The following is a 104,205-nucleotide window of genomic DNA, read 5'->3' on the forward strand; positions in this document are numbered from 1 at the left end:
TCCAACACCCTTTGGAGCATGGATGGCATTTGGATTTGTTCTGTGTAAAACTTAAACACACATTTCAGATGCAGCTTATAGCCAACATTACATGTGTATTTGCTTGGTCAACAATGACCAGTTTTTTTAAAGATTTCATCTTTCACAAGCAGGACTAAGACTTAAAAGGACTGATACTGTTTTCCTGCTTGCTGAGGTTGAAAAGTTACAAACAGGCTGTTGCCTTGTGACTTGGGCATCTGGTGCTGAGGATTAACATCTGAGAATCTGTTTCTCTGACAATCTTAAGTGATTTTGAATTTTTCCCTCCCTCTCTTTTCTCACAGGTCAGTGTCCCAGTGCTGTAGAGAATGCCACCCTGGATTTTGCCTGTTGACCAAATTTATTGCCTTGGCTTGATATTGCAAACCAGAGCTGTATGTCTGCAGCATCCTTCACGTGGCATTCCAGGTGAGTGTTCCTTGGGCCTTGAGAGTAGTTGTGAGTCATCTAAGGAGAGTTCAGATAAAAAAAAAAAAACTCCTGAGTGCAATTGCTGGCTTCAAAGTTTGTTGTTTTCTAATAGAATTCATGTTCCTCAAATTTACCTCTACACAGTGTCTAGCAAAACTGTGTGTGCCACTGAAATTTTCAAGCTAAGGTTAATGAGAGCCTCATAAAAACTTATGCACCAGCTCCTGAGCAGGAAATTTCACCTTCAGAGTCCAGGATAGAAATCATTGCTGTGATGTCTCTATTGAAGAGACAGTATCATTAGTGCATTTTTCTAAGTGCTAGTTCTCTCTAGTGTGCATTACCATTAAAACTTCCAGTACTAAAATCTGTATTACTTTCCTTTTGAAATGAGGTTTCCCTCAGCGCCATGCCTGCTTGCTTGAACTGTGAATAATTGGCTCTGCATGGAGCATATTGTAACCCTCCTCATGGAGGGAGCCACATGAAAATAAGCAGTACCTTCAAGTCTGTTTTGCATACTGTAGCTGGGTGTAATTCCTGAAGCTGGCATTCACTGTTCTGCTGACCCTGATTGCCCCAGGGGGCTCTGGGCAGGTTTTGTGACAGTTTAAACAAATGTAGTGTCAAAGGATAACAGAGGTTGCAGTTGTTATTTCTGTTACACAAGACAGAAGAACAGGAAACTTCTATATAATATATACACTGTTATTAAAATGTGTCCTTCTTTGAAGGACAATCACTCAAGGGCCTGTCCTTATGAAGTTATTAACTCATCATTTTCAGATTATTCTCTGCGGATCCCTGTTGGTCTATTAGCTACTGCTAAGAGATCTGAGAAAAGTAATTAAGAAAGGCAAGAATATTATTATTATTATTATGCTGACATTGGGGGATCCAATGGGATATCCTAAGGGTCTGCAAATCAGCAGAGCAGGAAAAACACCCTGAAACCCACTGAATGAGAATTTCTAGGGAATACATAGGCACACCCTGTGTTTTTTCAGGTCATTCTAATAGGAAATGTTTCATATGCCTCAGCAGATTTCAGATTTTGCAATCCCATCATAGCTTGGAGGCATCTTAAGGGTAGATGTTGTAAAAGGTCACACTAATTTGTATATTCCTGGCAGAAAATAACACTAAATGACTGAAATATTGGCCTGATAACTTATATGAGCTTTTGTGAATAATGAAAACTGCTTTTTTTTTTAGTAATGCTCTTTATAACTGTTCTGCAAAGCACAAGCTTTTCAAACAGGTCCTTGGTGTGTCTGTGGTAAGGATGCATAAAGGGAAGAAACAGTGTCATATGCTCATTTGACATAAATCTACTCTGCTTTAGTGGGGCTTTTTAGTGAAATGTACAGATATTCTCTAGCAGGATTTAACCAGGAGGACTTAAACAGCAACAGGAAATTTTTGATTTCTGTTTGTGTCTTGAGAATGTCTGGAAAGAACGGGTCTTGTAGAAACTTTGGTTACTTCGTGTACTGAAGCAGGGAATGGCAAAGGATCAAGGCTTTGCTGAGCTTGGTTGTGATCTGTGGTGTTGTCTGGCCCCAAAGCAGGTTAGGTGTGAAGGTCTGGAGCTGTGGCTGTGGCATTCCCAGGGGTTGCTGGGAGCAGCCTGGTTATTTCTGCAGACAGTCCATGAGGATCTGCAGCTGGTGTGTCCTGTGGGCATTCCTGGCTGCAGGTGGAAGCAGCATGGCTGTGGCTGCTCCCAATTCAGCGCTGCTCCTGTTAACAAGTGGCAGAAATGGTCTGGACTTCTCCAAATCAGCATCAGTCTCAGCTCCTCTGTGGCCTTGGGAAAAATGTAGATGAAAGTACAGTACACAGAGGAAACATCTGTTTCCAGATTTATAAAAGTCTCCCTCCCCCTGAATTCAAACTCCTTTTGTTCTAGGGAGGCTGAGGAGTTTGTGTAGCCCCAGAGTGTGCTTTACTTGTGCAGCTGAACCCTCCTCTGCTTTGTCCTCTCTGTGTTTGCTGTTCTGCACAGGGCAAATTTGCCAAGAAGCTCAGCTGGGGCTGGGAGTAGCTCCTCTGACTTGGAAAATGCCTCTGAATAAATTATCTACTGTGAAAGAACAATACATATTCTGCCCAAGAGTCAGAAAATGAAACAATAAAGGGTGCTCTTAGAATAGTTCTTAAGAGCCTGGTACCCTGAAGGAAAATGAGACCTCTGGAGGGTGATACAGAGAATCCATTTTAGGAACCTGCCTCTCCTTTCAGTAACTGTACATGGAGGTATCAAACTGAGAATGTCTGAAGTTAAATGGTGTGAATACCTATCAGTGAGCACCTTTCAGGGTGTGGAGAAGCACAGGGACAATTTTTTGATATTTTTTAGGTTATTATCAACTCTTCTTGTTCTCTTCTGAGAGCAAGAGCATTCCCTCGAGCTCAACACTTCTTGCACTGCATGGGCAATGTGAAAGGGCTCTAACATTTCATTTGTTTCCCTCTGTTGTTCTTACATTTGTGTGGCTGGACTCAAGTTTGTTTCCATGCTGAATGTGTGTGCTTCTATTCAAAAAAACCAAGAAATGTTCTGAGGAATGCAAGTACTTGTGGTGAAATTCATATTATTTTATACAGCAAACAAGATTGGATGTTCATAGGAGCATCTTCAGGCCCTGCAGCCAACAGATATGTAGGATTATCAACATGTCCCTGCAAATAACATTTTTTGTAACAAAGCAATACTCACTGATACTGAAAACTCTAAATGAAGATGCTGAAAACAAGATCTTTATTTTGGGCTGTTTAGAAGCCTGCCTCATAGAAAGCCGACTACTGCCAAATGTCATGGGAATTAAACATGTCACTGAAGTGTGTACTGCAAGTTCCTTCATGATGAAGTCTCAGATAAATTGGAAGCATCTCAAACTTACATTTTGGGAAAGCCAAGCAAATTTCAGATGGAAATGAATGAAAATGAATTCAGGGTGTAGAATTAAACCCAGCCTCTAGGGGCACAGCAACTGTGCCTTTTAGGAAATGGCCTCCTGCTCTTTGCATTTTAGCTGTCTGTAATTACTTTTGTGGTTTGATGGTTGTGGAGGAGCTCGACAAGCTGGGAATTGGCAGGTTCAGTGTTGCCTTTATTTACAGTGCTTTTGCCAAGTTATTAAGTCAGCTATAGGAGGTTTTGTCCTGACAAAACTAATCCCTTGGTATGGCCAGACACTGCATTTTCCTTTTAACTTTGCACTACTATTTAAAACTGTTTTGGCTAAGATTTGGATTGGCATGAATTGTCAGCAAACCACCAAAATCAGTATGGATAAGCCAGGTTTTCTCTCCTCCATCTGTCATATTTCATCTTTTCTCACAATGAGCTGTGCAAAGCTGATTATTTCTAGGGCATTCTGCAGCCCTGGCTGACTGGAGTTGCTCCAGTGGGGTTATTTGGGTACTGCCAAAGGGACAGGGAGCAGGAAGTCAGTCCTGCAGGGGGCTTGGAGAAAGCCAGGTGATGTCACAGTACGACACGAAATAACTCAGCATTCACTCAAGATGCAGAAGAAGGGAAAGAAGTTTTATTTCTGACCTCACAATATATAGAATTCTAAAAGTGACAGTGGATTGGAGGGTGAAATTGCCACCTCTCCAACCACAGTGGTCAAACCAACAGTCCATAATTTCTCTCCTCCCACCAAGAAGGATGCAAAACAATCATTATTTACATGAACAGTGTGTGAGAAACTCCAGTAGAAATATGTAAACATCATAAGGCATAGAAAACTTTTAAAAGAACTTTAAAACTTTTAAAAGATCAGGGTGACAAGGTAGCAGCCAGGAGCTTTCAGAGCTGGTTGGATTTGCTTGCCCCATGAATGCTGCAATATCCCACCCTGAGCACTCTGTGTGATCTGCCTGGCTCTACCAGCACTGCCTGGGAAGGAGGAAGAGGAAGGGCAGGTGCAGAATGCCTTAGTGGTGCTGCTGACCTCCAGGATTGCTGAATAACCACCTTGGGGCAGAGATGGGCTTTGGAGAGTGCCCAGGGATACTTTGACACTGAGTGTATTGCAAATGCTAATTGCTGCTATCATTCTTTCTGAAGAAATGGGGGCATGTTTTTATCATTATTCTGTAGGTCCTCATACAATTAGGCCCTGACCTCATCAGAATAATATTTGAATTGGAAACTAGCAAATATCTAACATCCTTACACTGGAATTTTCTCAATTCTATTAACCCTGGATCTATTAAAAACTGGCATTAATGGTGATTCTCTGGCACCAGCAGAATCTAAAAGTGCTTTACACTTTCTGCAAAGTGACTTATAAACTCTGGGATAAAACCTGTAGTAGATGCTGCAGGTGGGCCTCTTGTCCTTTCTGCCATTGATCACAGAATCAGCTGAGCTTCAGATCGAGTCCAAGCTGACTTAGGGAGAGGAGGAACTTGCTGAAGAACTTTCCTGTCCTCAGGACTAAGCAGCCTTCATGAGTTTCACACACACCCAGTCCTGAAGCCTATCCAGGTCCCTCTGGACGGCATCTCTCCCCTCCAGTGTGTCCATCACACCACACCACACAGCTTTGGTCATCAGCAAGCCTGCTGAGGGTGCTCTGATCCCACTGTCAGTGTCACCAGCGAAGATATCAGTGCTGGACCCAGCGCCAATCCCTGAGGAATTGCTCTCCTCTTGGAACTTGAGTCATTGACCACAGCTCTTTGAGTGTGGCCGTGCAGCACCTCATCCACACATCAAATCCAATGTGTGAATTGACACATAGAGGCAACCAGGCCAAGCACCAAGGCCCGGCTGCAGTACAAACAACAAATTTATTTAATTGCCTCGCCAATGCCACCAGGAGGATGAGGGGACACAGGCACGTGGGGACACAGGATCTCTCAGGCTTAGCTCATCCTAGCAATTACTAGTTTTTCCCACACTGCTGTTCTTAGCATTCCCAGCTGCAAGGTCACTTTGAGTGAAAGTACTCCCTGCTCGCCAAATCTTCTGGGTTTAATCCTTTTTGCTAAGCAATGTCTCTCTGGTGTAGACACAAGAACATCAAACGAGACAGTGTCAAATGCTTTGCACAAGCCCAAGTAGATGTCATTAATTGCTTTTCCCTTATCCACTAACACTACAGCTGTGACAGTCTGCCGTGAAATTTGTCAGGTACCACTTGCCCTTGGTGAAGCCATGGTGGCTGTCACCAGTTATGTCCCTATGTGCCTTAGCATGATCTTGTTGGCCCCAAGGTGAGACTGACCAACCTGTAGTTCTCCAGGTTTTCCTTTTTTTCCTTTTTAGAAATAGGGGTTATATTTCCTCTTTTCCAGTCAGAGAGAACTTCACTGAACTGCCATGACTTAAATATGATGACTGTAACTTAGCCACATCCTCTGGCAGTTCCCACAGGACCTGCAGATGCATCTCACCAGATTCCAAAAAAAAATTCCATGATGCAGCTCCCATTAGCTTGGCTTGTATCTCAGTGGTAAACTAGTGTTTAAGAACAAATTCATTTTTGATTGATATTTAAATAACCCACAATTTCATCCCTGACTCTAGAATCTTACACTCTAGGGTAGATTACTTCTATGAATATTTGATCCTCATTTTCTCAGTGAAATAAAGCTTTGTTCATGCAGCTATGAAGCATTATTAGGTGGTAATGGCACACAGAGTGGTCTTCATTAGAGAGCACTGTTAATTACAAATGCCAGGCAATTTGCAGGCCATCTATTCTGACTGTAATCATGATGTGGCTTGCAATACCTGTATCTGAGAGTATTTTCCTCTAACTAGGGCTCAATTCTTTTGACTCAGCAAGAAGCCTCTCTTGATTGTGGAAATAGCTCTTTTGCTCTCTCCATGGGCAAAGAACAAGACAGAAGAGAGGGAAAACTTGGGAAACAGCCAGTGGCAAGCAGGCAGTGAGCCCTAAGTTACTGTGTGGGCCTACACAATAGAGGGAGCATGTCTTGAACACAATACGATTTAAAAATAGGCTTAAAACAGGCCTGTTTGCTGGTGTGCTTTTTGCTCAGTGCAGCATGTGTTAATTAGAGCTTTAGCACAGCTTCTCAGTAAACAGCATTTTCCCTCAAAGAGAGACAAACAAGCAGAGGGGAGATTTTGATGCTGGGAATAAGGTACTATGAATAAGAATCAGCAGCAACGGGTTTAGTTTAAGCTAGACTGGAATTTATTGCAGCTTTATGTTTTTATAAAGGAAACCTGTGTGTCAGCTTCTAGTGGTGACAGGGATGCTGAGAATTGGCAAGTGAGGATAATGTGATAATATAGAGACACCAGGGAGCATGTGTACACAAAAATGCATCTCAGTCAGGCAGAAGGCCATGCTGTGATTTCAGTAAAAAGCTGTGACAGAAAATCAATAGCTTTGAGAAAGGCCCACGGTAAGGCAACAGCATTATCTGTGTGTTCTGCATTCTGCTTCCTCCTTCCTTCCCTTCACAGAGGCAGAGCTGCATGAACTCGTGTTTGAGTTTTGTTAACTCTGTGCCTGAGCGGCTCAAGCAGCGAGGCAATTCAGGAATACAAAGTGTCTGCAAAGCAGGCAGCGGGGATGGAGAACGGGGAGGGATGAGTCAGGCAGGGCACTGGTTTATTGACAGGCTTTGAGTGCCTGGCAGGCAGGCTGGGTGACTGCAGACTCCCACTCCGTGCTTCCATCTCAGCTCTCTTCTGCTCTTCAGAAAAGCTTCCTGCTGTACCTCAGAGCAGCTTCACTCTGCTCTGTGCTTTGATGTGGGCATCAACAGCCAGTCCCTTCTCACGGTTTCCACACAGGGCAGGACATCCTGGCAGGATGATCTGGTCAAGTAGTTCCAGGTTATGGAGTTTATATTAGGCACCAGCTTTTAAAGAGGTTTTCTGGGATGTTTTGGTGGTTTTTTTTTTTTTGTTTTTTTTTTTTTTTTATTTGTTTTGTTCTACTCCAACTCTGTTTTTTTGTCTAAAATGGCAGAGTACAAATTGTTAATGAAAAGTAGAGCAAAGGGTAGACTGCTCAGTATTAGCTGCCATGTGATTTGTAATTGAGTTATTTCAGTTTGTTATGCTGCCTCTGTATTTTGTCCATAGGCATGCAGTACACTCAGAGGGGATGCTGATATTTTGGCAAAAAGGTGCACCAATAACATTCAAAGGGAGTAGACTTTTATTTAAACGCATGTAAAACTGAGTATGATGTAAAGGAAATCTGCAGGAGAGGATGAGTGAAAAGGATAATCTATCATCTGATTGGTAAATAGGGCATTGCTGGGATTGCTTCTTCTTTTTTTTTTATTGAAGATGATACAATGTCTCACTTGTAGATGATGTTCTAAACCCAGGAAATCTCTAAGGTTTCATTATTCTTAAACATTTCCATGTGCTTGGGTATATAAGCATTTTGGAATTGGGAGACCTTTCCCACACTGGCATAGAAAGGTAATGTTAGCAATCCCATATCATTAACTGACAATCTACTTGGTTTCTCTTGCTAACTGATAATACTGAGAAATAGATGATTCTCTAGCACAGAATTAGACTGAAGTGGCAGCAAGGAGAAACTGTGTTCTTTTTGCTGACACTTCTGGTTGCTTCTCACCTCACCCAAGAACTCAATTCTTTCTCTATGCAAAACTCTGAGAACCAGCCATAGACTTGCTCATTAAAAAGAGGTGGTTCTAATTTGATTTTTATCTGTGAAACATTCTTTTTGTCAGAGCTTAATATTTCAATACCCTCAGTGCATAAAAGATTATTCAAAGAGTTACACAGTGAAGAACTCGGAGGAAGGAGAGGGCATTCTCTGGCACCTAGGAAAACCTTCCATAAATAAATACAACATAATGATTGCTTTGTTCTAGGCTATGTACCCTGAAGTTCAGGCAGGTGTTTGTTAGCTGGAAAACATGAGCCAAAGTTTGTTAGGGTTTTGTCCTTTGTGCAGCTCAGCTGCACAAAACACATGAAGTACAAGAAAGCAAGAACATACTATGTATTTAATCATTAAGCTTTCAAGGCTCCTGGGGTTAGCTGGTGTCTTAATTGCCTTCCAGTCATAATTATACCATAGTGTGGGTCACAAGTACTTGGAGAAGTGTTTGAGAAACAGAAACACCTTCACAGTACCAGTAGGGTAGGGCTGGGCCTGGGTGACTGTAAATTACTGATCGGTGCCACATTCAGGTTTGCTTGGGCACAAACTGAGCAACCTTTCCAGTCTCCTAAATGCTCTGAAGTGCTCCAGCATCCCAGATGGGAGACTGGAGCCTGCTGGATCGACTGATCATTTCCTTCCTCAGCCTCCAAACATCACAACTCGCTGCTCTTGAGCAGCCAGGGCATGAGGAAAATTGGAACTTGGGAATATTGTAGCAGGAGAGAACCACTGTGTGGAAAGTCTTCCTCAGAGATGCCACCACCACAGGCTGAATCACAGCCCAGGTCAATCCCAGCTGGAGCAGCCGTGAGACCTTCCTTTGGGAAATGGAGAGCTGAGGATGAAATGCACAGAGGAGCAGCACACAAATCTCTGACTTAACTGGCATGAAAGCCTCAGGGCATTGGAGCATGGCATGCCAGCAGGATTTAGAGGTGGGGAGGCGCTGTGATGGGACATGGCTCCCTAAGGATGCCCACAGTCCCCTTGAAAGTCCCTTGGGTTTGTTTCCCTGGTCTGTGCTTGTTTATTCATGTTAATGGCTGAAAGCAGGGACAACTTCTACTGCATGAAATCAATCATATTTTCTGTGAGCTGTCCTAAAACTTGATTACTTTATTTCTTTTCTTATTTCTCTTATTTTTGGACTCCTAAAAACCCTGCAATTCTTATCATTGTCCCTTGTATCTTTCTGCTTCAGAGTTTTAAAATATCTTGAGATTAATGTGTACTGTATATGTATATACTTGTGTTGTGTTACATTGTTATTCACTTAAATAATACACTTTTGTGCATTTTAAGGCAAATGATTTCTAAACAAGAAATGTCAAGCTGAAATCTGAGGTTGGGTCTTTAATAACAGATTAAGAATCAGTGGCAGTTCTGAAACACTTGTTTTCAAAATAGAAAATGTAACAAAGTGGATTGTGCCCTTGGGGGAAAATTATTTTTGGCAATTTGGTTTCTGCCAGCTCACCAGAAAGCTCTCAGTCAGTGAGCACTTTCCAGAACAGCACTAAATAGCATTGGTAGGAGTTGCAAAATCTTGCACTAATTGGCTTGCCAAGGCCCCAGTTCAGTCAGCAGATTAAACTTGCTTTCGTTAGGTGAGCAGAGCACTTCATTAATACTTAAAAAAGGTGGGTTAGTCTGTTCAGAGACTGCAGGCTGGAAGGGAAAGGCTGTCACTTTTGTAGCTGCAGAACTCCTGAAATCATCTGTGGGGTCTGAGGAAATGTACCTGCTGGCTGGATACCAGCACTGAGCTGCCAGCATCCTTGCTCTGCAGTGGTCACACAGACAGAAGGATCTGCTGAAATTCCCCATCATTTGTGGGTTTCAGCTGTATTGTGAAGGTGGATGCAAACCACAGCACTACCATCCTTGCTGGTTGCTGACATTTAAAAATAGAGGTCAAGAGGTGCATGGGCATTTGCAACAGCTTCTTTTGATGTGCCACCCCCTTTGACTCCACATCCAGAGCAGGTCCAGCACATCCAGGTGGATCTGCCCCAGCACCAGTGGTGTGCAGTCAGGGAGAGGCAGGCATGCCAATCACTCTGCTTTTATTACAGATGTGAGGGTTTCTCAGGAGGTGGAATTTTCAGGTCACTTATGCCAAATTCACCACTTGCATAAGTTAACTGCTGAGCTGCAGTTTTCTGGAACTGTGCTGTCTTTGCTAATTTGATACTCTGCTTCTTGGAGAAAACATAGATTTCCTGTCAAAATTGGCATTATCTATTCAGCAGAACTCACCTTTCTTCCCGATGAGTCACAAATTCTTCTGAGCAAAACAATATCTTCAATGATGTTGCCATCTTATGCTATACATGGCGTGTTTGGGGTGAAATATGTTTTAGGGAAACAAAAAAATAGTCTGCCCCAGGCTTTACCAGTTCCAGGAAGATCCCAGCCAGGAATGTACAGCCAACAGAAAATGGGGCTGTGCTGTTGGCCAGATTGCCTACAGAATTTTGTTTGTGCATGAAGGCACTGCTGGGTCTCAGACACCCTGATGTGCTGCTCAAGTGAAGGACCTGCAGCCACAGCCAATGATCAAATAAGAGTCCCATAACTGAATCCATCCTGGAATATTTGGCTTGACACTGAATTTGCATCATGACAGTGAAAAATGTTGGTTAGAAATCTACACTGCAATGGCAAATCTTTTACCTGCATTCTATTTGCTAAGGGTCATGCAGGGTCTGATTGCAGGAATTGTCAGCTACTTCCTCACATGCAAGAATGGACTTACTGAAGCATATTAATTCATTGCTCTAAGGCAAATCTCTCTCCCTCAGGGTTCAGTGGTGTAGGTCTTTATCCATGCTTTCCAAAAGTTGTTAGATCTAATTACATTATAATCTGCTTAAAATTATCTTTACTTGAAGTCAAGCAGTCAAAAAATAATAAACAGAGTAGTTTTTTATTAGAGAAATCCTGTTGTGTTAAAAAAAACAACTGTCAGGAGCTGGCTGCTTTCAAAGAATTCTTCAGACCAATCATTTGGAATGTTAACTGACCTAACTATAGCTTTCTCATTTCTATGATTTCTTCCTTTTTTGTTTTGAAATACTTAATGTTGATTCATTATGTTGTACCATAAAATGAAATTTAGGATGACAGATTTTCATATGCAGTATGTTTTAAATTATGAAAGGCAGGAATAAGCAGAGGTAAATATATCAAGAAATTTATGATGCTTTTTTTAATTCTTGGGGTTTATATTCTCAGGAATTTTTGAGACCTGGAAGTCGAAGACAATGGCATTCTCTCTGTATCTCTGTAAGCTTCCTTGTCCCAGCTTTTTTGTACTGTAATTTCACTTGTCCTGTCTTTAGTTGTGTTGTTATCTACACACTATTCTGATCCCTGTTTCCTCTGGTTCTCTCTAAATGGCAAAGATCATCTTATTTATTAATATATTTAAAAATTCATAACAGAGCCTGAGGCCTTTAGATTAAAATACTGTGTTTCTAATAGGAGCTTCCTGAATACATTTTAGTTCCTGTCCATGCTGCCATAAACCAATGCACAAGTGCCTAGGATTGCTCACTGGGAATATTAAGAACTTGGTGTGGGTTGTATCTCTTGTACGTGTGATGGGTAGTGACTTTTTGACTTCCCTGCACTGTAACTGCACTGAGTTACATCCCTTGGAAAAGGAGGTGAGCAGACTGCAGAGAAAATATTTGCCCGTTTTCCCCCTTCAGCTTCTGCACGCTTGGCTCACTGGGGTCTCAGAAGGGAGGAGATTGTTCTTCCACAATGAACAGCTTTTGGTGGCTGGGGGGAGAAGCCTGGGAAGTACAGGGCAGGTCAGGAGCACTCAACCAGCAGCCTGAGAGAGACTGAGGTCGTGATGAGAGGAAAGAAGAGCAAAGCCCGTTTGGGAAGAAATGGAAAAAGGATGACCTCTCCATGGGAACCCACAAGTAATTGCTAATCATCACCCAACTAAAGGCTGAGCTGGACCAAGCCTGACTGCAAGGACATAAATGACAGGGCAGAGATTGTTGCTGCATCTCATTTTTCCTTAATATGAGTCATTCTGGGTTCTCCCTCTTAAAATGCCTTTTGGTATTCCTCATTCCTCCGAGATTTTATAAACTCTTGGAATCTCAGGGAGTGTGTGTGGATAGTTTCCCTTAATCTTTGCCTGTTTGTGCCACAGCTGTGTTTTAGTGGCTGCTTGCACAGTGTCTGGTGGGAAAGAAGGGCCCAAGCATTGGTGAATCCATCCAGCCATGGTGTGTGCTGAGGGTCCTGCATGGTGTGAGGTATCTCAGCCACCCTCTCCCAGCCCCACAGGCTTGTCAGACCTGTTCCATTTGGCTAACCCAGCCAGTTCTTCTGATTGAAATAAGAAAGGCTCTTTCAAACAGCTCTGCCAGCAAAAATGAGGTTCCCCCAATTCAGCAACAGCTCTCAGAGAGATGGTGGCAAGAAGCCTGGGGGCTGAGAGTAGTGGATGAACCTCCTTTTTTGTTGTAGCTGATGTTACATCTGCAAACAAAACAATGGTACCAACCAAAAGCATGTCTGGATCACAGAGGTGTCACATATTCCCACTGTTCCTGTGCAGGAGATGCCAGCACCAGTGTGTGTTCAAACCAGCTGTGGGAGAAACAGGTTCAGAGCAAGAGACAGCCTGCCATGATTCTGCAAGTTTGGTTTGAAGCAAAAGGCTTTTGCCCTGTGGATGACTCCTTTGTTTATTGCCAGGCCCTGCACTTGCACATGCAATCAACTCCCTAAAACTTAAATCAAATATTAAAATGAGTGGTTCATAAGTCATTCAAGTGTTAACTTAGCAGAATCTTTTAGCTTGCCCATTTTAACAAACTGTCATCCTGATGCTCCTGGCTTTGACACCTCAGTGACAAGTAATTCCAAAAGATAGATGTGTGAGCCCAGGGACCTTGGAGCACTTAAGTTGCCACTGTAATGTTATAAATATAGAAATTCCCTGTACTAAGTAGCTCTAATGTGATTCACCCCAACACACACAACTCTGCTCCACTGACATCAGAGGATCTGCATGAGGGTGGCTTCAGGGCAGGTTTTAGAGACAGCAAAGGCTGGAGTTGCCCAGGGCACTGGGCTGCCGTCCCTGCCTCAGCTGGGGCAGGGGGAAGAGCTGGGAGAGCAGGACAGGGATGAGCCAGCCATCCCTGCCCACCCCTGCTCAGGAAAGGCTCCCCACGTGGGCTGGGGCATTCCTCAGTACTGATTCCTCCTGCCCTCGCACACAGCTGGAAATGGCACAGTCAGCTTCGCCCCTTTGTGCAGTGGGAGTGGATTCATGGAACCTGAGGGCAGGGAGGAGGGAAAAGGAGTCCATAGGAGAAGCTGGGCTGTTGGATGCCAAAAGGATTATTTTGTCCTGCTTCCCACAGATCTTTTGAAATCTTTATCTTTTTGGGGAGTTTACAGAGTGAAGTCTGTTCAGAGGAGCAAGGAGACAATAACAAGGCATATTTCATCAAATGCGTATGCAATGTGGTGGGAAAACTGAAGAAAATTAGAGGGCTTTTGTATTTATTACAGAAAGAACTCTCTACACCACAGAATGAAGGAGTGATGGTAGCATGTGTTGGGACTCCTGGACTGGAGCACACTAACCAGGGCAGGTGGTGGCTGTGATTGAAGAGGTGTTGGCACAAGTTGTGACACATGTGGTAGCTGCAGCACAAAATCTTCCAGGCACCAGCCACTAGCAGAAGCTGGAGTAGAAGCAATGTTTGTGCGTTTTTTTAGGTGTACAAGCATAAGGCAGTGTACCAGAAAGGCGCCTCCAGTTTCTATCCATTTTTGTAGAGAAAAATTACTGCCAGACCTTACAAACTTTGCCTGGATGTAACGCAAGATGAAACAAAGTCTGCTCTCTACGTGCAGGATGCCAAAGAAAACTGAACATAAGGGACATATTTTAATTAACTGCTACAGTAATTTATTGAGGAAAGTGATTTGTTGATCACTACTCACAGTCTTTAAATAAGAATTTGCTTTCTAAGAGGAATGCTTTTAGTTCAGCCACATTTTATTCCTTTCGGTATAGGAAAAGCTGGGGACCGTTCCACATACGCTCAAGCAGATCTGATGAGGTGCTTGCCACAGTTCTTCCTGCCCTTAAAATTAAAAATTGTTAGCATCTCCTGCTCATATATTTCCAAAATCTCTTTCTAATGCAACTGGGGTGGTGGAAATGTGGATGTCTAGAAAAAGGAAGCTCATAACTGGGTGATGATATCATTTAGACTTACCTAGAGTAATCACTGCTGTTCATGTCATTAAAATAGTTGGGATGATTTTGCCAGTATTTTTGTCTTGTTCTCCATTCTGTAGAATGATGCCAGTTGTAGGTTAAGTGCTTGTATAGATGATGTATTAATATTAATAGGTTATTGAACAGGGATGGATGTTGATCAGACCATTTGTTTCATATGCACTGCTTCAATTATGTTATCACTGTAAGCTTTCCTGTTAATTAGCTTAGGAGTAATTTCCCAACAGATTGTAGGAGCCAGCATGTAATGACTGTTTCTGACATTAAAAAACCTTATTGATGGAAATTATCTACATTGGATATCATCTGGAATAAAATATAGGTATTACAGATATACCTTTTGATCAGCTTGCAATAAATAATGAAAAAAATATTATATCCTGTCACTTTTATTTGGTAAGTTTGCCTAAAATTTACAAAAGTTTGTCTCCATATGCTTGAACAAAATTGACTTGTTTTTTGTTGAGCCAAGGCAAAAAAAGGAGAAATGTTTCTTCAATTTATTCTTAGGAGAAATTATTTTAAAATTATTCTGTGAAAAAGATCTGGATTTGGATGGATTTGAGACAAGAGAAGCCTGCTGTTTATTAGTTACTCTCTGCAAGCTGGCAGTTCTATTACATATGGATTTTGCTAATAGGTGGGTATAATTTTTTTGGGTCACATGGATTGCTTTTTCATGAATTCATGAATTCTGGGGTTTTTGCATTGAATGAGCCTGCAGAGGTTTTCAAATCTGTGACTGGAAGCTTTTCCCAAACAGTTTTCTTCTCAGCTGGAGAAAATTGTGTGTTGCTATTTCAAAGTCTTACTGGCAAGGCACTTTGGTCAGTACAGCATGATTCTCCTCTGCTTTGAAAGACAATTTCTCACCAGATGGGAGCATACTTGTCATTTGAATCTTTTGAGCTCCCTTTGAAATTCTGAGGCAGCTAATTTGCAAAAACCAGGGATGTGCAGCTCCTGTGCATTCAGTGAGCTATTAGAGATTCTCATTTTCGGCTGTCTCCCTCCTGTCTGCGTCACCAGGTTCTCTCTGGATGTGACTGGGGGCTGCTGCTATCTTAATCATGTGAGGAAACTGCTTTTAGCTGGTTTATGTATCAAAAATGTCTCAATGGATTTTCTTATAATTGTTACCTTTTAGAAAATAAAAGAATTAGAAATTACGATTTGTGAAACTCTGCTTTTCCTCTGAAAGATTTTGAATAATCCAATGTAGTAGAAATCACTGTGTAGTTACAGTCTCACAAACAAAAGCCATATTTATAATCTAATAGTTCATGGGGTAGACTTGCTTGAGTTTGCATTATCTGTGTAAAAGACTGGGGTGTGCAAAAACAAACATGAACTTATGGAATTGTATATATTTTTCTCTGGACATCCTAACAAGCCACACATAAATACAATAGTTATCTTCCTAGATACTGACCTGTAAACTTATGATACCTGAGAAGGCATTAGTGATCTTGGTCATCTTAAAGGACTTTTTTGCATCTGTTGCACACTGAGCCTTAGAGTGTGTATAACTAAGTAGGCTCTAGATTATGAGAGGGAGGAGCTCGAATAATGGAAAATTATGCTCGCTCATCCTAAAAGTCAGTGAGACTGGATCCTCCTTTCATTTCCCCCTCACAGCAAACAGAACTTTGTCTTTATCTTGAGGTTCTCTTTCCCTGTGTTGGCCCGGACAATGAAGGAACTTTTCCTAAAACTCCAGACATTCACGTAGCTGATCTTTCAGCAAACCCAAACTGTTGAAATGCAGAGGGAAAGGTGTGAAAGTAAACCATCCCTCTGCAGAAACCCATCCAGATGGATTCCGGGCAAGAGCTGAGGTGTTTGATCGACTCTGAGATCCTGTAGCCCCCTGATATAAATCTCTAAGTCCATCTATATCAAAAGAGATGATCAGAGCACAGTCCTGACAATCCCCTCTTTGAAGGTTTCCCTCCCTTTCTTTTCAGCAAGTTTGAGCTTTTGTCTTCATCTTTCTTTCAATCAGATCTGGAGAAATGGTTTTTCCCCCCCATGGTAGGGTGGCTTTGGTGAAGCAGCACTGTTCTGTGTTAATGGAAACTGGAAAGGTGCTATTTTTCCTTAATTTCATCTGAGTGATTTATCTGTCTGGACACTTGTTGGATCTTTCCAACAATGGCAGCTGATTTATGCAATAAAAACTGAGTTTTATGTCCTTTTACAAAGATCCAGGGATTTGTAAACTCCCCATTGTGCCAGGCCTGTGGTGAAGTGGGGACTTGTTGCTGTGCTGTGTAAACACTGGCTCTCATTGCACACTTCATAACCTTCACACCTAGCTCATAGGAGCCACATTCTCCCCACATTAGAAAGGTGGTAGAGTTTTCAGGAGCTGTAGATTAATTACACAACAACCCTTAATACAATAAATCTAACATGAGTCAAGGAATAAATAATGTCTCAGTGCTCGTGTGCTACTTCAAGTGTAACTGTAGCAGTTATTAATAATAATCATCATAGCACAGCTGTCAGTGGGTACAGAAATGTCTGCAACCTGGAACTTCTCATCCTTGTGACAAGGTGTTGAATTTAATTAGAGAAGCTTTGGGTTTGTTTGTATTTATCTGTTGTGAGAGAAGGTAAAGGAATGAAAAGCAGTGGGAATCCATATGGGATGGTGAACAGGAGCTCTTCTCCTCTGAGCATTGCAGTGGCTTTATTTTGAACGTGTGAAACAGGTGGGGACTGACAACCTTGTGCTCTGTGTTGGTCCAAATCCAGTCTGGGCTTCAAGCTGGTTATTGTAAGCAGCAGCAAGACCAAAGTTCCCCCAAATCTCCTTTTAGCAATCCCAGGCTTTGGTGTAAAACAGGAGGGGGAGGAGGGCTGGTGTTTGTTCACACACAGGCTTTTACTGCTTTTCCACCACTGAGCACACCTGAGGCTTGCACAGAGCAATCTGCATGCAGCCCCACAGCCAGCACTGGCAGAGCTCTTCAGGCCAGTCTGCTGATACCCACCCAGCAGCACCACCTTTGCTGAGCATGTTCAAACAACCTTTTCACATGTGGGGCCTTCAGCTGGGAGAAAAACAATAAAATCGCTTTCAAAAATGTTTGTTCGGTTTCAGTTGGGAAGAAGGTGGAGAAGATGAGAGGGGTTGAAATATTATGGGTTGTCAGAAACTCAGCAGGAACCTCAGAAGGAAGAGAGGACGATGTGGATTGAAGAAACTGGAGCCCTGAGGGCAATCCTCTAAAAATATATTAGAACAGCACTGTCAGTAATAGTATTCTCAAGACATGCAAGTCCTGCACTCTTAATTGAAAAGTGCCAGGGGTAAGGTGCTCACCTTGAAACTCATTATCTATTAAAATAATTTCTTTCATTTTCTACTGCTAAGGACTTGTTTTAAACTGAAGTAAGAGTTGGAGTCTGGAATGCCATTTTCTTGTTGTTCTGAGGGGCAGTTCTTTCAAAGGGAGTAGTAGTATACAGCTAATAGAGCCTGGTTTGTTTAGGGTATATATTTATGGATTACCAATTATTTAGTGCCTCTAAGTTTAATAATATTCCTCTTCTCCTCCCAAAATATGAGAGATTTAATCATGACTCTAGTTTGCGTGTGTGTGTATATATGTAGATATCATTTGTATGTGTGTATGTATATATCATTGCATGTCTCTTTGGGCACTACTGTGGTTTGGGGGCTGCTTTAGGGACCTTGTGCTGAAGTGGCTGAGGTTTAACTAAACAAAGAAGAAGCAGAAAAAGAGAGAACTATAACTTCTCAGAACAGACTGAGAACAGAAGCATAAAAAAAATCAGTAATATATAAAATCAAATGCAGAGTCTTATACAAACCCAAGGCTTATTGAATATGATTATTAGTTACCACATTTTCCTCTGATTATTATGAAATGAGAGAAGATTTTATATTAGGATTAAGAGTCAGGTATTCTATTCTTAAAGTTCAGAGCATGTAATTGAAAAACTAGAAGAAGGACAACCCAGGAGAATTGACTCCCAGGACAGAGATAAGGTCTTCCCTGTCAGTTGAAGGCTGAAGCCCAGGGGATGTGGTGATTATTGAGTAATTCATATCAATCTGTTGCAGAGCAGAAGAGAAAAAGAAATTGAAGACTGGGAGGAGCAGTAGGGTGTTACAGCTTTAAGGCCTACTTTGCTTATCTTTGGGCTCACTGAGTCCAGAGTTCAGTTCAGCAGTTTGTAAAATCAATCTCTCTCTTCCCAGTTCAACTTCAGATCCTTTGGCATCTCTTCATCAGCCCTGTGATTTGGGAATAAGGCCGCCGTGTGTGTCTGAAGACAGCAGCTCGTAGCAGAGTGTTGCTCTGGTTTCTTCTGGGCTCTGTTTGCCCAGTTATCTCAGTCCCACAAAGCAGGAGCTGGGTGACCCTTCTGCAGCTCTGTGCACTGCTGGGAGTGGAAGCACTCATCTGACTGCTGCTCTTGAGACTGGCAAAGTAATTGGCCGGCTCAAACTGGTAAATACTTCTTGCTTCCCAAGCTGTACAGCAGCAACAGGAATTAGTCTGGTCCTGTTTTGGTTTCCCTTCCACCTTGCTAGAAGGCAGGAAGGTAACTGCCCCCCTGTGACATTCACATTCTCTGGACAGAGAGACATAATTCTGTCTCTCAGGAGAAGCACAGAGAGAAGAGAAAACAATCTTTATCTCCGCTCCTTTGTTTTCCCCATGTGGGATGTGGTGTGGAGATTGTTCACCTGCAGTGATTGCTGGGTTGGATTCTGGTGAAGGTTGTTTGGGGACAGTGACCAATGGGATCCAGCTGTGGCTCAGACTTTCAGCAGAGAGTCACGAGTTTGAGTTAGGTAAGTATGTAGAATAGTATAGTATCTCTTTAAATAGTATGTTAATGTAATATAGTATAGTTTTAATAAAGCTCTCCGTCAGCCTTCTGATCTGGAGTCAGACATCATAATTTCTTCCCGCATCTGGGGTCACTTGATTTTACGATACCCCCGCCAAAAGCCATGGGTGCTGAGGCAGGATGCTCCCTCCTTGGTGTGGGGACCAAAACCTGACAGCATCCAGCCATGAGCTCAGCAAGGATGAGGCTGGGGGAAGCCACTGAGTATCTTTGATGCTTTGGTAACACCCCTTATGCAGGCAGACAAACAGCAATAATTGACACTTGAAGCTTATTTTTCCCTCTTGCTTTTCCCATGTTTTCTTCAGTATTTAAGTTGCAAATCCAAAGTTTGTTTTGTTGTTGCTTCTTTCTCTTTTTTTTTTCTTTTTCTTGGTGGTATTGAGTAGTGTTGCAGTGTCTGACTGTGTGAAACAAATGAACAAAAAAGAATCCAGACTCATTCTGGAAGGAAGGGAGATGGCAGCTGCTTGATTTCACCAGTGGGAGCTCCTCTCCAGACTTCATTAATCCTTAATCTTGTCTACCTGGGACAGAAGGAATCACCCAGCTCTTTTAGGAGCACAAAAGTCATGTAATCCATCCTCTGAATATCAGGTGTTGGGATGAGGAAAAGAGTTCATTGCTGGTCCAGAATGTACTGAATTCCACAACAGGTTCTTTCACCTAAGCAGTCTCCGTGTCATGTCCTCAACTGTGTCAGAACTCTCAGGAACAAAGCCTGTCCCTGGCACTGAACTACAGCTCTAGGAACAAGACATTTCTGGAATTGTAAGGTTTATTTCTCCCCAAGTCACTACACTTCTCCATTGTCTTTTTGACCTGTTCATGACAAGAGGAAGTTATTCTTTAAGGCCACTTTCATGAGCAACGTCAAGCTATGCTCACTAGGAGCTACCATTCAGGTCTGTGTTCTGTGACTGCTTTATACTTAAAATCAGTCCTTAGTGTGTCATTTGAAATCTCTTTTTATGCAAAAATTTCCAATATACTTGAAAGCCTTGGAATGACCTGATTTTGTGGGATGTAGCATTGCTTAAGGTAAGCACTAAAGAAAGTTTCAGGCACTTTCTTTGTATCTCTCTAGCTTCTATTCACACCAAAATACTCTATGTAGTTTATGTAGTTTTTTCTGAAAAACAATCTAATTTACTTAAATATTTAAATGAACTTCTGCATGTTTATTTCCAAGGGCTAAAAGGTAAATAAATCTAAGCACTTTCTAGAGCAGTGCTTGTTTGGCAAAGAGTGGCTGCATAGAGAAGGGATGGGCCAGTGGTCAGATGTATAACAGGATTAAACCCTGGATAATGGATATTTGGAGTCTTGATGCTGCTCTTCAGGAGAAGGAAATGCAATTCCATCCTGTTGACAAAAACACTTCAAGAACCTTTGGCTTGATATGGTTAGCTATTCCTGTAGAGGTATAAAAAAAGTCACCCAAATTAAATATGCCCTAGTTTATCAGTTTTTCCTTTTATTTTCTGGTTGATTGGTTGGTTTTTTTGAAGTTATTTTTTCACTCGACATTGAAAATCTCAATCAAGGCATCATCAGTTTACATTTCAAATTAGAACCATGATTTTCTTCCCTTGTTAAAGAGAAATGTTAAAAGGTTTGACCAGAGGTACTTATAGAAAACCTCATGTGTTTTTAGTGGAATAATAGGAATGTGACTCTTTCATAATTTTCAAATTATGCCATTCACCTTGGGGCAAGCAGTGTGAGAAAGAAAGCAGCAAGGAACTGGCATAGGGAAAACTTATCAATACTTGTCTTCTGTGATGAAGAGCAAAGATTCCTTTAGCCCTACACATTTCTAATTGCTCATCCCAGCTTCTGGGAGATGGTGGTCTGGGGGGCATCCCATTTGCAGCCTCGTGATAAGCAGCTGTTTCCTTGGCGAATTCATTTCTGAAAGTGAGATAATCCGATCTGAATGGAGCTGCAGACACACACTCATTCAGCCAAGCCAGGAGAGAAGGGGGGAAAAGAAAGATTTTCCTCTGTGTCTTCCTTTGTGCTCTGCTATGATTCAAGGACAGATAAAAATCTTGGCTTTGTTTCTCTCCTTCTTGTTTGTGGTCCTTGATAACTTTGTAAGTCTGTTATTTTGCTGGAAATCAGACTCACTTCACTCTCCTTGGTGTAATTCTTGCATCTGTAAAGCTGAGACAGTGCCAACACACAGGATTTTCATTCTGATTCAGCAAGGAATATAGGCAAGTGTTTAATTTAAAGCATATTTTAAGCCCACCTGTATTCAGCAGAGCTCTCAAGCTATTTGTATTGAGGACTCGCAGTGCCCAAGAGTGGGAAAACTCCTCATAGTATTGGGAATGTGTGTGCATGTGAGTGCTGTACTCATCCAGGAGCCCATCTCTGACTTATCAGATGCCACAGTTGCTCAGCAATTTCACAATACATTTTTTGATGTGTTTCACCTTCATTTTAAAGGGAAAAAAAGCTTTTGTATTTCACTATATCTTTCCTCCTACCCTTTCCCTATTTTTACCTTTTCTAAAGTTGTCGCAACATGTGAGAATTTGGTGACCCTTTCTCTGGGTGCAGGTTTCTCGTACAAGCTGCCTGAGCAGTTTGGTGTGCGAGCCAGACTGCTCTTTTACCAGCTTCCTCCAGGCTCTGATCCATCAGCAGTCCCTGGGTTGTCTGGTTTCTCCTCTCTGCACTCCCCATGCAGCTGTGCCTGGACATAAACCAAGGTCTGAGTGAGCCTGAGCCTTGCTCAACGTGAACTTGGGAATATCCAGTGAGGAACAGACATGGACATGGTACTAAACAATGGGCCAGGGGCAGTGGGGTTCTATGGAAGGTAGACAGAAGAAATTACTTTTTTTTTTTTTTTTTTTTTTTTTTTTTTTTTTTTAATGACAAATGGCCCAGGATACTGTTGGCATACAAGAGAGAGCAGGAGGATGGGATGGCAGCTGGCCGTGCTCAGCTGCTTTACCCCAGGAACAGAAGGGGCACAGGATTGAGGAGCATTCACAAAATATTGAGTCCCCCTCTGGGGAATGCACATCCTGGTAAAGAAAAGTGTTCAAAGACGTTTATGGCTAAGACCTGGTTTACTGTAATTTAGGCTGTATGCCAGGAAAAGGTTCTTCCCCCAGAAGGTGTTGAGGCACTGGAACAGGGTCCCCAGGGAACTGATCACAGCACCAAGGCTGACAGATCTCAAGGAGGGTTTGGACAATGCCCTCAGGCACAGGGTGTGATCCTTGGGGTGTCCTGTGCAGGGCTGGGAATTGGACTCAAATGAACCTTGTGGTCCCTTTCCAACTCAGGATATTCCCTGATTCTATGATTCTTGCTGAAAGGGACAGTAACCAAACATGACCCATCTGAGACAGGTCTGAGACCACGTCACCTTCACAGATTTGCTTCTCCAGAGACCCATTTTTGGTGGGGAATCGTCTTGGTCATCGTGAGGGCACTGTGCTTATCTTTACCTGACTGTGCTGGGAGCCTTTTCAGAGCCTTTGTGCCTACCATTCCTGAAAGCCTTATCTCTCTGATTTTAATGTTAAAAGCTCTCTTCTGTCATAGACACATTTTTTGACTAAAGAAAGTAATATTTCACCCTCCCTGTAGCATGTACAATATATTTAACATTAGATAACACCATCCCTAAGGTAGGATTCACCCAAGCCTATGACTGCAAAATTATATCCCAGCCTTCCTGGATCATGTCTCTGCTGTGAAAAAGAAGCTACTTCAGTAATATGAACCCATGCCAGGAGCAGTGAGTGTCTCTGCAGTAGAAAAATACATTTGTACTGCCTGCTTAGATGAGGAACTGTCTGCCCAAGAAAGGGTAACATTTCCAGATTTAGAAATATGCTGTTTTTGTATCGGTGAAGTATTTACTAGCTGTAATTGATGTATCCTCTGGCTGGGGACTGAGTGGGTCAGACTTCATGAGAGTAGGATGGGTCTCTCCCAGCTGTAGCTTCCATCACTTAAAAGTTTCATATGGATGCTTTTGTAGCTGTGTAGCAGTGGCAGTCCAAAGGTTAAATGGCTGCCTTTCAGCTTCTGCACAGCAGTCATAGGGGATTAGGTTTTCTCAGTGGGTTTCTAGGTACTCGTGCATCACAGAGCTCCCTTGCTATGATTTCTTCCTTTTTCTGTAATCTTTCCAAGGAAGCAAATGACCTCTTCTCAGCAAGATTGTGCAGACAATGATATTTTCCCTGTGGCAAGCCACAAAACTTTTCTGTTCTGTTCTTAGAAGGTTATTGTTGGGGGGTTAAAAATATCCAGGTGCCATCTCATGAGAGAGAAAGGTGGCAACTAACTGATCTATGACAGAGTCTTTGTTGCTCTCCACATTCTCCTGGCCCACGTGTGCCTTTAATGCATTTGGCTGAACCCTTCTTCCCAGCACTATTTCTTTGTTTACTGCCTGAATTCCCTTCTGGAAATACCAGAGTTTCTTTGTGTATAATAAAAAGGATTGGACAGTTTATATGTGCACGAGAAGGAGCATGGTAAAGGGCAGTGAATAAAATATGTGCCTTCAGCCAGCAGCTGGTGTGACTGTGCTGGGTGGTCCAGCTGCACTTCATTTGTTACACTCCTGTGTTAGTATCATCAGATTTAACACTTATTAGTTCATAGTTATGCTTCTTGCAGGACACTTCTCAGCTCCTCTCAGGGGCAGTATGGAAGTGGAATACAGCAGGCCCAGCCAGTTTACAAGAGATTTTTCTTATGTTCAGCCCATCCTTTTCTCTCAGAGCATTGTCAATCTGGTAATGGTGCTAAGATACTAAAGGAGATTCTGCAGAAGAATAGTGCTTCCTTGCTAGATATGTGTGCAAGTCAGAACAGAGGGCAGAACTGGACTGGAATTAAGTTTATGGAGTTAGGCTTCAGTCTGGGAAAAGTCTTTGAGGCTCTAGGCTGAATGGTTCTTAAGGGGATGGAAGAACTAAGGTTTAAAATTCAGAAGCTGAGGGGAAGAGGATTGCCGCCTGGGAGCTTACCTTGGAGGTGGCTGGGAATGCAGGGGGTTCAGTGGCTGGGATGTGTAGATGACAGCTTGTATTTGACAGTTTAGGCTTGCCTTAATTTGTCTGGCATGGCCTGGCATTGCCCCAGATTCTGAAAGCTGGAAATTCTTTGAGAAAGTGTATATTTCTTGGGAAAAAGCATATTTGCCATGACAAGCATATATCACAGAAATTTGCTGATTCTGAGGAGCTTCTGACCAAATACATACGGGGATTGCTGGAAATGGACCTGGTTTGCTGCCGTTAAAACTGGAGCATGGCTCTGGAGCAGGGAATTCTGGAGTCCTGGAGCACCAGCTGGTCTGCAGGTGGCTCCTGCTATAACCTGGTGAGCAGGCTGTTTGTCACAGGGCTGTGGCTTGGCATCCAGGGTCTGAGAGGTGACATTTGGGTGCTCTTCCTGTTGATTTGGGTGCTGGAAGCAGAGTGTGAACCAGAGGGGACCTGTGATACCAAACTGCAGGAGGGGTGATGAGAAAGCAGATTCCTGCCCAAAAACCAGATGGGTGTGACCCACCCAGAAGTCCCCAAGGATGGATGGTGACTTAGGGACATAAATGGGTGTTTGATGTTTCCTGGAGGAATTGCAAGGCACCTTGGCATAAAAGAAACCAAAGATGAGGTCTGGGAGTACTTTCTCCTTTAAAAGGAGAGGAAATAGTGGGCATGATGGTAAATCATGCCATATCTTTCCTGATTTGAGGCAGCACTAAATCATTTAACTGGAATTATTGTCAAACATCAAAAATAGTATATGACAAGTAATGGATTGAATTAACAGTATATGCTGAAAAATTCATAGAGGAAAGAACAAAATAACATCTTTCTGGGAAATAAAGATTATTTTAAGGGACAATAATTTGCATGAATGGATCTTTTTTTTGTATTTTTTGTAACAGCAACTTTAAAAAGAGGTCATAGACCTCGGTCTTTAGAATTTAGTAGCTCTCAGGCTGAAAGCTCCCATAATCAAGAGAATAAGAAAAAGCAGATCAGCTTTCTCAAGCTTTAATACAGAAAACTGCTGCCAGGCAAGTAAATTGATCTCAGAAAGGAAGGAACAACAGAATTTGAAAGTGTAATAAAAAATGTGATCATAAAACACAGCATAAAAACATATGTTTAATGCATTTTTATTCTTTATTTTCCATTTAGAGCTGTGATTATGCAGTAGCTAACATCAGGCATTACACAAATCAGTGACAGGCTGAAATACTGTTCCAATTACCCAGCTCACAGCAGCTCACCCCAGCCCAGTTATAAATAACCAGCAGATCCTCCATGGTTTCCTGGATTAAGATTAAAGATGGGCAGATAATTTAAGCCCTCAACATGGATTCCTCCACTGCAGAATGTATTTTGGAGCCAGTTGCTTGTGTCCCCCAAAAGAGAGTACACTGCTGAGAGGCTCCCATGGAATGAAGCATTAGGCTAATAGTGTTTTATGACAAGGTAATGATAGACTAAAGCAAAGCAATTCATCTCTCTCTCTGTGTTGCATTGTGTCAGATAGGTAGGAAATGTGTTTTCCCTTCTTCTAACCTTTCCAGGCTCCTGGGAAAACGAGGCAGTCTGTGTCTGTGCCATGCTGTCTCCACAGAAGGGAGCTGTATTCCACCAGCCAGGCTGGAGGGAAGCTGGTTCCTCAAGATTCTAGTGTGTTTAATCAGTTTCAGTTGAGATGACAACTAATCCAAACACAAACATAACTCCTCCAAGCCCTCTCTATTTCTGGAGAATCGGTGTGGTACCTGTGGGACATCCAAATGACAAGAGAAGCTAAATTATGCATAGAACAGCATCCCCCAAAAGTTTTCATGTTGTTTGAATACCTCTGGGCTTAAAATAAACTGTAATGTGAGCTGTGGAACAGGAGGGAAAGACATTCTGGGAGCTGAGTGAGGTGTGAAGGCAGGCTGCTGGGCTGTGTGCTGTGAGTGCTTTGCTGGGAGCCACAGAGAATGGAACTGCCTTGGAGCTGCTTGCACAGAGCTGGGTAATTCAGTGCAGGACAGTGCAGTGTCTGCTCTGAGCTGACCAAGTCCTCCTCAGGTTCTTGTCCTTGGCTCTAAAGTTAGCCTGGGATTTATATTCATGAACAATTTGCTATGAACAGATCCTTGAAACAGATCTTTCTTACTAGACAGGTGAAAGAAGAGCAAAGCTATTTTCTTCCTACTCTTCAGATTTTACTGAATATATCAGTGTTAAGAGCTCATATCCAGGATGTGAGAGACGTGATTTTGCTGCTCTTAACTTGACAGGACCTTTGCCTGCATGTTGGATGGGCTGGTGGAGTGCCCCAGCCATCAGTCTGCTGAGCTTTTTGATTTTCAGTGAACAGCAAAATATTGATTGAAGCCGAGTAAGTAAGAGTGAGAAAAGAGTGAGAAGTAATGTGGTAGTTAACTCCTTAGTTTAGCTGCAAATTCTTGGACTTCAGCCTTATTTATCTCACAGTACACATCCTCAGATTTAGCTTCTTTCTCTCCCAGATGGAGCTTGCAGTCAGCATGCAATGCAGTAATTAATTTTCTTTTTTTTTTTTTTCCTTCTTTTTGTTTTCTCTGATTCAGGGAGTATTTTACAACTTTAACAGGGAGGTTAGATAAAACATTTTGGTTTAAATTTTAGAGAATTTAACTGGGAACTTGTTTATAGTCCCTGCAAAAGGAGAATGTTGAATGTAAATCTGCCATGTTTTAGATAAATTTGCCAGTCACTGTGCTAAGAGGTAAGGGAAGAAGACTGGAAGACAGCCACGATGGGGTGTAAAAAGCAGTGCATTAGTGAATTTGTGAGCTTTGGTGTACACATGCCCTTCTCAGGGTGTTGTGGATCCTCAGAGAGGCAGCATCTGTCACACCTGCAGAACTCAGATAACTGGGACAATCCAGTTCCTAGGTTAGATGGGCTCTGACCCTTGGTAGGTGTCCATCTTGTTCATTCCCATCCTGCTCTGTACTGCTTGGGTATAATTTGTTGCTAACAGTTCTAAGTGCTTTATAAACCCTAAAGGAGTTTGAAATGTCCACACCATTTATTAATGCACTGGTTAATGAATCTGATGTATTAAGGAAGGTAATTTGCTCAAACATCTCAGCACACATAGGCTGTGTCTGTGAATAACTTTATTCCCAAGGAGTAGGTTTAGGTTGGATGGCAGGAAGGAATTCTTCACTGTTTGTGAGGCTCTGGAACACATTGCCCAGAGAAGCTGTGGATGCCCCATCCCTGGGAGTGTTCAAGGCCAGGCTGGATGGAGCTCTGAGTAACCTGGGATAGTGGAAGGTGTCCCTGCCCATGGCAGGAGCTTGGAACTAGATAATATTTAAAATCCCTTCTAAGCCAACCCATTCTTTCTCCTTTTGCAGTGAAGTTGTGGTTATTGATAAACTGTGAAGCTGTGACCAGATGAGTGTGTGTGTATCCACAGCAGGGAAGTACAGTGAGTAAAGGAAGAAAAGAAAAACATCATCATGGGAATGGTTTTGACTCTGATTATTTTCAGTGACTAAAGGAACCCCCTCAGATAAAGCCCTGCCTCATGGGGGTGTGAAATGGTCAATTAGACATAATCTGCTAGAGGATGTCTGTGACATTTCACTCCTTTCTTGTCAGCATGCTTGTCAGAATGATGGATGAGATACTTGCAGGAAGGGAAAGTCTGTTCTCTTGTGGTGGTTTTTGTCATGTTTTTGCATGACAAAACCCTTCCTCTGTTTTTGGTTGTGGCGTTGAGACGTCATATTAGAGATACCAGCTCTTGGTGGGAAAACAAAAGTACAGCATGTGGTAAGTAGTTCAGGAGTGAGAGGGGGCATTGGTAACCATGACAAGGAATACATGTGGGAAGAAAAGAACCAGCACCTTCAGACTGACTTCAGAGGTTTAGGGACCTCAAACTGCTGGAGTTCCTGAAAAAGGACAGCTCCACAATCGCACAGGTGTGTTGGTGTGTGTTTAGACACACGGATTTACTTGATTATCGGCTGTGGAGGTGTCATACACACTGATCATTAAACCAAGGCTCCAATACAATGCTTTGTGATGAAATAATGTGCTGTAAAGAGTAACTGTAGCTCCTGTACTTAAGACATAAGTGTAACAGCCCTTCAAATGAGGTCAGTCCTTTACTGGGCTGCAGCTGGTTTTGTAGTAAAAATAATGCTGTGAAACAGCTATTTACTTTTGTTCCAATGTGGCTTTAAAATGAAAGGGAATTTGTTTCAGAAATAACGACAAGAGGGTTTTTTTCCATAAATGCAGCCCTTAGCCTTTTGTTGTGGTAGGATGCAGCAGAGTCCAATCTAAAAACATGCTGATCACCTGAAAGTCCCAGTGATTACTGAAAAGTCTGAGCCAACAGGCAAACTCAGTACTTTTGTACTCTTGGCAAGCTGAGAATTAACTCTGGTTCTGTGGAGAGAAAAGACCACAGCTGCATCCTTCAAGGAGTGAAACTTTTCCCCAGCTGAAGTAAAGGCTTGCTGCTCCCAGGCAAAGCAGAAAAGAGAGAGGCACCCGAGCTGGGAAGGGGTCACAGTGGCCACAGTATAAGGCAGGGAGAGAAGGAGCAGTCAAGTTTTGCTGAAAGCTCTCTAAACAGCTTGAAATTTTGGCTGTTTAAAGGAAAGGCTTGGTATCACCTCTGAGTGATAGGTAGTTGGGAGTAATTCCTGTGGTGGGAAAGCTTAGGAGCCAGAGGGCTCTTTGAAGGGAGTGGATTGACCTTGACAGGGTTGACCTTGACATTCCCTTGACAGGGAATGACCTTGAACAAAGACAAGTGAAATTCCCTCTCTTCCAGCTCCCACCTTGCATTAATCTCCCCTGACAGTGCAATTAACTGAGGGAATTCTCTCTAGTCCCTGAAAACAGTAGCAAAGACAGCTACCACGGTGGAAAGTGCAGAGACTTAAGCCAAAGGGAGACCGAGAGAGCTTTGCAAAGCATGTTTTTTATTCTCTAAATTTTGTAGAGTTGAGGTGTTGAAAGTTAAGAAATATCGGTTTATTTTCTGCCAGGGTTTTAAAATCACATAAAGCAGATCCATTTGATGAAATTTTCCATTACAAAAATGAAGATATGACATGTACAAAGAATCTAGCTTCTTTTTAGAGCAGCAGCAAGCTAAAGAGGCTGGATACAAATTGCTTTTTGCTTATCTGTATCATGGACTTCCTAACAGCTCCATCCTAAGCGCTGTCACCCACTCCTAATGGCCACAAATGCTGTTGCAGATGGCTCCGGACCAGTTGTAGAAACCATTTGAAAACAAGTCATCTTTCTGACAGAGGTCTCTTCTCTTCTTTTCCTTGAATCAGCTCAGACTGTTGCACCTTTTAATTTCAGGGAACAGAGTAAGGTGGGGTCTGTATCCACGTGAGGGAATGTTTTGAAAGTCAAAAAGCAGATAGAGAAGCCATAGTCTGTGCCTGTCTCTGCTTGGATGAGCAGAACCTGCTCTGTCACCAGCATTTCTGACCTGAATGTAAATTCAAGATTCAGTTCCTGTGAAAAGTCTCTACTTGAGCTTATTATTCACTGTTCATTTGCCTGACTCCTGCCAACAGTCACATTCTCTGGTGTGTTTAGCTGGAGAGAACACACATTGGGTGTAAATACTACTGATGTGAATTCACTAAGGGGTTCAAGTGACTGTTTCTGTTAGTTTTGTGGCATTCCCTCAGTTCTGTTTGCTGGCATGCAGTCAGTTCTCAGCCATTGTTCCCCGGTGATACACACCAAGGCTAAAAACATTGTAATTTGATGCAAAGGAAGAATAGGACAAAGTTCCTATCACAAGTCAAAGCACTTATTGCTCAGCTGGTGACTGATAGGTTTTTAAGTCTTGGCTCTCCCAGCTCCTTGCTTTATCTGAGCTGGAAGACCCTTGTTTATTCTGCACACATGCTGTGAAACCTTTAGCTCCTTTCACCCTCTTTTAACCCATTGTCTGCTCAGAAGTCTGATGCTGTCCTTCAGTTCGTGTTTTTCCTCCCTCAGAGTAAACCAGTAAGGGAAGTGGGGTTCTTCCAATGCCTGCCCACTGCCTAGTGCCAATATCAGACAGACTGCTTGCTTCCAGTTGTACCTGGCAGGTTTAAGCAGTGGCCACGAGCTTGTAAAATGGGGACATAAGTGCCTTTTTAAGTAACTAGTACCATTACCTTCTTACTTTTATTTCTTACAGATTTAGTTTTGGACTTGGAAGCCTGTTCTCTTCTCTTGTTTTCTATACAAGAAATCAAATGTTCTCATCCCTCTGCCCTGACACTGTGAGTAGAGAAGCCTGTGTTTTTGTTTAATGGTTGAGTTGTTTGGCAGGTTCCCTAGTGCTGTAATGAACTAGAGTCATTGCAAGGTTGTTTCTCTTTGGTATTTCTGGACCTTGAGAAAATGAAGCCACCTGGTTTAGATGCTTTTTTAGCCTGTGTCTCAGTTGGCACTTTTCTCTCTTTTCTCTCCAATCCAGGGGACAGACAGTTCTCCCATTGCCTGAACTATCTGTCTTTCCCTTCTGACAGCAGCAGCGTTCTGGGTCAGTTCTCTTACATTTCCACAGCACTGATTTTCTGCTGGTCACTGGGAGTTCTTTAACCAGAACAGGACTGGAGACTTTTTTTTCTTATTTTTGATCTAGTCACATCCATTGAAGTTGTCCCAGATCAAAAGATTGTCTAACTCAGAGGAGTTTGATGCTGATCATCTCAGGGAATTGATGTGGGGATGGGATTGGATCAGGCAATAGCACTGCAGTGGGAATTCTGATGAGAATGTGGTGCCACTGGAAAATGCCAGCCCAGTCAGTAAAATATGGAATGGCAAATGTTTGACTTTATGAACACACTTCCCCACTCAGAACAAGAGCTTTTCATTCTGGAGCTACTCCTCTGCACAGTGATTAATGTGTTGTCATTATCTGCAACTTTTTTAAATGAATTGGAGGAAATTCAGGCTGACACCAAGCTGTCAAAAGCCAGCTGTAAGTAGGTCTGGGACCTGTGCTGGTTGTATTGCTGCTTTCCCTGTGCACGTGTCATCATTCACAGCATACAGCAAAGACACAGATCCCTAAACTGTTCTTTTCCAGTTTACATGCTGAGGTGGGATCAAGTGGTTCTACCCTTCCAGAAGGACAGACATGCCATGGATAAGTCAAGAAAATCAGATCAGAGTCTGACTACATTTTTGATAGTTATTCTGAAATAAACTCATTCATGCTTTTGCCATTTAATCTATAACTAGAAAGAGAATTTGAAGAAAAAGTGCCTGTAATCATGCTTTTAATTGTGGATGATGCATTCTGTGTTACGGCATGGAGTTAGAAAGTGTGGCTCTTCTCTGGGAATTCCTCTGTTAAACAGGCTCAGGATGAGCAGGAAGGAACATACTGAATTCTCCTCCAAGGGCTGCAGCAGCTGTGGCCATCTGCAGAGGAATCACTGGACCACAGCTTCAATGAGCTGCAGGAGCTTCACTTCCACAGAATCCATTCCCAGGAGGTTTCTCTGGGTCTCAGGTGCTGTGGTGTCACTCCAAAGCAACGGGAATTGTGAAGAGGCTCAGCAGGAAGCAGCTGCCTGGACAAAGTGTGCATGGGGCAGAGGACCTGTGGTGGTCCCCACGTCAGAACCTGCCCAGCACCCAGGAGTGTGTGCAGTCCTGGCTGTAGCTCATGTGAGCAGACAGGGGAAACCCAAGAGCTCCTTGTCTGCCATCACAGGTACCTGATTCTTGAAACCTCTTACAGCTCTGTGGTTGATTCCCCTGTTGATGTAACCAGTTTGAGTTGGGTGCCCATCTGTGTTTAGGTCTCTGCATGCCTGGCCCTGCTGCCCCACTGAATCCCTTTGTGAGCACTGCTTCATAGCAGCACAATTTGTGCTTTTACCCAGCTGACTTTGGGTACCTTTCAGATTTTTCACAGCATTAAGATCCATTCTTTTGTTTTGGAAAAGACCTGTGGATGTATTCTGTCCCACCAGGAAGCTCAGACTTCAGGGTTTTCTCATTTGCAAACAGTATCAACATGTCACCATTGCATACACAGGTTGTTTCCAGCCTTCCCTGTAATTTTTTTTAAGATGACAGTGCAAGGGCAAAGCAGGAATCTGGAGGAGACTCCACAGTTTGCTGGGGCCAGAGATGCAGCCCTTGTGTTGAGAGCAAGCACACCTCTGAGTCAGGAGTGTTGTGTCTGCTGCACCAGGCGCCACACGCCAAAATCAGCACAGGGGAGTGGTGTTTGATAACATCCAAAGAGTGGCAATGAAAAGGTGCCTTCTGCCCTGTGCTCAGTAAACTGAACAAAGCCTGAGCAACTCTGCTTTTGGGAGAAAAAAGTGAATCAATAACTCGATGAAGGCTGTCAAGTAATGCTGTTGTCTGCAGTGTCTTTAATGGCTTTGGTCAATAAACTGCAATTATTTTACAAATATGTGTTGTGTTCTCTTCTAAATCTATCTCTCAGCTTCCTATAATGAATTTTTAAAAATGAGAAATATCCTAAGTGCTCACATTGTATAAAATCTGTACTTAAAATCAATGGATGTACAACAAAAGGCCTGGGCTTGCTTATTCAACATACATACAAAGTGCCATGTCTTCCATAGTACATTTTCTCTTTTTTTTAAAAGGAAAGTTCATAATGTATCATAACTTATAAATTTTCAGAGACACTTCAGAAATATATATTCTTTCTGTCTCTCTTTTCTTTAGATGTTGGAATTTGTTTATGTCTCACAATATATTTTGCTTCACAAAGTTTAAAAGAAGAATGTAATCTCCAAACACTTCTACTATATGAATTTCTCTGTCTAAATAATTTTTATTTTTGCTGTGCTCCATACTTTATAACTCTCTTCATTTTAGAGTCATAACAATATAAATATTCTTTTTACTTTACCTAGCATTTAGTTGCTTAAGGGGAATTTGGTTTTCCTTTTAAATAGTAAAAAGAAGCAATGGGGAGGTAGAAGACACAGTTTATTAAAAATAGAAACTAAGCTCAGCATAGGAGGTGGGGTTTTGCTGTCTAGTCTTCAAAGCGTATCAAGGCGATAGCTTTCAAATATTTAAAGTTATGCTACTTACTCAAATGTGCAGGTGTCTGTAAAAAAAACCAAACAGCTAGAATGATCTTATCCTTAGGTAGCAGTGCTCACCCTCACTCCTACCAGAGGACCAGCAAGAGCAAAGAAAGGCAAAAGATTATTGGCAACAATAATTGAAAATTATTATTTGATAAGAACATTTTCAAACATGCAGAAGGGTGCTAAGGGTTGTTTCAAACTTCCTAGGTATCCAGCTCCTCTGTAGATTGGAATATTTCTCCTGTTTTATTTACCATTATTTAAGTAAATAGTGAACACAAGCCCCTGAAAGAAAATATTCTGATAAGTCATTGAAATATTGTTGCTTTAATTCTGCACATTTTTTTTTTTATTTCCTAAAGCATATTTCAGTGGGAGTAAGAACTTCTTGAGTATTCTTGGCATTTAATCTTTGAAGAACCAGGATAATCTGGTCTCATTTGCCCAAATGGGCTAATCAAGTTAAAGTGGAAGGGGGAAGAAAATAGAGAGCCATTGCAATAGGCAGCAGCATTGAAATTCTATTGGAAAAGGAGGGTTGCTGGCCCCCTGGGGCACCCAGCCTCTCCCAGCCAGCTCCTTCAAGTAGGAATTGGCATCTCTGTGTGCTGGCAGCCCTGCCTGGGGCTCTGGCTTTTGGCGTTAACTCACTGAGGAGAGGGTGCTGACAGCCATGCAGGGACTCAGGGGTTCACCTGAGAGAAGGAGGATGTTGTCACTTCAGAACAAAATGTCCCTCCCCAGCAGCCTCTGCTTCAGCAAACGTCTCCCAGCTCATGCTTGTCTCCATCAGCTGGTGTGTCTGAGCTGCAGCACACTTACCTTTCTGCTTTAATAGCCTGGTAATGCCACTCTAAATTAGCAGTGTTCATTCCAAGAAACCTCTGTGTCTCACACGCTGCTCAGACTGTTGCAGGAACAGGAAATGTAAAGATCTGCAGAGGTAAATAAGAATAAATTTGAGATTAGCTACTGTGTATTTTGTAGCTATTGTATGTTTTTACATAATATGGAAAAGTAACTTGATACCACTTGATACATCAGGTTTTATTCTGTTTGCAAAAGCAGTTTCGAAAATGCTGTATGGAATATTTTTAGCTGACCTTTTTCTTCTTTGCTGGGGAAAAGAAAAAAAGGATCTACCTACTTTACAACTCGGAGTGTATGAAATTTGAGAAATGATGATAGAGTTCAGAGTGCATGCCTGCCTCTCGTGCTCACTCCGGCTTTTCCTTATTCAGTTTCTCTCCCAACATCTGCCAGTAGTGCTGTCAGTTCTGCAGTTCTTTGACATTGCTACAGATACCCTTTCCCAAAGCTCAGAGTTCAGTGGCAGGAGAGGTGGGAGCACCTTGAGGCACCTTTTCCCTTGGCAGTGGCATGGTAGTGTATTTCTGCGACTGCACTTCTGGAATTAGGAAACACAAGGCGTACAGAAAGGCATTTGCGGGTCTTTTCTTGGAAAATATTAGTGTGTGCAACCTGAAAATGCAGCATCAAATTGCATCTTGAGATAGGTAAAGGTGGGAGATTGACTGTCCAGAGGCACAGGGACAAAAAGGACCCCACATCAAATCATCCCCATTTCCAGCATGCATTATGTGTTCATGAATCTGTAGGATACAGGCACTGCTATTTAAAAACAACAGCCTAGAGGGCTTTTTCCTTATACCCTGTTAATCATGGGTTCAAGCTTTGTACTAGCCACCTGAGAGGCAGAATTAAAGAAGCTCTTTTAAATTGGAAAGCAATTTTCATCAAGCACTTGTTTAATAGCCTCTTCATGGGTTTCCTCTGAGATAATTTAAAATATGGTTCCCTAGGTCCTAGAAGTGTAACTAGGACTGTACTCCAAGAAAAGGAAGGGCTGGATATCGCTGTTCTCTTTGTGGTCAGTGGGAATTTTGTTAAAGCTGAGCTTTCCTGGCACAAATCAAGACTATTGGATTTTTGCTGCAGCTTTTAAAAAAGTTAGTAAGATTTTGTAGTTGCTTCAGGGTGTTCAAAGGGTTCAGTGACTGCAGTACTGGACTTGCAAGCTTTGGAGGGCAGCAAATTGATTCACAGAAGAGAGTGGGAGACCACTGGGCCCAGTGACTGCACATCTTAGAGCCCAGGCTGTACTTCAGTATTTAGGTATTTTCATGATTCATTCATTCTTGTACACCTAGTCTCTCTAAAATACAGTGGGATAATATTCTTCCCTTTCCAAAAGCTGGACAGAGAGGGAATGATGCTTTTACAGGTGCCAGCACTGACAGTGTATGGAGAAGGCTTGAAAGTGGTAAGAAGAGGCATATCAGAATGGGCTGAACCCTTTTCAGAAGCCTTTTGAAAACAACAATCCTATTTGACTACATTCAAAACTGCAGGAAACGTTCTCAAGGTTTTCTGGCAAGATCTGCAGATGCCCTCGGTATTCACTGGGTACCAATAAAAGACGGAAGGGGGACTTATGGCTCCCTGATTGGAGCCTGACTTTGTTCTGGCCTTGGCAGAGACGAGAACAGCTTGAGTGCCATCCATCAGGTACAGACCACCAGAGGCAGCTGGGACCTGCTGTGGCCACGCCCGAACGTGCTCAATGGCTCGATGTACAAACTCCTTCATAAAGCGAGAAATCTTTTCACATGCAAGGGAATAATGCTGCCTCTTCTTTACCAGTAAGTGTTTTATGTGTGTCTATACACACAGGAGTGTTTGCCTTCCACGTATTTGAGATGCCCTTTCTGCGTGTGACACCAGGCAGTCTCTCTGGCCCTTCTTTATTCCCCTCAGTAACTCCCCTGGCATCACGGTGCCTGTTCCTCCACAGGTGATCCTGGGGCACAAAAAAAGGAGCCAATGCAAACGCCATGGCTTTTTCATCAAAACAGAAACGTGGAGGTGAAAAGGGAGAGCAGAGTTAGCATCAGGCTGCTTGGAGAACGTTTCCAGCAATGTGAAGGTGCCTGTATCCCACAGAACAGTCACAGTAAGGTGACTTAAAAACTTTCTAATGAGTCTGGCAGCCCGCAAGGCAGAGGCAGTGTGTTGAATTCACATTTGTGTCAGTTTCATCATGCTTTACAAGCCCTGGGAGGCTTTTTAAAGGGAAGATAATGTTTTGGCTCTGTGCACTATTTGCAGCTGAGGAATAATCAGAACAGAGAAGCATGACTTGCCCTAGCGTCTGCGCCTTGCAAAGACTGCAAACCCTAATCTTCTTAGTAACTGTGTTTATATGGTATTTTTGTGTTGTGCAAAGGGCACAGTTTTCAAGAGCTGTCCTTTTGAACAGAACAGGAAGGCAATAACTCCCCTCTGGCTTGTGAGCAGAGGCCTGCAAGGAGGGGAGAGGGATGGGCCAGCAGGAGTAGCACTTCAGTGCAAGCATTGTGACGCTGCTTTCACAAATTTCTCCTGGGAATTCTTTGGTGTCATTGCAAGGGTTTTGTCATAGAAAAATAGACCATATGCTACCTCGTTGTCTGCCTGCATGAATAAAAAAATGACAGCCTTAACAGCAGGAAAAAGGCGGAGACATTATATTCTAGAAAACATGGCTGGTTTTATTCGGAGGACAGGAGGAGAGTGAAATTAAGCAAAAGCTTTCTGCCTCACCAGTTTTCTTCTTTTAAATAAAAATGTATAGACTGCTGACAATTGTTATGCAAAACCAGAATCAATAGCTCATACTAGGGCTGAAATTTCTGAAGACTGCCAGCTTGATTCATTTTTAAGTGATGTATCTGAACTGCTTTTGCTGATTCAAGGTCAAAATTTGCAGACTGTATGCAGTGTATGGTGAGAACCTTTGGGCTGTTCCTAAAGTTCAGTGTCTTGTCCAAGCACACTGATAAGACGCTATTCACTACTAGTGTTACATTTTTTTTTTAATTTTCATCTGCTCATTTAGGTGACAAGCGTAGCATCAAAGTGGCTGCTGAGGCAAACTTTGTAGTATAATGATGTTTAAGTCCATAAATCTGCGTTCAAGAAGACTGTGGGCTTAAATACTTTTTTTTCAAGGATTCCTCGTGACTAGTGAATGGTCAGTTGAAAGAAAAGAGGTGTTTTCCCAGAAAGATGACCCTGGGAAGGTCTTTTCTTTGGACTTGTGCATTCATAGTTTAAAATCCAAACATTAACATTGTGCTTTTGTATCACTTTCGGGATGGCATCTCTTTTCTAGCTGAATAGACCCTTGTAGACGTTGCTGCAATGGGCAGCCTGAAGTGTGAGAAATAAACATGCAGAATAGCTGTGCATCATATTTATCCTGCCCTGCTGTCAGGTTTGAGCCTTACAATGAGGACATCTGGTTCCAGGGTGTGAACATATGTGCTGGCCATTTAGCTCCATAAACAGTGTTGGAAAATATTAATTTGGTGTTACATATCATAATACCAAGGCCACTTCTGACTGCAGACACCTTTGATGTATCTTCAAATTTAATTAATTAAGACAAAAAAGCAGAAATTGCTCAACTTGTCAGACTGAGAATTAGTTTGAGTGGTGTTAGATGTTATCAAGCCAGATCCAAAAATGCCAATAGCTCCTGTTCCCCAAAAACATGGACAGAGTGCTGCATCTGGAGATCAAAGCATTGGGGTTATTTTGGATTAACATGAGAAGCAAATTTCAAATTCACACTTTGGATATGGAAATTTTTCTCTAAGCTCTTAATGTCTGCCCACTTTACAAGGGCATGGGATTGTCTGCCCACAGGAGCAGAAACTTTGGTTAGTGCACAGAAATGAGAGTCATCTGAAGGATTTAACCAAATAAACCTGCACAGCCTGATGACTGCAGAGGAGAGAGACTGCTCGCCCCACAGTATATTGGACTTCCACGCTCTTGCCAGCTTTATTTGGATTGTGTTGGGCACAATGGCAGCACTTAGGAGGGAAAATCCCATTACAGAACTGTGTTTGAATTTCTACCACAGCGACACACCAAAATTCCGTACAAAATGAGCAAGAAGGGGAACTCCTATGTTAGCCTGCCTTACTGGAGGGCACTGGCCATCATTCCTGCACAGTCCTCAACCTGCTTTTTCCAGTCCTGGTGAGTTTCTATGGCTTTTCTCTGGATCTGTCCATGCCTTCTTGCCTCTTCTGAGTCCACAAGTGTTTTGCTGCTTTCCAGCAGCTATTATTCTATGTGGGATTTTAATCAGAGGTTCCTGTCCTCTCTGTGTTTTATTAGGTGTGGGGGACTTATATTCCAGGGAAATTTTCAGCTTTTAATTTGTCAGTAACTGAACAGGCCCTCTGCCAAAGCCTTTGATGGTTCTAATTCACGCACATGTTCCCAAGTTTCCCTGGAATTTAATGGCCTTTCAGAAGAGGAAATGCAGACTTTGCTTTAGGCACAATGCATGCTTGAAAGTTTTGAAAATAACTTTTCTCTGCCTTTGTGTCTTCACTGTTATAGTCCTCTCTGTGGAAAGCTCTGCCTTTCGTAACCAACCCTTAGCTGTAAATTGATACACTTCTCTTTTAGAAAATTTGCTCTGTAGGGATCAGAATATATTAGTTTTGAAAGTTGTTGGAAATGTTTTCTGTTATCATGGGAGCTTGTCAAATTCACAGTCCATGTGGAATGCAGATGCAGCAGAAACATCGACTCTTGTGTTGATGGCAGTGCATTCCAATGATCCTGGTGCTGGAGCACAGGAGGGTATTTTGGGTCCTTGGGAAGCACAGTGGCATGATGCCACATGTTATGAGATCGAGTCTCTTCCCTGATTTCAGATATAAGTGCGGGGTAAGTGGTACATGAAATCTCAGGAGTCCAGGAGTGAGTGGTGAAAGGAGACTGATGGAATTACAATAGCATATGGAGACAGAATTACAAGACTGAATTTCAATTTCAGCTATGGCTTTTCAACCACTCAGGAGTCAATCAGCCCTTTTTCATAAGCTAGGGCTCTGTATGCATTGATTTGTTATTGTTGCACAGCCTTTTGTGCTGGGCTCAAAACCTTTTAACCCCTGCTGTGGGGTTTGGAACAGACCATCTCCCATCCCAAAAGCTGGGGATGTTCCTGCAGCAGAGCTTTGTCAGGGGTGGCAGCTCTCCACTGGTCTTGTCATCGCTCGAAGGCAGGACTGCGACACCGTCCCTGGCAAGTACATCCCCACACAGCACAAGCTGTGTTCCTAAGAACAAGTTCAGCTCCTAAAAAGCACTTTTGGAATACTGTGGGATAATGTTCAGTGTTTGGAACACCAGGATTCATAAAGCGTTCACTGGATGTTTTTCTCCCAGTCGTTCTGACTTTTTTCCTTTTTTTTTTTTCCTTTCCCCACAAATGGAATGCAATTTACAATCTGTAAGGGAGACTTTTGGGGCTGCATTTTACCTGCCTGTCAATCACAGATCAGATCTCACTGAAATACTTACATTTAGGTGCCAAAAGCCAGAGATTTCAGAAATCATTCCTTCATTCTGACAACTGAGTACCCCAGATTTGCATTGAGTGAGGAGGCAATCCAATATTTTTATTGTAAAATTTGAAATTTTTTATTAATTGAAAATGATAGTAGCAAATAAGTTTCATGTGAAATGTCTGTTATGACAGGCCTGCAAAGGAAAGATGTCAGGAATATGTGTAACTAGAGGATAACTTTCCTAAACTCAGATTTGTCAACAGCAAACCAGAAGGCAGAAACAATGTGAAAATGTCATTTCCCAGTGGAACCAGTTCCTAATTGGCACTTGTAGTCTGCAATGCCTGTTTCTCATTTAACAGCTTTCACAGCAGAGGTACTTAAACTTTACCCCACGTTTTCTTGTTTAGTCTCAATTTCTTACTTTGACACACAGCAGAATCCTGAGGGGAAATGAAACAACAACCCTGTGCTTGTAAGCTGATGAAACCTTTCTGGGAGTCTGGGAGAATCAATCCAGAAGGAACCTTGATATGATAGACTGAAGCTGGTTCTATGCTAGGTTTACAAAGCAGTATCTTAAAACATGTTGATTTTTTTTTTCCTCTGGAAAAGTCTCCAAGTAGAGCATGCAGTTCATTTTCAGACTGTAATTTTAAAATCTGGTGAAGCGGATCCTTGCATGTTTTCAAAAGACATTACAGTTTCTCTCCCCCTCCATTAAAAAAATACAGATGTTGGGTGAGCTAATGACGGTAAAAGACACTTTATTTTTTGTATTTTAAACCCTCAGTAATAAAAGGGAGGATAGTGGTGGTTTTTGAAAGGAAGGAAGGAGAAGATTTTACTTGGCTTTGAAGAGGGTGGTTAAAGGAAGTGGTTTTGTGGAGGGGAAAGGCTCCTCAAAGCAGGTATATTCCTCTAGTTTTTATTTGTGGGAAAGGTGAGATTTTAGGTTTGTCCTCAGGAAATCCCTGCTGGCTCTGAGAGATGCCTCTCTGCTTGGCTGGCTCTGTTGGCTCCCAGTTGGTTATCTGGCTTCTGTGGTCCCATGCTGGGATTATGGCAGCCAGGGGAAGAGCCTGGAGGCACTGTTTGGGGACAATTACACTGAACACCTGTCCTGACAGGAGAGAACCTCACCTCAGACCTGGGATGACACTGCTCAGGTCAGAGCAGGCTCCCTCTTCAAGGGGACTCGGATAGTGATGATTTTCCCATGGCTCCTTAGGGTTTTCCTGGCTGCTGTCCCTTCAGCTCTCCTCGTAGGGAGCACACACATCCCAGGTAGCTCACTGGGGCTCCCCTGGACTACTTGCTTGGCCAAAGGTTGTGCTCAATACTGTGACACCCAAAGGTGTTTACAAGCCTGGACCTTGATTTCTAGGCCTTAATTCAGACAACAGTTGCATGCATGATTTAACATGAATCAGCTCCTCAGGAACCTGTTCTTGATGATGAATTTAATTATTTTCCTTTCTTCTGCTCTTCACCTGGCAAGTGTAGAGTTACAAATTATTTCTATTTTATGACCATTTTTTTCTCTTTTCCTGCGTCTTTCCTTCATCACACTGCTTTCTCCCTTTGATTGAAGGTGCTATAGAGGGTTTTCTGGGTTTTATACTGCTGTGCAGCACTCTGCTGCCTCATATGTTTGTTTGTTTGTCATTAAACTATTCATGTGTTTCATGTGGGCTATTTCTCTGTGCCTTTCGACTCCTGTTTATTAAATAAACAAGACAGCAAAGTCAGTGCTAGCTTTTTCCTGCTCACAGATTCAAAGAGTGAGGATTCAACTGGCCACCTAAAATGCAAAGTTCCTTGCAGGTCTTTTCATGTAAATATGCAGGTCTCAAATCCACATGCCATAGAAGAACTTAAAGAGCAGTTTCTTCCTAACAAGATAGAGTATAGGTAGTGCCGTTAGTTGGTTTGGAGGAATACTAGATCAAACTAGGAAAACATCTCCGAACTCCTCTTCCTCTCTGAAGTAATTTTGTATGTGACAGCTTTGTTTTTTTCTGTTTACAAAAATATCTTTCATCTTTTTATTCCTTTCACTGAAAGACATTTCACTTGTTTGAAGGTCCTTGATCACCACATTCAAACTGGATGGCATTGACAGCTTCTGCGCACTGGATCCTTGTCATGTCCTCGTGTGCTGGCTTTGAGTCTCACCTAATTTAAGGTGAAAAGGAGTTTTGGGCTGTCTCCTGTACCACATTTGTGTCTAAACTTCCAGAGTTTGTGTTGTGTGCATTCCTGGAATCTGGAAGGCAGCAGTGGGTAGGATACCTGTAGGATTGGGGGTCTTTTGGCAGAAACTCAGCTACCAAGGGAGAAGTCTCACTTTTTTTGGTTGGCTTTTAGCCCACATTTCAAATTCTCCCAGCTGTCAGTGCCTGCCCTCACACATCTGGTTGAAAGATAATCTGTTTCTTTGAAGTTTAGCGGTTTAATCCAGGTTTTAGATTACATTAGCTGACCTAAATTTTCATGTTGATTTGGATGTTCCCTTTCAAGGACTGGCCTGAAATGCTGAAGTGATGTGTGCAGCAGGGGCTGGCCTGTGTTTCAGTGAGGTCCCAGCCCTAGAAAGGCTGAGGTGTGTGTTCAACCACCCCTGCCTTTGGCAGGACTCCCAGGATTCGGGCAGAAGGGCAGAGTGTGTAGAATCAGCACCTAAAATTTCAGTCAGGGTTTGTCAGAGTGTTTAGCTCAGCTGCCTCATATTACACAAATTTTCAAAAAAAAAAAAAAAAAAAACAAAAACAAAACAAAACAAAAAAAAACCAAAAAAACCACAAACACCCAGTGCTTCCTTCTGCTTTGGTAAGAGGAAAAGAAGTTCTGCACTGCCTCCTTTCATGGAGGAACATCCCCAGTCCTTTTAGAGTCTTTAAGAAGGCTCCCCGTGCTGCAGGGAGTCCCAGCAACAGGCAGGCCTTCTAGTAAATGTATTTTCTGTTAGTTTGAAAGGAGCATGCCAGTAATTCACTTCCCTTTTATCAGCTCTTTTGGTTTGTTTTGTTTCCCTTGTAAAGTTTGGCACATTTTCATTCCCACATCTTACACTTATTTCTCTTAACAGCTCCTTTGTTTCACCTTTCAAATAGGGACTCTGGGTTTTGCATGAAATCTGGTCTGTAGGTGGCCACAATTGGAGCTGTTAAGAATTTATCTTAAAAACAGGAAGCTCCCTCCTGCTGTGAAGACCATTTGTTAAAATAATATAACAATTGACATGAATCTTGCCTAAAAAAGGCAGTCACAGTTTCTAAGCAGAAGGGAAACTGGCCTCTCTTATCCTGAAACAAGGGGATTTTCCAAGGTTATCTTCTCTGTAGTGTGAAATGTCTTGACTTTCACTGAAATACAGTCAATTTCAGGTGGAATTCCTTTGTTCTTTATTTTGACAACCATGGAGGGAAAAGGCTCGAGGCTAAATCTGAGATCTCTATCTTGTGCATTTTAGAACTAAAAGCTCAGTGGAAACTTATCCATGTGTGAGTAACACGTGAGCAATTAAAAAATGAAATTATTGGCTTACTTTGGCCTGAGACTAAAAAAGGAGTAGCCTTACCAAGACACGTGATGTCTAAAATTGTCACGCAGCTCTCACAAATATTTCTCTGCCAGTGGTTCCCTATCCTTGCAAAAAATACACAGGATGGCTGTGGCAGAAGTAATTGGAAACGTAAAGAAGTAATACTGAAATTTGAAATACTCCTTCTCTCGGTCTCCAATACAGATATAACTCCAAACAAGTTTGATTTGCTGATGTAAATAGAGTGGCTCATTTAATTGTTGAAACAACTGACTAACCAAGCAACCCCCTGCCCCAGCTATGCTGTGAAGGGAGGTTTTACACTCTATGCTCTTTCAGTTTTCCAGAATTAAATAACTGCTGGAAAAATAGAACCAAGAGAGTTCACATTGTGTATATAAATCAGTGATTTGCATCTGATTTGCCAGGTTCTAATTTGCTAATTAGCAAATGCTATTTAAATGTGTCTAAACCACAATTTCAAATTAGCATGCGTGGTAAAATAAACAAGTTAATTGAGAGCAGGCAAATAAACGTTCACATGAAACCATTTCTATTACTAAAAAATCTGCTCTCTCAGTCACAGAACCCCTTACCACTTGCCTGAGTACAGAGTCATTTCTTGAAAGGGAGTGACAGTGGTGCTGGAAGTCACAGCTCCTGCCTGCACTGGAGATTTCTGGTCCAAGGTATTGGTATGAAATGCATCAGTACAGTTGTGTAATACACTCTTAGTGTCTGGGCTACAACAAACTAGCCTTTGCCTCTGAAGAATGCTTAGGAACACTTTTAGTCATTTTCATACCTTGAATTCTCAGAGAATATTAGTACCATGCTTAACGTTTTACTTACTCATATTATTTAATGAAGTGCTCAAGTTAATAAGCAAAATGTCATGAATTTTCTGCTTTCTGTCACTGGGGAATAGCATAGAGTGTCAAAGAATGTGTCAACCTTTATTATCATGGCCAAATGTGATTATGGAGCTACTGAGATGCACCTTAGAATTCTAATTTATTTTTCATTCTAAGTTTTCAACAATAACTGTAGACATGTCATTCTGGCTTGTACATTGCATTTACAAATTATCTGTTACAAGAATACTACAAATATAAGGCCGTAATTTAAAGAGTCATTTTGGTCAGATGTCAAAGACCCAGCCCAAAACTGTCTTACAAAAATAATGAACAAATTAGTACAGTTCAGTTTGGTATGAAATCTCAATTAATATTCAATCAAATCTTGTTAGGCAAGATGCAGCAGAAATGTGCATATATTCAGGCTGAAGCCCTGTAATCACCAAGTCCAGGGGAAATTACAGCCCCTTATTTAATAGTAAGTTCTTTTCCTCATGAACTGATAATGCCAGGAAAAATAGGCAGAGGAGGTGCTGGGCTGAAAAGACAGTGGGGGAGTACATTGGGTCTTAGCCAAAGCCAGGGAAAGATGTGTTTGCCTAATTAAGACCAAAAAAACCAAAACAACAAAAACAAACTGAGTAAAGAAACCATCTTCCCTACTTGCTCGGTGAGTTCACAGCTTTTGTTGCTCACCTTTGTGAAGGAACCAAGAATGAAAACATCCAGCAGCACCAAGAAGAAATGGGTACTTAAGGTTTTCTTTCCTTGGAGCTTTGACCAAGAGGATGATGGCAAGAACATCGGCAGCCTCAGACTGCTGCTCACTTCTTTTCTCTGCAGTGCTGAGAAGGGGATTGATATTGTGGTCTGAACACTTCCCAGGTTAACCATGGCATGCTGTGTTTCTGGGAAGGGAGCACCAAGCCACTGCTAAGCAGTGGTATATGTTTGATTGATAGATTGAGCACTCGGAATGTTCGTGTGCATCTCGTGACACCATCCATAGAACATTTTGGGGATGGGGAGAAGCTTTCTTGGAGTTTGGAGTGTCTTGATCTCACTTATATTTCCCCCTCAGACATCTTGCACAGTTCTGCTGCAAAAAGGGAGGTTTGCCATTTTGCCTGTTTTTCTTGCAAGGAACAGCTTAAGAACTTTGGCTAAAAATTCTTCCTGTTTTAAATTTTAGGGCCATTTGTATTTGCCACATTTTTTGGAGTTTGTTGTTCCCTGTAGAAGCAGAAAACCTGAAAGCAAGAATCTCAAGCAATCTCTGTTGAGCACTGGACCCATTTCCTCTTTCCAAGCCCAAAGTTCTATAACTGCAAAATTGAGAATTTTGCAAAGTTGATGCATGGGGAAACTATTTGTGTCCTTTTTTTTTTTGTTTGGTTGTGTGTGTGTTTTTTTTTTTTTTTTTTAATCTAATGTTTTAATCTTAAAGAAAGTAGGAAAACTGTTATTTTCATAGAAAAATAGTGGATTTTTCCCTCTCCATGGAAACATTTTAGTTTTGGAAAGCATTTTACTCTTGGAGAAAGTATGAAACAAGACTTAAAATATTTGGTTGATGCTGGAAGTCAATTGTGAATATGGAACCCCTGTATTTGATGACAGTTGATTGGAATATGTGGCTCCCCACTAGCCTGGTTTTCAGATTCTGTCTCTCTCACAGGCTTGGTACTTCTGTGCCAAATTTTGATTATTTTTTTTTCCTGGTATGGACTTTGCATGACTTCTTCCAATTCTTTCCACCTCCACAGAGAACTGAAAATCCAAGGACTGATGCAGGTTAAGAAATGTGAGGTTTTCACACCAAATGCCAATGTTTTATTGATTTTTGCTTTGCCTCAAGCAAAAAGTAATTGTATTAAGAACTTTTACAACGCCTGGGTGTTATTTCCATCCACTATTGTGTGTCCTGGAGACAAATCAGAGTAGCTCAATTCCCCTCCTGCAAAAGTGAACTACCATGAAGAGAAACACATATAGTGAATTTCAGTGAAGGAATGAGAGGGTCTTTCCCCCTGGGACTGTACCAGAGCAATCAATGAAAAATATGTTCATAGGGCCTACAAATACTGCTGAGTTAATATTAAAAGCCCCAAAGTCCTGGTATTGTGGGACACCAAGAGAAGAAAATGACAGTGCTTCATACAGTGTGGCACCAGAAGAGATCTCCAGAATGAATTTGTTCCTTTTTTTTTACCAACTTGTCTTTGTAGCTTTGGTTTGATTTTTGTAGCTTGCCCTCCAGCTTTGTACCTATTTTCTTTTTTCCTACTTTTACCTCTTTAGTTACTGCTGAGTATGGCCCTGGCTAACAGAGCAGATGTTCTTTTGCCTCTTGCAGAACCTCTCCAAGATCCTGTGGTCCCTGAATGGCTTCTTGTGATGCCCAAGGGAAGCCTGCTTAGAACTGACATGGAATGAAATGTAGTGTTGAGACAGCAGTTTAGGGAATTACCCAGGAGGAGAGTCATGAGGTCTGTTGCAAATGGTGTCAGGGCTTAGAAAAAAATACCTGCTGCCTGCAAAATCCCAGAAAATAGGTCTTAGAACTCTCCAGCTGTCATTGGGATTTCCATCAATGCACAGAGGCCCCTGCATAATTTTATACACACAACATATACACAGTTTACATGAATAATTTTCTGTTGTGCCAATGTCAGCATGTGTTAGCATGGCAAACTCACCTTCAACACTTCATCAGGGTTGGAGGCCATCAGTCCTTGATTCACAGAACTATTTCTCATTCAGGCCTCTGTTGAACAAAGTTTTCAACACAATTTTTCTCTCCTGGGCTTTGTGGTCCTTAGAAGGATCACAGCTTAGGAAGTTAAACTTCCAGATGTTTTCCAGTTACATTCTTTACCTGTCAACAAGATTAATCTCCCTGCAAATGAATTTAGACGTCCTTAGAAGGTGGGAAGGCCTTTGGCACAACCTTGAACTGTCTGACAGTGCAAGGCTGACTTATGTGGAGGATGGTCTGATCTGTTCAGTGCTCAGTCTCAAAACCTGTCAGACCTGTGAGTGTTCTGAAGTGTAACTAAACCTAGCAGTGACTTCCAGATCTCTTAGCAACAAAGCAGTTTAGATTTGAAGGGAAGAAAGACTTGAGAACAGCAGTCTGGACTGCTGTGACTTACCTGGACGTCTGTCACACAGCCATATTTCTGCTTTGAGCAGTGAATTTATTCCACAGGTATTCTGGGTATGAATACAGCAGCTTGGGAATGCTTCATCTCTCCTGTCTCCCTTGTAGCCATGCCCACTTTCACTTCCATTAGTCCTGTTCTTTTAACTGAAAATTCACTCTCTGTGTTCTTGAGATGCCTCCAAGATGTACTCAAAGGAGCCATGGTACTCATTAAAGGGCACCATTCATTTTCATTCATTGCTGCTGAAGTGACAGTGGATGGATCACCTGCACAGTGGTACTTTTGGGTAGAATACATAATTTTTTTTCCTTCATCTAGGTGCTAGAAAGAGAAATAGCAACTTACTGAATATTTGCAGCCCTATAGGAATGCCATTGACTGTCTGGGAGGAGTTTCTTACCAGGCATCATTCAGAAAATGTGTTCTAACGGCCCTTTCACTATGAAGAGTATTTCTTGTGTGTGTATGTTTCCAGCACCAAATCAATCACCAGCTGGCATGAGCTGTCATAAAGATAAAGAATTGAGCACTAAAATATCATAAAAAAACAGATATTATAAAGGCAAACTAACACCCCTGATTCCTATATATATATATATATATATATATATATATATATATATATATAATTACATTGCAGGGCCAATATAATTCTTTACATCTCTTATTCCCCCTTATTTGCCTCCTTCACCAGAACAAGTACATCAGGGATTTTATAAATTCAAAAGAAGTAGAAAGAAATGTTCTCAGAGCTTTCTGTCCATAAAGAGAGAGACATAAATTGCTCCTCATTGATCCAGGCTTGATTTTGTCCTGCTCATGGGAAGGAGCCCAGGTATCAGTGTCACCCTGCACACTAAGCGTGTCAAATGTGGGAAAGTAACACACAAACTTAAGGAGTCCAAAATAATTTGATTGACTCAGAAACATATTTCCTTGTCTTTGTATATTGAGTACAAACTATATTTTTGTGATACTCATGTTTCAGAGTTGGATAACTTTTTAAAACTTTAACTTTTGTGCAAGAAAAAAATTGTGTTTTCCACCCAGATTTAACTTTTTTGTGTGCGAAACCTACTACCCAAGGAGGGGGGGATCTTAGCTCGCACTGTTCAGAGACACTGAGGGAATCTGAGCATACCCTTATAGAGAAATGTCACTCAGGGATTGTCTAAACACCAGGTGTAGTTGGTCATCTGTGCATGGAGGGAGCAGCACATGATACAGCAGGAAATACAGAGATGCTGCTTATGAGAACTGAATTTCAGAAGGGGAAAGTGAAATTGTGAACTCTGCGTTGAGATAAAGAGGGTCCCGGAATCTTTTCCCAAAATTGGAATTTGTTTTTTGTTGTGCCAAGTTCAAATTGTAATAATTGGTTTAGTTTAATTGTAAACTGTGGTACAATGTGCAATAAAACCCTGAGAAGAGCTCAGCAGGGCAGAGCATGGTGCTGATAACACCAAGGGCATAAGTTTGATCCCTGTACAGGCCATTCACTTTAGAGTTGGACTTGATGATCCTTGTGGGTCCCATCCAACTCAGAAATTTTGTGAAATCTTGCAGCAGAGAAATAAGTAATAATGATTGAGCCACATAGAATAAGTTAGATGTCAGAGGGAGCTGCTCTGCTATCAGCAGGTTTCTGTAACATTATCACATCCTTATTCATCAGGTTGTGCTTCTCACAGGTGTAAGCACTACAGATACAATGATAACCTTCAGCTGTGCTCCAGGCTTGGAAAATGGTGATGCTGTTGCATTGATGCTTTTGTTCTGCATGTTTACTGGACAAAATGTACTGTATTTCATATTATTTTTTGCAGGATTGTGCAGTTGGTTTTTTTTCACATATCAGGGAAATTATAAAAGGAAGTGGTGCTCACTCAGATGTAAGCTGCATAATGAAACCTAGGGGTTCTTTAATGGTATACCTATTTTCAGGATGTTTCTTGCTGTTCCAGTGATCTTATTTGAATAACCTCACAAGGTATTGGTGGAAAGGTTTTTTCATTCTCCCATCTCCATCTACCTTTTCTGACAGACTATGAACTGGGGTATTGAAGTGTTGGGAACTTTTTAGGTTCTTTAGAGGACAGAAGAGAGTCCACATTCCCTCTGTAAATAGAGGTCCTGGAAAGTAAGAACAAAAGCGAGTTTACAACCCAAATGAACTCCTTGTCTTTCTTTTTAGCAAGGAACAGCTGCCTGATCCAGCAGTCTTTGCTCTCCAGGACAGTTCTGTTAGCACTTGCATGGCTGAACCTGCCTTACCAGACAGGCAGCAAAACAATTCTCTTTCAGAAAAAATGGGCATCCTCTGCAGCTGGAGGTGAAGTGCTCTGGCCATTCTGGGTGAGTGCAAAAGGTGCTCTGGCTGATGGCCACAAGAACCTGTGCAGTTTCTTCTCCTCCTTCCAACAGTTGTTTCAGTTTTAACTGTTTTTATATTTGAGCTATAAACTCCAAGTCACATTTTTCCTTTTTTGTAGCCTAGGACTCCTGTAAGGTGTTTTACCCTGCCTGTCTTAGAGCCCCTGACATTACCAAGAATATTCTGGAAGTGGTACAGACAGAATAGTCCTGAGCACCAGACAACCAGATCCATGGGAAGAGTGTCAAGACACAAAGGGATGTGTTCTTCACTGGAGGTAATTTCTTTTTCATTTTCTCATTTCTTTACCTGCCAATTCCAATTGTGTTGCAGAATGCTTGGAAAGACTTTTTACAAAATATGGCCCCAGCCCTGAAGTCAGAAATAAGTGTGTGAACTTTCTGTCCATGTGAGGATCCTTCTTATTCAGTGTCTCCCTGCAATGGTACTGGGGTCCTTTCTCATGTGTCAGACTGGCATAGGTGAAATAGGGAACTTGTGAAGATGGCACATTTAATCTTCTGCTGCCTAGATTCTTTTGGGAAAGTTTCCAAACAAAATTCATAACAAGGGGTTGAAAAAAGTAGGTTGTTCCATTCTGAAAATAACTAGGGATTGCCAGCTTATTGAGGCTACAGAACAGGCACAAATGAAATTCCATGTTCTGTGCCTCTTTTTCCTTGTGTGAGGATCACGTGACACAGGAAAAATATGTTCTCCTGCCCTGTTGGGGAATTCTTTAGAGAAGGGGAAGTTTGCTGCAAAAAGAACATTCCTCTCAAGAATAGTTTGGTTGCTTTGACAGTAGAATATTGGTGGTGGAAACACAGCATAAGGCTGATCTAGGCTGCAACTTGATCCAATTTGCCTGAAAAACTACCAGTGGAAAGAGCAGTTCCCTAGCTGAATTTAAAGAAACTGTGGAGAATGACTTCTGGAGGGAAATATAACATATTTAGAATGAAGAATAAACCCATATAAAATAAAGAATGCTCTCTTTTCTCCCTCTCCCTACTGTTCCTACAAGGGACATATCTGTTCTTTGTTCAGCTTTTCTTCCCTCCATCACATTGTCTCTTCCCCCTTCACAGCTGTGTTCTCCAAAGGGTTTGTTGCTGCAGGATTACAAGGAGTTCCTATAAATCTCACACCTGCCATTCACCTGGGCTCTGCAGGTCTCACAAATTGCTGTGATTTAGATACCTTGTCACAAGGTGCCCTGTGTGGCTGGGCCAGCATTCTGCTAGATCCTCCTCCCTTCCCCTGCTGAGCCCTGTAATTTCTGTGCTGGGACGGTGCTCAGCACTGCTCTGCTCAGGAGAGGGACCACAGGGAAAACTGCCTTTTTCTACACATGGGAAATTACTAGCACATCACCCCACCCATCCAAATGCACTCTGTTTTCTGAAATGAAATTCAGAGGTGTTAAACAGACTGCACTAGAGAACCAGCAGGTCTACATCAGCCCAAACTTGTTGATCAGGCTGCAAAGGCTTCTGACTAGTACATAAAATAGGGCTGTTCCCTGGAATCGAGCCTTGGTTTGCCTTCCAATCAGACCAGAAATTCGAACCCTCTCTGTCTGACACATCAAAAACCTACCTGTGAAATCTTTAGTTTATGGGAAAGTTTCACCAAGCATCTTCTCTCACAATATAGAGTATTTCTTACTACCTACACACTTTTACTGGATGCTTGAAAATTATGGAACTTCTGTTTGGGCCTGAGAAAAGAGTAGACTTGGAAATAATGTCAATAAATATTTTCTTGCAGCACCATGAGATAAGGTCATGCCAGGGATAGACAATACAAAGATAATAGGCAGGCTGTTCTTTATCTCATTCAGAAGATATAAGAGCAGTTAAACTTTTTAGGGATTTTCTTATAAACCCCAGAAAATGCCACTAATCTCATAATGACTCACATAAAGATAATGTAGAAAGAAGTCTCCTGAAAAAAGAAAAAAAGGTAAACTCAGAGCAACAGACTGGAACTTCTATTTGGATTGAAATTGGAATAATTCAACACTGAAGGCCAAACTTTCTGCTGGCAAAATTCAATCTAAAATGCAGTGCAAATTCCATCAGGCTCATTTGGAAGCTGTAAATTAATTCAGATTTTCATACTGGGGGTGTGGAGGCAAAAAACTTTCCAGAACAGGAACAGTGTTGCTGTAGCTATGTAAAACTCACTTGGTGTGTGTAACACTCCTTTGGATAAAGACTTAAAACATTGAAAACAAGGCCACAGGCAGCAGGATCAAATTCAGTACAAGGAGAGACAGTGTGGAAATTCCTTTTGAAAGGTAGTACTGTCATCATTAGGGTCACACATGAGAAGATTATTTAGAGATTTTAGGTCCTGCTGAGACCAGGTCTTTGTAGCTGACCAAAGAGCAGAAACTCTGAATTAGAGATGGGGAAATGATGATCTGCTCTGTGCTGTTTAATGGGCTTGGAAAAGGTTTTACTTTCTGAGTAACTCAAACAAATGCCTTGAGACTTTTCAGATTCAAGCAAACATCAGTCAGTCAATCAGACACTTAAATTTGCCAAGCAACAGAGCAAATTCACCTCTAAAATACCTTCAATACTTGAGTGAATATGTAGTCAGCTACTTTTGCTGTTTGAATGTTATCTTTCTTCCATTTATTCTATTTCATTGGTCCTTGAAATTCCCTTTATCTTATTATGAAAGCTGACAGTACTAAGTAGCTTCATTAATCCTTTCCCCCTGGCTTTCTCAGTAGTTTAATCAGATATTTGCTAGAAAACAAGCACAGATTGAAAGCTTCCTAATCCATATGATACAGCTATCCCTGTCAGAAACACAAAACCTGACAAAATCTATGATTCTCTATGGAATCAACCCTGTTGAAATTCCAGGTCCTACTTTTGAGAACTTTTATACAAAATCCTGCTTCTCTGCTCGTGCAGCGGAGGATTTCAGGTGCTCATTTGAGGCCAAATGAGTGGCAGCCCTCCCTTCTTTGCCCTGGCTCCTGCCAACCTCTCAGGGTGGCCATCAAGTGCCCTGGTTGCTCCATACCACAGGGGATGTAAACTGGCAGGAGAAAAATTTTTTCTCATGAATCACCTGATTTCTGCAAATGGAACCCAAGGGTAAAATTTGGAAGGCTACAGAGGGCAGAACAGGAAGAGACATTTACAAAGAGATGTGAAAAGAGCCATAACAACCCTAAATTTGGACATTTACACAAATATTCTCCTGCATGCAGACACAGGTAGAGTCATATTTCCAGGAATTCACGTACAGTGAACTACAACAATGACATATGATGCTAACTTTGAATAAATATGTTGTTCCAATCTCATCTTTCATAAAAGCACAACCCTTTTGAACATCTCAGATTATCTGCATTCTTGGGTCTGAAGCTTAGTAAGTGAAATTTATGAAATTTTGACTTGTGTTTGCTATATAAGTGACAGACTTCAGTGGTGCAAGGTACAAAGATGCAGAAATGCTTTTAATAATGAATAGACAAGTTATTTCTGGGATAACTTGTTTTCCATGTGGCTTTGAGAATCTTCAAATTGCCTTTCATATAATTGCCAAGGAAGGCTGCAGGCTCTCCAGGGTGTCACCATTTTACTGGCTGGTTGGTTGTTCTCAGTTCTCTGCAAAAGTTGTGTGACAGAGCCAAACATAAGAGCAGAGGGAGAAAAAAGGTGGCAGAAACTGATAGTGAAAGCAGCAATTAAAAAAAAAATTGTTAAGAGTTTTCATGCTCATCTCTACTGAGGCTACACAAAATTGATGACAAAAACTGAAAGAAAATGCAGCAAAACCACAAAAATAACCACCTTCCAAAATCATATTTGCTTGGTGTTGCATGTTTGATCACATTTTTCATCATCCTCATTTGTCACTACTAGGAAGAAATGAGCTTGTGTGACAACAGAGCAATGGGGTATGGACTCAAATATATATTGGGTATGGGGATGAGTCAGGTATTTTGCACTGCTGTTATGGCAAGAAGATCATATAAAGCTTAGAGGGTCTCAGCACAGAGATGAGGGCAGTAGCAAAAGCTAGAAAAAATCTGCAGTTATTTAAAAGTTTTTCCTGCAGTTGCCATTTGGAACTGAAGGGCCATTGGGTTTGGTTTTTCATTTAGCAACTGTGGTTTGAGCAGGAGCTTTTTTTGTCCAGTTTTCCTGGACAGCAAAATATTATAATTTCTAATGATGCAGGGTTATGTGGGCACAAACACTAGACCAACACATCAGGTTCCTTGCCAAACTCTGAGCCTGCTCACAGCTCTTCAAAGACAGCTCCATTGCACAGTGGAGGCAAAGCATTTCTATGTGTTAGACTGACAGTCTTGGACCTGTGATCATGAGAGCTTTACCAAAAGTAGTTTACAGTTTGATTAATTCACAGAAAGGGGAAGCAGAGTGCAGTTTTATTGTATGTTTTCTATATGGCAGTTAGATTTAAACTCTGTATAAAAAAATGTCCTTGTGATTTCTCTTGCTCTGTTTGTTTGTTTGCTCCAGAATATGCGCAGGACCAGTTGGAGTGCTAATGGTCTGGTATTGATCTGGAAGTCCTCATTCCAAAAAAAAAAAAAAAAAAAAAAAAATGTTCAGACAATCCATTCAGACACAGCCTTTCTGGTCTGCTAACCATGCAGCCCCTCCGAGGGCAGGAAGGAGCAGAACAGAAGCAGAGCATGAAAATGTCATCTGCCATTTCTCCAGTGTCCTGCAGCCCTGGCTTCAGGCTCCACCTAGGAATCAAACATCCCCTGCCCAGATGTTCAGCCTCACTTGGCTGCTGGGGATATTGCCTTTAAGCAATTACTTGCAAAGTTTGAAGAACCAAGGTTTAATGTGTTCCCAGAAGCTTGCACACTGTCCTGCAGGGTATTTGTGCAATATTGCTATGCCAAGGGAACATCTTAATAAATTCCTCTGTCTCTTTTTTTCTTTTTAGATAATTTCTTCATGTTGTATTTCTTGATACCTGTCTGGAAAGAATCCTTTTGGAAGAGAAGTGACGTCTATGCATGTTTGCAGGTTTCTGCCAGCAAGGGAACCTTTTGAAAGTGAGTGAACAGGAGCTGCACAAGCATGAGAATACATAGCATCATTTTTCTGCTCTCCATCAAAGTTAATAACTTGTATCTAAACTTGGCCAGGTTTGCTCATCACTGCTACTGACCCCTGAGCAAATTTGCTTTGACAGGTGCTTTCAGGTGTCCTGAAAGTTTAAAAATTACCATAACTGTCCTTTGTTTCATGCATGTGTCCTGTTTTATCTGCTTATATCTGTGAGTACTTATGTTTTGCCACAGCTTGGTAGTATAACTGATAAAAAGAGCTGCTTTAAATTACAGCAGCAGGAAAAAAAACTGAGACTATGCTTAAATCCATGTTTGCCTGTCCAACCTCAGCAGTGCAGCCCCTGGTTCCTTTCCTTGAACTATTTTTTGGCATTCATTCCCTCCCCATCCCGGTCCCATTAATGTTTCAGTCCTCCTTTCTGTGTTTATTCTGTTCTTTGCTTCTCCTCCCTCTTCCATACCTGTGCCCAGATGATTGAATACTAAATTCTGTTATGCACTAAACTAATGTTAAATGATTTTACAGGCTTATCTCTCTCTCTAGTGCAATCATTACCATTTTTTCTGCTTCCTTTGTTCTCACCTTTCCACTTTCTTCTATACCACCTCCCTTGTTCTCTTCTCAAATATCTCTTGAAATAAAAAGACTTTTGACTTCTTGGTGTAGCAAACCAACACCTCTCCCTTTTCTGACCTGAGACCTGCACCCCAAAAGATTCTCTAGCTTGTCCTGCTGAGTCTGGAAAGTCTGTTCCCAGATGAAAAGGTGAAGAGAGAGAATGGTGCCTTTTCTTTGCTTGTCTGTGATGGATTTACAGAGAAATTTTGGTTTGCACATGCCTTACCAGGGAGGGAACAGCTCCAGCCATAGAGGGATGACCTCCTTAATCCCTGAGTCTGGATTAAGGCAATTGCAATCACACCTCATCCAGAACTGTCCCACCTTTCTTAGCTTTCATTTTCCTTCCAGGTGCATAAAGTGATCAATATCCTTTCACTGCATACGGTGTTCCTCTGAAGTCTAAATGCTAATGGTGCCATTTGGCAAGGTGAGCTACATCAGCTATATACAATGTAAGTGGAAATTGGAAATTGTTTAAGCTTTCAAATTTGTTTCATGCCATTAGATTTTCTCATTATTCATTTGTCATTCTAATTGGATTCTAACATGTACTTTACATTTCAAAACTCGAAATTATGAAGACTGCATAACAAAGAATGCTTAAGAACAGGCAGCTCTCTAAGCTGTGTTTAATTTACACCAGATGAGTAAATGAGGAAGGTGAAGAGTCACAAAAATACTGAGCAACAGTGATGCTGCCTTAGAAATCCAGCAATTAATTGCAATGATAAGGAGACTGATTAAGTTGATTCATTTAAATCCTCCAGCAGCATTGTAATTGCTCAGTTGAGCAGGATGCTAAGGATGATTTTTACCCTTGTCCTTCCAACTTTTTTCTAGATCTTTCACCTACTCTTGGCTGACCTGACTTTGCACAAGATTACCTAAGGAGTAAACGGAAAACTTTTTCTGCTACAAATGGAGCAGAACTATAACTAATTGATCCCCCTTCTGGAAACAGCAGAAGAGCTGGAAGTCCATGTGAGAAGGCTCTTCTCATCCCTTCTTGAGAGCACACAGGTGTATTCTTGGCTGTGGGAGTCTGGCTGACCACATCAACTTACAGCAAAGTTCTGTAGAGAGTCCTGAAGTCTCCATGGGCCTGAGCCTGGTGCCAGCCATGGGCAGTAGCTTTGTGTACCCTGGCAGACTTCAGATTTATAGATTTTATGTCTCCTTCTTAATGCAATCATTGCAATTGAATAACCATGAAAACTCAAAGTGTATTTTATTCTAGTCCTCTGAGACCTAAAAACACAAATCATATGCATCACAGTGGCATTTCATGCTGTATTTTGAAAAGAGATAATTGAATCATAAGCTGTTTTTTTTCAGCCAGCTAGGAAATGGGCAGGTTTGCACTGGTGTGGATGAAGTTTGTTTCTGTAGCCCAGGACGTTATGCCAGTGACCTCAACACCATCAGTTCATTCTTTCCCATTCTTTTATTCTGAATTACAGAAGGCAAATCTTGGAGAACAATGTTCCGCTGCACTTCTCTGGCAGTTAAAAGTACAGCACTGAAAAAATCCAGGGGACATAGCTCTTGTTTGGGATAGAGAACATACGTGTGTAGCTCAAAACTAACTGGGATTTGCTGGTGTATGTCTGAGATGTAGATAACTTCTGCAGTATTTAATTTCTTTCTTTGCTCTGTGACTTAGCTACCTTTTTTAGAAAGGTTGAGAATATTGTTTTTCTACATCAGAAAAGAGCTGGAGGAGCTCAGCTTAGACAGTTGTAAAGAAAGTTATTGCTGGGATATGAAAAATAGGCCCATTTTTTCATCTTTTTGTTTTCTCTTCTCTGCCCAGCAAGCCCATCTCTGTGTGAAAACCCTTTTATTGAAGAATCCAGCAAATGTGGGTACACTAAAGTCAGGGGTACATCAACATGCAAGCGTATAAAAAAAAAATCTCTTTATTATCCATGACTTATTTTTACAACAAGGAATATTTAACACTTCAAGCATGAATACATAAAAATTCACACAGGTGCTGCATGATTTTAGACCAGATGGGCCTTTTAGACAAGAGTCAAGAACATATTTGATACAGCAAAACAAATTTGCATTTTTTAAGTTTTTTTTTTTTTTTCCCAGTTATTTCTCATGAATACATCAGCAGAGAGTTGTGCCTCTCTTTTCAAACCAAGTGTAATCCAGGCAGCAGATGTGCTGCTGTGCCCAGGTTGCTCTGCCCAACCAGTGCTCACCGAGCCGTGCGGGTGGGTTGGTATTTCCAAGGTACCAGCTCCAGAGGCATCCAGGCCTTTCCCTGTCAGCTCTAACGTGACAGAGGAGCAGCCATGTATGGTGGTGATTTGAATAACTCCACTATTCATTGCCAGGAGCTGGAATGGGACTCTTGAGCAGCTCTCAGTGAGCAGCAGCTCCTTCCCTGGGCTCATCTCAAGTCACTGACTCCAGAGGGAAGTGTTCCTGCAGCGGGTGATCAGAAGGAGCCGAGTCATTTAAAAACAACACTTCTGGTAGTATTAGTCACAGTTTGTATTGTAATGGTTTCCAGATGAAGGTTCATCATTGTGCACTGTATTATATAGACAGTCTGAGAAATCACAGTCCTCTTCCACTCTGGAAGATGGGTTTCTGAGAGGATCACTCATTCCCAGGAACTCAAGACTTCTCAGGAATCCTGAAATGTTTCCCTACATTTATAATGTTACCTCCCCTGCCCCTTAATCCCAGCTGCAAAAATCTTTACTAGAGGAAGGAGCAATTTAGTTTTGTTTTTTTCCAGGCCATCATGTCTGCTTTTCTTGGTACTGTGGCTCCCTGATCAGCCAGCCCATTTGTTACACAGCTGTGTGATGAGGGATTTTTTTCCAAGGAAAATGTAAACACAAACCAGGCTAGAACATTTTTTTTAGTCTTAATTTGCCTTACAAATAGTCAGCTCCTCATCAGAAAATGTGAAGAGCTTCATCTAAAAAGAATTTAATTGAACAGATTTTTAGGAACATGTAATATATATCATGAGGAAGACAAATTTCATGAAATGTTTTGTTTTGTCAGAAACTCATTTTTCCCTGACAAATGGATTTCAGGGGAAATTTTCCAGAAGGCCCTGCTCATTGGTTTGTGTGACTGGAGAAAAAAATAAGAAGCCTAAACCAGGAGAAAAAAAGACACAAAAAATTTTGTCAGACAAGTTAATGTCTGATGGCAGCTGGCAAGGAACATAATTGGAATTCCTAGATCTCTTATTTTCCAAGGAAAGCTTACACAGGCACTTACTGTTCTATAACAGTCAAGTCTGGTTTAGGCATTGCTGGACTCCAGCACATTTCTGCAGCCTCTTTTAGCATCTCATTCATTGTTTTAACAGGAGAAGCAACACCTGTGATCTTAACTTTGGTTTCTAAGAAGCATAAACCAGTCAGGAGTTAAGCTGGGTAATTCTTGACTTATTGAGGCAATTCATTTAACCTGATAAAAAAAAAAAAAAAACAACCAAACAAAACCAAGTTTCTGCAAATCCTTTTGACCAATCTTTGTCTCCTAAGTGAAGAAAGGCATACCTTGACATTTTGGAGTGTTTTTAAAAGCATCTGTATTTTGAGCCCTTTCATCCTGCATATCTGCTTACCATTTAGCTTGTTTTGGAAGAGGACACCTGCTACTTGTTTCCAGCATGGGAGACTCCTGCAGCACTGCTGTGCCATTGGGAACTAGACTCCAGTCTATTTGATGAAATGAATCTAAAAAGAACGAGAGGCCCTCTTGATTTAGCAGGCATGTGATCACAGATTTGGAGAATGCTCTTGATATCTGTTTGATCACATAGGGGTTCTTCACACACTCTTAAAAAGTAAAAGCAGCAGCAGAGCTACTCAAAGGAGAACCCTATTAAGTATGAGAATGGCGCAGACTTAATGAGATCTTATTTTCCTTATATAATGAAAGCATCCCACCTCCTTTTATTTCCCCAGGAGCATTTGGGGAGGTTGTAACAGAGGTGGTTGTTGCCTGTTGCCATGAAACACAGCTGTTTGCAAGGCAGATAACTCTCTGATGAAGGGATTTGATTGTCTTGTATATGGACGGGATGAAGCACACTCCTGCATGTCTCAGAAAGAGCCCTGTCTGTGTGTGTGTGTAGGAGGCTGCCTCTGTCAGGTTAAATTCATATTAGGTAGCACTTCCAGAAATGACTGGAAAGTAGAGCTGTTGTTGATGCAAAAGGTCACAGACATTAATAGCCTGCAGAACAATTCCAGGGTGCAGAATTAGTCACAGCTGCCAAAACACAAAGCAAAGAATAAAAAGAACAAGGGAAAGAAAAGGTTTGAAACAATGGCATCTCTCTGGTATTACTGCTGTTATACTTTGGTTTTTTTAAAAACACTCATCTTGGAGGGGAACTGGGGTGTTAATTCTGAGCTGTTTTCTGCTTTCATCTTTTAAACAGCAACAGGAAATATGTCCTTTTTTGCGCTGCTTTTATTGCATTTAGAAGCTTTTGTGGAAATATGAACGGCAGTGAGTCTTGATGAAATGCATGTTCTTCTGACTGAGAATGGCCTTTAAAGGCAGTCCAGTCTTTTTTTTTTCCAGACCAAGACAGAAGAGGTTGAGGGTCAGAAAAGGGAAAGGATGGAAGGGAAGAGGAGGAAAGCAGTGTAAACAGAAGGGAGGTTGTTGAAGATTCAGACAAGAATACAGGCTGTTCCTTAGGATTGAAAATATTTTTTTGCTCAAAGAAAAACAAATTTCTCTATATTTAAGGCTGGTTGTGTACTTGTGGCAGAGGCACAGAAGGGAAAGGCATAGCTCTTGAAAGCTTTTACAGAAAAAAAGGAATGAAAAGCGCCAAAAATATCAAATGGTAAACTTGTGTGTGCTGTTCTCCCTACCTCCCTCTCACCAAGACTCACTGCCCCTCTTATTTTCCTCACAACCCCTTGCAGACAGTCAGGGGTTCCAAGCAGGAGACAGAAAATAACAAAATATCTGTGTTTATAGTCAGATATATAGCTGGTATGATTTGATAACCCAAGCTGGTAGCCAATGAACCTCTTCTATGTACACTGGCATTTATTATGCCAGCAAAGTCACAGATCAATCATTTTCACCCCTGCTGCAGACAGATCAGGTGTCGGCTTACAGCAAGTGAGAAATTGGGCAGATTAGGAGCTAGCTTTATTGTTCTGATTACAAATCACAAAGTCTTTCACTTGCTGAGTAAAATAGGAGCAGACATTTTCTCTTTTTCCTTTCTGACTGAAAAAATGGAATTACTTTTGTATTTATAGCCACCCTTTCCCTTCCCACCTGCATTGCCCTCCCCTTTAATGCAGATCAATAGTTCTGTCCTTTCCAGCAGGTATTTTCAGAACTCCACTTGTCTGCACTCACCCTGTGAAAGGAGAAAGCCCTGGTCCATATCTGCATCCTCTTAATCTGACAAGTGCACTCCCTGACTGGTTTTATCTGTGTTTCCTCCATCGTTCCTCCTACAAAGAAATCTTTGTAGGGATGGCTCAGGAGGCAGCCAATGATCTGTAACACTTTTCCCTCCTACGTTTGCTTCCAGCAGTGATTATTGTCTTGTGCTGTTTGGGGAAAGTGAGTTCTCTTCATGCTCCTGGCAGAAAAGTGTCTAAAGGATGGGATTCATGGCATTCATGGATGGTAGTTAATGGGCACAGCTGTAGTGTGATGTGTAGAACTGGAGCTGACATTGGCTGTCTAATGCTCTGAGAAATGTATGGACCAAGTTCCCCTTCCTGGAGGTATTTGGGGTTGCATAAAACTCAGTATGTAATGGAAAATGATTGTATGACTTTTATAATTTTTTTTCTATCCTTACACCATACCTGCCATGTTTGAGCTGTCTGTGAACTGGCAGAGTACAGGCTGTTGTTAATTATCCCAGCACTTAAGGAAGCATGAGCTGGCCTCTAATGAGTGTAACAAGGTCTTTCCATGTTTGTGCAGAGACTGAATCATCTGATGTATAGACACTTAATCAAGAACTTTTCCTGGGGACTTGCAATCAGATGCTGACACAAAAAAAAAAAAAAAGCAACAAAAAAACCCTAACAAAACCAAGAATTCCTCCAAGCTAAAATAGTTAAAATAGATGTTACTATTGATAAGAAAATGCAATAGTTTGTAATAGTTTAGCCAATATTCCTGCTCTAAATATTGCTCAAGGGGTGTACATTAGTTTGTCCAAAGTATTGGCGTGACACACAGGATCAAATAACTGTCACTCTGAATCAAAAGGGGAAGGAGATGATAATCCAGCCCAGGAAATCCTTTCTCTTCTAAGGGAGAGAAAGTAAGAGTCTGTATTTCTGTTATGTGCCTGCTACTGTCCCATCCTGCCCTTTTCTTTCTTCTGGTCACTGGTAACCAAACCAGCCAGGGAATCTGAGACAGACTTGATGGGGAATATGATCCCATGTACAGGTTGTCAGTGTGCTTGCCTGACTCTGGTATCAGTTCACACCTTGCAAGGTGATGAAGAAGGCTGGAGAATTTGTATTTAGCTCCTATTCAAGTGGCTGCTGTTTGCTGGAGCACTGACTGCAGCTGTAGGTGTGGGTGTGTGTCAGGGACGTGCAGGGAGCGTGTGTGTGGCAATCTCAGATGGAGATGGTGATCATCTAAGGAGCTAAGGAATGTTCAGGGGTGGGAGTAAATCATGACAAAGAGAGTTCAAAAAATCTGTTATCTGCATCACACTTCCACTAAACTCGATGTGGAGTATGTGGATAAAGATATCAAGGATCAAGCAATAGCCATCACTAGAGCAGTGCAGATTTCACCACTGCTGGCAGTTAAATCTATTTATGCAAAAAGGTATAGAAATATTTCTATAGTCACAATAATATTATAATCTATATTATAATACAGAGTATTAGACTATAATAATATATATTAATAGTAATTCAGCTGCCTCTGTAAGAGTTCCAGTAACATTTTGGCTTATTTTATTTATTTGTTTGTTGGGTTTTTTTTTTTTTTTTTTTTGTTTTGTTTTGTTTTGTTTGGTTGGTTTTGGTTTTTTGTAGTAATTGAGGGCTGATTCTAGGGGACAGATCCTGTAGCAAACAGGCTGAGGTATCCCTGCTCAAATGTCAGTCATCCAAGTGCTGCACTTGGTGTTATGTGAAGAGAATATGAGCCCAGGCTCCGAGTGCACCAGAGGTTCCTTGGGATGCCAGGAATCTCATGCATGGTTCTACTTTAGCTATTGCCCAAAATGTTTTTAACTTTTTACTTAATATTTATCTGTCATTATGTCAGAAATCATCTCATAGCTGTCCTGGTGTCACCACTTCAAGCTACAGACTCAGCAGTACCAAAATTCTGATGTGCTGTTTGCCTGATCTCAGAGAGAGTGGATAAAGAAGCCCTGAGGATGTGTAGGCAACACTCACCAGGAGCAGTGGGGATTGCAGAGGCTTTTTCTGCAGCAGGATTTCCTCCTCAGCATTTAAACAGGGGCAAGGAAACTGGTGAGATTCAAATGTACAGTTCAGCTGGGCTGCAAGCTTTCCTGGCAATGCTTGTACATGATTTGCTTAGTCCATGAAGAAAAGTCACATTTGTTAAACAAAAAATCCTTAAGAAAATTCTGGTCCCTATTTTTTTCATGCTAGTGTCCCATGAAGTTCACAGAAAGGACTTGCATGTGACAGGAAAGGCTTTTGCATGTGTTATTGCCTCCTGTCTTTCCTTGTTTCACAGAAACCACGAGTGTTAACAACATTTGGAGAAGGCAGAGTCTGACTGATTACATCCACTGTTTTCTTTCCCACTTTAGGTTGTCAGGCAAGTATTTTGTGACAGTGCTTCTGAAAGACATAAGGAGGGACCAGTCCTAGGTAATGTTTTTTATGTTTAAGTTTCATTGTAGTTTCAGCTTACTTGAGGTTGAAATTCACACTAAAGACAATCTGAGAAGAGACAGAGGCATCTGTTGCTTACTGTCAGCATTTCATTCTCATTCAAGTCATTGCAGGAACTCAGCTGACATCTTCCTGAGGTGTTGACACTGCTTGATAGTTCTCCATCACTGTGAGATTAATAGAGGGGAAATACTATAGTTTGAGCCAGGGTTTCTGTTTTTGGAAACACCAAGTGCATCAGACTGAGCTACTGGAAGATGTGGTGCAAGTATTTTGGGAGCACCAGCTCTCCATGAGACTGGCTTTGAGAAACAGCATGGTTTGGAAATAGAGCTGTAACACGTTGATGTATAACACAGCATCTGAGGCACGGGAGGGTTTGCACTGCATGACAGGGACTTTGCTTCCCATGACAAACAGACTCCTTTTGCAGCCACCGTGCCCTGGCTCATTTTCAGGAGAGCACCGTGCAAGGCTGACCCTGCCAGGGCTCTCCTGTTTGTGCTCCTTCCCTCACACTGAAGCCTGCATGGCCTCACTCCTGCCTTATCCTGGCCAATGGCCAGGAGTTCCAAACACCCCTCCCTGCCAGGCAGAGCAGGGGCTTGGCAGATGGGAAATACCTTTTTGAGGCTGTCTTTGTGTGCAGGCGCTCTCCGAGATGGGTGACCTCAGGGAGACTCCAGAGACAGTAAAAGGCAGAAAAACTTTCAGCTGGTGCCATTTAATAATGAAAATACATTTCAGCTCTTCATTTGCAGCCACATGGAGGGTCTGCCTTTTTCACTAGAAAAAGAAATCTTCCAGAGAGGAAGAATAACCGCTCTTTTTGAAAGAGCTTTGCTACATGAGCTGTAACAAACTGACAGCACTATAAAGCTATTTATAGATCGGTAGTTTCAGACCAGGATGCTCAATAGAGGCTGATGGAGTAGATTTATTATGTGAATTTAAGTTAACTTATGTAAAGTCATTGTTTCTCTGGGAAATCTGATTCTTTTTTCCCTTTCTTAAGCTGTTTTTCCAAGTGATACTGTGACACCTGAATTGCTTCTCCAGTGCAATGGGAATGAGGAAGTGAGCGTCCTTGATGCTCCTGTTGGCACTAAATGGGAAGTCATACACTGATAAACTGAGGGTAAAGAAAATGTCTTTGGAGAGTTCTGATCTTCAGTGGTGTTTATACATCCACTTTGTCCCTACTGCTTTCACACAGTGACTACTGACACACTCCAGTTACCTTCCCTGAGGTCAAGAAACATTTCTCTGGTTGATTTTGGGAATAGAAACACTGAGAATTTTCACTGTTTTCCTCCTCTTTTCTTTTTTCTATGTCATGGATGACACTAAGCTAATCTTCCTACTTCAGTGCTTTAGTTTGATCACTCCACAGTGTCCATCTCATTCAGCTGCCAAAATATGCCTCGTTGAAAACCTGCATCCCTCCTGTTCTTGAAATGAGGCACACTGGGACTGCTTTGCTGCTGTCCTGGGAACAACATGGGAAAGTTGTGCTGCTGGCAGCAGTACACACCTGCTGGCATGGCCTGTGACTGTGTAGGCATCCCTGCTCCTCACCAGGATGCTGCATGCCAGCGAGGGGATGAGCTGCTTCTGCTGGAGCTGCCTGCCAGTGTGCAGTGCATGCCTCCTGCATTCCACACAGGGGTGTAAAGGCTCAGGGATTTGCAGCTTGGGTGTTTTGCACTGAAGGTTTTGCTCACAGGTACAGATATAATGTCAGTACTCTCAGGAAGAAACTTCTATGGCTGGGGAAGTGGTAAAAGATATTCTCTTAAATGTCTAAACACTGGGCAATTTACTAATAGGGAGATATATTTGATATGTTGGCCCAGCTTTTTCACACCCAAGGCTTGCTGTAAGTATTACAGTTCTTCCAGTGTAGCAGTGCAGAGTAAGACATTATTTCTTCTAAATGTGTAGATATAATAAATAAAGGTCTTTTGGCAAAGGAATGCCATGCTATTCAGCAAAGAGCTACAGCAAACCACTTACTCCACCACTGGAACATTGCAATTGTGTTTCTCAGCAGAGATATGTTTCTTGGTAAACTAAATCTTTTGCCTGGCACAGATGCAACACTGATTAAGAAACTAGAAAGCTTTATAGCTGTGTCTGTTTACACGAGTCAGAGGGTCTTTGTTCAGTGTGGCTAATTATGTTGATTCTTATAAATTTAGAGACAACATGAAAAGTATGTTGGGAGGAGCTGTAACAACAATGGATATTAAGGGAAAAATTCCTCTTTGAATGGGTTGTCAAGTATTGGAGCAGACTGCTCAGGGGAGCAGTTGAGTCACATCCCTGGAGGTGTTTAAAGATGTGTAGATGTGGCACTTAGGGACATGATTTAGGGGTGGACTTGGCAGTGCCAATTTAGTGGTTGGACTTGATGGCTTTAAGGGTATTTTGTAAGCTAAACAGTTGTAAGATTCCGTGACAAGAGTAACAGCAATTGGGAAATTGTGCTGCACATCTTTCTTTTGGTTGCCAAGTAATTGGTTTTGCATAAAATGTTCACAGTGCTTGCCTGAAGTCTGTGTACACACACAGCAAAAGTCCTTTGAAAGCTCGCTGGAAGGGCAATTTGGATATTTTGTTGTTACTAAAACCCTTCTGAGTGAGTTTATGCTGGTATGTACAGGTCATTCAAAAGGATACCTTCTAACAGAAAAAACCTTTGCACAAGGGAAAAATCAGTGTAAAACATGCTAAAACCTGAACTGCAGGGGGAAAAATGACAGAAATATTTGTTTTGTCCATTCAAAGCAAAGATTTATATCTGGCTTTGTATAAGTTCAGGCATCCCAAATTTTCCTTTTTAAAAATACTACCAGTTGCTACAAAGGAGGTTTAGCTCCTTGCAACAAGATAAATGTATGAATAAGGAGTTATGTGAGGCTCCCTGAGTCCAGAGAGATGACAGGGCAGCCTCCTGGGTGAGAGTGAGCAGTGCTCTTTGATAAATGAAGCTGTGGGTAGCCAGCAATAAAAACTGGCAGATTTACATTCTTTCCAGCACTCAAGCAGTCACCAGGGAATATGACCAGCTTAAAGCACTTCAAAATTCATGACCCAGAATTCCAAAATCATTGAGGAGTTGGTGCAAATAATGATTAGGAAGAAAGTTGTGAACCTTTGCTTTCTGATACTTTAAACTTAATATAACTGCAGTTTGTTTGTTTGTTTGTTTGTTTGTTTTGCACTGACCATCTGCAGCTTGTTGTGAGGCTCACATCTCTCACATGAACACCCCATTCCACCAAGATTCCAAAACAAGATTGGAAAATGTAAGTGCCCATGGTGAAACTCATGACAAAGTATCGCTGTTTCTCTCCAATACTTTTGGGGAAGAAATTATCTGCTGTTTTGGATACCTAAACTCTGGGGTCAACCCCCAGTTTTTGCAGCGTGGCTTACTCTAATCAGTAAGACATTCATGTTTTCCACCTTTGCCTCAAGTTTGCTCTACAGTCTTCAGCTCCCCAGCCAGGGGTTGGAGGTGTCACTGTTGCATTTGACCAAGACAAGTGCAGATATTTCTGTACTGATCTTGCCACTGGCTTTTCAGCCAAAATCTACCAGAAGTCCGTAACCATCCGGGCTGGGAAGAGTGAGAGGGATCTGGTTTGTGCCCAGTCTGTGCCACACGAGCCGAGCTCATGCGTGTCCCCGCTCGGGGTGAGCTCGGGGTGAGCTCGGGGTGAGCTCAGCCTCACCCACGTTCCCAGCAGCTCTCACTTGAGGGCCGTGCATCCTCAGCTCAGCAGCTCCTGCCTGCCTCACGCTGATCCGCTCGCAAAGGGAGCGGGACTGCTCTCTGTCTCACAACAGCACTCGTTTCCAAACAGGAGGCAGGGTGATCAATAACCTCTTCCTCCAGCAGCTTTACTTAGTTTATTCCTGTGTCAGATATCAGTTTCCTCAGCAATTTTGCCACCTGCAGGGTTGATGTCATCCATTCAGTCTGGCACGGCCATTGGCCCGTCCCTAACTCTAGTGTGTCACACCGGTCTCCATGTGGCCCTGAGCCACAGCAGAGCTTGGCATGGTAGGTAAGATTAAATAATTCAGAGCTGCACGTAATTGGCCATCCCTGAACTAAGCAGTCATTTGTGATTTATCCCAAAGCATTCAGCAGCTGCAGCTGTTTCCATCCACCTCTACAGCTCTGTTAAGTTAGGGAGCTGCAGAAGCTGAACCCAGCAGTGCTGCTTGTTACAAGCTGTGTTGTGGCATGTTACTCTTTTACTGAAAGGTCAGATTTTGAGGTCCATATTCAGAAAGGTTAAATAAAAAAGGCCTCTCTAGTAAGAACATAGGTTTAGTTTTTGTTTTATCACAAAAAGGGATATTGTTGAAGTAAAAGCACCTGAAATTAATGAAATGAAGGTCATGATTTTATTTTCCTCATTTAGAACACAATTAGCAAAGTTGCCAAACAGACCAAGAAGGATTCCTTTGCAATCACCTAAAGCATGGGCTGTGTCTGGTGGAGGAACTGCATGTACATCTGCCTTTCCAGCTCTGACCAAAGAAGCTGTCTGTCCCTCATGCCTGGTCTGTCATATAATACTGTTTAAAACCATAGGACATAATGTAATTCTGTACTGTTAAGCAGCAGCAGACAGAAAATGAAAGAAAAAATGGACTGTCTCTAACTTCTTAGGACAATCACATTTTTGTGGCAGATATTCTCTGTATTTCTCTTTCTCTCTTGATTTTCAGAGTATTTATGTACATGGAAGAGGACCTGTTTCCTGAGAGATCATCTGTCCCTGCTGCTTATACCCTGTTTGATGTCATGATCTTGGTTGCTGTGGAAATGATTAAGCTATCATCAACAGATTCAGATGGGGAATAAGCTCTGGGAGAAGATGACACAACATTCCTTCTTTTATGCAAATGTGTGCAGTTAAGAATGGCAAACAAATAAACAAGCAAAATATAGAGGCAAACACCCTTTCGCCTCCCAATTCACTATTCAGACTGAGCAGAATGCTTTAAATAAGCCATTTTTCCCAGGGGGTGTCAGATGGTGCCCAGGAAATGTCACCCACTGCTGTGGAAGTGGCAGAAGGGAGCTAGAAGCCAGTGAATGCCTTCTCACCTCTTTGGCTTGAAAGGGTACAAATTCCAAAATAGATGCCAGAACCCCTTTTGTCCTGAGCTTTAAGCAGATCATGACAGGTGCAATAAGTTGGACAGGTAAGTAAGAGTAGCATATTTTTTTGTGAGTGCAAACAAATATGCAGCAGGCAGAGCACCAGAACTGTGTTCTCTGCCCTTAAATAGCTTCCCAGGGCTGTGTCAAGCACAACAAATCACAGTGGGAAAAATGATGCTCCCAGACATTAGATGAGGTTATGTTGACTCAGGAAAATGAAATGCCTCCCAGAAGTATCTTTGGATTTAATTAATATGTGTTCAAAGTAGATGGCTATTCTCCAAAGAGGACTGGTGTTAACCACCACCTGATTGCATCTGGAATTGCACAGGGGATTTTTCAGTGGCTGGTGCATATAAATGGGGAGCGGGTCACCTAGGTTGTGTATTTGTAGTTGTAATTGGAAAGACAAACAGTGTGGGAAGGGAAATTCAACAGTGATCCTGATAATTAGTTTAATACTGCTGTGCACATCTGCTGTGCTCTTTGAAGCAATGCCCCTGTCTCTGTGGTGGGTGTAAATACCTTACAGTAAGTCAAACCCAGCTACTGTGACTTTCCAGGCTTGGCAGCACTAATGTCTCAAACATGGTCTATGTTCAGGGAAGGGTCAGAAAATGCTCAAGGGGAAACAAACTAGGGTTGTTTTCTCTCCTACAGTTTTGGGGCTTTTTTCCCCAGGATCTCCTGGATATAAAGCTCAAAGCCTTTAGCTGCTCTTTACCTGCAGCTAAAGTGATACACATTATAAGGAAAAGTTGATATGTGACTAAGATACTCTTATGCAGACATCAATAGAACATTATAAGGCATCAGGGTTATATAGAATAAGGCTGATATCAAGAAAATCTTTCTTGAACTTTTAAAATAATTCCTGATGCTTCCAGAAATGTGTTGAGGGAATTTCCACTCAAGAAATATGTGCTGTTTCTTTGTTCTTTCTGATGACAGCTTCTCAGAGAGGGCATGCCCTGAGACATGTTTTGAATCAGGGACATCACTCTCTTTGGATGATGCTGTGAAACAGCACAGAGAATTCATTTTGGGTGTCATTTTTGTTTCCGGTTTCCTGATGTTATTTGGGGGCATTATGGGGGTGTTTGGGTCCCAGGTCTTAAATACCCATCTACATCTTTGAACACTTTTTTGAAACACCTCCACAGTAACTTTTTAAAGTGGCAAAATGTTGTGTTGTAGGGTGAAAATAAGCACATGCACAAAGGGGAGGGGGTGAAACTAAATGTCACACTAGGTTATTGCTTGCCTTTCTAATTCATGGAACATAGTATTGTAATATTTAAACTTCTCATTAAATAGCAAGGCCAAGCAAACCTTCCTTTTCTCTATTTTTGACAGGGGCTGAAAATAGATTTAATCTTGGATCTATTCAAAAGTGCAAAGCTCTATCTGCCTTCTTGTTTTATGCTATACAGTCTTTGCTCCTGTTTTACAGCTGTGTAAGTCCACTGACTTCAGGGGAATTCTTATTTACAGCAAGTGCAAGAGGCGGCAAAGTCATTTGCAGTGATATGTGAGAAACCCAAAGAGTACAAGGTGGGCTTCTCCTCAGGACCTGATGTTATTCCATTAGCAATATCACAGGGATTTGTTGCATGGCCTCCTTGTTCCCACTGCCTTTTAAATGCCACACTGCAGCTCCTGGTTTGGCAGTGGGACACACAGCACTTCCTGAGACATCCTGGAGAGCAAGGAGTTATTACAGGCAGGCCAGTGAAGGAGAACAAGAAGAGGCTTGGTCCCTTGGCAAGGCTACAAAGTGCCTTATGTTTTAATGACAGATGCTGTCAAACACTGAATGGATACGCCTCAGAATTAATATATTAGCAGTTAGCACAAAAGGTCCTTATCCGTGACTAGAAATAATGCAAATATTGATAGCAATTACTCATGGGACTTTCAGTGTACTTTCCCCTTACCCTTGTATCCTTTTTTTCCTTTTTTTTTCTTCTTTCTTTCTGGAGAATTTTTTTCCACAATGTCATTTCTTTAAAAAATCAGTGGCTTCCATGATCAGTCATTGCACTTGGAAATTTTATCTTCATCATCCTTTAGTATGCTGGTTTACTTCTCGAGGGTATCAACACTGCCCTATGTAATGAATGCTTCATGTGTTTTAGAAACTTTTTAATAGCTGAGTCCAGAAGCAGAAGTTCACAAATTGGCAGGGAGAATGGTCACAGAAATGGTCCCATCCAAGGGGCTGAGGGCTTGTGGGTCAGTTTTGATGCAAAGTGAGGTTCTTTGGAGGGTTGCAGACTTCCTATATTCCTCTCCTGGTTAATGTAGGAGAGTGTGCTACAAAAAGTAGGAGAAAAGTGCTACTGACACCTAATTCTATGGAGAGTCCATGGCCATGGGTCCCTTAACCACCTGTCAACACCTTGCCAAATGGCACAGGGAAGTATTTATTGTTTTACACCTGTGGGAGAGCTCGGCAAATGCTCATTTTCTCTCAGAGGCTGCATGTTCCCAAGGAGAAAATATTTGCAGTTTCAAATCCTCTGCACCAATTACTGCATAAGTCCCCAGACCTATATATGTGGCTTTGGTTGGTTGGCAGTTTTTACGTGCCTCAGCACCCCTGTTCATGGCAGTGAACATGGTTCAGATGGCAGCACTGTCCACAGCCCATAAATCTAGTGCATCTTCCTGCTTTTTGCAGCATAGGAGAGGTTTGATGGATTGCCTTTGGTTCAGGCAATAAACATATCCCATTAAAATCAGTCTTCTGAATCTAATGTTTGTCTAATAGATTGCTTCCCTCACATCTCAACATATTTAGCTCCTAGTAAATAGTTCAGGGCTCTTGGGAAGACTCCCTGTCATTTGGCATCTTCTTAGCATGAATTAGAAACACAGATCTTACAGGAGCACTTCCTGTGTGCTGGAGCTGTTTGGTCACATGCTATTCATGCCCTGAAATGGGAGGTTTAATCAGGTTTCCTCGTTCTGAGAATCAGACCGAAGGGATACAAGGCTTATCCCTTTTCCCTTGTTGCAGCCTTGCATTCCTGTGCACGGTGTTCCATATGGGTTCCTGTTGGTTTTCCTGCTCCAGAGGCAAAGCTTTGCAGCAAACACCCACGGGAGGGGTCATGTCCCAGCTCTGCTGGAGCCCTGCAGGCAAGCAGCTGGCACAGAGCCACTGCTCCTCTTCCTCTCCTCCTCCCTTGCTGGGAAAATACCCATTGAAATCCACATCTGGCAGAGAGCTGGTGCTATCCCTGGACTACAAAAACATAGGGAAAGGGAGGTGGATTGCTAAAATACAGCCTGGAGGCAGATAGGGGCTTTGACAAGATGTAAAATTGTTTGACATCTTGGCTGGGGCTGAGGGACCTTTAGCAGCACAGCTCTGGGGACTGGCAGAGCTCAGCAAATGCTGCTGTGTGTCAGCCTGGCTCTACCATTCCTTCCAGGTGAGGAAAGAAATGTTCTCAGGTGGGGGACTGGGAATTCAGTGGTGAATCCAAGAGACAGAGACATCTAAGAACACTGTTGTCTCTGCTGCACTCAGAGCTCAGCGGTCATCCCATCATCCCGGGCAGCTCCTACTGCTCCAGGCTTTGAAAGTGTTGTTTGTTTGTTTGTTTGTTTGATTTGAAGAGAAATCTAAAAGATGCAATCACCATACTGTCTCTATCTCTGTTTTAAGCAGCAGCAGAGAAGAGTTGATTACACCAATCCCCCTCAAATTATGGAGCTTACAAGACAGGTAAACAATTATCAAGGATTTTTTAATCAGAACAAAGTAAATTCCCTCCCTTCAATTTCCTCATTAAAGCAACATTTTTCTTTCCTGGTTTACTCAGGTTTACTCTGTGCTCATGTACTCTTTATCTAGATTTCATCTCCACAGGGTTACCTTGCTGTTCTGTAAATACAAGTATGTCTAGCAAAGGGAAAATTCATCCTGAGATGTAACATTTTCAAGACTGAATCATCAAACCACAGCTTCCATGTGTTCAGTGTAACATCCTAGCCCCATCAGTGCCGTGTATGCTTCATTCCAGGCAGCAGCTCAAACAGAAAATAAATTATTCAGATTGAAAGTCAGAGGACAGTAAGTTTTGAGAGTTGCCAGAAGTTGATTACTCATTGATGCCTTTGTAGAGGCAGAATTCTGAGAGACAGTTTTCATGTAAACACTCTCCTTCAGAGTCCTGGGAGCTTTAATAGCTCACCCTCTTCCAGGTGAAAAACAATGCACTTGGCTTCTGATTTCCTGGTTTCCATATGTAATAAGGAAAATAGAAAGAGTGATATTAAAGAGAAATAAGATAAAAACCACAGAGGATCTCAGCACAAAAAAAAAGAGAAAAAGCTAACATGAAGCTCCAGATGTGTGTTTCTCGATTAAGCAGCAAATATCTCAAGAGCCAGGAATTCATTGTTTATGTGCAGATATAGAAATACTGAGACAAAAATCAAGAGATTGCTTAGCACCAGATTCAGCTCCAGTTAGTGGATTTGGTGTTCTTATGACCTGTTTTGTTGTCAATATTTGAATCTGATGCTGACTTTTTTGGCTGTTATTCCCCAGAAATCTGCTGCGTGAGCAGTGTGAAGGGGGCCATATGGGTGTGCAGGCTGGTGTGTGTACACAGCAGTTTTATTATTAAGGAGAGATTTGTGTGGCTGCAGTGGCACAATTGTAACCAGCTCCCAGCTGATTCCACACTCCTGCTCCCTGGGGGCCTGAAGGATGCAGTGGGATTCTGGAGCCCCACAGAACAATTGTGGTGGTTTCTCTCCTTTCCCCTCACTGATGCTGCAACTTTGACAATTTCATTGAGTGCCAGAGAGATCTCTGACAAGCAGTGAAAAGCAGAGGAACCCCAGAGGTCCTTACAGAAATCATTCAGATCCTTATACTATGCCTGAGTTCATTCTGGATCTGGTTTCCCTGTCTGAATGATACATGGATAAGTAAAAAGTATCTCTCTAGAACCCAATTTATCCAAGCAAAATCTGAGATAGTGCTGTTCTCCTCCAGAAAGCAACTTGAGAAAAAGAAACCAACCAACCAAACCACAGCCTTATAATAAGCTGATTTTTTTTTAATACCTTGATTTGCCATTCCTTCTTTCCCAGTTTTTTGTTGAACACTTTATTAAACATACATATATTCATTTAAAGCTATCCATTTGTCTAATTTCTTTGCAACAATAAGAATCTTTCTTTGCAAGAATATTCTTTGTAAGAATAAGAATCATATAATTATAGATGCTGATTAGTGGCATAATATCTCAAACTCAATAGTTTTGTCACTTTGACTGAATGTATCTTCTGACTCAAGGCTATGTGTAGCTGCATTTGAAAAAGCAAAAAGGAAACTGGATTCCATTGATTGTTTTAATGTAACTGCTAGAAATCAAGGGAAAAGCTTTCATTTTCTTCAGCGATACAGAAATCAGATACAAAGAATAAAAAGGTATTTTTCAGCTTTAAATGTACTTTTTCTGTTCTGATGTGTCACTTGACATATGTCAAAATAATGTAGCTGCAGTGGAATTTAAAATCAGGGAGCCACTGAGTGGTTTGGTACAGCAGTAATTGTTTCCTTTTCAAGTTCTTATGGATAATTACCATGAGTGACAGCAATAACTTTTAGCTGAGCTACCAGTTGCCAGAAGGGCTATATCATGACCCTCATTAGTGATGATGTTGGACTAGTGAGGTTCCATTCAAAATAATACAGTGAAATTGCTGTTTACCCCAGTGGCTGTGCAGGACAGCAAATCTGGAATAAAATGCTGAGGAGAAAAAGGGGTTTTTTGAGCTCCTATTCTGTTTAACAGAAAGATTGCTTAGAACAAGAATCACAGGCTCCTGGATCAAGCCCAGTGCTGAGTAGAATAAAATCTCTATTGAAAACTAGAATTGCAGTTCTCAACCATATGCTGATCGTTGCGTTTTAAAACCAATTCCACCCAAAAAATTCCTTGGATTGAGCTGTTCCTGTGAGAGACTGAGCACTGGTTCCATCTGAAGGTCACCACTGTAGCTACACACTTCTCACTGCTGAGCTCTGGAAAGGGCTTTGCATTCTAGAAAAGCCTTGCTGAAAGAGGTGTCACCAAACCAATTCCTCAGGAGGGTTAAATGTCAGCAGCTGTCAAATACAGGAAAGAGAAATTTGAGGGCTTGAGGCCATTAACAGCCCATAACAGAGACCCAGATAAAATAATAAGAATTAAAAATGCTGAAAGCAGGATTAGCCTTAAATACAGGGTTAAAAGTGGTAATAAAGATGCTGTTACCCAGACTGACAATAATTAGATGAAGTGATCAAGTGAAGAGGGGGAAAAGCTTGCTACACTTCAGCGTTGTTCCTAATCAGTGGAGATTCATTACAGCTGGCTCCAAACTACACTCAATCGGAGCAGATCTGCAATTAGGGCCTAAGGCAATACATTGGGATTATTATTTTATTTTTAAGAAATATGCCTTGTGCCACACTTCGTGCCTGGCTTCATGAGCAAATATTAAACTGGCATTGAGGAGAGTGCAGCACTAATGCAACAGGTGCAATCAATTCTCCTGAATATGTAAGTTATTAGGAGCCGGCTGGTTCTTTTGGGGGAAAGGTTAGGGTGGAGGGGAAACAGCTGCAGCTCGGTAAGTAAATTGCAGATGATGATTAGGGGAGGAGATGAAAAGCCAGTAGAACCCCTCACCGCAGGCAGGAGTTGGCAGGTGACCGGGGAAGTGTGAGTACTTTTTTTTTTTGGGAAGTTTCTTGGTGTTTTTCTGTGGTTTTTGTTTGTTTGCTTTTTTTAATAGTGTAAAGCAAAAGGCTGGTGATATTTACCAAGTGGTAAGCATCACTGTGAGAGGACTGAGAGTCTAGGGCCTATTTTTCTTTCCTCTGAGGAGATTGCTGTCTCCTCCTGTAACTGGAGGATCTAAATGCTCAATGTTGCTGGGTTGGCTTGCTGAGTCCATACAAAGGGAGTCTGCCTGCTCTCAGGAAGGTCTGAGAGCCTTTGTTTTGCCTTTTTGCTGTGAAAAAATTTAGGGTTTTGGGTTTTTTTTTTTTTGTTTTTGTTTTTTGTCTGTAGCGTCTTTGTGCTATGAAGTTGTGGTCCTTCCCTCCTCTTCCATGGTAGCCATTCTTTCCTCCTGCTGTTATCCCTATCAGCAGTGACCGTGTTGGGCCTCTCATCCCCAAGCCACTGCTGTTTCCAGGGCTGCTGGGGTGAGAGAAAAAGAGATACAGTGCTAGCTGTGATCCTGTCAGCCATTCTTTGGTTTCTTAGAACACTTTAAACTTCTGCTAGTGTTTGAAAACATATTTTGGCAGACTCTTGTGGGATGCAGGGGCTACCTCAGTCGATGGAAAATGCTCCCCATTTGGAGGTCTGCATCACAGCATTCCAACTATCCTGGATTACTAGCAGGATTCCATATGAGTACATGAGTTTCTGCATGGAGGTTTAGGAAGAATAGTATAAGAGATAATTAGAAGAGGTTAAGAAGCAAAATACAAGGAAATTGGCATTTCTATCTAATAGAAATACAATTGTTCAGATTAAACCGAAGAACTATGGGTTGTCACAAATGTATTACTCTGAGAGGAAAATAAGCTCCCAAATGGCATATAGTGCAGTACTTGGCTTGCTGAGCACTTTCTGTAATGACTCATTTGTAATATTCCTCAAGTGCAAGGAGGGGAGGGGAGGATGATGTTCCTAACTAGACGTGGTCTATCATTTCCTGTATTGGCAGTTGTATTGTAACTCAGAAGTTGCAGATGAAGGACTTGAAGTACTCTGCAGCTTTGTGATAAAAGGGGGAAATGTAATGCTTTTATGAAAATAACCTTGAAGGTAAAAGAAAACGTACATCCACTCAGGTGCAGGTCCATTAAATGTTCCCTTGGTACACATTACAATAGAAACATTTAAGCAGGCAGTGTAGCAAAAATTGAAAGAAATATTTAAGTTTGAAGTCACTGTATCACCTCACTTTTGGCAGGACTATTTTTGTGTCACATAGGTTGATTTTTGTGATTTTTTTCATGGTGTTTTTTTTGCTCTCTTGGTAGTGAAGCAGTAGTCTTGTCTTGTTCTGTGATCAGGTAGAGAAAATACAACTTCAGGGACATGGGGCTTTTTCTTTTCAACTTTATAACTATGTGTGCCATTATTTAACTATGAGCATTTAAAATGTTTCCCTTTGTATTGCTTTGATTGCATTACCTATTGACATTTTGGAAAGGCAGATCTGACCTTCTGGGCTTTTTCTTTGGAGGTGATTTATTTGCAGCTGGCTATTAACTGAACAAAATGAAGTTTTAAGAAAGTATAAGAGAGGCAGGGGCTTAAGGCAATGGGAGAGGAAGGAACAGGAAGTCAATAATGTGAAACTCAGTTGGAGGTGAAGTTTTGGATGTGGGCCCCCTCTATGACTCTTAGAGTGATGAGAGGTGTATACATATATACATATATGTATGGTTGTTTATAATACCTTGACATCCCTCAGGCAACTATGGTGTGAAATAGTTTAATTCGGGCAGGTAATAACTGAGTTTAATTGTGCTAGAATGGGAAACTTGGGGCCTGAAGGTAGGCATGGAGAAGTCAATTCAAGTTTCTACCTCACACCTAAGAAGGTGTTCTGTCTTTAATGTAGAGGATGGGGGAATTGCACAGTGATTCTCTTGCCATGAGAAGGAGAATGTGGAGAAAACCTGGAGGGATGGCTGGTCTGAAACAAGTGATTTTAAGTGCTTTGGTATTTAAGGACAGAGCCCTGTGAACTGGGCAGTCTTTCCATTGCTCAGGGTCTGGAAGACTCCATTAGCATCCTGGGCTCCCAGAAATGTGTGGGCAGCCCCAGGGCATTCAAGGACAGAGGTAGGAGTAAGGCACAGGTGCTCTCCTGCTCTGAACACTGAGGGGAATCACTGCCAGATCAACATTGATTGTGGCTTTGTGGAGAGAAAAGGGATGATGACTTACCAGCTTGATACACCATCCTGGTCCTGTATTAGCTCCTTCTCTTAGGTGATGTAGATGTGAATTGAAGAAGGAAAGGGTCACTCCAAAAGGAGGTGCAATCTTTTACCTTCCATCCTACAGTAGTCTCTCTGGAAAGAACATTTTTTTGTGTTTCTGTGTGTTATCACTACTAAGCTAAACTTTCAAAAGCCTATGGACAGATGCTTAGACAGAAGCATTTCATAGAATGCTTTGGGTTGGAAGGGACCTTAAAAATCATCTGGTTACAACCCTGCTGCTGTGGGGGAAAGGTGGAAGCATTCTAAAAAACAGTATGCTCGTGGCAGTGGGAATACCTTTCCTGACTGCTGTTCCTCTCCTCATTAAAAAATACCACAACTCCCCAAAACTTGATTAAAAATTGTTACCCAACAGAAGCTGCAGGCAGATCTGCCTTTCCAAAATGACATTAGGTAATGCAATCAAAGCAGTACAGGGAAACATTTTAAATGCTGGTATTTAAGTAATGGCACACATAGCTATAAAGTTGAAAAGAAGTAGTAAAAATTATGACTGTCACACAAAGATATCACTTTAAGGTTGAATAATAATGAAGTTAATGACTTTTGTGGGAGTGGTGGTAACAATACAATATTATTCATGATTGCATGGCAGAGTCAAGAGACATTTCCATATATTTTTACTAGGAATATAAAGGCATCTTCTGTGAAGCTAAAATGAATAGAGGCAATTGCAAAACTAAACTGGTAACACATACACTGAAAGATTTGAGGTGCTATTAAGTCAATGTCTCCTCCCACAAACTAGCACTGCACAGAAATAATATATATGAAAATGCTGGGTTTTCCCTTTCTTTTCCTTCTTCTGCTAAGTTCTTGGGGAATGAAAAGTGAAAATAGTCTTCATTTGGAGGTTTTGAAGCAGCTGACCAGGGTTTAAATGTTGCTATGTGCCCATATATTTCTGTAATTGGACATGGCCTTAACACTGGAAAATGTGGTCCCAGTAACAGAGATGAATGTTAGTAGTAAAAGTTAATTTTGTCAGCATTCAATTCTTATGTCTCGTTGATAATATTGTACTGATAGTAAATTCCCTAATAGGAACAATTATGAGATTTAGCACCTACCAGCAGCCCATGCTCTATGGCCATGTTAGTGACAATATAGGAAACATATGAAAGAAAGAAGTGCAGTGGAGGGTGAGGTTTGTGTAGATTTACTCTGGGAATCGTGCAAATGTTTTTGGACTGCTCTCAGTTTCTTGGCATCAGGATATTTGAACTAAAGTGATTTCTATTGGCTTCTGATAACTTCTGGGTCATTATGCTGTCAGGATCTCTGTTACTGCCATGGCAGATTCTCACAGAACTGGGCACACTTTTAATTTCAGTGACCTTGGATGTGTGAGGTGGGGAAATGCACTCAAAGTGAAACATTAAACTACATTCCTAGCTAAAAGTTTGAGATGTTGAAGTCTAGTTGCAGTTCTTGGGATATAGTTTTCATGAAGGTCTTATTTTAAAATAAATCAGACACTCATTTTTCTTAGAGATATATTGCCTTTTCTCTGTGTCTACTTTCCTCAAATGCTTGTTAAATTCTGTAGTATTTAAATGGAAGCTTTTATATTACTTTCTTTCCAGTACTATTCTCAAAAATAAAATTAAGTTCTTTGACTTAGGCCCAGCCTAAAAGTTGGTTCTTTACAAAAATAAAATGTGAGCTTGGGTGCAGCCAAGACCAAGTATTTGCTTCCCAGAAAGTCCACCATATAAAAGTATAAGGATGTGTAACAGTAGCAGATACCCAAAATTTGCATTTAAATAGATTAATGGTGGGGCAGATTACATCTGTTTTCATCTGTGTAAAGTTTGATGTTTGGTTTTTTTGTAGTTTAAATCTGAAGTTTTGTGATGGAGGGTTAGTGGGTACCTGAAGGATTTGGGATGATTTACTTAGTTATGTACTGGGAGTGCCATTGCTGAGGGAGAATGGCAGGACCAAACAAGGGTACAGTCTTAAAGCCCTGAAATGAAATCAAATACAATTCTCAAGTTCTTTTTGTCAAGACGATCCTAAGCAATGGAGACTGGCAGTTTTAATCAAATTACATACATATAGAGCTCTGAATTAGATGGTGTTTTGAGGTACTTCTTTTAGTGCTGCTTGTATATGTTTGATTTATGTAATTAGGATTGAAGTGGGTGTACTTTCTGACAGTGCACTCTCCAAACAGCAGCATTGTTTTGGGACCCTGATAAAAATGAACCAAGAGTAAGGAATTTTTCTAAGCTCTGTGTTTGTAATCAGGAGAGAGACAGGAGGCAGAAGGAAAGTCAGCGCCTTGTGGGCCCTAAAAGCAGTGCAGAGGGTGCCAGGGCTCCCTGCTGTCCTTGTGGTTTGTGGCATTGGTGGAACCATGTGCCAGGGCTCTGTGGGAGCACCAGGGAGCAGGGGGTGGGCCCTGAGATAGAGCTGTCCCCACCTGTGGGATCTGGGAGTCCAGCTCTGGGGCATCACTCCGCTATTTTCTTCACTGAAAGGGTGGTCAAGCACTGGGACAGGCTGCACAAAGAAGTGGTGGAATCATCATCCCTGGAAGTGTTCAAAGAAGTGTAGGTGTGGTGCTTAGGGAAATGGTTCAGTGGTGGACCTGGCAGTCTTAGGTTGGTGGTTGAACTTGATCTTAGAGGGGTTTTCCAAACTGAATGATTCTGTGAGGTGAGAGAGGACAGCAGGGCCAGGGCAGGTGGTCTTTGAGTCCTGCCACAGAGTGCAGCTGCTTTTGAATCTGAACTGGTTGAAGCAATTCCTTTTATTATTTCCCTCAGTTAACATTTACTTACAGGCTTCCTCAGATGCTGCAGAGGAAGTCAGTCATGAACTGCTACAAGGCACAGGAACAGTACAAAATATCAGGAAATAACAGTTTCTGTGACAGGATTGGAACATGAAGCTCTGAAAATATAAAAGTGTGGCATTGAGTGTCAGAAATAATACTGCTTTGAACTTTACAGCCCTAGAAATTCCTCTTCTGTAATTCAAGCTGTTTAGGATCATAAACAGTTATTCTCAGTACTGCTGAAACCACTGTGACACTCATATCATCGTTTTGATGTTTGAAGTCTGTCACGCATCAGAAGGCAAGCGTAATTACATATCAGGAATATCTCAGAGCTGTTTAAGAAGTCAGGGTTACTCACAGGATGCTTTTGATGCTCCTCTTCCCTGTCATGACTGTAGAGTTTTAAGTGTAATGAGATGTTCTAGTTAAGGTTTGAGAGATGATTGTTGGAGAAACAGGACAGATACTTCAACTTACATTTCTAACAAATGACAGAGTCAGTGACCTCTTGTCAAACTGTGGGGACATGATCAGTAGTACTGTGGGCTCTGGGAATCTAAGGTGAAAAGGTAACATTTCATTTTGGAAGAAGTAGCATTTTTTTAAGTAGAGTCTTGTGTTGTTTAGGCCATGCTTCTCACTTGCCATTCATCAAAACGCCCTGGTTTGGATTCTGTGTCAGTGATGCAGCCCATTGCAAGAGTTACTGCTTTGCCTCAGTAGTTTTGTTTTGTGATTTGAAAGAAAATGGCTCCTATGGTGTTAAAGCTTCTTCCATGCATTCTCACCTACCTGTGCTGATTCAAGATAGAACCAAAACCACCCTTTCATCTTGGCTAAGAGCGTGTGTGCAACAGGTGCTCCATGTTGTACTCAGTCTATTATTTTAGAATTTGGTGGCAGAGAACACAAGGACAACATTAAGTCTGTTTTGGTTATCAAGCCACAGTTATTTCTAAGGGCCTTTTGACAACCTGATTGTGTTGGAAATCCTTGAAAAGTCTACAGCAGTCCTTGGCAGATTTCCATCTGCCTCTCTTCCTCGCATCCTTCAAAACAAGTCCTGCATCTTGGTGTTGAGATCTTTATGGAGATCAGATGCTGCTATTATTGCTGCTGTGTTATTGTCTGGGATTGTTTTGTCAGTGTGTAAAGTCAGGCCACTATCTTCCAAATGTTTTCTGCTCCTTCTTTTTGTGCTCAAGAGTCCCTTCAAAGACAATAGAATGGCTTGGCAAGTGCAGTGCAGCACATGTACAAGCACTTACAGAATGAGCACTTCAGTCTCATTAATATGCAAGATGGAAAAGCAGGTTGTGAGAGTGAAAACTCGGTGTGGAAAGAGCAATGCAAGAAGACACTTGTTTATATGAAGAAGTGTTTTGTGCATAGGAAGCAATGTTGCACAGAAACAGGCGACGCTCCAGTAGTGGAGCTTCAGAAGTGAAATTGCCAGATAGTTGGAGAAACCACTGATCCTTAGCAGTTCTACAAACAAGAAAATTTCATTAGCAGTATTGTTTTCAAATTGTGTGATGGATCATTTAAGGTTTGGCAAACTCCATTTAGTTGTGAGCAAGCTGGAGTTGTAAGGATTGATCTGGATCTTTGTTGTTCTCTTGGGCTTAGAGCTGTGTGCAGAGAAGAGAAAGAATAACAGATTGGGTGCTAACACTGAAGGTGACTTTTGGTAGGAGTTTGAAGCAAGAAGTCAAAAGTTTTATTCAGCTAAATGTAAAATATCAAATAATATAGAAAGCTGTGTGGTCAGTCTGCCAGAGGAATTTCCAGAGGAGGAAAAGGAGGATGGATTGTGGTTGGAATACTAGGTTTTGACCATTGGCTATAATAAAATCTTCCTGATTTAGCTTTGATAGGTTGATTCTCACACCTGTAGTTGTCTCCTTCCTTCTTGTTACCACTTATATTTTTACTTGATTTATATGTGGAAGCCTTTTATTCTTTAAATAGCAGTGGTCCAAGAACTGAACCATGTCTTTGTCAGGGAAGTGTGGAATTCACTTTGGTCTTTAATACTTTCCTCTAAAAAGGCTATAACAGCTCCAGTATTTTGAAAACAGATTTAATAATGAAGAGCCAGTATATAATGATGCATTCCTGGAAAGGAAGTAATTATAATGGTTTCTGTTGGAAACCTGGAAATGCCAATATATGCCAGTGGGCCAACAGGGTATGTACACTCGCTGTGGGGCTGTTCTATTGCTCATGTGTACAGCAATAAATGGGGTCTTTTTCCCTGATGTAAATTCCATGTTCACAGTGTATTGTTCACAAGCACAATGCAATAATGCAGGTGACTGATGGTTTGGGCACAGCTTTTGTTGGCTGTTGCTAAAAAAAATAACCAAAACAAAACACAAAACCCAAAGAAGCAAAACTGAGCTCAGTCTGATTCAGATGTTTCCTCTCATGGCTGGCATGGGCTATGAACTCTTTATGCCACCATTTAGCAAGTTTTCTGGCCAACCAAGAAAGAGAAATCTGCTCCAGCCAGATTCTCTCAAGATTGATAAAATCAGAGGTTTTTCACCCCACAGCAGGTTATAAGATGGGCAGATGCAAGCTTGGCTGTTCCACCAAACCCAGGTGTTGGGAAATGGGGTAAGGGAGCTTCCTTCTTTTCCCTACTTGATCCCCCAGTTGTTAGTGAAAAAAAGGCTGACTACAAACCAAATCTTGTTAAATTTGCAAATTTCACCTTATCAATGCTGCACTTTTGTTGAATGAGGAAAAAAATACAGAAAAAATACTGTGTTTCAAGGCAATATTTTTATCTGGAATGATATGTGAAATATAGGAGGTAAAAAAAGGTCAATCAGTGTGCTGCAGACACAGCTGATGAAGCAGCTCTACTATCAGCAGAACTAAAGAAAGATTTCCATATTGAATATATATTGTGGTTCAAATTTTCTAATAGCAAGTAAAACATTTTCTGTTTGGAGTTTCAGTAATGGCTCTCTTTTGCATGGTCTCCAAGATCTGCCTGTCATGAACTGAGCTCACATTACAGCCTTTCAGGAAGTAATTATTAGGAATTACCTCCTTTGCTGGCTGTAGTTCCATTAAATGTTGAAGTATTTAACCTTGTCAGACCTTGTTGTCAGATTTAACTGAAATTAGTCATTGGATTCAGGGGATGTCCTGTTCCTTAGTCTTGCTATAGAGTGGCTGAAAATACCTGATAGATGGGTGTTTTTTTTTTGTTTCTATGACTAGTTAAATGGCTCTAATATTCACAGCAATATCCTAAACGGGTAACTTAAGGTGCCAAAAATAACAGGCTCCATTTCAACAAAATTTTTCAGTGACCTCTGCCAAGCCCTGCATATGGAGGGAAATATATAGTAAGATGTAGGTTGTTGTTCCCAACACAATCCCTACGTGCTGTATTATTCTGGTACAAATTTAAGTTTTCAGTTTTGTCTGCTGAGAGAACTTATCGAGATACTTTTGGTTTTTGTGAAAATCTTGGGATATGGCAGCTGTACAGTGTCACTTGTCATACCTAGGCATAATGAAATGCTGGCTGGAGTGCTGCAGCGGCAAGGAGAGAGCAGCCTGCTGCATTGTCTGTTCCTGCCTGGAAAGGCTATTCCAGGCTGTGTCCTGCTTCTCCTTCCATAAAAGTAGAAGCTGCTATTGTAAAAGCAGCCAGGTTCTTTCAACGTGCAGCCTGCTTCTCCTAGGGTGGGGTGCACATCTTCTGTCCTGCAGAGATAGCTGCTGCTGGCATGTCCTGGTAGGTAGGATGGGGGGAAAGAAAAAGATGAATTTGCTTTTTTGTTTTTAAAATACTTAGAATGAAACAAACCCAAGCAAAATCCCCAAATCAAACTGCAGACACCAAAACCTCAAACCCCCCCCCACCCAACAAGAAGCCCAAAATTCAGCTGTTTCCAGGACTGTTTTGTTCTGGCAGTTCCATGCAGCATTGTGAGAAGTGAGCAGATACATTGGATGAAATTAATGAGCTGGAGGAAATCCAGGCATGCTGCTCAGCTGAATGGGGACACAAACCTGTTTTACACTGCAGAGGGCTGTGGTGTTGAGCCACAGCAATTTGTCCAGTCCTGAGTCTGAAAAGCTGCAGACACTCCTGCCTTTTGTGTGCTGTGTCCCATGGGATTGTCTGCTTTATGCCACCAGATGGTGAATTTCTGTTGTGAATGAGTGTGGTGAAAGGAAAACTCAGTTCTACACAAGCACCATCTAAGCTATCTAACTGCCAAACGTGTGCCAGGGAAGGGTGAGGGGCTGGAAGGGGGGATGGGAGATTGCAGTACCACCTGAGGCATAGGTCTCACTTTGGTAAACCAATGTTTCCTTAATGTTGATTTCCTCCTGGGATTCCTCTGCTGGTCAAAGATATGCTGCAGTGGTTTGATGGACCATGGAACCGATTAAGGAGTGCTGTACTCGAAGTCTAATTTGGTGTTTGTGTTCTTCCTTCCACATATGATGGGCCTCAACAGTTGTCAGTGTGGCTTTAGGAAAAAAAATATTTTTAATAGTAGAGTAAGGATCTCTTGTGTTTCATAAACATTTAATGCTAGCTCTAGCATTTCATAACCATCTTTAAACCACTCCCAGGGCCTCAAGAAGCAGTTCAATGGTATGTTTAGGAAACAAAGGGTACGACAGAAACTCAGTTGCCTTGATTATAGACTTGGTAGATGATAAGACTTGAATCTATCGTGGCTACTTGCTTTTAAAAAGAAAGCTGTGTTTTCATAACCTAGATATTTCCTACTAACCCTGTGAAATGTACAGGAACAAAACTCACTTGTTATTTAAACTTATATTTAATTTCAATCTAGTGTACAAAAAAAAATTGCTTCTATTGCTTTAGACAAATCACACAGATTTAAGTAGTAGTGTCAGAAATTAATTAGCATAATTAACAGGGAGATATGCATAGGCTTTTTTAAAGAACTTAGGTTTTGGCCTCCAGCAAAATCTTTCAGTCTTTTAATTTGAGAAATGTTTTCCCTTTGGGTCTGAATAACTCTTAGAGGCAGGAAATTTCATCAGCTTTTCACCCTAATTTGCTGTTTCAAGTGTGGTTAGTAGTAAGTGAAAGTTGCATTTCCTAATGCATGCTCAGTGATTTGAAACATGGTTCTGAGGACCAGAGGCAGCTGAGGTGTCCAGAAACAGGGCATGCTGGTCGAGACTTTCAGCACTTGGATCTCAGAGATGAGCTCCTGTGCTCTCTGTGGTTGCTAGGACAGGGCTTAGGGAAAGCTGAATGCCTGAACACATGGCTCTGTGGCCCACGTGGAGAGGTGAGCGTGCACAAACCTGCTGAGAAGTGCGAGCCTACCACCAACAGGTAGAACATGCTGGTGAGGAAGATTTAACTGAACTTTTGTCCCATTCCAGGAGTCTGCTGCCTGACTTCACTGTCAACTATTTGTTGATAATTAAAAAATTGGGTCACTTCCTTTCATAGCTGAGTGCTCTGAGTAACTGTTTTCTGCATATCACGGGGCCTCTGACACTCAGGTTACCAAATACCTTTCTGGAATGGCTTCAACAGGAAGCAAATCTGCTCAGTTGCTCCAACTTAACTCTTCTGCTAAACACGTGTGGGATTAACACAAGCCTGCTCTGAGATGTGGGTTTGCAGTCCCTCAGGCAGAGTAGAGGACTGAACCAGGGTCTGTTTTTTCCAAATGGAGCTGTCCAGCAGCTCTGAAGACTGTTATAGATGGAGAGGATGTGGTTCATTCTTGCCCTCTGCCTGGGCAGTTAATATAAAATGTTAATGCTGCATTTAGATTTTTAGAGTTAGTCAGGAATTTCTATAGCAGTGTAGAGCCATCACAGCATAATGGCTTGAATTTCTGAGAAGCAGTTTGGAATGAGAATATTCCTTGGATCCTAGTTTCGCATTTGCTTTCCACCAGATCTTGTACAAAAGAGACTTCAGCGTGCACACTTGTTGCAAGTGAGCACATGTTCACTGAGCACATGTTCACTAATCACATTGGTAGCAACCATATGCTAAAATGCATTCAGTCAAAAATGTCTTTGCATGGCTTTCCAGGCAAAATCTCTTCACAACTATCAGAGATGTGTCAGCCCTCTTTTAAGGGTTGGTAACGAGCTCTAGGTCATGTCTGGGAACCAAAGAAGTTGACTTTGCTGCACTTAGTCCATCTGTGTGGTCCTGGGTCCTATTTGCTTTGTCATTCCTAAAAACACCTTTTGGGCCTTTGGGTCAGTTGTGATTGGTGAGGGAACTAGTCTCTGTTCAGCTGTTTCAGGTGACTTGTGGAGTCATTTGTCAAAGAGCCTGTGGTGCTCACTGCTTTCCTTGGAGTCTCCCAATAGCTCTGAGAGTCCCCTTCTCAATAAAAATTCCTGCAGAAGAAATAGTGGCTGCTGCCTCCATGGCTGTAGTCATTTCATGACTGCTTGAGGAAATAGGTGGCCAGCTGGGATGATGATAAATCAACCATTTGTCTTCCTTTTCTTTCAAGTAAATGATCCATTGATCACCTTCTAATAGTGTTGTTGGACTAAGTCAAGGATCTGAACTGTAGCACTCTACTGAAATGGCAATTCATCCTGTGGCTATTCAGGTGCTATTAATGACACCAAATGGGAAAGAATATGAACAAACAGAATTTTGAATTTTTTTTTATAAGTCAGAGAGGGAATGCATTCTTGAGAAAGCAGTTTGGTCACAAATTTTTTCTCCACAGAAAAACCTCTGGCACAGATTTACTCAGCCCTGCAAGGAGGTGTAAAAATGCATTCTGTGAAAATGCATGTCCCACTGTTTCCTAGTCAAAATAGTGAGCTTTTTAATTCAAAGGTGTTATGATTTTGCTTCCCCTTCCCTTTTGGTCTAAGCACTTTTTTTGATTGTATGTTTTTCCAAGCATTGCAGTTGTGAAACAGGAGAGGTTACTCTGGGTTGCTATTTGGACACTTGAGTCTTGAAGGAGCAGGAAGACTCCTTCAAAGTTGAGAGCTGTTAAACCTTTTTCCTCTTAAAAAAACTCCATCTATTCATCTGAACGAGCCATTTCAAAAGATGCAGGATGCACTTCAAAGCAGACTCTCTTACCTGGAGGAGAGGGGCTTACACAAAGGTTGCATTTCAGACTTAAATACAGGACAAGGAACAATTGCACTAAGGCCTTCTCAGTGCAGATATTCAGACCTGTTCCTTCACTTTGTATTTGGAATTTCCATTAAATTAGATCGATACTTGGCTTCTTTCCTGATGTCCTATCACACTCTGCTGAAGTTATTTTCTGTGATCCATAATGAGCCTTGCTGCTATTCCAATAGTAATCACTGCTGAATATTAGCCAGGTAACAGAAAAAACAAGGAGCTAGGTTGAGCTGAGAGAAATCTGGGCCTGAAGAGTTTGTCCCAAGTTCTTATACTTCATATCTTATATTCAAAACTGTAGATCTGTGTGGTGGGGAAGGAGTTACTGGGGTTTGTTAAAAACCCCCAAAATATCATATTCAGTAGCTGAATTTTACTTTCATTTCATTTTGATGTAGATGAACATGCTGAGAAGTTAGTGGGTAGGAGGGAGACGTTGTGAAAGAACAGTAAATAGCTCTGGGTGAGGAGGTATTTCACCCAGGGTAGGGAAGACACAGCTCTTCCTTAGGGGGCTTGTGCACCTTGTTCCTCGTGATACCATGACATTGTTGTGTTGTTGGTTTGTTTTGTTTTTTTTTTTTCATTGCTTCATGACGAAATTTCTTTCAATTATTTCTTCACATTTACACTGAAAGCAAGTGCTGTAGACTTGCACAACTTGTATCTTTTCATTTACACCCTTCCCTTATTTGGGAAGGAAATTGTCAGCCAAAGCCAACCACTGGATATATTTCATGTAAGTTCCATTTCCTAAAGCGTAAATTAAAAGGTTTTAAAGCCAAACTCCTCTTGTTTGTTATAAATATAACAATTATTTCATAAGTGGCTTGCTTAGATGTATTACAGAATTTATTAGTAATTAAATATTGATGTCTAACAGCTACTGAGCTTCTATGAAGATAAAGGAGACAGATATGGTCTGCAGGGTGTTATCTCAAATGTTGCTGAAATGTTGAGCATGCAATTACCATCTTATTAGGGAAATGATGTTGAAAGAATTGTTCAGACATTTAATTGGTATCAAACAACATGTGATTGTCTGATTAGATATCAATTGCAACAAGGCACAAGCTGATATTTGATAAGTGATGGTGAGTGATAGCTTGCTTTTGTTATGCTAATTAAATGTCTAAATAGAATTGTAAATCATTAGAAAATCACTAACATGTTTGGCAGCTTGTCAAGTGATATATAAAAATGGGGGTTCTGCCTGTGTGTGGGAACTCGGACATTTTCTCACAGATTGGGACTGTTTAGCACAGATACTTTGGATAACTAAATCCCCAATTCCATGAAGTTATGCTATTCATCAGTTGCAAATTAATTTGTTGAAATGGAGGTATAAGTATTTACTGAATTGGGTAAAACACAGTTAAACCAGATAATTTACAAGATCTTCTTACCCAATTTTGCCAGCAGACGTCTTGTCTGAAAGTTGTTCCTTATCATGGTTAATCAATGTGTATTCATATACATATCTGCCTACACCATTATTTACATTTCTCCATGTAAATTAAGATTTCTTCCTTTGTTAAGTTGACTAGAGCTTTAAGACAGAGTACAACTGAAACTCTTGGAGGAGAGAAAATGTAATTTTCTTTTGCCATGCAAGCAGGGCGTTCTTTTCCCCCATACTTTGTAGAACAAGGATTTTGTTTCAACCTTGAAACAAAATACTTTTCTGAACTCAGTGCATGTTATAACTGTGACAAGAGTTTAATATGAAAAGTAAATTAATGAACATATAGGAAAGGGAACTTCTGAGGGAAGGAGAGAAATCTATGGGCATAAACCTCGACAAGGCTCCTCATTAACTTGTACAAATTAAAATATTTCAGGAGTTATGTTTCAGCCCAGGGCTTATTTGGTTCAGTTATGCTCTCATGCTGAAGCACAGGAAGGTAAGGGATGTGTGTTCCTGGAAATCTCGGCAGAAGCTACAATGCCTTTCTCTGTAGTTGTGTTTGCAAACACACCCAGCAGACCTTTCCTATTCTGAAAGAAACTCCAAGGGGAAAAGGAATATTTTCAGTCATATCTCTGTACTGTATTTCCAGTCATAAATCTATACTGTACTATGTACACATATCTACACTGTTCCAGCATAGGCTGTCCTATACTGTTACACTGAATGCCAAGGCAGAAGCTCAGAGTCCTGTGACTGACACTTGGCAGCCTTTCTTCTGTGTTGAGCCAGGACAAGAAGAGGTGCTAACATTCCAGAGACCAGCTTCCCTTTTTCTCTTCCCCTCCTCATTCTTACTGCCTGGGGTTTCCTGACACAGCTCACTGCTGATTTGGGTGCCTCTCCTCTTTTTCATATTTGCTACTCTGCAGTGGCTCTGACTTTTTTGTCTTTGCATCTGCGCTAAAGAATAGACATGGCTTTTATTTTTTTTTTTTTCTGAGTCAACTCAGAAGGAACAAAGGAAGCACTTCTGTCAAGTGGCAGATGATGGTGGTGTTTGTCTGACTTCAGTTTCCCTGCATGTGCAGCTGTGTAGAACTATATTTCAAAACACTGCCTTATTAACTTCTCAGGCTCCTGAAGGTTGTGTCCTGTGGCATATTTGCTCAGACAACAAATGCATCTATGTTTTTAACACAGAGCACTTGAGAATAACTGTATGGGTAGTGTTTTGGTGTTTTTTTTTCTGTATGAAATGAAATTGTATTTATTGCCTGTGAAAAAAATTAATTCATCACAATGCAAGAAGGCTTGTCACTGAAATGTTGTAAATGTCAACAAGTGTTTTTATCGTGATGTAATGTCAAAATTAACTTAAAATAGCTTTATTACATGCAAATGAAATGTTTCTTCGGGAAATGATCCATTCTATGTCAACTTCATTAACTAAACTGTCTTTGATTACTTTGATGCATAACATCTTGCTGTAATTCAAATACCTTAAATGAGCGCTCTGTAATCATAGTGGTGCTTTCAGCAGAGAGAAGATGGGTAATTATGTGCTGCAACCTGAACAGCAGAGAGGTAGCTCTTGGCTACTGTTTGCTCAGCTGGGTTATTGCCATTTGTTTAAAACAATCTTGCTGGGAAGATGGGTAGTACTTTTGAATGAGTTGGGAGTTTTTTGAAAAGTTGCCGCTAAAAGAGTTGCAGATAACTTTGAAATATTCCAAGTGCTACTGAAGCCAATAGCAATCTCACTTTTTGTTATAGTACTGAACAGAAAGGTTATTCTTTTCCTGTTTGAGATGCTAAATATGCTATCTTCCAGCTTTTCTCTGCAAAATGTTGCTTCTGGGGAGAGAAATGTACCAGATGGAGCATTACAAAGTTGTTGTGTTTGATGGTTTATTTTGTGTAGTTTGTTGAGTTTTCTTGGTGGTTCTGTGTCTTTGTTTGGTTCGTTTTTATTGTTGTTTTTCTAGTTTTGTTTTTTGGTTGGCTTTTGTGGGTTTTTGTCTGTTTTGTTTTTCTTTTTTCTGTGCTTTAAGAAAAGAAAAGTCCAGACAGACAGGAATTCTGTGACTTGTTTATTTGTTAGAGGAACTTGCATGGAATCTGGGCTCAGTCTGTGCAGACCTGACTACAGGGAAATGCATGATGTGAGCGTGTGGTGATTCACTGGTATATCATTTTAGAAGAGAAGAAATAAACCAATCTGATGTTGGAACATTTTATTTCAATGTTTCCCAAATGGTGCTTTATTTGTTTTTGGCTGTGATTTGAATGTTTTGTCTTTAGATATATTGATGCAGACTGGGGAAGTAAAAATCAAAATAAGGCTTTCCAATTCCCCTGCAAAAGTGTTTTGATTAGTCAAAAATGAATAGAAACAATCCCTCTTTGCCTTCCCACCTACAATTTGTCTTCAAAAAATTTAAAGTTTAAGGTTTTTTTTCTATATTAGATGAAGGAAGAGAGTTGAAAGAGAACTTCTGTTGCCTTACTGCTGCTTTCTGCATTGTCTCAGCTGTGCTTCTCTGATCTGTGCCTTTTCATATTGAATACTTCGTGCTTCACAAATATACATAAAATAAATACATAATTGCTGTTAATTTGACAACTGAACACAGCATGTACTGTAAGAGTCACAGGAGTGTGTTGCTCTGTCAGCTCACTGCACTGCAGTACGTAAGAAATTTGTTTCTCCCTCTGCTCCTGTTGCAGAGCAGATTTTCACACACACCCCTCCCTTGTGGTGAGTTTCCCCAGTACTTGAAAGCTGTTACTGTGAGCCCTTTGGACCAAGGAGTGACCCCAAATGAGGTAAAGTTGTCACAGCATCTCACTGTCTCTTCACTATCCTAGGCAAAAATCTTCCCGTCAGAAAACTTTGGAGACACTCCTGCTTGAAGAAAACACTTAATTTCTCCAGTTAATTAGCTTAATTGTAGCTTTGAGCAATCAATCTCATGCTTGCATTGTTGGGGTAACTTCTGTGCCTATTGGAGAATCTCGAGTTCCTCTTGTGGCTTGGCAGGAATGCTTGGGGAGGGGAGAAATCCCGTTGTGAGCTGCTGGAGGTAATTAAAATGCTGACAAGGGTGGTAATTCTGCAGCTGGAGAGGAGAGATGCTGTTAAGGAGTGAATTTCTGAGCCCATCCAGATCACATTTGGTGCCAGTTTGAGGCTGGAGGTGACAGAGGCAGAGCCACTTCCCATTGCCTGCTGCTGACCAGCCAAGACAGCCTCTCAGCAGGCATGGTGCTCACACACTCTCCTGTGCTGTGAGAGGGGATGGTGAGAACAAACCGAGGGGTTTAAAGAGCCTTCCACTCCATCATTCTCCCTAACCTCTCACATTAGGAAAAGAGCCCTTTCTGCTGATGCACATTGGGAAAGGAGCCCTTCTTCCATTGCATTGGCTGAGATGGACAGAGCTGGATTCTGTTGGCATCTTGGATTTTCTGTTGTTTCAATTTGCTTCCTAAAGTGCTTGCTTTCCACGAGGAACTTGCACAGAAATGCAATTTGCCAGTGAGTGAGTTTGTCTTTTCAGTTAGCATTTTTCCTTATAGTAAATGATATATGACAATGAAATAGCAGTGTAGTTCTCAAAATCACTAAAACAGAGCTGTTCTGGGATGGGGAAAGAGCAGTAGCTCTTAAGTAGTTCAACTGCTGATCATTTTGCTTTATCAGATGTCAATTTTTGAGAATTTAAGGAGTGTTACCACCTGAATGTCTGCTCTGCCCTAGCTGCACTGTAAATTGGCTGTGTAGGACATAGTGCTTTAAAAGAAGTACATTTATTGATGTAAAGCATGAAGTGGGGATGGTGTGATGGTGTTAGGAACCCTCAGTTTCTCAGCTTGTACTTTGAGGGAGATGTGAAACTTGTGTTCCTGCTCTCAGCAGGACAGATGTGACCCTCTTCCCTCTACAGATGACTTACCCTCAACCTAAATGCCCTTTCTTCCTGGCAGAGGTTTCAAACACTCCTTTTCCCAGGTCAGTTCACAAGGAGGAGGCTGCTGGTGCATTGCACAGGGGAAGCAAAGAGCTGGGAACAGTGGGGAAAGCAAACCTGCACCTTTCAAAGTGTGTGTGGGACTCTGGGCTCCTATTAACTCCTGTGCCTCTTAGATCACAGATGAAACTCTGTATTTATGTTCTTTCAGCTCAATAGCAATAGCAGCAATACCTCAAAAATAACCTAGGGAGTAAGAAATAATGGTGATGTTTTGTCGTGGCAGACTATTAGAGTGCTCTGTCTTAACAAAGAATGCTTGTTGGAAAACTCAAATTAAATGTAATAAGCTGAGGTGCTGAAAACTTACTACCAGGAAAGATCTTTCTTTTTACACAAGCTTCTTAAACTCACAGAGAGGCTGAGAAATGGAGAGAATAGGGGAGCAAGAAGGAAGGCAGGCTCATTTATTAATGCACTCCCCTCTGACTGCCCCCCTGAACTGTTATGCTAGCTCAGTCTTGGGGGATGGCCGAGGAGCAGAGCTTCAGAAGCCAGGAGAGAGAGGCTCAGTTTCCATGTGTTTATTTTCTGGGGAGAAGGAGGAAAAAGAGACCGAACAATGGCTGAGTGGGTTTTTATCTAGGTTCTGGAGGGTTGGGGCCATCTGGCCTCTGGCCAATAGGTTCCCTCTAGGGTTTAAGGGTCATTCTAACATTCTGATCTGTGGGGGTCTGCTGCAGGGTGATACCATTCCTTAAAGAACTGCAACAATTTCTCTTCTTTGGATCATAAAAATAAAGGTGGAAATACCATTTACTTACCTAGATTTGTTTGAATGGTATGGACTAATACTATAAAATACATTACACAGATCTGCCAGGAGGAAAAATAAAAACACTTTGGTAAGAGATGGACAGGATTCTTTTACCTGAAAGCAGCATTTTAATTTTTTTTCCCCCATAGAAAATCTGCTGCCCAAAGAGAAAATTTCATCAAAACTGTTCAATAGTTTGGGACACCTGTGTGCCACAGCAAACAAAACTTCACTCCCAGAATTGTCATGCTTCTTGTTGCAGTAATTGTACTGAAGTTGAGTAGAATTAGCTGGCTAGCATCTGTTTAACACACACCATTATATTCTGATAAGCATGTAAGAAGCATCTCTTCAACACCATCAATTTTGTTCTCTTTTCCTAGAGCAAAACAGCTCAGGTGCTTGGCTTGCATCCTCTGCAGCACGTATTCCAGCCCAGGAATAAATGGCTGTACAGAGCCAGAGGAAAGGATCACAAACCTTGCCACCTGAAAAGTGTATCTGAATAATGAATGATCTTTTTTAAAATCAGTTGTCTCAAACCCAGTCAGCAGCAGTCTGTTTAAAGAGCTTGCCCTTGAGCTGAGAGTAAGGATGATGAATTGCATAAAGGAGAGCTTTTCAGTTTGAAGCACTTAAAGATAAACTTCTGAAAAAATTAATAAAGTGTAAATTCCTGAAAACAAAGTAGCAAAAAATAGACAGTCTTCTGTGCCAATGATCACAGCTCTAGGACAGAAGATGAGCTCACTGATCTCCATGCTCTGTTTTAGTTCAGTGATTATAGGTAAGTGGATTAAACCTGTCATCTTGGAGAAATCTGACCCACAAGCACTCGGATCTACTGTTTGTGTTCCCTCACCTTTTCTGGGGAAGTGAAGTGCATGCAACACTTGCCTATAAATTATAGGCAAGGATTGCTTGAAGGAACTAGAACCTCAGCTTTCAAAAAACCTGGAAACCACAGTCTTAGAAGCAGCCACAAAAGCTGGGTCCCCAGTACCTTTCAGTGAGTAGTACTACTGGGCCAGATTAATGAAGTTTTACTTTTTTAGAGGGAGTCATCTGATTTTGTTGCATTTCAATGCACACTGCAGCATGTGGACCCAGCTGAATACCTTGTGACTTCCATGTGACCTCACTGCTGGATCTTCCTTTGGGATCCATGGTATTGGTCTGGGTGAGGAAGGAGAAAGCTGGTGCAAATTCAGATCTTTTCTTTATGTGGCATATGAAGATACCTAAGGAAGAAGCTGTATAAAAAATTTAGTTACAATCCTTGAGGTAAAGCTGCTTTAAAAGTTAAACCTGAGCTTGAGTGTGCAGTGTCTGGGGTTTATCTTTGCTGACTGCATATTAATGTTTTCAATTCTCTTCTGGAAATATCTATATCTTGTAGTGTAGTCCTAATAGACATCATTCCACAGATAAAATATTTTACTTTGTTGAAGCTAATAGCAAAACACCAACTATTTTATTGGGCCATGACTGATTGCCAGCGTATTCCGCATTTTATTGACACTAGATGGCATTTAAATCTCTCATATTAGCTGGAAATGGTCCATTGTCTGGGAATTATTTCCTGTAGTAGTGCCAGTTTCCTGTATGGTCCCTTCTCCTGTGCCTCTTTTGCTAATAGAAACTGAATTCCATGTTAGATTTTTTTATGTCCTGGATTTAGTGCTACATGCTGAAATCCAGATGCATTTTCTCTGCTTTCATTCCTCCCCAAATCCTATATATTGTAAAAATCTTAACTTGCAATGTCCTTTGCATACAGACAGTTCTCCATTTTTTCAGTGGCTGTGAGACAGTAGTTATTCCTTGTTACCATAACAAGTGGGGGTTTTTGAGTCCAACATTGTGCCCATTGTTGAAGTGGAGTGTTATACAGATAATTCTCACCTCTGTTAACAGTGGGAGGCTGCAGGGGTTGCTGGGAAATGGAGCTTATGTGTACATTTATTAGGCCTATATTTATTATTTCTAGGCCTTGGCTTTTCATTTGAGACACTATTTCTTCCTCTGCTGTGCTTTGGAAGGTGTCCTCCATTCAGCTGATTTGTTTCTTTCCTTGACTCTCTGGCTCCAGTCTGATGTAAGAAGTGCACTTAGACTGCAAAACCTCTGTTGAAACTTGATAGTCTTTTCTACTAGAAAAAGTCCATAAGGCAGGTGTTTATATTTCTTCAAGATTAGTCACAATGAAGTGGAAGACTAGAGAAAGATGCAGGCTCTCTGCAGATCTGCACCTTCTAATACTCCTCAGTACAACACGAGTGTGCAAATGCACATTTCCCACACAGACATTTCCAAGGCACAGCTACCTCCTCAGACCCAACAAAAGCCTTTGTTCTGACAGCCTCTCTGTCCCAATTCCCACCTTCCATAGCTATTTGCACTAGCTGGTGTTTTTATACAAGACAAATAATGTAACAATGCCAAAGGAGAAGCAGGGGAAACACTTTGATTTTTCTATGCTAGTTGGTACGTTGGTTCCCCGAGGTTGATGTTCCCAGGGTGAAGGTATCTGGGAAGAATACCCAAAGTTTCTGCAATGCTGAGACCTGGAGGGCACCACTTTGCTTTGCAAAGCCTGAGATAGTTTCTCACAAAGCTTTGTGTCTTGAACTCTAATCTTAGCATTGCCCTGACTGTGAGTATCTCTTACTCCACTTTGGGTTCTGAGGTCATGAATGAGGACGTGTTATTCACTGTGTCATGTAACCACTTCCTCTTGTCACAGCCTGACATTTGAATCACCCCTGCAGCCTTGAGTTTAATTTGTAATAATGCTTCTGAGATGTGCTGGCTCCATTTAACAGGGAAAAAAAAAAGGTCCAAGGCCAAAGATCCAGCCTTCTCTGAGGCCACAGTCAAGTCTGTAGTTCACCCGAGGGCCCGTGCTGCCCGCTGACCCATGTCTTGTCTCTAATTCCAGTCAGAGTATTTTCCACCTGTGGTGCTTATGGGGTGCTGGGCAGCCTCCTGTTCCCCCATTTACTTGATTTGCCCCTTGCTTTTGTGCATTCAGGTAATTTAAGTATCTTCACAAGGGTCTCTGAAACAATTCAAGTGCCCAGACACCTCTGAAGTTGAGAGGTGTGTGTCAGGCAGCAGTGTACTAGGCTTAATAAATTCCTAAATTTCCTAAGAAGGGAGTGTGCTTCTGTGTCACTGATAAATGCAAGAAACCAATGGTTGAATTGCAGCCTAGAACTTCAGTCTTCCATCAATGTGCTTAAATATAAACAAATTGCTTACAGAACTGTTTACCAATACAATGAAGGCTGCAGGAACTCTTTCTGAAGTTTGATTTGATGTTTACAGATAGGAATTTTCTTCTGATGCAGCCAGGAGATGGCATTGTTTGTGTGACATGGGAAGGAAAGGATTACAGTAATCTTTTCTTGTTTTACAGCTTTATGTAGGAGGAGAAAGATTATAGCATGCTTCCATAGGAACATGGAAATGATGGGGGAATTATCTGCAGCACTTTGAATAGTGACCTGGCATACATTATAATATTGTCACACTACTGCTTTTGCCACGTAACCAAGTCCCTTGTGAGCCACTAGGCACAGCTCTTGAAAGGGAAGAGAATTATCACTTGTTTGTGTGTGAGTGTAGACAGTAGCAGTTTGAGTAAATCAGGCATTTCAGTGGCATGAAGGAAAAGGCCTGGCTGTTTAATAGAAATGCAGATCTTGAATGAACTGACAAAGGCATCCTATTACTTGAATGTGTACATTCCTTGTTTTTTCCCCTTAAAGAGCTCACTCAGGAAACAGGGACACATTAGCATTATAAATGGTATTGGCAAGGAAGGGAAAGGGCTAGAATGATTTATTTTCATCTTTATATTCAGTGAAAATCTGTAGATACCATTTTTCTATTCTTTTCTTGATATTTGGTGTTGTTTTACCAGGGGTTTCGAGTGAGAAGTCTGAGGCCTTTGATCAAAGGATCAGAAAAGGGTGTTTGGTTTCAGAGAAGGAAGTTGTCTTTCTTTTTCCTTTTTTCCCTTCATGGAAAGCTCCTTTGTGAGCTCTGATAGCAGCTCTTGTCAGGGGATCTCCCAGACTTTGCTGCAATTGCATTAACAAAACCAGTACTAAGCAGAGCGTTTGCTCCAGTCCTGCGGGATTGTTTCCTTAGGAGTGTCTGAGGTTTCCTCTCTGAGCAAACACTCCCCTCCTCCCTTTGCTCCCACCCAAAGGCAGGGAAGGAACCCCCTGGGTCACAGGGTGACAGCACGCCTAAATCACTTTGAACACGATTGTTTACTAGAGCCAACACATGAATTTTCTAGTGGGTTTGGGTCCTTCCTATTGGTAGAGATCCTTGGAAATTGATGTAAAAGTCAGCCAAGTGGCAGGAGTCTGAGTCAGTGGGTGCCCAGGGAGGTTTTGGTGACAGCTTGGTCTGGAGCTATTCTCCTTGCTTGGTGCTGTTTCAGCAGATCCTTGACTGGGCAGGGAGGGGCTTTGTTGGGCTGCAGTCACCTGTGAGACTTGTTCTTCAGGAGATTGAAGGACAACAACATTATCACAACATTGGGGTCTGGTTTCTTCAGCCATCAAGCATTGCTGCCTCTGCCTTTGAAGCTGGATGGAGAATCCCTTATGAAATAACACTCTTAGCTACACCTCTTGGATTCTTGTATTAACACTATAAATCATCTGAGACTTTTGCTGGGTGGATGATAGAACTTTTCCTGCCCTTTTTTTTTTCCTGTTTGATATTTAAAAAAAAAATTGCTATAGGAGAGAAGATGAAAATAGGAGTGTTAGTGAGAAATCCAAGAGACTGACAGCAGGAATGAAAAGCAGACTGTAACAACTGGTGGAACAAAACTGTGAATATTAAAGGATCTTGTTACCTTGGTAATTTAGCAACAGTGGGCTGCAGTGCAGAGATGGGAATAAAAGGAGCTTTTAAATATGAACAGACCAAGTCAAATCTGAAGCAAGAGAAACTTGTCCATAAATGTGGTGTCCCCCAGGAGAGTGTAAAAATCTCTGTTAGGAAAACAGTTAATAAAACTCCTGGGCAGCACAGCTCCAGGACTGACATGATACATAAGTTTCCTGCCTAGGAATGCCATGTCTGCTGCAGGAGGGCTTGTTAAACACCTAAGTGCCTGGTGCTGCCCAGCCTGCAGCCTGATGTTTGCCCACAGTGGGTTTCCCTTTTATGCCAAAGACCTTTGAATCTTCAGATGTCACAGGTTTCAGGTTGGCCTTGGGTTCCTCTCATAGATAGTTATTAGGTCTTTGCTATCTCAGGGTACAGATAGAATTCTTCCTATTTTTTTCTTCATTTTCCACATTATTTCTTTACTTCTGACCCCTTCTCTGTATCTTGCAGCAGAGGTAAATTAGTATTGTGCTTTCTAGTGAAGATCCAGTTCAGATACTCAGGGGTGTGAGAACCTTAATATTCTCTTGGAGCTGAAAAACCATTTATTGCAGGCCAATTGCATTCAGTAAGTGGGACCGTTTTATGCTGATTCTTACCTGGCAAAGATACCACTTGCAGGGAATCCAATCAGAAGTGTTTTTCTTTTTCTACTCTGTTTTTGCTGTTGTATTCTGCTTCTATCAGCAAGAAACTAATCTGTGATTGAGCCATTCTAGTAGCAGAAGTAATAGATTCTCGCTAGAATTAGGGATATTTTGTTGTAGTTTCACTAAGGGACGTAAATGTGTTTGTGTTTTTTTTTTTTCCTTGATGGATGTTTTTCTGCAGGTTTTTAATAGTTTCTGAGACTGCCTCTTTCTTCCAGTTGTTACAACCTGCTTTAGAACAAAACCCAGACACCTCTGAACTGCAGAAGATTCTGGGTTCCTGTCACTGCAATATCACAGCTACCATCAGGACAGACAGCAGTGAGAGAGCTGCTGCTTCTCCTGTGTCTTACCCAACCTACACATCTCAGAAACTTTCCTTGGGGTGTAGTGGAAAGAAGAGTTTTGGTTTTGGGTTTTTTTTTTCCATGTATTTGTAAGAGGAGGCTATTTTTACAAAAGATCCTAAAAATATGCTCTGAAATATTTCTTCAACTTCACAGAACTTTCTGTGATTGAAATGTGTTTTAATCAAGTCCCTGTGAATAGATTATTTCCTCTACAGAAGAGGATTGGAAGATCAATGTCCCACTTCCATTCTTACAGCCAAAAGACAGAGTTGATTAAAGCTGCCTTGTACATCCTGCTAAAGCTGAAGAAAAACAGTGTCTCCTTTTAATTCAGAGATGCCAGAGGCTCCATCATATGGGGTGGACAAAGAATGGTCTGGGAAGCTCTGATTGCAAAATATCTGATTTACGTAATTGCATTCATGTTTACTTTTGCCCTTCAAAATCCCAAGAACAACAAGAAAAAGGAGTCCCAAAGACACCAGTTTAGAGTTGCAAAGCATAATCTATAATTTAATTCATTAATGGACATCTCCATTCTGCTGTAATTTTTATTGATTTTGACGTAGTATAACCATTTTATTCACAGCACTCACTGAATGAATGGAGTAGTCAGCAAATTTTAAAATATTCTTATTTGACCCATTTTTATCAGCTTAAGCTAGTTGTATAACGAGATTCTAAATTGTCATAAATGAAAATAAAAGTAGGAGGAAGAGTGGGCAGGAATAATTGGTAGAACAGGTTGTTGCTTTTCCCTCACACTATGAAAAAGCATGTGTGAGCCAAGCCCTACCAAAAAGCTTTCATGGTATTTCTATTTCTTTACAATTGCTTCATTCTCCCAATATCCAGTATAATCTGGCATTCTGTCCCACAGGATGGCCATTACCAGATGCATCAGAGAATAATTCAAAGTCAGTGATGGAGATAATCAGCTAACACTGAGAAGCAGAATTTTTTTAGTCCTACAGGCTGAATGTGAAATGCAGCCTGGGAAAGGAAAGAGCTGTTTTTACCTACTAGTTTGTGGGGTCATCACTGGCTGAATGCCTTGTGTTCACCAGTAGGGTTTGACCCCAAGATTTAAACACATTCTTTCTTCATATTAAAAAAAAAAAACAAAAAAAAACCAACCAAACAAAAAAATAAAACAGAAAAAAAATCAGCTTTGGGAAATATTTGAAGAGCTGGCATTTTCTGCCTATTTTTTATTATTTACTTTTAATTTGAAGGTGTTAATGCAACAGTTTTTTTCTCCACTGGGCAGGATAGTTTGCAGTGTTTCATGTCTGTCTACATGCACACAAATGTGAGGAATAATTGTATGGATTGTTGGCTCAAAGTAAGTATCTGTTCACTTTTGGAAGTCTTAGGTTAATAAAAAAATGTGGGTTTGGTATCTAAAATGATACTGGGGAAACTATGCAACAGGATTTAATGCTGATGAAAAACAAAACCTGTTAATAAAATAGACAAATTCCCATCACCACAACTTGTGGTGGGGCAATTCTTTGTGAAGTTTCAACAGCCCTTGCTTTATTGCTCCCACAAGCCTCTTGACAGACCACGGGGTTTTAGAGAAATAAAGCTTGCTCTGCCTTGCCTTGGTCCTTCAATGCTCTTTAATCAAATGGATGAATGGACTGGGGGAGCTTGCAGCTCTTGGATTTATTTTGCTTTCTCTTTGGTGTGATGGGGCTGTGACTGAGGTGCCCTGCTGCCCCCTGAGCAGCCTGCTCAGTGAGTGCAGTCCAGGATTGTTGGCTGTGAGACTTCTCATGTAACTGTCATACATGCTGACTTTTGATGCATATCTCTTGTAAAACTTGCAGACAGGTCCTCTAGGGAACAAAGAAACCTCAAAATAGAAGCAGAGAAGTAAAGTGCTGTCAGGGCAGAGGTCAAAGCCCCTCCTCTTTCCTTCTTACACATATATAGGGCAAGTGCATGTTCTTTTAAATTCTTTGAAAACTCAAATTCTCTTCTAGGCAGACAGTGCAGCACTATCCTTGTGGGGTTTTACCTCCAGAAGCTGTCACTGAAGACAAATATGCAGGCTATGAAGGAGAGAGCACAGGATCAGCCATTCTGTGTCCTTGGGGAATGACAAATATTTTTTGCTGAGGAGGAGGCAGAGGATAGAGATTGCCAGAAAGCCATTTTTTATGGTAACTGAGGTAATGAACTCAACTGAAAGGAATAAAATAGAGGTTTAGACTGGAAGTGCCATTTCAATTTTAACTACAGTGTTGCTACTGCAAAGCTATAAATTAGAGCAGGGTAGTTAGGTAGGATGAAATAAAGGAAGAAAGGCAGGGTCCTTGGTAATAGGAAACTCAGAGGAGCCCAACCTCTGGTAATTGCTGTACATCCCCCACTGGCATGGTCTGCTCTCAGCTGGTAATTAGCAGGGTTGGCAGGAAGATGCAAAGAACAACTTGCACAGGAGGGCGTGTGCTTTCCTAGCTGGGCAGGAAACTTGTTTTTGCTGATGATTAAGTGCCTGGTTTTCCAGTCTTGATTACTACAGCATGTTTTTCTGACAGTGATACTTAGACAAATCCATAGGCCACCATGCAGTGTCTTCTCCAATAATTTTTCCTCATATTCTTTACCTTCAGCTATTCCAGGCCTCTATACCCATCTTCATGACCCAAGCTGAGACTCTGAAGTTCTACCACCTTTCTTTGCCCAGGCAGGGAGAAGTCTGTGGAACTTTCTGGCCTAATCAATCTGAATACCATCTATTTATCTATTTTTCCCCCTTCTGCTTTATTTTCTTGTGAGTAGAGACTCCTTTCTAAGAGCTGATGGAAAGCTGGGGGTGGATGCTGAATTAAGAGAACAGGGAAAACACAGGAGCTCTTCTAAAAGACCAAAAAAGACTCAGGAAATATTAATGTAGGTCAATTGGTAGTTAATAATGCCTTACACACAAAGAATAAACAATTGGCAAATCCTACAAAACACAGAAATAATCTATTTCTTTTTATTTAGTGTTGCAGCAGATGGAACTGCAAAAGATTCAAATGCAACCTCACTGACTTTTTGCTGCTCTGTAGGTTACCACTGCCTCATTGCTAGTGGTCACAAGTTCCCACTATGGCTGAGAGGATACCTATAAATATTAAAAAAGAAGGTGAGTTAAGGAGCTGCTAAATCCCAAGGAATAAAGGACATCATTAATTTAGAGCTTGCTGTGCTCTAGTATGCAAGAAAAAGCTTTATTTTCTCTGGAAACCACCTTTCATTTCCAAGAACCCTCCTGTAGTTCAGTTGCTTTGGAGGCTCTAGGCCAGGTTTCCAGCTTGCCTGCATTCATGGGAGCTCTCAGATGAGATCCTATGCCAATTTACACTTGTGAGACTGTGTCCCCGTATGTAAAGCACCAGGTGCACATTGTCTTATAACTGCTTTGTCAGGTAGCTGAAAGCCTCATACATATACTGGTAAGTGTCTGTCAGATCTGCTTCCTTCTTGTGGCAAACCAGAAATGCTTCTACTGTCTAATGTCTAAGTTCTACTGTCACAAACAAAATGTGTGCTGCTCAAGGTTAAGTTGTTCTTGTCACAGAAAGCTGCTAGGTGTCCTGTAAGGGGGTGTTCCTGGGGAATTGATTTTAGTGAACTTCCTCCAACCTCTTCCATTCTGAAAAATGCTGAGTCCCTCAGCAGACAGAGGTCTAAACCTTGCTTTTTGAAGGAGTGATGAGTTCAGGGAGTTTCTGGCTAAATGTGTCATCTGCTGCTGCGTGATTCAAGCAGGATGTCTCTGAATGATTTGTAGTCTCCTCATAATACAACACTTACTTTCCTTGCAGGAGAAGGATTACAGCACTGCTCTGAGTTAGGTAACTAAGCATTAGTTCTCAACACAGCTTGGTCTCTACCTATCTTTCAAGTTACAAAATGGAATGTGCCCATAAAAGCATTTGTAGTTTAACTCAGACTTCTTTTCCCCGTTCCTCACCCCAACCTGCTGTAGTGCCCATGGCTAGTAATTCTGTGTAATTATGGCCTGAGATTTATTCACCTGAATCAGAGTAGCTATTCAGCTTTATCCTGCAACACAGCAAGCAGGAAACTTTACTTGTATTTAAATGGATATTTTTCTTAGGCAGAACTTCTCTTCTGGAACTTGAGTAGGACAGAGGTTTGGGTTTGTTTTTTTTTCCAAGAATATATAGAGACTATAGGTATCAACCACTTTGATCTCTCTTTGTAAATCTGCTCCATGACAATCTTGCACTTATTTGCTCAGCATGGGGATCAAGACATCTCCATCTGCTGTGTCATCCCCATGCACTTGCCTGCAGTGGAGAGAGCTGGTTTAAAGCCCCACATGCAGTTGGCAGAGGGCCTCACTCCTGCCTTTCTGAGAGCTAATGGGATCACAGCCTGGGATCAAAAGGTTGCAGTAAATCAATAGTCACAAATCTGCACTCATAAATCTCTGTGCAGAGAAGAGCTACAGAGCAGCCTCTGTGCAGGGCCTTACAGATAGATCTCATTCATAAAAGACTTTGCCTTGTTACTGTGGCTCAGATGCCTGCTTTGACAGAATATCAATG

The 104,205-nt window shown here is 41.5% G+C and overlaps 1 long non-coding RNA gene across 7 annotated transcripts; it reads left to right on the plus strand.

Moving 5' to 3' along the window:
• Positions 1-321: 321 nt before the first annotated feature.
• LOC137477870 (uncharacterized) lies at positions 322-68,355 on the plus strand. Of its 7 annotated transcripts, XR_011001236.1 has the most exons (7): positions 328-450; positions 1,240-1,296; positions 49,868-50,026; positions 55,809-55,887; positions 56,301-56,480; positions 63,256-63,316; positions 68,090-68,355. It is a non-coding gene; the product is annotated as an uncharacterized lncRNA (long non-coding RNA). The 7 variants fall into 7 exon arrangements; XR_011001240.1 differs by lacking the exon at positions 1,240-1,296 and having other exon boundaries at positions 322-450; XR_011001237.1 differs by lacking the exons at positions 328-450; positions 1,240-1,296 and adding an exon at positions 7,147-7,278.
• Positions 68,356-104,205: the final 35,850 nt, after the last annotated feature.

Source organism: Anomalospiza imberbis, chromosome 8, assembly GCF_031753505.1.
Source record: "Anomalospiza imberbis isolate Cuckoo-Finch-1a 21T00152 chromosome 8, ASM3175350v1, whole genome shotgun sequence".
Lineage (NCBI taxonomy): Eukaryota > Metazoa > Chordata > Aves > Passeriformes > Viduidae > Anomalospiza > Anomalospiza imberbis.